The sequence below is a fragment of the Polypterus senegalus genome, chromosome 1 (assembly GCF_016835505.1).
Source record: "Polypterus senegalus isolate Bchr_013 chromosome 1, ASM1683550v1, whole genome shotgun sequence".
Taxonomy (NCBI): domain Eukaryota; kingdom Metazoa; phylum Chordata; class Cladistia; order Polypteriformes; family Polypteridae; genus Polypterus; species Polypterus senegalus.
The window spans coordinates 241590939-241722397 of NC_053154.1; the positions used below are offsets into that span (position 1 = coordinate 241590939).

Sequence of the window (131459 nt, forward strand, 5' to 3'; positions counted from 1 at the left end):
TCTTTTAAGCTGAGCCTGGGAATGCTTTTGGTGCTCTGGTGTGTCTTCCTGGAAGCACTTCCACGCCACAAAGAAAGTAAGGAGGTCTTCCCCCAAAAGCACCCTGATACCCCTAGCAGGGCTGCACTTCCAGACTGCAACTTCCAAGTACCACTCCATATGTCATTTGCCTCTGACCTCCAGTCCGGGTAAGAAACCATCCTCCTTCCCAGCCAGGATACCTGTCCTCCTCCTACATAGTGTATAGTGAAATTTTTACTTGCATGTCTGGTCAACATGCAAACACATCATCACTCTCCAACAACATGAGAAACAAGAATGTATTAAGAGATAGGTAGATAGATAGATAGATATGAAAGTGTACAGATATATGCTTTTGATTAAAAAAAAAAAATCTTGAATTGCATTCACCTTCAGTCATGCACAGTTAAAGGGAACTTACTCACATTTAAACTTAAGTGCAAATCTATATGCTGAAAATAACATGTTTATATTCAAATTAATCTAAAGAACGCTGAACTTTTATGTAAAACCATGAAATTTTCAACAGATAGACTGGTGAATAGATCTGAAAATCACAGTCTGCACTTGGGTAGTTAGTCACATGATCATGATCTTTGAGCTGAAAACATCATGGGAAGTGACAATATAAATTATGACAGTGATTACTCCCTGCCTTTATCTCTCACTGGGTACAAAACACTTAGATATTCTTGGCAGTAGTTCATTTTCAAATAAGTAGATCCTTGCAGTAAGATCAGTCAGTCGGTCATTTCCCAACCTGCTATATCCTAACACTGGGTCACGGGGGTCTGCTGGAGCCAATACCAGCCAACAAAGGGTGCAAGGTAGGAACAAATCCCTGGGCAGGGCGCCAGCCCACCGTAAGGCACACACACCCACACACCAAGCACACACCAGGGACAATTTAGGATCACCAATGCACCTAATCTGGATGTCTTTGGACTGTCGGAGGAAACCAGAACACCTGGAGGAAACCCACATAGACATGGGGAGAACATGCAAACTCCACGCAGGGAAGACCTGGGAAGCAAACGGTAAGGTTTGTGTTGTAATTGCATTTGATTTTCAACTTTTTCTTACCCTTTCAGTTTCTGGTCATTCTGTTTTGTTGGCCTTTTTCAGCATTCTAATCCTTGCTTGTCATAACCATGGTTTTAAGCTGTTTAATCATCTCCTGGTTTTGTTGTACTCGCAATAATCTCTTGGCACTTTTTGTGTCCACATCACTGACTACAGGTTCAGATCCTTATCACATTTACAAGTAAAATACATATTACAGATTTTAAAAATCATATAAAATACACAAACTGAAATAATATTAGGTAAAACACACAGTAAAACAAGGATATTTCTAATTGATTGATGTAAATGGATCTTATAATTATATGTCCATTGATATTATCATTGAGTTATGGCCAGTTGACAATGAAGTAGAGTAAAAGAATAACTCTAGTGAGCAACATCCTTGGAGAAAATAAATTTCTGCAGGGTACATAGTCAGTTATAAATCCAAATCACAGTTGTGGAGACCTAAGGCAGCTAATCAGCCACCCTCTCCTGAGAACTGTACAAGATTATATACAGTAGGTTTGCCAGTTTGTTCCAGTAAAAAGGCAAAATCCTTATATCCTTGGATTCCAAGGCTTCCTAGTATTTCTGTTGTCCTTCCCATGGGCAGGAAATCAGCTTGCCAATACAGCAGAGGCGCCAAGGGTTACAGCATGATACCAAGAAGACAAACAGAATAAAGAAGTGTCAGTAATGGCTCATAGTAATTGTAATACATGCTGTATACTGTTGTATAAATTAATGGCAAATGGAAATACAATATGTACATCTAATCAGCAGCTGTAATATAATACTGTAAGTGTCTGTGTGTCTGTCCGGGTCCTATGTCTCTGTCATTCCAAGAGATGGTGTACCACAAGCAATTTTAGTAAGAAAATGCAATGCATTTGCCATTCCAATAGATGGTGTATCACAAACATTAACTCTGCTTTTACAAATTCCATACCAAATGGCATATACCAGAGACATTGGTATTGCATGCTGCACTGCAAAAACTGATGCTGAGGTCTACATTTATTACTTAGATTTCAACCTGTCTTAGATGGGTTGCACAGCTTGTGTTACATTAAAGTAGTAAACTGTCAGCCTGGAGCTGAAGGCTAAGATAAAGGTGTATCTTTTGTCACATATGTGCGAGTAGGAGGCAGCTAAAGGGCCTGAGTAGTTGTAATACTACTGTAAGAGCCATTTTCCTAGTTCTATAAGATTCATGAATATTTTCCTAGATGACAATGCATAATCTATGAGAGGTTCCTATAACCCCCATGAATAGAATAGTATTGGTATTTTCCTGTCAGTTTTTAACAGCTTTGAGTGAACAATGTTCTCCAGTTAGTGTCTAGCCTTGCCTTGTGTAAGGTATAGAGGCATACGGTTTTTAACCGTGTTTGTGCTCGTGATCGTGCTTGTGCACGTGACCGTGCCTGGGCACATGTTTATGTACCAACTGGCCTACGGGTAACTCGTAAAATAGCACTTTTATTTAAGTGTTGAACCATATGCTTAAGGCATACAGAAGAAGAAATTAAGAACCTTTAAGTATAGAAAGAAGTAAAGAATGTTTAAGTATAGAAATAACTAAAGTTTCTTAAGAAAAGCTAAGTTTATAGAAGATACATTTTTTTTTCTTTTTTTTGCCTTTATTCTATATGTGTAACTATTTTTCCTTTTATTCTTGTGTGGATTATTTGTCTTTAACTCTCACTAAATATTTTAAAACAAACTCTTGGACTGTGAGATTTCTTTGACACGCGTTTTACCCGTGCCTGACTTCACCTTATGCATCAATGGCTACAACTACCACTGACTGGGAGTGGCAGAGTGAACTGACTGTCTTTCTCAGTTACTTGCAGACCATTCCCGGGAAATCCCGCCAGGTTCCGGCACCCTCGATGACATCACTTTTGGTCCCGATGACACCACTTTCAGGTCCAGCCTCAGAGATGATGTCAATTCCAGTCCCAAGGACATCACTTCTGGTTCCAGCCCTAAAGATAACACCACTTCCTGAATGTGCCTTTAAATCTGCCATGTTTACTATATGTGATAAGTTTTGTTTTAGACTCAGTCATGTCAACAACTCTAAAAATTTCTATATTTGCAGTCAGGACACATTATAAGGATGGCTGCCCCAAACCTTTGTGATGTCTGGTGTGTTTATTTGTGACACTTTATACAAGTTGTGAGATTATTCCATCACCTAAGGGCCTTGTAGCTAGAAGCTCAACCTTCTACTGTTGTTTTATTAATCTTTGATAGGCATCTTGAGACTTTAATGCACTTACTGGTTTGTTTTTAATCTTAAGTTCACAAAGGTAAGTAGCCATTTAAATCTTTATATGAAGAATGAAGATTATGAAATCAAATCTAAACTTAACAGGAAACCGATATAAAGTACTAAGAACAGGAGTTACATGGTTATACTTTCTAGTTCTTGTACTTTGAATCGACTGAAAGCTCATAAAGAACAATTTGAATATTCCAAGAATATGTGTAAGAAAGGTCAGAGCCGACTATACTTCCTTAGAAGGTTGGCGTCCTTCAACTTCTGCAATAAGATGCTGCAGATGTTCTACCAGACGGTTGTGGTGAGTGCCCTCTTCTACGCGGTGGTGTGCTGGGGAGGTAGCATAAAGATGAAGGATGCCTCACGCTTGGACAAACTTGTTAGGAAGGCAGGCTCTATTGTAGGAGTAAAGTTGGACAGATTAACATCTGTGGAAGAGCGACGGGCTCTAAGCAAACTCCTGTCAATCATGAAGAATCCACTGCATCCACTGAACAGGATCATCTCCAGGCAGAGGAGTAGCTTCAGTGACAGACTTTAGTCACTGTCCTGCTCCACTGACAGACTGAGGAGATCGTTCCTCCCCCACACTATGCGACTCTTCAGTTCCACCCGGGGGCGGGGGGTTTAAATGCTAACATTATTCAAAGTTATTGTCTGTTTTTACATGCATTTTTATTACTCTTTAATTTCCATCCATCCATCCATTATCCAACTCACTACATCCTAACTACAGGGTCACGGGGGTCTGCTGGAGCCAATCCCAGCCAACACTGGGCGCAAGGCAGGAAACAAACCCTGGGCAGATTGCCAGCCCACCGCAGACTCTTTAATTTAATAATTTTTTTTGCATCAGTATACTGCTGCTGGATTATGTGAATTTCCCATTGGGATTAATAAAGTATCTATCTATCTATCTATCTATCTATCTATCTATCTATCTATCTATCTATCTATCTATCTATCTATCTTGTCTTGTGTATTCTTGATTAGTGTCTTAACCATTTGCTCACCTTAGCTAAAATTTTCTGCTCACATCCTGCAAATTCTTTGAGTGTACAATAACTAAACAATTATGATAAGAACATTACAGTTCAATCAGACTGAATAAAATTTAATTTATATTTGTCTAAAAAATGTTTTTTACCAGCTCTGTTTCATGCTAAATTAATTCTGTCCGACCAAAATGGCAAAGCCACAGAGGAATAAAAAATGTAATAAGATGAACAAAGACAGAAAATTAAGATTGGGATCCTGAAAGAATCTCTGTTTAATGCCGGTTATCATGAGAGAAAACAATGCAGTCACAACCACAATTGTGCAGTGATTGTTTCAATGTTTCATCATAGTGCAAAGAAAAAACTCTCTAGAGGCTCAGAGGTCCCGATTTTCCAAACCTGGAATGTATTTGAAAACTACATACTGTACTGTGAGGGTCAGAACCAGTGGGGCTTTACCTAGCAGGGAAATGACTTCAGTTGTCCTCTGGGCTTTTCACTTCCTCCAGTCTAACGAGACAAATGAAGAAAAAGTTAATGGCAGTGTCTCCCTGAATTCCTTCCCTGTATTTGACCAGCACAATTTTGTAAAACACTCTTTACACCCATGTGTCTGTCAAAGAGCATATAGCATTTCGGTTTCTGTCACGCATGTATCTGTTTTGCCTTTTAAAGCATGCTTACTTTTAGTAAGCACTATCCTTTGCTGATGAGCAAAAGCAACTTTACTTAGCATTATGTCTACGCACTTAGTTCTCAGTCTTATTCTTTACTTCTATCATTTCCTCCAGTCCCTCAATTCTTGTGTCATTTACACTCTTGCTTATTTTCTCAATGATGTTTTACTGAGCCCTTTTATCTTCAGTTTTGCTCATGCGTATTATGATTTCTGCCAATCTTGATCACATTTTGTCTTATCCCAAAGTTGCAATGAAAGCTAATAAATTGGTGCCCAAGCACCTAATACACTTCTTTATACAAACATTGTATATAAAGGTTAACAAACATCAATTCACTGGTCTTGAAAAGGTGAAGATTTGACGTATATGGTGACATTATATTAATTTTAATTAGTTGTTAATACAAACACGATCATTAAACTAGACTGATCACTAACAATAAAGTCCCTGCAAACCACAAATAAATGTTGGTATACTTGTATCTAGTAGTAAACCTAGCTGAAAAGGTTTTTGCAGCTCTATTTGAGCCATGCATACTCAGATAGAGACATACATATTTCAGTACTAACAAATGCTCCAAGACAGTGAAAAGAACAAAGGTAAAGGTTACCAAAAGAACTCTGTAGAAAGCAGAGACATATACAGGAACAAATAATAGAGTGATATACATCAGTAGTCATTATCAGCTAAGGAAAATTGCTGTGTTTTGAGCCGAAGTTAAATCAAGTGCTTTATATAGAATGCCCCAGTGGCCATTAGAAATGTTGGCAAACCCCATCACAGGTGGGGAACTTAGAATTCAACTTTATACATACATAAAAGAAAGCCCAACAAGCAATAGAACTAATCTTTTAAAAGATATTCGTTATCTAAAATGCACTATGCTAATTGCATTATCATGCCCTGGCAAACCACATTAGCACATCATAAGAAACAAATCATTACACATCTTTTCTTTTATTTTTTGAGGTGGGAGATGACTTTGCCTTTTTGCATGTGTTAGCTTCACCAGTTCTTAAAAGTGCAAAGACACTTTTACAAAACCATTACATTAATTCATCACATACAGCAATTGGCTCTCTCAGGAAAACAAAAAGTCACCTATTTCAGCATTTTTGGCATCATGGGGGATCATTTCTTAATAATATGTTTCTCACACAGAGCTTAAGACTCTAGTCAGAACAACGTTCTAAAGCAAGTGGGCTTGTATTCTTTTCTAAAAGTGTTTCTTTCAGGGATAAGCGTGGATGTCACAAGGCCTTCAAATCAAGGAGAAATGAAAAAGCAAAAGCATTCTTGTTTAATGTTGATAACAGTTATGGAAAGAAGAGCCTTTCTTTTTCTATTTTGATTGTTACATCAATGAATATGTAACTTTTGTAATCTTACTGTAAGACACACTCTCCTAAGACTATAGAATAATCTGAATAATATATTAAAATTTTATTCATTTTTAACTTACTTTAATCTGTATACAGTATGCAAAATTTGCTGATACAAGAGAAATTACTCATTGGAATTCAAAAAGCTTTAGCAGTTGAGAATAAACATGGTAGGTTAATATTAAACATTTTTCTGCCTGCTTCTTTTTTATCTTTTTAAGTGGATATGTTTCAGACATTGTATTGAAATGTTATCTAGTATGAATTCCATTCATGCCACAGTTTTGATGCCACCCTTGTATGGCCTCTGTATGGCACTTACTGTATACGTTTCCCAACATATTATACAGAATTTCCTCTGCATTCAGTGGTTTCCCCTCATAATCTATGAATCTGACACCACTTATCATGTTAATGGGCTAAACTGACCTAACTTTTTATATGTGCCAAGCAGCAGGCTTATTCTGAACTCAGAAATCAGGACCATGTGCTATTTTCATGATATTCTCTGCACTCTTGAGTGCTGTGCAAACAGCAGCCTTTTACAGAAGTTCCATATCTCTCACTGTTTTTGTTTTGTTTATGAACTTGTTTAATTAGTTACTAGTCATAATTAAGGTTAGTTTTGATCTGGCTTGTCACTGATAGTAGCCATTATAAAAATAGATTGTAAATTGTGATCACCAGGGTGCACAGCGTGCCCCAAACACCTGGCACAACAGTCGCAGACACAAGTCTTGCAACACAACATGCCTTTATTTAAGTGGGGAAGTGCTTTTCTTTTGCTCCCCAGCACCACAGTTCACACATATCAATAACAAATACACAGTCTCTTCTTTTCTTCTTGTCTTTCTCTCTCTCTCTCTCTCTCTCCTTTTTCCATCTTCACTCCTCCTGGCAAGCTTTGTCCACCTCCTCCTGACTCTGGATCCCTGGAGGAGGCTGTACGTCTCGCTTTTATGTCAAAACCGGGAGTACTTCTGGGACTGGGGCATAGTCTGACAGAAGCACTTTCGGGTCAGACAGGAGCCTCCTGAAACAGGGAGTCCCTCTCCCTGCAGCACCCTCTGGTGGCACTCAAGGACACTGACAAGTTTGTCTCTCAGGACTACAACTCCCATATATCCCTGCGGGTGTCCATACTGCATCCATGCCATCTATTTGACTGGGGGAGGAACTGCCCTGACTTCACCAACCTTCCCACATTATCCATTTGCTTCAGTCTCATCCATGCCTCCTTCCATATTGTCTTTCCGTTATAGTATCCCAGTTGGGAATGGTTCTAGCACAGCACTCACAAGATGGATATTAAATATACCACCAATCTGCAATGCAAGCAAACCAAGGTGCCGGCTCATGTTGACTGCACTTCCAATGGGCTTTCAACTTGAATGGAGTTGTGAGGAGTACCCAATAGTTTAGGTATGTCTGCAACACCTTGAAACAATGAGAATAAGAAATGAAACCAGAGTGTGTTAAATGCTCCTGTAATTAGTTACTTGTGCTGTGATTATGAGTGCCTAAGTAACTCAGTTGTACTGCTTTCAGTTGCAGTTTCAGTTTTCACCACAAGAGTTGTTTGTACGAAGATGGAGCTCCTGTAAAAAGCCACATTTCTCCCCGGGGACAAATAAAATTCTGTTTAATCTAATCCCTAGCTGGAGATGGTAAAAGCAGAACAAGAATGGGTGAAAAGTAGTTGTACATATTTTAATCTTTTTATTTACCGCCGTATGAGTGAAAATAACATAAGCCCCAACAGATGGCCTATAGCACCAGACTGTCAAAAAATTATTTTTATATAAATGTGTTTTGAGCAAACTCTACATGGAGAAACAGCTCAAAGTCTTGTTTTTTTTTGCAGGAGGAGATCACTTGAGTATCAGATCTGACACATCCATGACAGGCACTGGATATGTTAGGAAGCCAATGCACCCTAAGAGAGTCAAACATGATAAATAGAGAAATGTCCCCTACTTGTTCCATGAGCCAATAGTTGGGCTAAAAAAGGATCATTCAGACAGAAGGGCAATTTGGCCTGTAGTTACCAAATTGGAATGAACCTGGTCAGAAAGTAAACTCTTAAACTCCAGGAAATTAATTTTAAAAGTAACTAACCCCCACCAACGGCCGATAAGTGGAGATAAGACAACTTATGCCACTAAGGAAGAAAATGAATTGATTAAATATATACTACAGACATGCCTGATATTATACACTGTGTAAGCAGTGGTGTGTCTTCATTTGGTTTGTTGAGCAACAGTGCTGTATTTTAGTAAGTTTTGAGAATAGATCTGCTTTCCTTGAGTATAAAATATTCTGTCGACTTTTACTTTTCCTTCAATACATTTTCAAATTCAAGCAGCTACTTTTAATCTTATATACTTTACTAGACACATTTGTTGACTAAAGGACTCCACCAATATGTGTAACGTTGTACTCACTCAATTTTCTAAAACTAGCTATGTTACCTTTGGAAGACAGGTAACAGAATAAATTTAAAAATATTTGATGTTTGATATCTCTTATGTTATGTGCATCCTTAGTGTTCGTCCTGGGCCTTCCAACACAGTATTCTTGTGTTGTCTCAGTCTGTCTTGGCTGGTGCTTCCTTTCTTGATTGCATTTCCATAAAGCCTGCTTTTCAGACTCTGTTATTTCAAGCTGCGTTGCTTGCCTCCTGTCCATTTGTTGGAAACCAGTGGTAGACAGGCCCCTATTGCCTGCCTTGAAATCATCATTCATATTATTGCAAAAACTTTCTGTGTTTGAAGGAGATTTTTCCTGTTCCTTCTATGTCTTTCTTCTGTATCATTGTGTGTGTCAACCTCCCTTTCCTGGTGCTTCCTGTCTCAATTGCTTTTGACTGAGCAAACAGTGAAACTGACCAAGCAGATTACTTGCTGGGATATTAAATTATAGAAATAGAAGATAAAGGCTTCCCTAGCTTGTGAAAAATGTGCATATATTCAGAATATTGGACATTTTTTAAAAAGAGCAACACCCTATCATCTACGTAGTAATTTCAAGTACATCTTGCTGCAGTCCACAGAACAGGGTGGTATGGGGCTGCACGTTCGCAATGTTTCAAAGCTGATGTTCTCATGGCAGTTCATGTCCTGTAGTTGCAAAACTCACTTTACAAAGGGGTTTCCAGGAAAGGTATTGCTCCTTCCTAAACTAGATGCCTCCTTTATTAACACCCTCCCCACTGAATTAAGATATACTGTATTTATTACGATGTCCAGCTCAAATTGAAGGTTGCTCCTTCAAGTTGTAGTTACATGGCTCATGCGCAAAAAATAGGTAGCCTGTAATATTTTAAGTTTGTAAGAACATTTGTGAGTATATATAAAGTAAAGTAAAAAAGAGGTTAAAAGCTATCTCCATGTTGATAAGGATCAGGTGAGCCACTTGATACCACACCTAATGAAAGCAGTACAGGTGAAACGTTGTATCTTTCAGAGGTATGTATGGTACACTACTGTACAAAGTTTATTTGATGTGCTACAACAGGAAAAGCAAACACAGTCATATAAATTCTGTAATATGTTAATTCTATAGTGTTTTAAGTTATTGTTAACCTTCAGAATATTTCAAATGCTGACTGTGCCTTCTAGGTTTCCTTTTCTGACACCGGTTTTTTAGATGCTTTGGATGTCAGATATTTTACTCGAAACCTATTTTATATGGATTGTCTATTTAACATGACTACCAGTAATCCTATGTTTCACAGTAGAAAAGATGCCATTTAAGTGTTTTTTATGGGTTGTGAAAAAAACAAAGACCTGTAAATGTAAAGTAAAAAGTATATGGTGGGTCAAAATTGAATCAAAAGATATGGCAGTGTTCAAAATTTGTAGCTGCTGCACAAAAATGTGACTGAGGAAAACGTTCTTGCTTTTTATTAAGTTAGGGCATTTTACTAAAAGCCTTTACTTTTTTACTAAAATGACATTAAGGGTGTGCTTATGAGTTGTGAACAAATAAACTATCCTAAATGCAGTGAAAAATCCTTAAGAATCAAGAATGGGTCAAAACTGACCTGAAAAACATGGCAGGTTGAACATTTCTAGAAGATGTACAAATTATGAAATAGTGTGTTCATAAGAATTACTTACTGAATGCTTTGAAATCACTTAATTTTATTTGTTTGGCACTCCTGATGCATGGGTATAACAAAACTTGTCTTGACATCAAGTTATGTAAGGCATTCACTTTTTTGGGGTTTCTTTGGACCCAAAAAACCCTGATTTTTTGGCAATTTGTGGAACGGATTTTGTGCAGCAAATGAAACCCTTATGATAAAGAGTAAACCAATAGGTGTCTTCAGTATAAATGATCAGAAGGACTTGAAGTTGTGCATGCCACATCAACCGACCTCAGGGGTTCACCTCCTAATGAGATACCAGAGTCACAGTTACTCCTTTTCGAAAATTGATGTCAGTAATATATGCATTTGGAGTGTCACTTTGTGATATATTGGGGTTGCTGATCATGAATATGATATTTTTAATATTTGATTTTTTGTCATTCAGAACTGACTTTAAAATACTTCTAATGGTTTATAAAGCAATAAATAATGTTGCTCCATTTTATATTTTGGAATGACTGTCCCCCTACACTCCCAGTCATAAACTTAGATCTTTGATTGGAGATCTGCTTATAATTCCAAGAGCCAAGCTGAAAAGAAGTGGTGATGTGGTCTTTTGCTGTTATGCACCTAAAATCTGGAATACGTTACCTATATATTCACCACATTAATACTGTGGAAACTTTTAAAAAACTGCAAAAAACATTATTTTAATATGGCTTTTTTTGTAGCTACATTTGACTTGTATTCCAAATGGACTGTTTGGGTATGGAATTATCATATTCTTCAGGAATCTGCAATTTGTACTAATCCCCACTATTCTCTGCTGTCTTTTCTGGTTCTTCTGTTCTTCTCACCACCACCACCTGAGTAAAGCACCATGCCAACCCCTGAGATGATGGAATGAAGGCAGATGTCTCATCTGTCCATGGGACCAATTTCATCAGAATCCTATCATATGAAGCCTGAAAATAAAGAGGACTGATTTAGGAACCTTTATGTTATGTAGAATGCCCAGTGGGGGCTGGATGGTCTTTTGACCTTGAAACCCCTGCAGATTTTGTTTTTTGTTTTCTCCAGTCTATTTTTTTCTGTTCAGAGTTTTTTTTCTTTCCTCCCAGCCATTTAATCTTAAATTATTTTGTTGTTACATATTCTTTAATATTATTTCTTTATTTTAATTGTTTTTGTTTTCATGTAACTTTTTCTTTATGATCTTGTAATGCTATATGAGCTACAATGTTGTATGAAGGGCGGCACGGTGGTGCTGCTTCGCAATTCGGAGACCCGGGTTCACTTCCTGGGTCCACCCTGCGTGGAGTTTGCATGTTCTCCCCATGTCTGTGTGGGTTTCCTCCAGGTACTCCAGTTTCCTCCCACAGTCCAAAGACATGCAGATTAAGTGCATTGGCGATCCTAAATTGTTCCTAGTGTGTGTGTGTGTGCACCCTGTGGTGGGCTGGCACGCTGTCCAGGGTTTGTTTCCTGCCTTGCACACTGTGTTGGCTGGGATTGGCTCTAGCAGACCCCTGTGACCCTGTAGGGTTGGATAATAGATGGATGGGTGGATGTTGTATGAAAATGTGCTATATACGAAATAAATGTTGTTGTTGTATATAGGGCAATAAGAGTAAATGTGTGAGATGGTAAATCTATTTCAAAGCCAGACAGAGAAATACATTGTGAAATACATTCTTGTTTTAGGCCAATAGGCCAATATAACAGAAATTATTTTGAGTTATGACAATCTGGTGTTTTCCCTCGAAAGCAATAAGAAATATAGTGAAATACATGAAGTATGATATATTACTCTGTTTTAAAAAATGTATAAATAAACAGAATAACATGACCATTGCCATGCTAATTTATATGTAATTCTAGTGAGTTCATCTTTCAGGAAAAAAGGTCTTATATTTGAGCAGAAAACTTTCTTCCCATACTATATTCTGCTTTGTTGAGTCATCAATCAACACCTAGGAAACAAACAGAAGTGAACCTTTGATGGATGTGTCTGGATGATACAGTCAAGATCTTAAGCCAAATCAAAGATAACAAGTTCCCTGGAGCTTTTGTCATTTGCTGTTTGTTTAAGTTTTAGCGGCTTCAAGCAATTGTGTGGCTGTGCGAAAGTATGAAAGTCTATTATGAGTAAGGTTACATTGGTTAGATAGGTTAATTGATCACACAACTCCAATGATTGCATATTCTAACACTTTTACATTATGTATAACAACACAATATCACATAGGTGTTCCTACATTGCCTGTAAAAAGTATTTACCTCTCGGTAGTTTACACATTTTATTTTTATCCAACATTGAATGACAGTGGATTAAATGGGCTTTTCTAATGCTATTCAACATAAAAGACTCTTTAATGTCAAAGTGAAAACAGAACTCTGCATAGTGATCTAAATTAATTACAATTATAAAGAAAAAAACAATTAATCATTTAAGTATTCATCACCTGTAACATAACAAGTGTAAACCATCGCTGGTGTAGCCAATTGGTTGTATAAGTTACATAATTTGTATAACGGTCATTCAAAAAGTTTCCACACTTTTATATTTTCGTTGTAAACAAAAGTAATTGGTCGTGTCTGAAAGTGTCATGTGACTAGTTCTGTCTGGCAAGCTGGCTGCCCTTGCAGTTTAGTATAGGAGTTGTCAACCTGTATTGAAGATGGCTGCGAAACCTATAAATTGCACCAAAGAGGAACATCTGATTTGTGGACAGAAGGTGTGCCGGGAGCACAAATTCATCTCCGCATGTGTGCTCAGTATAGGGATAAAGTTCTCTCTTGTAGACTCGTTTATGACGGATTGAAATGTTCGAAAATTGCCCTACTAGTGTGATGCATGCAGAGCCCTTTGGATGTCCAGCTACAGCCACGACCTTGAGGAATGAAGAAAGAACCCTGATGTGAAAGCAGCGGTGCATCAGTGGCTACATACTCAAGCTGATGGCATTAAAAAGTTGGTACAACGTTGGGAAAATTACATCACAATGGAAGGTGACTATGTAGAAAAGTGATGTAATTTATTTTTGAAATTCTTAATAAATAGAATTCAAAAAAGTGGAGAAACTTTTTGAATGTCCCTCGTATAATGGAGATCACCTGGCTATAATCAAGGATTTCAGTTGATTGTAACATAAGGTATATCTGTAAGGTCCAACTTATAACAAGTCGGTATCATGTGCAAATCTACACAGTGAAGACAAAACAACACTCCAAGCAATTCCATTAAACGGTGATTGAAAAGTCAATGAGTATTCTTTGGAGTACAGGTAAATCAATGATTAAGAAATGGGAAGAGTATATCATAGCTGTAATCTGCCTTCAGAAGGCAACTCACAAAAACTGAGTGATGGTCCAAGAAGAGACTAGTAAGGGAGGTCACTAAGAAACCTGTAATAACTCTGAAGGAGTTACAAACTACAGCAGCTCAGACTGGAGAGACTGTGAATACAACTTTTGTCCAGGTGCTTCATCAGTCAAAGCTTTACAGAAGAGTGCCAAAGAGAAAGTCAATGTTGACATCACAGCTAGGGTTTGCCAGAAGGCACATGGGAGACTCTGAAATCAGCCAGAAGCAGCTTCTATGGTCTGATGAGACCAAGACTTACCTTTTTGGCAATCAGACTAAATGCAATTTTGCACACCATCTCCACCATGAAGCATGGTTGGTGGCATTATCATATTGTGGGGATGTTCCTCTGCAGCAGGCCCTGTAAGACTTGTGAATGTAGTGGGCACAATAAATACAGCAAAACACTGAGATATCCTTGAGGAAAACCTGATGCAGTCTATAAGAAACATGTGTCTTGGGAAAAGATTTGTTTTACAACATAAAGCTAAAGCCACATAGAAATAGATTAAAAATGACAATGAAAATGTTCTGGGATGGTCAAGTGAGAGTTCATATCTAGTGAATCTATGAAAATTATTATATATTAAACAACGAGTGTCATGCTTATTTTTAATTTAGTATTAACACACTAATGATTTTCAACAAAATCTACTATTCAGCCACCATCTTGTGAGAATTCAGCCACAGTAAAGTATATATGTATATTCTTTTATTTACTTTTCACTGTCTTCCTGAAAGGTGTAGCTCAAATCAATCAGTCATTGCTTATTTCACACAAAACTTTTTCACAGTGATTAACATTTCAAGGAGAATTATCAAGCAAGCAATAATACAAAATACAAGTGCCCTATCAATGTATTGTGCCTTTGTGGTGGATCTGTGGGTTTCTGTTTTTGCTGGAATCACATCAAACATATTGTTGTAGGACAGTCAGTCACTCATCAGCTTAAAAGTTAGCCTCTGACGTCATCCAGTACTCAAAGGAAAAAAATGACTTTCTTTATCATTCATGAGCACATGTGCAAAATCCTTCAACTTTGAAAAAAAAAATCTGAATTCATTTAAATTCCCAATCGAAGCAGATTTCTTTAAACTGTTATTAAAGGAACTGAAATCATCAGAAAGCCAGTGCTTTATTATGATTTAAAGCTTTAAAGCTGATTGATGTTGTTCCAGGCACAATAGAAACCTAACCCTGTCAGATGGATGTGTTAAATCCAAAAAATATGCCCAGGTAAAGTAAACCTATTTCGAGAAGAGCTCCAGCAGTCACTGAGACATAAGGGAATCTTTAGCTTGATTAGCTAAGGCCACTGTATTTTGATCTTTGTGCAGGTATGGCCTCTCAATGAGTCAGTGCCACTCTGGAGGAGTGAGGGCACCAGTTATACAAAACAAATCTCATTTTGAATCCCATGAAGCCACAATCCAAGAACCTGTTTCTGTAGAGGTTATAACTGAAAAAATATGTTCTTTGCATTGTATTATCCATTTTGAACATCACCTCAAAGCGCCGTGAATGAACACTATCACACTTACAGTTGCTTACCAGAAAGGTTTAGTTCCTCAAAGTAAATTTGAGGGTCTGACTTCAACAAGTCAGTCATTTTCTAACCCGCTTAGTACTAAAGAGGGTAGCAGGGTCTATTGGAGTCTGCCCCAGCTAGCAAAGGGTGCAAGGCAGGAACAAACCCTGGACAGGGTGCCAGTCCATTGCAGGGTGAACACACACACACACACCAATAACACTCTAGGGCCAATTTAGGATTGCCAGTTCACCTAACCTGCATGTCCTCAGACTGTGGGAGGAAACCAGAGAACCCGGGGGAAACCCTTGCAGAAACAGGCAGAACATGCAAACTCCATGCATGGAGGATCTGGGACATGAACCCTTTAAGCCAAAGCTTGCAAAGAATAATGAAGTACAGTACATGCATTGGATTAGGCATGAGGGGAGGGGGGATCTGAAACTCATGTGAACATGAAGAAAGCATGTAGACTTGCTGACTGCTGTGACGCCAAACCACTCATTTACAGTATTTTTAATTTAAGAGGAATTCTCATTGAGGTTAGAACTGGGGGTGGCTGCCATGGGGAGTGTTTTTTTATATATTGATGTCTGTGTTTGATTTGCATTAAAATATTCTTGCATGTAAATTTAATAAAAATTTGATAATAAAAAATACTGGCAGACTTGTTATGTAACTTGGAAAGTGGTTGAATTAACTATATATATATATCTATACTAATAAAAGGCAAAGCCCTCACTGACTCACTCACTCACTCACTCACTCACTCACTCACTGACTCATCACTAATTCTCCAACTTCCCGTGTGGGTGGAAGGCTGAAATTTGGCAGACTCATTCCTTACAGCTTACTTACAAAAGTTGGGCAGGTTTCATTTCGAAATTCTACACGTAATGGTCATAACTGGAACCTATTTTTCTCCATATAATGTAATGGAGTTGAGCTCGATGGCCGTGGGGGGCGGAGTTTCGTGTGACATCATCACGCCTCCCACGTAATCACGTGAACTGACTGTCAACTTAGTACGTAGAAAACAAGGAAGAGCTCCGAAAAGCGCTGAAGAAAACATGCATTATACAATTGAGAAGGCAGCGAAACAATAAGAAGCGACCGAGTCACACATACGACCATATTCATGAGTACAGCTACTTCGGAAACAAAGCACGGTGTAAACCTAAACTTTAAATTAAGTTCATAGACAGGCTGCCGCTGGCGTTTGTCATGCCCACGGCTAATGCGGGATACAAGTTTAACGAGAGGACGCAGGATATAAATGAGAGTTTTGATCACTTTGTAACTAAGTTAAAATTACTGGTGAAGGGCTGTGCTTATGCAAATTCCGAGAGACTGTCTTTGTGGGGGGATTGACAGTTAAGGCGGGTGGGAGAGTCACGTCATCATCTCCCCTCCCATTCACCTCATTTCGCTGTGAGCTGAGCTCCGCAGCTAACGCAGTTTTGAGGAACCAACTTTGTGACGCTGCCACCAAATACTCACAGAAAAATCCACAAGTTAATACACACGCTGTCTCTACAGTTTCTCCACACTCTGAATCCTCCAGGCACTACTTACAAAAGGTTACATTGACAATCGTGTTACGTTATTTTTAACATGTTTCCTTTTCTTAGCACAAGCACAGCTGAGAAGCTTCGATGCATGTGCTCCATAACGCGTTAAAAAATAACGCATTTAATCACACTTTGCATTCCAAGCAAAGGGGAACTTCTGTCAATGCATGATTTCCTGGTACACCGATTACATTGATGTACACATCAGAGCTACAAAAATATAACAGTCGGAAGAAAGCGCGTTGCTACGACTGATTGGAGGAAAATTTCATTTCAAAAATTTCAAAAGTACCCGACGGAAGCCTTGATAAAAGCATGGTTTTGTGCACATATATATATGTATATATATGTGGATGTATATGTATATATACTGTATATATGTGTGTATATGTATATATATATATATGTTTATGTGTGTGTGTATATATATGTATATTATTAAAATATTTCCTTTTCTTTTCATTACTTCTTTAACACACTACTTCTCGCCTGAAGCGGGTATTTTTATATATATATATATATATATATATATATATATATATGAATGACCTCCAAAAAGCGCTGAGACTTTTGATATCATGAACGTGTCTGCAAAAAGTGGCGTCTCCTGCCCTGCAAAAGTCGAGCAGCCGGCTCGCGCATAGCTGTGCCGGCCTTTGAGACGCTGACTGCGCTTCTGCCTTAAGTGAAAGTGAGCACTTTTAATATTTTTCCTCCTCCCCCTGAGCTATAGCCCAGACAAATGCAAACACAGGACCCCTTTTCTACACCGCGGCAAACTAATATTAAGGCGCTTCGCACTTTCTTTTGCACATATACGATTATGAGTTCGTCATCTCGGATTATGAAGACATGCACAGGAGTGGAGGACCAACAGTGCCATCACAGCCGATTAATGGCAGGGACGTTTCACCAGTCTACACAAGACCCACCGCGACTGCCCCCAAAAGGCACTCATATTGTTAGTGAAGACGTCTCTCTCTACACTATACTGTATAAAAGAAAAAGGCAACTTTCCTTTCTTTACACCTTTTTTCATTTTATCCCAAACCAAAGCCTTTCTCTCTTAACACTGCAGAGGAGACAAAACTAATTTTCTTTAATTGCTGGTAATGCCGATAAGGCACATTACCAGAGGCAGAAATTTAGACGTTCACATAGAAAATGTAATTTCTATACCACAGCCGCGCCTTTCAAAAGGGATCTACTACCGAGAGATGATCCATATACATTTTAGCTGCTGTTAGTACTACTTACCTGTTGTGTTACACCGTCTATAAAATGTAGTTTACCCGAAACCACTCCAGTAGTGCTCAATGTACCTGTACTTCTTAAAACGTTAATGTTTTACTGTTTAATAACTTATAGACTACATTTTATTATTTTTCCCTTGCACTCAGAGACCAAAGCTATACACACACATATTGACACATACATATATATACACATATATATACCTGTGTGTATGTTTGTACTGTATGTATGTGTATATATATATATCAATCAATCAATCAATCAACATTTATTTATATAGCACATATTCATACAAAAAAATGTAGCTCAAAGTGCTTTACAAAATGAATAGAAAAATAGAAGACACAATAAAAAATAAACATAAGTCAACATTAATTAACATAGAATAAGAGTAAGGTCCGATGGCCAGGGTGGACAGAAAAAACAAAAAAAAACTCCAAGAGCTGGAGAAAAAAAATAACATCTGTAGGGGTTCCAGACCACAAGACCGCCCAGTCCCCTCTGGGCAATCTACCTAACATAAGTCAAACAGTCCTCTTTGTATTTAGGGTTTTCATATATATATATATACACACACACACCTATCTACATTATATATATATATACACACACACATATACATACATACACACACACACACATATATAATTTGTGTGTTTGTATGTATGTACGTATGTGTGTGTATATATGATGTAGATAGGTATGTGTATATATATATATATATATGTGTGTGTGTATGTAGATATGTATATAGATATGAAGATATGTATGTGTATATACAGTATATATATATATATATGTAGACTCAAACCGATTATGACAGCAGCAATCCAAGCTGTGAGAAAACAGTAAAAAGGAGGCGTGTCAGACGTCGTGGTACATTTTCTGATGCAGCTAGACGAAAGCAACTTCGTGACGCTGCCGCCAAATACACAAAACAATTACATTGACAATCATGTTACGTTATTTTCAAAATGTTTCCTTTTCTTTTTCTTTACTTCTTTAAAACACTACTTCTCCGCTGCGAAGTGCGGATATTTTGCTAGTCTATATATATATATATTTATATTTACAGTGGTACCTCGGTATACGTCCTCTTTGGAATAAGTCCAACTTGGTATACGTCCTATTTTGACGTGAAAAATTTTGCTTGGTATATGACCTTTGTTTGGAATACGACTCTCGAGACAAAGCGAGGACTGCCCACAAGCGTCAGTACGCCTGTTGCTAGCATTCAGTGAACCAACCCGCATGCTACCCTTGTTTATCTCTCTCGAGACAAAGCCACAACTGCCCACGAGCGTTAGTACGCCAATTGCTAGCATTCAGTGAACAACCCGTGCTATAACTTTCTGTGAATTTTCACATGATTTTGTGTTTTTTTGTGTAAATTTGAATTGATTGTTGAAAAGTATGAAGGTGTCATGCGTATCCGGGACTTGGCTGCTGCATACCATATGCCAAGAACGATGGTACTGTATCTACGATTGTGAAAAACATAGACGTTATTAAAAAGTAAAGTAAGGTTAAATTTTCATTTATTTCATCTAATTGCTTTTGTATTTATGTATTTTAGTATTAAGCAGTGTTTAAATTATTTTATACAACCCCATCAATGTATAATATGCCAATAACCATAGGATTTTTTTTCATGGGAACAGATTAATCATTTTCCCTTTATTTCTTATGGGAAAAATTTGTTTGGTATACGTTCTATTTGGTATAAGTCAAAGGATCTGGAACGGATTAAGAATGTATAACGAGGTACATATATATATATGTTATATATATACAGTATATGCAAACTATGTATATATAATGCAAAGTTGACTGACTGAGTCACTCATCAAGAAAAACACTCCCATTTAGTTAAAAAGCTAAATTTGGCAGGATAGTACATCTGGAGCAAATGTATTCTTTGAGAAAGGACATTTCCGTATATCAATATTTAGGGGTAAAAAAGCCCTACAATAATAAAACTAGATACCCTATAATCTCAGAAATGCTATAATTGATTTGATTGAAATTAGGTGAAGTTATAAGAAAAAGAAAAATTAGCCATGTGTTTTTATTTGTTGACAAATTTTTATTTGTCGATATTTATTAACATTATGTTGACGTTCATGGTCTGCGCTGCTCTGAATTCATGCTTTATGCAAACAAAGGAGCAGAAGAGAATGAAAGACTGAACATCAGCAATAACAAATAGGGTGGACAGATGACTAAAGATGGGGTAGTAATTTGGGCAGGATAAAAGAGATGTGATCATGTTTGGCATGTACAGTGAAATGTAAAATATAAGGAGAAAATTTGGCCAAACTCAACGAAGATGCAAAATTCAATGGTTAGTAAGTGTGCTATAAAGCTCCAGTGAGGATGCCAAGCACTGAGGCTGTGAGCTTAGGTGTTGCTTCATAAAAAAATGAAAAGAGAATGAAAGAGAATTAGAGGTATAACTGATGTCCTCAGATCCAAGACAAGCCTGGACCAACTCAGTGCCATCAGGAGGGCGTTAGGGCTTCAGAGGCTGATCTATTGCTCTCAGCCAATTATCTTTTCTTGATTATGTATATACATAATAAATAGCTGTAAGCCCCTGAACTTTTTTCCCATCATATATATTATAGCCCCTGATCAATTTTACAGCATTATGTGAACATGTGTGAAAGTCCAAAGGGACATGTAAGACAGCATGCTGCAATTGCAGAATGGGTTAAGACCCTGAACCCTGCAAATCTTAGAAACCTACCTGGACTTACAGCGTCAACTTAAACTTAACAAGTCTCCAACAAGCTTTTCCACTGTAACATGCATTCCAGTGACCCAATAATATCATTATTACTTATTATTACAACATCTGAGGTACAATTGGTAAAATTTCATTTGCTTGTCCAATTGGAGTACAGGTAGGTGAGGTGATATGCTCATTGTCATGGTGTCAGTACCAGGATGTAAACCCACAAATAATGCATAAAGAAAATCATTCAGTTATATAGAATTTCTAATACATCCAATTAACCAAAAGCACTTTAGCTGAGCCCCATTGACTTATAAAATTTCTTGGCTGAAGCCGTGTAACACAGCTAGTTAATAACTAAAACGAACACTAGTTGCCAGCCAAAGACTGGGAAACATTTGTTTCGTCACATGGTTTGTAAGATACACAGCACATAAATGTAAGTATAAAATATATATCACATTATAAAGTTTAACATAGAATACACTCTGTATTATCTCACATTTTTATTTATAGACTTCTCTTACCTTTCTTAATATCTGGCCATACCATATGTAGCCTCTTTTTAATATTAATATGTATTTTATTTTTTAGTATATTTCAGTTTAGGATAAATAGTATCTTGGTCATGAATGTGGAAAACTGATCTCTTTAAAAAAAATCAATCTCATAAGCCTATTATTGGGTTTCATGAGGCATTTTTTTTCATGTTATGCCATTGTTCCTCCAGTTGCATCTTTCTTTGAAAAGCCAGATGATCTTTTCTTTTTCTGAACCTTTTTTTCTGGATTCGCCTTCTTGTCATTCAGCACATTATTTCACAAAGGAATCCACACTTGATGTAAAACTGTATGTATTAATATTTCAAACATGTCTAATAATGAGGTTTTGTGGTCGGTACAGTTTCCATGGAAGCCACTTTTTTTTTTCTTTTCTCCAAGCAAAGCAGTCTTGGTGCTTCCCTAAGGCTGTGCTGAATATTGTATCAGAAAACAATGTAAAAATAAAATATTATATAGGAAGCCTTTCTTTTCAATAAAATAAATGTACTCAGCAGTAGTCTCATTGTTTTAATATTGAATGAATTATTAGTATTATTTTGCATTAGTTGGCTTATCATTTTGAGTTTGAAAAAATAAATATTTTCCTTTATTTGTGATGATTCTCTGTAAATTCTAGTGCAGGAGTATAGGACAATGATAAGGCACCCAGTTCTACTATAATGACCATTCTCCAGTATTCTAGCATATATTCATTTAGCAATTGATTTCTGAAATCTTTGTCTACTTAACGGTTGTCACAATAAGAGGACTGCCTGAATAAATGATAAGGAACATGCAGTGAGATGCATGCAAACAGCTTTTTGGCACACGAAGAAAATATAATACATGTAATCAATGATGAATGCTTCATAATAATTCAGCTAAAAGCATTCGCTCAGTCTTTACGGCAATCATTATTAGCGATAAGAGTACCTCTCAAAGAATGAAAGAAAAGTACTGTATTCCCTTCAAGTAACATCCAAAACATTCACTCAGTAGATAAGGCACAGCAGTTTACAATTTGCTAGCAAAGTAAAGAATTTGAAAGCGTAAATGATTGTTCTAAGATTTAAAAATAAATGTGATTTAAAATAGGTCTCTGATAGGTTTTTGATTTCTGAGTGATCATGAATATTACCAAATATATGTATCCTCATACTATGTGCGGATACAGTCATGAAGGATTAATGCAATAATTATGCTTAGCATTATCCCATTTTTTATTCAATTTATTATAGCTGCTACAATGGGATACTTGTCTTAACTGTTTACATACAAATCTTAGATTCAGTATGCACAGGTGCTAAAACCATCATCCCTTTCATTGTCAAATTTACTAAGGTAGATGGATTGGCAGATAATCTCAAATCTGTTGAATCATCAAAGAGGGACTTGGACAGCATACAGGCTTGTGTTTTGATTTATAGCAGATCAAATTTAACATAACTGATTGTAAAGTATTACACATAGGAAGTCAAAATGTTAGGTTTGAATACACTATAGGAGGTTTGAAAATTGAAAGTAGACCTTATGAGAAGGATTTAGGAGTTGTAGTGGACTCAACACTATCAACTCCCAGACAGTGTTCAGAAGCTGATCAAGGCATTCACAAAATTACTGCACCCAAGAAAAACAAAATTACATTGCGGCAAAATGCTTTAAAATCCACAAGTCTCTTACATTTAATTAGCCAGAATTATATGTAATTATAATTATATAATTACCCAGAATTAATTCAGGATGAAGCATAAAAAATGGATGAAACATACAAAATACAAAACAGTACTTTGTTGGGTCCATCCTCCATTGTGTCTCTGCCCTGTGAAATTTCTACCCTTGTTAACCACTTGTCAATTGGTTAATCATTCATATACAAGTGTGCTGTTTCTTAGCTTTCTCATTTCTTCTACAGTAAAGGGTAAATTCTTGCTGAGTGGGTGAATGGTTTTGTCACTCCCTGTTACTCTGTACTGTTTATCCCAAGTATTTAAACTCATCCACTTTCACAAACTCTACTCTCTGCATCCTCACCATTCCTCTGACCTCCCTCTCATTTACACACATGTATTTTGTCTTGTTTCTACTGACCTTCATTCCTCTCCTCTCTAGAGCATATCTCCACCTCTCCAGGGTCTCCTCAACCTGCTACCTACTATCACTACAGATCACAATGTCATTGGCAAATATCATAGTCCAAGGGGAATTCCTGTCTAATCTCCTCTGTCAACCTGTCCATCACCCTTGCAAATAAGAAAAGGCTCAGAGTCAATCTCTGATGTAATCCCACCTCCACCTTGCATGTATCCATCACTCCTACAGCAGACTTCACCACTGTCACACTTCCCTCGTACATATCCTGAACAACTCTTACATACTTCACTGCCACTCCCAACTTCCTTATACAATGCCACAACTCCTCCCTATGAACCTTGTCATATGCTTTCTCCAGATCCACAATGACGAAATGCAACTCCTTCTGGTCTTCTCTATACTTCTCCATCAGCACATTCGGAGCAAACATCATATCTATGGTGCTTTTTCCTGGCATGAAACCATACTGCTGCTCACTAATCATCACCCCACTTCTTAACCTAGCTTCCACTACTCTTTTCCATAACTTCATTGTGGCTCATCAATTTTATCCCTCAGTAGTTCCTAAAGCTTTGTACATCTCCTTCATTCTTAAAAATTGGTACAAGTACACTTCTCTTCCACTCCTCAGGCATCCTCTCACTTTCCAAGATTGCATTAAACAATCTGGTTAAAAACTCCACTGCAATCTCTCCTAAACACCCAATGCTTCCACATGTATGCCATTCTTCATCCTCTTCATAGCTGTTCTTGTCTGCATATTGATCAAATAAAATTTTACATCGGATGCCATTCCTGGCGTAACCGTCCCCTTTTATCCAGGCTTGGGTCTGGCACGAAGAAACACACTGGTTTGTGCATCCCCAGTGGCCTGGTTTCTTTATATTTCTTTGTGCATTTTGTTATTTCATCATTTATTTATTTACTTATATTTATTTATTAGACTCTTACAAGTAAATGCTCACAGGATCATCTAATTATCACTGTATTGAATAGACATTATCAGTCTTCATCTCTCTGATATGGATAGTAGCTATTGACACTCCTGGAAAATGTATTTTATGTGTTTTCCAATTAGAGAAAAACAACAAAGCTCACTAGCATTAACATTAGGAACTCTGATTGCTGTGATCCGCACCTGCTGAAGCATTATTCACTGAATGCAAAATGGAAAGCTGGTGTAATTTTACAAACATTTCATAACACTCAAGAAAGCAGTTTTCAGTTCCCAACAGCAGGCTTTTGTATATATGTTACATTTACAAATGTGATCAAGTTTAGGTCTTGATTATTAAATCAATAAACTTGTAAAAAAAAGCAATAGTTATTGCACTTTAAGAGGGATAGTCAGAATTATAGCCCTCAATCAAACAACTTTTGCATATAATCTTATATAGTGAAGTAATGTATTTAGCTTTTCTACACAGTTGAGACTATCCCAAGGTACTTTACAAGTAAACATTTGTAGTTAAACTCATTTTGGATCTGTGTCACAATTTGATGATGTGTTCAGGCTCACACAGTAGGCCAGAACACAAGGACAGAAAGGGCAGTCTTGTGCTTTAATTTATGTCTAGGTGGAATGCCCATTGGGGCTGAGTAGTCTTTTGGCCTTGGTACCCCTGCAGATTTTGAGTTTTTTCTCCAGCTTAACTTGAGTTTTTTTTTTGTCCTCCTGGCCATCTGACCACATCATCAGACTCATCTTTGGAGACTTAGAACGTGATACTAAGCATTAGACTCTACTTTTCTACTAATTATACCTGTATATGTATGTTAAATAAGCCTGAATTGATTTGTTTTTAATGTGACTTATTCATTACTATCTTACCTAATTGAACTTGGTGTTTGTTTGCCATCTTGTAAAGCATTTTGAGCTACATGTTGTTATTGTTTAAAGACCAGTGCTTTGTGCTCTGGATTATACTACCTGACAATGAAAGCTATCATTTTGTTAGCTTAATGGAATTACAATTTTGTAATGTGCTGCATTTTTAAAATGGATAGGGTTAGGACTGAATTAACAATGTAAAGATTCATCAAGCATCACAATAATAAAAAGCTACAGTGTTGTTATTTTTAATTGCTTACATACTCAGAATGCATATTTGCATTGTTAATCATTAATTACATCCATAATAATAACCTCCTAAACTTTTCAGAAGTCTCATTGGAAACCACTTCATCCACAGTATTACTATATGACAGATAAGTACTTGCAGTACCACACAATCCTTTTTTGGTATCACTGATTCAGTTAGGTAATCATTCCTCACTTTACTTTCAGACTGGCATAACACTAGATCTCAGTAATGATATATTAATTTATTACAGTGATACACTTTAAAATAATTATTGTTTTTATCAAATGAAACTTCACTGAGAAAAACAACAGATCTGTCAAGAAAGTCGTACTATAGTTTGACCTTTCTCTCACACTGTCTGTAAAGCGTATAGGCATAGAATCAATTCAACTCTTCATTACACTTTGGTCACGATTTTCCGGAGTTCAGTGAATCTTAACCTCACCTTCTTCACACTGACAGGAGGAGATTGAATCGTTCATGCTGGCCCGTTAAGGTCCTTCTAGAAATATGTGAGATTGAGCCCTGGGGAAGAGATGCTTCAACATTTGTCTTTCTAGCAGTGCTGCTTCTGGATGTATACATGGTCTGATGCCCTTCAGTCATTATTTTAAGTAGAAGACATGTTATAAGTGTTATAAGAAAATGTCAGCAAGACAAAATACCAAATGACATGTTCCTTAATGATCACACTCTTAGGCATGATATGAGTGTATCATTTGTATCATTTACCCTATACTTATGAATTTTATGGTCAATATTGATGTAATAAGATTCTAAAGTAGCCAGGATCTCATTATAATAAGAAAATATTAAAATTACCTCTTTAGTTACTCCACCTTGTTTTGTTCACCCAGGTGGAACATTTATACAGATTTGGTCAAGGCCATGTCAAGGGCTGGGACTTTTTCATATCACTCTTATTGAGAGATTTCCTGGCAAATTCTATATGTGTAGATGTAATTATTTCAGCATTAATTTCATGTCTTCACAACCCTGTAATTGGATTATGCTGCTTCAATAGATGGATGGATGGATTAATTTCACGTTCAATAGAGGGAAGAAGCTTTCTGTTTTTAATAAACACAAACATCCTGCAGGAAATGGCTGTCTCCATGTTTAGCCAGAATGTATCTCAGTGTGTAACCAATAATCTGTGTCACATACTGACAGAATGGGGTCAGAGAAGGAAAAAATAAAAGGAATCCATAACTTGCTACATTCTTAGAATTTTTATTTCTAAGAAATTCATCTGTTACACACAAATATTGGAAGTTTCACATTTTGTTCAAAATTTATGTTTGCCCGAAGCATTTTAAAGATAAATATGGGCTTATGCTTTTTTTTGTACTATTCAAAATAAACAATAATAATGAGAACAAAATAATATGTAAAATAAAGTTGTCAGATACAATTCAGTACGTGACACAATGTAATGAAGTGTAAAAGGGGGTTGTCATAAAATCCTGCATGAGCAGCTCAAACTAATGCAGCATTTAAAAATTACAGATAAGTTTCATTTAGATGCATGCTGTGATGGGCACACCCCCTTCGCTGTGGGGCATCATGAGAGCAAACACCTCCTTATACATTTTGAAGCACAATAAAATCAGTTTCAAGACTCCAGCTGTGAAGAAAAGCAACTACTGTCACAGAAAATATAGATGGTATAAGATATAATGTTGACACAATTATTGCAAGGGTTTCTGACTCAGATTACCTTATTAAGTCAATCTGTATTTCAGTTTCATTTATATTTATTGGTTTTCACATTACAAGGTGCTTACAGAACAGTGCAAGTAACAGTAATAAAATTAAATAACTTACGAAGTTCAGAATAAGATAAATTTCAAGGAAACAGACTTTGAAGTCTGTACACAAATAACATAAACTAATTTAATTTTGATAAAAATGGATGGTGGTGCAGCCTTTCAACAAAGACCCAGAATCCAAGTCGTAGGCGCTACCTGCACCTAGTTTGCATGTTCTCTGAGTCTCTGTGTGCTTCCTTTGGGTGTTCAATTTTGCTTCTACAGTCCAAAGATTATGTGGGTTAGGTGGATTGCGGATGTGAAATTGGCCCCTGATTTGTGTGTGTGTGTGTGTGTTTTCCCCGTGACAGACTGACACCCTGTCCTGACTGGGCTCACAAGTATCACTTTCAGTCAGAGCAAACCATAATACTTTGTCTATTTGGAGACCATTTTGAGTCATAACGTGTACAACCACATCACTGTTCATGAGCTGCTTTACCCAAATATAAAGAGTACAATTGTAAACTATAGAGCAACAAAATACATAAAAATACAACATATGTACGCTACCAGTCAAAAGTTTTAGAACAACTCAGTTTTTCAGATTTTTCTTAAATTTAATCAGTTGAAATGCATTGAATGGCCTAAAATGGTGAAAAAGTAAGCAGTAAACTGTTAGAGGTTTAAATTTTAAGTTTAGGTTAGCAAAAACTGAAAAATGGAAATTTTAGAATATTACAGGGAACATCTAATAGATGACAACCTACAAATGTTCTGCAGGAATTAAAGTAAATTAAGCCTTGCAAGTTGAAGCAAACAATTTACACATGTGTTCCAACTTCTGTTGATTACTTAAAGGCTGCCTGTCTTAAAGCAGAGTTACATATCTGGCACACAACTGCCTCCTGTTCATGACATATATAACACATTCTGCCTTAAAAGGACCTCAGCCATCCAGCAAATGGTGAAAGACAATAAAAAAGTCTCAACCATTAGATTTCAGGGACAGTTTTTATCCTTGAGTTATAAGGCTACTCAACACTGGGGACTCCATAAATGTTCCCAATATATGTGTTGTTGTATCCATTGTTGTTTGCAATATAGGACTGTCACTAGTCTGAGGGAGACATGCAAATAAAGATCTCATTGTACACTGTATATATTACAATAAACTTGATTTTCAGCTATCATTTTATTACTGCAGTAATACTCTTCAATCAGTTTAATGTTAAAGTTGTGTAACAGAAAAACACGTAGACATATGTACTGCTAACACACAACCTAAATGTTATTCTTTGGTTTCATGGGCCAAATTTCCTTTATAAAACAGAATTTAACAAACATCCACCACCAAAGTGCAGGGCACCAACACCAGGGACATCATAGATAAATTAAAAAATGATTGCACATGTCCATAACAGCAAAAAAGGAAATACATGCTTTCAAAATCAGTTCAGGAATCCAATAAATTACAGCATTTACTTTTAGTTCCTATAAGATGTTGCCGTTTTTGCGTTTTCCAATAAAGACTTAATAAAAAAAATAAATTTAAACTTATCAATACTTGCACCACCATTAAACACGTCTATATAATTTCCACATGCGGCAACTGCTTTGGCTTCTTTGCTGTTTAATAGTTAGTCAAATTAACTTGGCAAGAAACTATAAAAGACTGGTTGCAGACAAATAAAACCCTTCTGACTGAGTAATACTAAATACTTTTAATATCTATCAGCTTTTTCTATAAACACATATTCTACCCTTAATCATACTTAACATAAAACAGCACAGACTTCAAAGATATGTACCTTCTATTGAGACGTGTAGTTCAATGTTATACAAGTAAAATAGAGATCTAAAATAGAATGCCAGATACACCTCCTTTAAAAAAGAATCACATGGCAAATCAGTATATACTGTATATTATAGAAAAGCAAAAATATTTTCATAAACTTTGGAAACTTGGAAAGATTATCTAATACAACAGCTGGGCCTATTTTTCTTCTACATTTCAGTCTCAATGCCTTTGTATTCAATAGTTAGGATTAAAAAAACATAGCTGAATAGAAAGGCGTAATGCTGTGCAATTTAAGCGGGCTAATGAAGAATAATATGGCTAGTGGTATAGTGTCAAGCAGAATTCATAGTGTTATACAGCTCACTGACGGTGTGCAAGGAGTTATGGCTAAAGGTGAAAAATGCATTCATGAGGACAAATCTGGAATATTGTGTGTAATTCTGTTCACCATTTTAAAAGAAATGCCCAAAAGTGCTCTGAAAAGCCAGAGAAGAGATACTATGTTTATTGTAGAACTGCATCGTATGAACTTTGAGGAAATGCTGAAGTAGTTTGATTTTTCAAGTCAAGAAAACAGAAGTTAAGAGATGACATGGGTGAAATATAATAAACTAGCCAAAGCCCGCCGTAACATACGGCAGTGTAAGAATAGGAACGGAAAACGATGAGAAAGGAATTCAGTATAACAAAGGCTTAAGAAACCACCGTCGTAGTATAACGAGCAAGGAGTGAAACCAATGCCAATGGTCGAGAGAGTACCTTCCTGTAGCAGGTTACGGAAAAGATAGACATATATAGGTAGACGCCGCATTCACTGTGCTGCCCAGTTGACACGATAAGTCAGCGCGTCTGCCCTATTGCGAGTGGTAAGAGTGCCATTTAAACTAATACAGGTAGACATGGAAACCGGGTTTCCTGATGAAAAAAACAATAACGTTTTAAACAGCATCATTTACATACAACAGATTTTGGCGAATCGTTTACATGCAATTATTTATATTCATTTATACACTAAATGTGTGCGTATCCCATGGTCTTAGAGTTGGTGGGCAGGGCTCTGTGAGTTGACGGGTATGGCTCTCTGTCTTGCATGCGCTCTCTGTCTTGCTTACCCTTAGTTAGAGTTGCCGGGCGGGCTTAGGTGGGTGTGGCTCTCTGTCTTGCATGTGCTCTCTGTCTTGCTTGCCCTTAGTTAGAGTTGGTGGGCGGCGCTCTGTGAGTTGGCGATCGTGGCTCTCTGTCTTACATGCGGTGTAAAGTCAACGTGGCTCAGAGGTGCATGTTGACTTTTGCACAGACGAAAGTGACCGAGGCTGTGTTTGGTGAGTTGTTGCGTGCCTCGAGAGCAACGCTGGACTCGGGAGGATGGCTACAGTTGGCGTGCGTGACTCTGTCGTGCGTATCCCATGACGCGGTAGGAAGGTTAGAGTTGGCGGGCGGGGCTCTGTTGAGCGTATTCCATGGTCTTAGAGTTGGTGAGCGGGGCTCTGTCTTGCTTGCGCTTACTGTCTTGCGTGCCCTCAGTGTCTTGCTTGCGCTCAGTGTCTTGCGTGCCCTTAGTGAATTATATATATAGGTTATGAAGGCAAGAAACAATGTACATATTAGCTGTTACTTGAAAATCATTTTTTGAAGGTGAATTTTGCACAAATATTCTTATCATGTGGAGAAGTGTACATAAAACAAAAAAATAAAAAATAGTGCATCTGTGAGGTGCACTGTGATAAGAGTTCTGTGGCAAAGTGCAATTTTAATAAATCACATGTTCCAGAGTGTGTAGGCTCTGAGCGGATGTAGGTGCACATGTGAGTGTGCACTCACTGCTCTGTGGTTGATTGGGGTGCTTGGCTAGTTTGCATAATCACAAGCTAAAGTGAGCAGGTCAGTCAAGTGCTTCATTCACACCTCAGAGCAGGTGGAGAACAGCACCTGCAGCCAGTTGTTTCTATAAAATTTGCCTGCATGGCAGAAAAGAAAATGAGGGATGAGAATGAGTAAAGACACAAAGGATTTGAGAGAAGCAAGAACAGAGGTTATGGAGAATATAAAAGAGAAAGAGGCAGGATAGAGGAGGAGCCTGCCCGAGTGGGATGGCAGCAGGTAGAAGATGACCCCTATAGTAGAGCAGGGCTGGTGCTTGAGTGGCAGGGGTTGTTCCTGCTGAGCGATTTTGAGGAGCAGTAGTGATCAGCTACTCCAGCAGGGCTCCTGGGAACCTGTGCCATGTTAAGGTTGACTTTACCTGTTGGTGGACATCTCTGAGCAGACATCAGTTTTTAGGAAGCACTATGGCTCAAAATTGTATTCTAAAGAATAAATGCTGCCTGGGATTTTAACCATATTTTTATGTATGTATTTATTGGACATTTTTAATCTCCACTTGTCACCTTCAAGATCTGAAGCACTGCACTTTTGAACACTATTTATTTATTTATTTTTTTAAAAACACCCAACATTTTTCACCAACCATTGATGTCTATGTATGCCCTCATTTGACCAGAATTCTCGGTTATTGACGGTTCCAATTTCAAGAAGCAACCAGAAAGCAACCAGGAATCATGGAGCTGACCTGGACCATCACATGCACCTTAGGATTCTTAACTTGTTACTTGATTATATTTTGAAAATATCAGGCATATAGGCTCAACACACTGAATGGCTGAACTTATTCAAAATTTAAATATTTTCTTAAACAGCTTTAAATGTTAATGTGTCAATGAGCTATTAATGATAATGGAATCATAGCAACTACTCTATATGGCTTAATTAGGGAGTATACTATAAGAAAAATGCAGTTTGCTAATAAGATAAAATGATAACATGGCAGAGATAAGATTTTTAAAGGCTAGGCTATTAACAATAACTGCTATCAAGCTGGAAAGGAGAAAACAGAAAAGAGGCTTTAAAAGCCTTGTGCGTTATGAGCGTGTGTTGCCTCTAGCAGTGCATCTGATTCACTAATTCACGTACAAAGTAAGGAGATAGTGGGCAATTGATCAAGAGAATTAGAGAACCAAATAAATGAAACAGATTCATTCCACTTATAAAAATACATCCAAGGTAAAATCAATAAAATCAAATCTCCTCAATAAGTAATAGAAAGTTAAAACACAGCAGAAAGTCCTCAGCTCTTTCACTTGTGCTCTCGCTCTCTGTTTTTCTATTGCTCTTGATGTTATATTTCAAACAAAACACCTGCAGGCATTTTTAATTCTTTTTTCTTTCCCCTTACGTTACTTTTTCCTGAAGAAATGCAACCAGCAGGTCAGGTAAAATTAGCTTTATTGACAAAATGACATTTTTGCACGAGTTACACGTTCAAGCCATTGGCAGACACCAGCTTACTCAGCAGGGAAGCAATCCCTGGCACACAAGCTATTTCGTGATATTTGCGTTTTCTGTGAACAGCCCCTGAGACCACCATTACTGATTGGAAAAAACAGCAGAAAAGGAAACAATATTCTGTTGAAAGTCTCTTGCAGTGGATATCTTGAGACTACAAAAGCTATGGGAAGTGTTTTCAACCCGTCAGGCTAAATATGCAAGATTAACAAAAAAAAGCTAAGGAATAATTAATTACAGAGATGCTTACTCTCAAATACTGTGTATTCTGTGAGATGCATTTCAGTGCAAACCCTTATTTGTTGATCACATTTCATCACTTCTGTATTGTACTGTTATGTTTTTTCTGTTTCTACCTTGCACTCCCTGATGACAATAAATATGGTGAAGTAAGTAGAGAAACTTAATGGAAGTACATATTTAGTGCAATCTTATTCTAAGTAGACTTTTGAAAAGTTTCAAATGCAAAATAGTATTTTAGTATGTGTAAGTAGGAATAGTTGATACACCAGTTGATCTGACATTATTCTTGAGATACAGATTTCACAAAAACTGTTTTAACAGTATGTTACAAATTATCACCATCAAATCTATTTCACTAGCAGAGTGTTAATTGTTTTGATGGAAAAAAGTTGCACCAGTGTGCACAAGTAATTAAAAACTGTGGTCTGAAAAGTATATATGAAAGCATTACACCGTTATCCACTGAAACTATCTTCATTTTTAGTGTACCTCTATTAAATTCAGTTCTAAGTCATTGCCAGCTAAGAACATAGGCCTCAAGCACATTTGTGCAAGTTGACTTCAAAACATGCCTTTTTTTGTAGGTGAATCTATCTATCTATCTATCTATCTATTGTGGAAGACTGCCAGCTTCCCATGCCGGTTCACACCCCCAGGCCGCCAGGAGGAGCTCTCCCGACAGCAGGACCATGCCCCGAGGTCCAGCAGGGCCTTATGGACTTTGTAGTGTTTTAACACAACCCTGCTGGATACCTTGGGGGCCACCAGGAGTCGCTGTAGGGGGGCTTATGGGTTCTTTTATGCCCTATGACCCGGGAGTACGTCAGGGTCACATGACAGGAAGGAATGACGTGCTCCCGGGTTAAAGAAAAGGACTGATTGCCCTGACCCGGAAGGAGTAAGGAACTATGGACTGTCGGGACAGGAATACCTCCGGGTCAGGGGCTATAAAATGACGGTGCCTCAGTCCAGACAACGAGCTGAGCTGGGAGGAAGGGTGGCTAAGTGTCTGGGCGAGGAGGAGACTTTATTAATAGTGTTTTGGGGTTTATTGTATGAGTAGTGTGGAGGGTGCTTGGTGCACAGAAGAACAAAATAAAAAGGTTCTGGACTTTTACCTGGTGTCTGGAGTTGTACCTGAGGGTTCAAGGGTGCACTACTGCCCCCTACTGTCACACTGGCGTAGTCGGCAGGATACTCTGGCCGTCTGTTGGCAGAGGACCTGCATTAAAAACAAATTTTGTGTGGGCAGACAACCCTCGGGGATTCCCCATCTTTTCACGGAGGTGCAAACACCACCCGCTACCGAGAAAGCTGCAACTGTGCGTGCCATCCCGTTCTGCAGAACCATGGGCAAGAAGACCGGGAAAAAGAAGGTCAATCCCAGCTGGCTGCAGGGCCTGACGGACGCCGAGAGGTCCTGGACCTACCTGACCGGGAGCGAGGAGGACCGAGAACTAATTCGGGCCGAGTTAGACCGGGTAGCGCGTCAATCGGGACACGGACCGTTGTCGAGCGCCTCGGACTCCCTAGATAGTCCGGGGGTTCCGCCATCCACTATGGAGGGAGCTGCAGGTGAACCGCCCGATGTTTCGGGTTTATTCTTGTCATGTTTTGTAGACGCCGCCGAGAAAATCACAGCGGCGTCTCGGATGACTGCCTCATGCTCCAACAAAATGGCCGCGGCTCCCAGAAGGCAGACCAGGACGCGAGACGGCTAGCGACGGCTCCCCACGAGGAAGAACGGGCACAGGCTAAAGCCGAGCAAATCCGAGCGGGGCGACAGCCGGAACGTTGCAGAATCGCGACTCCCGAAGATTACTACCGGGAGTTGGAGCGGGATCGGCTACGTTCCGAGGTAAGTGCTGGGAGAGCACTCGAACCGCCGGAGCCTTTAATTTCTTGTTTTACAGAGGCCTGTCTGCACAAAGCGGACAAAGAGCACGCCGTCTCAGACCTAGGCAAGATGGCCGCGACAAGAAGAAGCCGGGCCAGTCTAGGAGTCCGAAAAGGGGAAGCCCATACGGCGAAAGCCACCACGTGACCTCGCGCGATGGAGGCCGGGAAGACGGTCAGAAAGGATCGCCGGTGAGGTCAGTAATTCCCCGACGGATCCGAGCTTCCTGAAAGGGAAGGAGGCGGCGGCAAGACAGCGCCACAATTTAAAAAGAATCAAGAGGAGCGGGAAGTGACTGATCGGTCTGCTGACAAATTAAAAAAGGCAGATCGCAGTCCGCTGCGGCAGGCTACTCGTTCCTCTTCGGACTCCATGTCCCAGAAGCCTCCGCGAAGCCCAGCAGAGCACGTGCCAGGAGCGGGCGTGCTCATTGGCTCCGACCGGTAGGTGAAACGAATCGAGCGGACTTAACCCCGGCCGAAATAACTAACTTTGTGGACTTACGACAGCTCGAAAAATACCTCGAGCCCGTGTATGCTTTCTTCCAGGGAGTGAAGGAACTGAAGGCTCGTGTAGACGAGCTGGGAGCTACAGCTGAGGCGCCGCTGAAAGGATTAGTGGAATACCTGCGGCGATTAGGCCGAGAAGCCCCGGTCTCGAGTGATTTGGCGGTGTAGGTGAGTGAGATCTGTGCCGTATATCATAAGGGGACACAGTGCGATCTGGCCCCGCTATTAATAAACAGCGAGTGTCAAAGCACTGTGAACCCGACAGTGGAGCGTGGAGTGATGACTGACCGGGAGGGGGAGGAAGCGATCGAGCCGAGGCATGCGTGTGAAGTGGCCTTCCGGAGCGAGTCGCCACTCCAGGACCCGACCGGTGTAATAAGGCGTTGGCGTTAGTTACCGGAGGGGCGGAGGAAGTGCCAATCTCCGGTACAGCTAAACAGTGCTGTTACCGGGCGATCGGTACTAATGACGCCGCCGAAACAAAACAGAACAATGGGCGTGCAAACAGCAAAGAGGCTCTCTCTTTTCCATAGGGAGCCTCAGGCTGAGCCCAAGCCCCAGATCAAACGGGAAATCCCCAAAAGAAAAGGTGGGTCTCCCAATATAATGGAGCGAGAGGTTGAAAGCAGTAAAGCGGCCGTAAAACCCTCCTTGGCGGAGACAGGGGCGGAGATATTTCTAACGGAGTTCCCGAGGTGTTTCTGGTCTCGCAGAGGGGGACAACCAGGAGGACTTCGCCGATGCTACAACTGCCGGCGGCCGGGCCACGAGTGGCGCCATTGTTCCCGGGGGGACAGAAGGTACGTCGTTCCCCCAAGGTTCGCTAGAGGACAAGGACAACGCAGCCAAGGTCCGGCAGACACGTCTTCCTGGAGGAGGACGTCCCTCGCGGGGCTGGACGCTCCGCCCCAGAAGTCGTCGCTAAGGGGGAGGGACTGTGGAAGACTGCCAGCTTCCCATGCCGGTTCACACCCCCAGGCCGCCAGGAGGAGCTCTCCCGACAGCAGGACCATGCCCGAGGTCCAGCAGGGCCTTATGGACTTTGTAGTGTTTTAACACAACCCTGCTGGACACCTTGGGGGCCACTAGGAGTCGCTGTAGGGGGGCTTATGGGTTCTTTTATGCCCTATGACCCGGGAGTACGTCAGGGTCACATGACAGGAAGGAATGACGTGCTCCCGGGTTAAAGAAAAGGACTGATTGCCCTGACCCGGAAGGAGTAAGGAACTATGGACTGTCGGGACAGGAATACCTCCGGGTCAGGGGCTATAAAAGGACGATGCCTCAGTCCAGACAACGAGCTGAGCTGGGAGGAAGTGTCTGGGCGAGGAGGAGACTTTATTAATAGTGTTTTGGGGTTTATTGTATGAGTAGTGTGGAGGGTGCTTGGTGCACAGAAGAACAAAATAAAAAGGTTCTGGACTTTTACCTGGTGTCTGGAGTTGTACCTGAGGGTTCAAGGGTGCACTACTGCCCCCTACTGTCACACTATCTATCTATCTATCTATCTATCTATCTATCTATCTATCTATCTATCTATCTATCTATCTATCTATCTATCTATCTATCTATCTGATTGTTCTGCCACAGGAAAAATCATCAGACAAAAATACATAAACTAAAGTGAACTAGAAGATGAGAACTAGTTCAAACAAATAGAGGCAGAAATAAGAACCTGTTATAAATCAAAATGTCAACATCCAATACCAAAACTCAAAGATGAGAAAACATTAGTCATATACATGTCAAAATAATAAGAATCCATCCATAATCTTGGACAGATATCTGTCCAGCATGCAGTACCAACTTTAATGCCATATTTAAATACCATCACTATGGTGATGTTGTAGCCTGGCAATGCAATCTCACATCATAACAACTGGCTTCACAAACTGTCAACACCAACAAAAAAATGCATTTGGCCAAATTGTCCAGAAAGCATCCTGATTTGAATAGGGAACAGAAGACGAAATGTTGTTTTAATACTGGGACAAGATCTAAAACCAGAATGTCAAATATAGTAAATAATTATTTCAAAACTATAAGCCAATTTTTTATTAGAAATCTAATGGACAGAATGCAAGTAGAGGAATCTGTATCTTGTCTAACCAGATAGTGTAATTGCTTTCTACTGTCACACAGCTAACATCTTCCACTGCACACTCCCATTAATCCCTGCATAGTAACACCTTGACAACAGTTAACAAAACTGCCCTACAATGATGGTGCACATGGAAAAATACTCATGGGATCTCAGTAAGAAGAAATGCATTTTCAACTCAAAAAATGTATAAAAGTCAAAAAAGTGTCTTGAAGCAGACTCAAGAATTTCTGAAAAAATTTAAAATGAAACTAAATTTCAGTATAACAAAATGGCAACTTTGAAAATACAAAAAAAGTCAACAACAGATTTTCACAGAAGAAAAATCATAAAATATCTTTGTTTTGAGTTAAAGATTTTAAAATTTTGTTTCTAGTCTGGATTTTAAATTTCATATTAGGATGTTGGTTTTATATGTTTAATTATTTCTACTATTTTTGGCTTTTTGTGGGCCTTTGATTTTCTGTAATTTTTTTTATCCTGCATTTTGATTGTGTTTTGATTTTTGTCATTTACATTTTTGAATTCTTTGTAAGTTTTAATTTACTTTTTTCTCAGCTAATAAATGTCCTTCATTATTTTATGATTTAATTGTGGTCAGGATTTTTTAGAGAATGCCTGCAATCTGACCCTGGACTAGGTTCACCTCTGTTGATCTGTGCTGAAGAAAGTTCAATGAAAAAGTAATTATAAAAAGAACATTTCCATAAAGCAAAAGAACAAGAGGCTAATACTGTTTTTACAGAGATTATACCTAAAGAAAATAACTTCTGTTAGATAACCCTTAGATAAAGAGAATAAAGGTCTAAGAGACAAAGTACATGAAGGAATAGAGATATATTAGATGAAAGAATGAAAGACAGATAATTAGTGATAGCAGACCAGAAAGCTTGAATGCCAGTGAGCATTCTCAAAGCATGTGCAAAAATGTGCTTGGAGCATTCATCCTATACAGATGGCAGTTAGGATCCACAGCCAGGCTAATGGCTTAATGCTTATACATATTTGAATTGCATGTGTTGATAGTTTAGGTTCTTAGCAATTGTTTCAAAAAGTTGATTTCCTTGAGACTGGGGAAACACTAGGAAGACCTCATTCTAGACTGAAATATTGTTAGTGGCCTGTAGGATGCCTACCACAGACATACATGTAGAGCTGTCACTGGCTTCAAAGTATGATAAAGAGAGAAAAACAAAATGAGGAGGAAGTGTAGATGATTCTGGCACAGTGTTCACCTTAAGAATAGAAATACTCTGTAAGTAAAAGTAATAGAGAAATGGAGGTTATTTTAACTGTACCGCAATGGCTGGATTGTCCAGAGCCCAGAGTCATTATAAAAATCCCGGAGAGTCAGACTACCCCAACATATCCAAGGTGGGAAGGAGATGAGGTTACCCCAAATACACGACAACAAATTGTGGACTATTGGGCTGTGAGAGTGTCAAAATGAACAAGAACCAAAGAAAAACTCTTCCTGTGCCTACTTTGTAATGTGTATGAAAGAAAGACACCACATTTTAATCCTCATCTATTCTAAGAGCAGAGAAAGGAAGAACAATGAGAGATCTACACGCCACTAAATTAGATTTAATAAAAAACCTGGATTAACTGGGGTGGGGATCTAGCTAGATCTAAATCCAAAGAAAGTGTAAACACCCAAAGAGCCATCCATCCATTATATAGCCTGCTATATACTAACTACAGGGTCACGGGGGTCTGCTGGAGTCAATCTCAGCTAACACAGGGCGCAAGGCAGTAAACAAACCCTTGGGTAGGGTGCCAGCCCACTGCAGGGCACACCCAAAGATACAGTTCCAAATATAATAAAGACCCCATCATCTGACCTATTACAATGAGAAAACAGAAACAAGAAAGTATGATGATAAAGGAGGCAAGAGACTGATGTATTGTAAAGATACATCAGTAGTTTGAAGTTATGGATCTCTGTAGAGAAGGATAGGTATCATTACTAGGATATTTAAATAAAGTGACCAATGGGATGCTAGAAGGAAAAACACATTGGTGAGAGAGGGGATTTAAGGAAAAAAAATGCAGATTTAGACCAATTAACTTTTTAATGAGATAGCCTTTAAAATAAGCTAAACAAGCTAAGCACATGTGGGAAATTAGAGGGTCAAAATGAGGACAATGGACAAAGTAACACAGAAGGCTGTAAAGTAAATCTGATGCTTAGTGCTGAGTGGCAATATCTCTTCTTGCTGCTCCACAGCTTTAATGAGAGTCATTTATTTATTTTAATGGTTGTTCAAAGTTATAGGAATGAGGTACAGACAGTATCCAAAGGAAACTATTATTTAAATTTGCCCAAACTGATTTATTCAGTCAGTTCTTTCACTACATAGTGATGCAAGCAGTTTGTACGTTTGCCTCACAGCTCAACTACAAGTATAGTTAGTGCCTGTGTGGGGTTTGCAAATTCACCTCATGTCAGTATGCCTTTTTTTACCTGAGCACTTTGGTTTCCTCTCATATTCTAAGGATCTATGCGGAGAGTAGAATGTCAGTGCCTGAACTACTCGATCAATGTTCCCTTTGTGTTAGACAAGGCTTAGTGACTTCAGCATTTCCCCTGAAATGAATGACATTTGCAGCATTGTGAAAAATTACTTAGGGGGCTAACATCTTTCCTGTCTTTCTACTTGATTGCAATCATTTTGCCTTTTTGTCATGCACCTACTTGCACCACAGAGAATCTTGATTCACCAGTCACATCATGGTGGCTCGGTCATACAGTGTCATATGCATCAGTTTCACTATCCTTATCAACATCTGATGACTACATCACATTGTCAACACTACTGCTTAATTCAACTAATGGTTCAGCTTCAGTTCTTTCTAAAACTGGCTTTACAGCTTCTCATTTACATGCCATTGTGCTCTGCTTAAAGGCTTCATTCCACTCATGAATATCAATGAGTCACCATACAGTGGCAAAATGAATAGAAATAGTCATGATTTTTGCAGCATGTTTTCATGTCACCCCGAATGTGACTCAGGAATAATGCATTTGCATAGACTTCATACACAGGGTTAATGCTAAAGAATGTTAAAGTCTAGTGCTCAATGCAGTTTTAAAAGGCTTCATCCACCCCATCCCTACATTTGAGATAAGCCACTTTCTGTTTAGTGATTAGTGATGAGCGAACGTTGTCAAGTTTACTTTGCCGTGAGGTCCGAAATCACGTAAATGTTTGTAATATTCTCTGAACTTGTCAAACTGCATTAAAGTTAATGGGGAAAGACTGAACTAGATTTGACTCGAATATAATGGTGCAGTTGTCTTTAAAGTGTCCCTGAGGGCTAGGGAAATGTCTGGGCCACTTTTTGTGTACAAAAAGGTGACCTGAGCTGTGTGGCAGCAGTGCCCACCACTGCACCACCGTGCCTCAGTGAGATCAAAGAAGAAAGAATGCAGTCAGTGACACGCAACCATATATTTCATCAAAACAAAGTGGAAATGCCAAAATCTTAGTCAAAAGTCAGAAAAAATATGTAGGCCTTTTAAAGGAAGAAAATTCAACGTGGCATGTCATGATTGAAACTGCTGCCTTTTTCTGTTTTTTGAAGTCACGCAGAAGACTCTCTAAACTGTCTGTGCTGATGCTTTGCACTTTTTATTCTATCAATGTGATAGAAACGTCTTGTAAATAGTAATACATCTTTCATTATTATTATTATTATTTTACAGAGTCTCCTCTGTTGGTTGGTTGTGTCAGACTCCTTGAAGGTTTATTTTCACTCTAGCCACGTCACATAGCTAATTATTATGCATGCATAGGCCAAGCGCCTCCATCTCTTATGTTGATGTTAAACTTGAACATCGACCTGCACATTTGGCTAGAAGCACAGATGCAGAGTATGTAAAGCAAATGATCAGCATTATATACCCATCCCATCAATGCTGACTGTCCTAGCTCTGGAGGACATCGCACTGGCCTAGCAAAGCATTATAGGGCAGTGGTATTTAAAAAAAAATAAAATAAACTGGCCGAATTATCAGTAAATAATTTGACAAACAAAGGCAAATACAGCAAATTCGCTTTGGCGAAATTTGCTGATGAACACTAGTGAACATGAATGGAAATTGTTTGTAATTCCTGCTGCAATATTCAGAAGTATATAAAATATTGTTTATTGCTAGACAAACATATAAGCATGCTACAGGACTTTTAATGGGAAAGCTAAATGAAAAGCCTATGCAGAATAAAGTCATATTAGTCAAAATAAATAAATAAAGTACCAGAGTGCAATAATATATTTAAGTATGTTTGTTTTTTTTTAAATATATGTATACATTTAAAGAATGAACTACCATAATCAAGTTTGACTCCTTAAGATAATTGGGTTACATTATTTAGATTATATTACTTAGTATTAAAATAGATTTTTCAAATTACTACTCATATACCATAAACACTTTTTTCAGTACCCTGTCAGCTAAAATCAAGAAACCCTGAGACTTTAGGTGATGCAGCTGTCAAATCTACACCATTTCAGTCAGTGACACTTAATTAACCCTGCATTCTATGGGCTGGATATAGGAAAGGAACTAAATTAGGAATCTTGGCCTACTTGGTGTCTGCCTTAGGCTGGAAAGTGACATCAAAGCTCACCAGGCTATTTCTCGTTTCATTTTAAAGTGAGTTGTATCATAACAACATTAAATCTCTGCAGCTATCTTTGGATTTTTTTTTTGTCACAAGGTGGTACATCAGGTTTAACACTGTCAGGTCTTGTCAAAAGAATTCAATTTAGATGCTTCATTCCAAGTAATAGTAAATTACCACTTCAGAAAATATATGCCCCTCATTCTTTCCACACAGAGTGTGTGGGACATTTCTTCACATGGCAATTTAGCTCCATGATTGCAGATGTCACAGCCTACTTTTGTTGCCAACAGAATAAGTTGTATATCATACTGATATTCCTCTGTTCAGTCAATTGGGCAGATACCAATAATTCAAACGGCGTCACCATTTATTACTCCAAGTATCAAAAGATATACTGATAAAAATCTGTCAGCTAACATCTCAATGAATTCCTTTACTTGTTTTTTACATGAATACACACAGAATGTCATTAATTTAGTGTACCCTTAACTGTCTCAGCAACACATGTCCTTCGTTAATAATTATATGTTTCCTCACAAAACAGTTGTATAATATATATTATGTTACACTGGTGGGTGTAGGTCTGTTAATATTTTTCATTTGTAACAGGGAGAGTTATCCTATTGGTAGAGGTGTAGAAAACACAAGGATTGAATGACTAAACAGTTGCATAATACAAACTTATAGATCCCCTATCATTAAAGCAAAAGACCTACTAATTGGTCATGGAAAAGTAAGCCAACACAAAGCACACCTACCATGCAAGCCTGATGATTGTGGTCCATTGTACCTGGAAAAAGTCAGAGCGAATGGTAGCTCCATAAGATGAGGCTGTTGAGACATATCTGAGAATGAACAGGAAGGGAATGATGAGGTGTGGTGAAGGTATTCTGTCAACCACAAGTGCAATTTCCATTGCAGAAATGACTTTTAACACATGAGTTTAACACATTTATTAAAAGAAAATATTGTCCTAATAATTCAGAAAGAAATAAGAGTTTTTAAAGTATGATAGAATCCAAAGGATTAAAGCATGAAGAAACATAAATATTTCTTTCAGCTGTAATGTTGAACTTACCTCTAAATGTGATTCAAGCTGAAGATTGTTGAATGCTGTGGCTCTATTGTAAAACTGTTTTTCTTTTTCCAGTTTCCTTTAAAATTTTATTAGTCTGTTTTACCTCATGCACTTCATACGACAAATCAGGAGTGATGGACATTGCAGGAGTTTTGGAGTGTACCTGTGAACATGGAGCAGAATTACGATGTTGATGTGTATTATAGTTATGAATGTTTAGTTCATGGTATTTGGAATATGATAATAGAAAGAAGAGCACAAAAATGAGATTTTGTTAAAATGCCATGTCCACCTATTTTTCAAGTAGTATAGTCAGGACCCTACCACTGCAATGTTTGGTGTGATCCAAAGTATTTGCATCACATTTGAAACCAAAATTTCACACATTGAGTGTAGCAGGGAGGACTAGTAATATAATAGTTAGGACATTGGACAAAGGTGAACAGACGCATGAAAAATAAATATTTTCTTAGCTCTTTAGGTGGCTTATTTGCCAGTATGTCATTGAACAGTAACATTATAAACAATGCACAACTGATGACTAATTTAAAGGACATTACATAAGGAACATACCCCATTTCTGAAGAATGAAATGCTCTCTCTTACAAAAATACACAATTCTGGCAAAGGCCAAGCAACTAATAAAGTACTTATCACCTTTATCCAAGGTGACTTATGACATTTGAGATACAATTCGTTACAATTTTTTTCTTTTTCCAGTTGAAGCCCTGGCAGGTGTAGTGACTTGCTCAATGTCACACAGTGTCAGTATCAAGATTTATCGCCATAATGTCAGCTTCTGAAGTTCTAGGGTCAAAGCCTTGACTACCACACCACACTGCCTGCCAGTACAAGTATAATCATACTGTTTCATTTCTGTACCCTTATCAAGGCAAGTATAATCAACTTGCAAACTATTGCGTGTTTGCCTCCTTTTAAGAATCCAAGTGTCTCGATTTAAGTTGAAGCCCATCACATTAAATATCTGTAAAGACAGAAGGGAAAAGGGATAAATGACAAGTCAGTTGAAGAGAGCTTCTGTCAGAACTGCTAAAACAATGCTGGTGTTGTCTCAAAACTACTGCAGCCAGGGTTTTAATCTCCTCCCTGTCACTGTCTGTTTAAGTTTACACATGCTGCTTGTGTCTATTCAAGTCCCTGGGTTTCTTAGCACATCCCAATGATTTATGTGTTACATTGATTAGGAGCTCTAATTTGGTATGCTTTGAGAACTTGAATGTGTGTGAATGAGCTTTGTTGACCTGTCCTTGTGTGGACCCTGTCTTGTTCCTTATGAATACAGGCACAGATTTGGACCCTTTGGGACTCCAAAACTCAATGTCAGGGCAATCAATGCCTTGTCACCAGTCAGGCAAAGGAAAGCACATGAAGTCACAATTTCTTAGAGGGTCACAAAATGCCGCACAAATTTCTTATGTCAATAATAAGTATAAGTGCAGTAATCAAAATTAGGTGATTTCATTTGATCGTGACATTGTATTGACATTAAACACTTAAGACCATCTTTGACTGACTTTATTATTTACAGGAATTGTAAAAAGCACCAGGAAGCACTTAATCGTGTATCCATATATCTACTCTATATATATATAAAATCCTGAGCCTAAAAGTGCAATGATTTTGTGCAACAATTTTATGTCACTTTTTTGTCATGCTTGAAATCGTGCTTATTTTAAAACCTACATATTGTGGTGGGCGGCCGGGTCCCTTGCCCCTTCAACGTATGTTCCGGGGAAGCAACCATTGTCTACTCAGTACCTCCCCAGGATGCTTGGTGACAGCCTCCCTGGCTGATGAGGGTGCCTCAGTTTCCCGCAGGGCTCCATGGGAGATGGAGTTCTCCACAGTCCTGTTGGGATATGGGGTGGCCGACAGGGGGTGCTGCATGGGTTCCTGAGCCTTGCTGGACGAATCTTCAACCCCGCCTGGAGGTGCAACTGGAAACAGGTGATCAAGAACCTGCAGCACTTCCGGTTGGGCTATAAGAGGGGCCAGAAACCAATACTCAGCGGCCAGAGTTGAGTGGAAGGAGGACAAAGCTTGTGGAGGAGTGGTGGTGGAAGAAAGGAAGAGAAAAGGAGTGTAGTAGCGTGGGTTTTGTACTTGGGACTGTGTTGTGGCTGTGGGGTTCATAGGAAGGACGTGCCCACCAGCTGAATAAAATAAAAGTCTTTTGTACTTTTATACGTGCCTCCCATGTCCAATCTATGTCAGGTCGGGCACTATATAGCGTCTTCTTACAATATATATGGTTGGTATCATTCTTTTCAGAATTTATCAAACTTTAATGTGATGTTGTTAGATTTTCACATTCTTGTTCTGTTTTTAAATTATAAACTAAAATATCAAGAACTCATGTCCCACGAGACGAGACTTTGTGCCAACAGATTTAACCATGCCCAGGGCTAGAAATAAAAGACAAAGAGTAGATGACAAAGACAGCTGCTGTACAGGCTTTTAAATGTTCGAAGCCCTGCACGAGATGCAGATCACACCACAGGAAGTCAGCAGATGATCGAGCAGAGGAGGTAAAAAAAAAAACTGCCCCCTAGTGTAGTTCTAAATATAGCAACCAAGAGCTAAAGAATGGCCTTGACATATAATTGTATTTTTAGAGATATATATCAGATGCCCTGGCAATGAACTGGATTAATTGGGTTCCAAAATGATGATTGGACAGAATATATATTTGATACACAGAATTGGTTATGAATATGTCTGTGATACTACATATACTACACAAGTATGATCCAAACAGTGCAGCTTTTATGGCACATTTTCTTAAGGACTTTAGAGAAAGTCAATACATAAGCAGGTTTATTACACTGGACAAGCATAAAGAGGGTGGTATCCAAAAAAAGCAGAAAAAAAACAAAAAACCTGAGTATTCCACTATACAAGATTCAAACCAGAAACTGAATTATAATTAAATGCTTGTAAAATAAGTTTGCTTGTTAAACATTTCATTTATTTATTAACCTTTGGTAAACAAAGTTTGAACTATGAAAGAGCAAATGGCTCAATCTTAAATAAAATGACTGCCATGATTTTAAACACACTTAACCATCCTAGCAAGGCCATACATTTGGCAATGTTTGGAACTGCATCAAAAATAATTCATAATAGTGTAAGGATGACAAAATTTTATAATCTTTATATGATGCTGAAATGGCAAAAGCAAAAAAAAATCATTATTGATGATTTTTACATATCAATAACTGGATTCAAATCAGAAAAGTGAACCTAATAATAGATATGATGACAACTGTATTGTGAGATGATAAATGAAAGAAATTAGACAAGAGTACAATTTAATTAGAAACAATCAATTAAATGCATCTTACTCCTGATGTAACTATAGTTTATAAAGCAGCATGTTGTTTCAACACCACGTCTTCCCAGTCTGCCTATGTATTTTATCTTTTTCAATCTATAAAATGCTGCATCTGTCTGTTAGAATTGGTTGTAAGCTTTGAGGTGAAGACCCTTGCATTGACCCAAGTGTTAGTTTATTAAGGCTAAAATTGTTTAATTCACCATAAGATAGATGTCTAACTCATATGAAGCATTCAGTCATCATCTTCATATCAAGCTTTCAGTTATCATCATTATAATGTTTGTGCCTGTAGATCCCTTTTTCCAAGATAAAAAATAATGTACAGTTGTAAATTAAAAGATAAGTAAAGTGCTTGCTAATAGACTGGTAGTATAAAATAAAAAAAGTAGGAGGATCTAATTGGACCTTAAAAGTATGCTATATGAACAAAAGAATGTGGACACCTCTCCAGATTACTGAGTTCAGGTTTTTCAGCTACTCACCCAATATTATTAGGTACATACAATCAACAAAGCACATCTGCATTGACAGACACTGACAATAGAGCTTAGTCACTTTAAATATGACCCTGAAACAGGCCAGTACATGAAATTTTTGCTCTGTTAGATCTGCACTAGTTAACTGTAAGTGGTACTATCGTGAAGTGCAAGGGTCCAGGAGAATTAATAACTCAACCACAAAGTGGTAGAACACACAAACACAAAGAGTGGGGCACTTAGTATGTAAAAATCATCCATCCTTGGTTGCATCACTCACAACAGAGCTAAAAAGTGCCTCTTGTAGCAACATCAGCAGAAGAATTGTGTGCCAAGAGCTTCATGATATATATTTCTGAGATCATTATGTGAAATGCCAAAAACCAGAGTGGCTGGAGTGGTGTAATGGAAGCCACCATTGGACTTTGGAGCATTGGAAACGTGTTCTCTAGAGTGATGAATCATACGTCACTATCTGGTGGTCTGATGGATGAAGCTGGGCTTAGGCAGATGTAAGGAGAATGCTACCTTCCAAACTGCATAGTGCCAACTATAAAGTTTGGTGGAGCAAGGATAAAGGCCTGGGGATGTTTTTTAGGGTTTGGGCTAGGCCACTTTGTTTCTATGTTTATGGTACTCTGTGTGATGAAAAACTTCCTAATGTTTGTGTGAAATTTACTCTTAACAACTTTCCAACTGTGTCACTGTGTTCTTGATGAACTCACTTTAAAATAACAGTCTCAATCTGCTGTACTAATTCCCTTCATAATTTTAAACACGTCAGTCATGTCAACATTTAATTTCCTTTAGCTTAAACTGAAAAGGCTTAACTCTTTTAATCTTTACTCATAAATCATCCCCTGCAGCCCTGGAATGAGCCGAGTTGCACTTCACTGGACTTTTTCTAGCATTTCTGTCTTTTTTGTAGCCAGTAGATGAAAACTATACACAGTACTTGAGCTGAGGTCTAACCAGTGCATTATAAAGCTTGAGTATAACCTCCTTTGACCTGTACACATTGTGCTACAGTATATAACCTAACATTCTGAACATTTCTGAACACTGTCTGGAAATTATTACTGACAAGTCCACTACAACTCCTTAATCCTTTTTATACAGGTGTAGTTTCAATTTCCAGGCCTTCCTTTGTGTATTCAAATCTAACATTTTTAAGAATGGGGGTCAGGGCAACTCCATATTAATGCCTGTGGTTTTGCAATGGGATGTTTAAGAAGCTCATCTGGGTGTGATGGTCAGGAGTCAGCAAAGTTTTGACCATCTAGTATACAGCAAGCTGAACTCTCATTGGTTTTCTTGTATCCCTGATAAGTTCTCAAAATATATATGTAATTCATATGTCACGATATGTCACTTGTCTGATAATCCTTATTATATTATTTACAAGTTTTTTTTTAATGGGTTCTCATATTTCATTGAAATATTAGTTTGTACCTATAGTAGTCTTAAGCGTTTCACCTAGAGAGAGAGAGAGAGAGAGAGAGAGAGAGAGAGAGAGAGAGAGAGAGAGAGAGAGAGAGAGATGGTTCAGGTGTTTTGTGTTTTTTCTCAAATGAGACATTTTGGACAAAGTGAGAATATGGGTTGTCAAGAGCAGACTGCAGGGAAGCCTGGAGCTACTTCATCTTCTGTTCTCTTCCAAAGTAACTAGAGCTGTAAAATATGATTACTTTATTAAAGACACAATAGCACTAAAGGGCCTTTCTAAGTTAAATACAAAAATGTGACTTCTATCTGGTGAAACAAAGAGCAGCACTAACATTTCCTTAATTGGAACCAAATACGAAGCAGGACTAGCTTAAATAGTGAGAAAAGCGTTATATAAATGCAAAGAATTAATTAATCAGGACAAGCCTAAAACACACACCATGTACACACAATTCATTTCACCTCTTCTTCTAGCAATGGATAATATAAAAACCGTGGTAACACTTTATAATAACTTTCATTAATAAAACATTAACAAGGATTATTTAATGTTTAAGAGTTCATGAGTTGATTTTCATTAAAATAATTATGTCATTAAATGATAATCCATACCTTAGATAATTTACTTTAAAACAAATGTTACATACTATATATTGTCTCACAATTGTTTTGTCTGAGATTTTAGCGCTTCCTTTAAGTTTGCCAGTATTATAATTTGTACAGTTCTTGCATCAATAGTTTTTATTAGGAATATTTTTGAAAATGGAAATAATGTTTGCTTTCCATCTTAAAATAGAAAAATGTTTCATACTTAACTGTTTTTGGAACTGTTTGAGAGGTCTGTTATATGTTTCCTGGAGAAATAACTTGAATGATATTTTTGTTAGGCTTACATAAAAAAAAAATCTGTATTTATTACATATTTTAAAGATATATTTTTTTAAGATAACAAAGCTCCAAATCTTAGCATACACTGTAAAGTGAAGAATTAAATATTACCCTTGGAAAATGCTATTACTTTATGACGAAATAGGGACATACTCTGTTTTAGAATCTACTGTATTATACATCTGTTAATGAGGCAATAAACATGATGTTTTGTTTCAAAATGTTTTGTTCCTACCATTAATTTCTGTTACAGGGATAAAACTAAACTGCTCAACAAACTAGTCCTTACATCACATTGCTTTCTTCAGACCTGGCCATGTTGAAGCCCAGTGACCATTAATTTATTAATTACCCATTTATATGCTTTTATAATGCAGGAATAGTTGTAACTTTAGATTGGGCGCTTCAGTAACATTTACAACTAATGAATAAATGATTTCTAAAAATGCAAAAATGATTACAATAGATGAATAGCTTTAACTTTAGATTGGGTGCTGCAAGAACACCTACAATTAATGAATAAATGATTTACAAACATGCAAACTGTGAAAGCTGGCAAAAATTCTTGCAGTGTTATGAGAAGGCGGGAATATGAAATAACCAGTTTTACAGACTGTACATTTCAAGAACTAGACACTTATACAGTATATGATAAATAAAACGTGTAACTATTATTTAAAGGTATTTGTCACTAATCAGCTAGACATTAGTGAATGCAGTCTCAACATGAGTAATGTGCTAACAAATGGTAAAAAAATGCCTGACTAGCCATTTGAATTAGCATGTAGTCACATTTAGAAATATTTGAATGAACATGAACTCATTATCTGTTAAACATTATATAATGCTTGAATTTTAGTCAATGTGGATTGATAACTGTAACAACAAATGTCATGGATTGTACTTTAGTTAAACACTGAAAAGTCATTTTAAATAGTGGGCTGAAGAAATTAGTTTCATTACAGTTCAACAGGTTCAATAAAACAGCCTCAAGGTCCAGAAAATTTGACCAAAAAACACCAAATTTTGTGTCTTTCTGAATCAAGTCTGTGGAAGTTCATTCATGGGGCTGTTTCAAGTTATCAAGCCACCAGCCAAGGACAAAGCCACTTTAAGTGTTTGCTCTTCTGCCTAAATCACTGTCACTTCTTTGCTGAGTCTTTGGCTGTGAGTGATACCCACGACTTAGTGTAGATGCACAAGATGAACTTCGATTGAGGGCAACAGGCACAAAGCTGTTCAAATCGAGAACTGTAGACATAATTGGCCAGTCAGTGTGGATGAAAATAACATGATGTGTATTTTCAAATATTATTTTAAAACTATTTAGGAAACATTATGTGAATAGTAATTGAAAGTAATTGATTTTGTATTAACTGACTCATTCTTGCCAGTTTATTCTTCTATACTAATAAAAGGCAAAGCCCTCACTGACTCACTCACTGACTCACTCACTCACTCACTGACTCATCACTAATTCTCCAACTTCCCGTGTAGGTAGAAGGCTGAAATTTGGCAGGCTCATTCCTTACAGCTTACTTACAAAAGTTGGGCAGGTTTCATTACAAAATTCTACGCTTAATGGTCATAACTGGAAGCTATTTTTTTACATATACTGTAATGGAGTTGAGCTCGAAAGCCGTGGGGGACGGAGTTTCGTGTGACATCATCACGCCTCCCACGTAATCACGTGAACTGACTGTCAACGCAGTACGTAGAAAACCAGGAAGAGCTCCAAAAAGCCCTGAAGAAAACATGCATTATATAATTGAGAAGGCAGCGAAACAATAAGAAGCGAGCGAATGACATACAACCATATTCATGAGTGCTGCTACTTCGGAAAGAAAGCAAGGTGTAAACCTAAACTTTAAATTAAGTTCATAGACAGGCTGCTGCTGGCGTTTCTCATGCCCACGGGTAATGCGGGATACAAGTTTAATGAAAGGACGCAGGATATAAACGAGAGTTTTGATCACTTTGTAACTAAGTTAAAATTGCAGGTGAGGGGCTGTGCTTATGCAAATTCCGAGAGACTGTGTTTGTGGGGATTGACAGTTAAGGCGGGTGGAGGAGTCACGTCATCATCTCCCCTCCCATTTATCTCATTTCCCTCTGAGCTGCGCTCCGATACTCACAGAAAAATCCACAAGTTAATACACACGCTGCGTCTAGAGTTTCTCCACACTGAATCCTCCAGGCACTACTTACAAAAGATTACATTGATAATCGTGTTATTTTTAAAATAGTTCCTTTTCTTAGCACAAGCACAGCTGAGAAGCTTCGATGCATGTGCTCCATAACGCATTAAAAAATAATGCATTTAATCACAAGCAAAGGGGAACTTCTGTCAATGCATGATTTCCTGGTACACCGATTACATTGATAAGCACTTCACGATTCATTTTAGCCTCGCACCCCCTTGGTTTGAGAAGAAGTATGAAAAAATATGAGGTTAACACAGAAAAAAAGATCACCAATTGAAGCTTTATGAATAATCGATTCGCCATCAATAATTGTTTTGGTAAAGCCATACTCAGTGTAATCCTCCTTCCATTTTATAATTTTTCCGCCACTAGCCATGATTAAATGAACAGTAAAAAAGTAAGAGCGAAGCGAGGGTGATTTATTCAGGCAGGCAGGCAACAGCTCAATAGCTCGAATTTGGATATAAGTAGGTTCTATTTAGTCGCCAGAAATATCTTTGTTAGGAATGGAAGTTGAATTTAGTATTTAAATTTCTATGGTAAAGAAAAAGTTATGCAATGATGACTACATTTAACTATATAGTCATATAAGTCATTCGCGAATATATAAAGTCAAAACTTGATTATATAAAGTCACTGTTGGAATAAATAAAGTCAAAACTTTAATATATAAAGTCAGCGTTGGTATATATAAAGTCAATACTTGTTTCTGAATATATAAAGTCAAAACTTGAATATATAAAGTCAGCATCGGAATATACAAAGTCAGCGCTGGAATATCCATCCATTTCCCAACACGTTGAATCCGACCACAGGGGCACGGGGGTCTGCTGGAGACAATCCCAGCCAACACTGGGCGCAAGGCAGGAACCAATCCTGGGCAGGGCACACGTGCATCATTTTCAAAACATTAACCGAACAGTGTTTTTTTCATTTATTTTTCTGAATACGTTTTTGTTAACTTAGTTCAGTTCAGAGTCGTTTCAATCAATAGATTTTGACTTTCACTTTTTGTATTCAGGAGTGAGTTTATATACTCCGATGTTGACTTTATATAATCAGGAATGACTTTATAAATTCCGACGCTGACTTTGTATATTCAGGTTTTGACTTTATATATTCCGACAGTGACTTTATATATTCAAGTTTTGACTTTATATATTCGGGAATGACTTTATATATTCAAGTTTTGACTTAATATATTCTGACGGTAACTTTATATATTCACAAAATCAATTTATGCCTGTTTGGCACCCCATAGTATATGTGTGTGTGTATATATGTACACATGTATGTATGTGTGTATATATATATATATATATATATATATATATATATATGCCAGCAACACTCATGACAATGACAAAACAATTACATTGTCAATCATGTTACATTATTATTAAAATGTTTCCTTTTCTTTTTACTTCTCCGCAGCCAAGCACGGGTATTTTGATATATATATATATATATATATAGATATAGATATATATATATATATATATAGAGATATATATATATATATAGATATATATATATATATAGATATAGATATATATATATAGATATATAGATATGACAACAACAACAACAACAACATTTATTTATATAGCACATTTTCATACAAACAGTAGCTCAAAGTGCTTTACATATTAAAGAATAGAAAAATGAAAGACACAATTATAAAACAAAATAAATCAACATTAACATTGAATAAGAGTAAGGTTCAATGGCCAGGGGGGACACTCATATTAAAGACAAAACAATTACATTAACAATCATGTTACATTATTTTTAAAATTTTTCCATTTCTTTTTCATAACTTCTTTAACACACTACTTCTCCGCTGCGAAGCGCGGGTATTCTGCTAGTACATTAATATATTTCCTTTGTACCATAAGAGCTTAAATATCTATCCATCCTCTGATCTCATTTAGTTCATTTCAGCCATTTATGGTAGAATGGTCACAAAGGGTAATAATCCTGGATGGGATGCCAGTTCATTATGTGGAACTCTAATTTACATATTGAGAATTAATTTACAGTTGCCTAGTAACCTAAAACACTCAAATATTCATGATGTAGAGGAAAAATGGATGCACTCATTTTTCAGTGACCAGGCTAGGATTCCACAAAACTCACTAGAAAAGTAAAATGTATTTTCAACACTCACTCCTCTCCTCCGAGCTCTGTCCTCTTCCACCCAACTCCAGCCATCGAATGGAGGGAGGCGGCCCCTTTTATACACACCCGGATGTGTTCCAGGTGGCAGAAGTGCTGAGGTCCAGGGCTCCGTAGGCATTGGGGTGCCCCCTGGCGGTGACCACGGGCCGCTACAGGGCTGAGCTTGAAAGCTCTTTACCCGTGGTCCCCAAAGCCACCAGGGTGGTCGCCCCCTTGTGGTCTGGAGGAGGCACAAGCCCTCCTCCGGTCCTCCTGGGTGTCCCGGCTGGGTAGCATCTCCAGCCGCGTGCCACACCAGTTATTCACAGAAATGCAGTGTCAAAAATGCCAAATATACCTTTTTTCCAAGTAGAGAAACTGGGTTACAGTTAAGGATTTTGTAGTCGGCACATGTCTGTTGCACTCTCTTAGCCTGCACAAGTCCGTGGTCAGTTACGTCATCATAAACATTTGAAGATTGCAAGCAGCATCAACAAGGCAGGAATGGATAACAGCAAATCTAACCATTTTTGGTTTGACACTGAAATTACACTAATAAAAGGCTCATGATGGAATTAATTTTTTTGATTTGTTGATGGATGAAAGCAATACAATGTTAAGAAGATCACTTTCCTGAGGCAAGAGCTTGAATGGTCGTGTTATTCCTTCTCTTATATGAAATAATCTGCTTGAATATTTCAGAAATCTCCACATATATGTTTGATGAACTGAATGCACATTGCCAAGCTCAGCACCAAAATCTCCGGAGACACGGTCTCATGGTGGTGGATGATGATGTTTAACTCTTTATTGCACAGTTTAGTGATGTTGGAGTTTCTTGGGAAAGAAGAACTCATTAATTGGACTCTTGCATGCCTTAACTACGTTACTCACCTTAGCCTGGTTTTGTGTGTGAATTTAAACACTGTGGCAGATGGCCGGGGCCCTTGCCCAGCTGGGTCGCCTCTTCTTTATATGTTATATAACAAGCATGGACAGAACAGTACCTCCCCCAGGATGCTAGATGGTAGCCCCCATGGGTGGCAGTGGTGTTTCGGATTTCCACAGGGCTCCATAGGAGATGGAGTTCTTTACATCCCTGTTGGGATCCGGGGGTGCCTCCAGGTGCTGCAGCAGTTATTTCTGAGCCCGTGTGGGTGGTTCTTCCTCCACACCCAGAGGTGCAGCCGGAAATAGGTCATCAAACACCTAGAGCACTTCCGGGTGGGTTATAAAAGGAGCTAGAGTCGGGAAGTGGAGGACAAAGCTTGCTGGAGGGTGAATGGAGGAGAAAAGAGAGTAAGAAGAAAAAGAATTATTAGTATTGTGCTTTTGTGCTTGTGGGACTGGGTTGTGCCTGTTGGGAATGGGGAAGGCATTGCCCACAGGTGAAGAAAAAGAAATAAAAACATTTATTTGATTTATCAGTGTGCCTACTGCATCTGTCTGTGTCGGTTTGAGTGCTAGTACACACTTACTGCCATCTTGAAACTGAGTTAAGGGGTTGTTAGTAGCAATAGCTATTTGTTGATAGCCATCATAGGTGTGTTTAGAATGACTAGTGAGAGTTACACACAGCTAAAGTCACTAAAAAGAAGTTACATAAGGCAAATTTTAAAGCAACATTATTTAGTATTCTCAAATCTTCTTTATCTCATTGGGTCCGGAGTCTTTCTGTATATAAGGTAGGGACCAACACATTATGAGATAACAGTTCACTACAGGGTACTAACAAGCACACATCTACACAGGGCAAAACTGGATTTGATAAACCCAAAGACAAGCATGGATTTTGGGAAAAGGGACAAAACTAAACTATTTGGGGGAAAAGTCATGCATACAACAGGCCAACACCACATAAACACAACTGGATTTGAACCCAAGACACTGTATCTGGGAATCTGCAGAGCTAACACTCCAGCCACCTGCATTTAAAAAATGTTTTAATTGAAAATTGGCTTTCTTTAGCAGTTTTATATTTAGATCACTTAAGATCTCTCTCTTAAATGTGTAAAAGTTAGTAAAAAGACAAGACAAATCATATGCAGCATGGTTGACTTTGGCCTTCAATTAAAGTTTAGAGATACCCTCTTGGCAGCCTTTGGTTTTGTAGATTTAAAAGGTAGTGTGCATATCTATAGAGAATTTGCCTCATGATGGTACTATGTCTTATCATTTCCTGCGCCTTTCTGTTCTAACACCAGATAGATGAGGCATGCTGCCTTTGTGTAAAAAGTCTGTCCCTGAGGTATCTTTTTGTTTTTCATTGAACACAGGATAACAATTTACACATTCAAGGCTGCTGCCAAGATTTTTTCAGGACCTCAGCATTTACATCCAGCTGTTTCATTTAGTGTGTCAAGGAGTGTACAGTATCTAATTTTTCTGCCTATTTGATTTTAAAAGCATGAAGTGATGAATTTTGTTCTTACATTTATTTTAAACATTAGAAATGAAAGGTTTTATTTTAAAAGTCATCTAGCCTACACTTCCTTCTGCCATTTGGCATTTAGTTAAATAAAGTAAGCACAACAGAAACACAGCTTTTGTGAGAGGAATTATTTGAGAAATAGTACTGAATACTGGAAAGAACACAGGATCTTTATATGGCAAACTCAGGTAAACAACTATGCAACCAATTTATTCCTAATTAGATTTTCAATTGAAAAGTCCAGTACAGTATATGGAAAAGAAACCTTATACATGAAAGGAAAGAAGTCTAGTCCAAGCAACTGTAAGTAGGCTGCACTACCCTTTGTCACACTGCTACTTAATTAGTTAAGGTTAGAGGTTAAGTAAATTATAATACTTCCAAATTATAATATTTCCAAAGGTCTTCTTCATTAATTTGGTAAAAAGGTGATTAAAATAAAGTACAAAACATGGTGCTGGATGGCATGGTGGTATAGTAACTAGCACATCTGCTTTACAGCTCATAGGTTCCAGTGCCGGCCTGGGCACTATCTATGTTATCTGTGCGGAGTTCTTACTTCTTCTTGTGTCTTCATTGTTTTTTCTCCAAGTGCTTTGTTTTAGACCTACACCCCAAAGACAAATGTGTAAGGGCCTATACACTTGGCTGGTAAGTGAGTGATTGAAAATGTGAGTATACATTGAAACACACACCAAATAGTGAATTGAGCTGGAAGCTGAGTACTTTGAGGTGGTAAAGCTGCCTTTTGTATTCTTGTGTTGCCTTCTTATACATAATGGTGCACATGTGCTGAGCTCTTAAAATGCTTTACAAATAACAACTTTTGAATGTCACACTGGCCTTACAAAGCATCATGAGATGCTGGGGGAAAAAGTGTTTGCCTAAGCTAGTCGTAGAGCAAAAATGCAGGAAAATATTTGTTTAACAAGGTCGCTGGCGAATGCAGTATATTCGCTGTGAGAAATGCTTTGGTGAATTTCGGTGATCAACAGATAATAAGGAGACATACAGCATTTTGCCTAAAAGTTAAAATTTTACATTATCTGTTCTTGAGTAATTTTTCTAAAATACGATACAAGAACTCAAGTGTTTTCTCCCTTCCTTTCAGCAATGGAACCCATTTTTTGTCCATTGTTATGGTGAAAATATTTAACAGGGTAAATTCTCCAGTATAGATGGCATAACTGTTTTAAAGTTCTGCATTGGACAGTATGAGTTGCTAGAACTCCAGAACCTTATAAATACTATTATCACCATTTCTAGACTAACAGACATGAACAACTATTTCAACTATTGAACTAACCATGATATGCCACCTTCAGAGCTTGCATCCTGACCTCTTCACTCTGACAGAAAGTGGTAAAGTTTGTCAGGTTTATATTGAACAGGGCCATCCAGAAGTGGGCCCGCTTTTCAGCTGAAGAATTCAAGCAACTGACTCTGAATATGGTGCGTTTATTGTGGACAGTGATGATAACTTTTTACAAGTCATGCTTTTTGTGCTTGAAAACCCATTACCCTAAACAAATGAAATAGATTTTATTGTCCTTTTTTAACTCAGATTTTGGTCAATGTATTAGTAGAATCCATTAAATAACACTTTGAGAATTTTCTGTAATGCCGAAGATCAAACAGGAAGCCAAATATTTTTTAAACAATGTTATTCCCTCTTTTCAAAAGTCTCTATTTCAACAATAATTGCCTGCTTATTGGTAAACGTTTCACAGATTATAACATCTGAGAAGTAAAATTGTATTTGTTATGCATTTCTCCTTACAAGTAAAAGTTAAATGTAAGGTGCAAAGTTCTCATTTTCCTTCAGCCTCTATGAATTAACACAAATGTATTATCTGAAGTTATTTGTAATATTTCAGATACTGGCCCTGTGTCTGCCTCACCACCTCAGAACAATGGTCTAGAACGTCAACCTGGTCACTGCCTGTGTTTACCTTACACATTCTCCTTATGTCTATATGGATATTTATCGGGATGTTCCTCCAAAATCCCAAAGGCTTCCTAATAAATCTCAGAAACATGCAGTTTGGGTTAATTTGCAACACAAAGTTGGCCTGGTGTATGTCTGTGTGGGACTGTAGCTTGACATGGACTAGTACTCAATCCCAGGTTGGTTTCTTCCAGGATAGGATTAGGGTGTCCACAATTATATAATCAGATTAGATTAGTTTGGCCAATGGTTGCAATATATTTTTATCATGTCAGAGTTCTGTCACACAATTGTCTTTCATAATGGATGTTTATTTTAAAAAACTATATATACTCGCTTATAAGTCGGGTCTTGAAACCCAAAAAATCGGTCACAAAATCAGACCCTGACTTATACGCCTGTTCAAAAATACGATAATTATTATTATTTTTTTTACATCTTTTTACTTCCTCCAATCTCGCACCAGTTTCTCAGACACAGCAAATTTTGTTGCAGCAGGGCAGTTACCAATTTCTTTCGCCACTTCAACAAGTTTTAATTTAAAACCAGCTTCATATTTTCTTCTAATTGAACGCTCCATTGTAGATAAAGGATGCTCTTATGATAAAGGTGTATGAGGGTGTGAGATACAAAAAATACAAAACAGCGCAAACGTCACTTTGGTATAGTTCAGGTATTAACATGGGGTCATGTAGGCAAAATACATAGAAAAAAAAGGCAGTGTGTTCCATGGTTACTCTCTCAGGTGGGCGTTAGCATATCATAATCTCTTGGACCAATAATGTGAGTTTTCCGCATTTGAGTTATACGACCGGCATTATATAATACCAGAAATTATATGGTAAAATCAAGCCCAGACTTATCCATGGGAGAACTTAAATGCGAGTATATACAGTAGTCATTTGCTTAGTGGTTGTTGCAGTTACAGCTCCATGGGCAAATCGTCAAATCCCAGCATTGTCAGTGACTATTGAGTTTGCATGCTCTTCCCATATCTTTATAGATTTTCTCCAAGTACCCCAGTTATCCCTTCAATGTCCAAACGCAGAAATATTAATCTGATTAACTACCACAAATTATTCCAGTGTTTGAGAAGTGTTGCTCTATACCCCAATGGGAGACAATTCATATTTTGTGATAGTTCAAGTACTGAATGAAGCTGTGAAATAAAAAAGACTTTAGAAAAAAGATGGATGGTTTCAAGAGCCCACCCTGAAGTATATAACTATGATATATAGTAAAGGTGAAACAGGCACATTGTTTTCAAATGAAACTTTCTTAGATTTTTTGCCATTAATGTCAATTAATAGGGTAATGTTTCTGTAATATTTTGGGGATACAAATATTGTTTTATTTGCAGTAATCAAAGTAGCTGATGATGTTTTATGAAACTATATACAACTAACTAGAATGATAACCTAAATCTTGACTATTTTATTAAACTCAGTATCTTAAGGATAAAGGAGATTCCATTAGCAGTTGCATAATTCTGTTTGTAATTTTAAAAAATACATTAAACTTAGCTTGAACAACTATTAATGTCAGTTTGTGTGACACGTTGCTTACAATTAGACATACATAGCATCTGCATATTCTGAAGATAAAAGAACATTGTAAATGAAATATTTTTAACCATTCACCTTGATAATTCAACATTATTTTTCATTTTTTAAAGCTCATACTATCTTATTGAATTAGCAAAGTACAGGGAGAAAAGAAGATTCAGATGCATTCTGTAACGTTTTGCCTTTTTCATTGTTTAGCTCAAAGAATTATAACTTCAGCCCACAACTGTTATCTTTTATCTAAACAAAACTTATTATTTTTCTCACATTTCAAATTCCATCTCATGGAAACATTTTTCAGACAAGGCGCAATGACCTTGACTACAGATAACATGCTGGTTATCTTGGCACCTTTCCTACACAGCAGTTTTGGAGTCTTGCCTGTACTGAACACTTTTTTAAAAATTATTATTATTTTGGTTTGCTAGCTCACCCTGTGATGGAGTGGCGCCCTGTCCAGGGATTGTTTCTGCCTTTGTGCCGTATGATTGATGGGATAGGCTCCAGCTGCCCTGCAACCCTGCCCTGGATAAACATGTTAGGAAGATGCATGCATGGATGGACAGTTATTGCAGTCTTTGAACTGAAAAAGCTGAGGTCTCTGTATTATGCACAGCAAAACTGTTAGTGTTAGATAACCATTTGATATGTACATACCAAAATACTCCTTCCAAATATGCACTTCATGCATTACTTTGACACTATAAGAGTTAAAAGTTAAAACTGATTATTTTGAAATGTGCTTATTGTTAACACACTGTAGCTATAATAACTGCTTAAATTTCATCCATGTAAACTTGTTAACAGCTAGAAAGATGTTAATTAAACAGATGCTATGTGGTGCAAAACCAGCTTCTTTGACATAATGTGTATATACATACAGGAACTGTAGTTGAGATGGTCAATAATTGATTAGACTGTCTGTCCAAAAACTTGATCAAGGAAAACACTGCTTAGAAAATCAAGGTGTGGAGATTCCTCATTAACTCATAAGATGCCACACACTATAGGCAGTCCTCTAGTTACTACTTCCTTCCCAGATATCTCTCACACCAAATCAAAAACAAGGTTAAAATTGAACAGCAGCATGATTATGCCAATAGCATTCCTTCAGTGATCTTTTGGGGTCACTCAGCCTAAGAGTGAAGTTAATGTCTATAAGGTAAGTAGAAAAACAGTATGATTTGGAAGGTTATCAGTCATCTTTCATTGAATTCTAAGTCAATGACATAGGAAAATTAATATCAGATTAAAGGAAAAATCTGCCCTTATTTGTGTTCCAAGAATAGAGAACAACAACATATTATAAATGGACCAAGCATAACAACGGACAGTTACTTTGGCTAAAAGAAAAAAAAATAGAGAGCACCTGAAAGAGAACCTGTTTCTCTGTGGTTATAAAACAAAATCCTCCAGAGTCAAAGTAAGATGATTTATTTGCATCATTGTCAAAATGACCCACACAGTTCTTACCCTTTAGATCCAGAGATCAATTGGTAACACATTTCATGTAAATTGCTTTTCAAGTATACTTCTGTGTTAGTTATTTACTGGTAATCACATAAAAAAACAGTTATGAGAAACACTAGAATAATGCCTCTGCCTTCATTTTTTAGTCAACACTCCCAAATCTTGCTTCTGACTTGAATGACCAGTTCTATCTGAATTTCTGAAATGGGTTCAGATCTGCTTTTCATTTTCTTCTGGAATTACTTTCTAAATGCTGTAATAGTTAGTGTCAGTGACAAACAGATCTAACATTCTGGGTTCAAATCCTACATCTTGACATTTTCCATGTTTTGATGGACTACCAGGCATCAGCAAGCCCCAAACCCGAAACGAACACAGAATCACAGTCTCGGGTTCAAATAAAGGTTGTTGATTAACCACGAATACCTTCAACACAGTACAAAAAGCACAACCTACAAGTTTTCCTACTCCTCCCAATAACACTCTCACCACCTTGCTGCCCTCCTCCAGTCAAGTGTTGCCTCTCTACCAGGCAGCTCCGACTCATCTGGATAAGGGAGTGCAGTCCCTTTTATTACAGACCCGGGAGCACTTCCGGTGCCAGGGCGATTGCCCGATTGAAGCACTTCCGGGTCACACGGCAGTCCATTATCACAGTAGGTAACTTGTTTCCCTGCACCACCCTCTTGTGGCACCCAGTGACTACATTTCCCGGCATGCCCTGCTGGCTTCCCAGTGGGGGGTGGATGTCCAGTACTGGTGCCATCTACCGTGCTGCAGGAATAAAAACTCCCCAGCGACTTCTTTTACAGAGAATGTCCGTCTATCTTTTCCTTCCAGGTCTGCTTCCTGTTTCCTTCCCGGCCGGAATGCCCATCTAGCTCATGTGGCATCTGTATGTTTTTATTGTGTCTGTTTTTCCTCCTGATACATCTCCAAATATGTGAGTTTTAGGTTGAAGGCCAGTTCCAAATTGCTAGAATGGGCACATGCCAGAGTGGACCTTGTGATAGGCTGGTGCCCTGTTTACGGCAGTTTCTTGCTTTATACTGGGTGACACAGAAAAATGGGAACTTTTCAAAAACCCAATAAAAATAAAATCCAACAAAAAAAAATTATTGACAGCAATTGAACCACTACAACATGCCTTTTAAGAGACAGTAATCCAAATTATCAATGTCTGAAAATTTTGTCCTGTAGATGGCGTCCTCCTGTACGCATGCATACTTCCAATCTGCTGTTGAGGTTCCCCATTGATCGCTGCAACATCTCAGATGGGATACCAAGAATTTCGTCTTGAATTCTTTGTTTCAATTCATTTAGTGTCCTTGGCCGAGTCATGTAGACCCGACTCTTAAGGTAGCCCCACAAGAAAAAATCACAAACAGACAAATCCGGTGATCTTGAGGGCCAGGGAATGTCACCGAATCTTGAGATGACACGGTTACCGAGCAATTCTCGCACAGCTGCCATTGATTGCCTTGCAATTGATTACTAAATGGTGAGATTGTTTACAGCTCAAGGTCCCTGTTCCGCAGTGCTGCCAACTGTACATGGCTGCCACTACGCATTTCAAAAGTTCCTGTTTTACTGTGTCACCCTGTACAAGACTAGCAAAATACCCCCACTTCGCAGAGGAGAAGTAGTGTATTAAAGAAGTTATGAAAAAAGAAAAGGAAACATTTTAAAAATAACGTAACATGATTGTCAATGTAATTCATTTGAAATGCAGTGTTGTATTTGCAGATGTCGTTCAAGAAATGCTCACTTTCAGGATGTTCACCACTTAAAAGCGCATGAAAAAGATGTGGAAGGTTACATAAAGTACTTAGGCAGACTTTGTCACCATTGCAGCATAAACCGGGAGACTCGCCTTTCCACTTGCAAGATTTACAATATTCACAGACAACATCCATTGAACCGATCTGTACGGTTTTGTGATTTTCATAATCTATGTGTGGATCGTAGGCAAATCCACAATCTGCTTTGTTGAAGGCAACCTTTTTGTCCTAATGAGCCGTTTGTCATTATTTTATTGTACCTATGAACAGAAGCTGTGTTAACATAAGGATGCGATTTGGTATATTTAGAAACGGCGTCTCTATGAACTTGTGGATTTGCCTGAGAGTATTTAGCGACAGCCTGACAAAGTTGCTTCCGTCTAGGTTCATCTGAAAAAAAGGTGTAAAATATTTCCCCATTTCTATACACTTGAAAGCGACAACAAAACAATTCCATGGCAACTATCAGTTCACATGCAGAACTATAGGTTGAGAGCTTAAGCAGTTCATTGCTATAGTGGTCCTGTGTAGTATAATTGTCTCCTGTACTGTCATCAGTCCACACCTTGAACCTGTCCCAGTCATTCAGTACGCAAGACACAATGTCTCTGCGGATATCAAGGCTGAGACTGATATGGCCATGCAATAAGTAAAAGGGAGAATGGAAGAGGCAGATGCAATCTTAGGGCATGGAAACCATTGGGTACGGGTCGGTGAAATTGTGATCGACAGTGATCACAAGAACAGACATGTTATTCAGGGTAAACTTCCACCTGTTGAGAAAGAAAGTACGAAGGAAGGTGAGAAGCGGTGAAGCAGGAAATGAAAAGCAGAAGTCAGCACCAGGAAGACGTACGTGAACAAGTAAGGAAGCCCAACAATGACAACCTTGAAGCGGTGGAGTAAATGAAAAGGCAGGAGTCACCAGCAGGAAGACGTGAAGCAAGGTCAACAATAACATGCTTGAAGCAGTGGAGTAAATAAAAAGGGAGGTGTTACTAGCAGGAAGATGTGAAAGAAGCTGAACAATAACAGGCTTGAAGCGGTGGAGTAAAGAAGAAGGGAGCAATGAGCATGACAAACAGCTGAAGAAAGTAAGGAAGTGAGTGAGCGCGGGATGTCGTTAATGTATATGGCAGGGAGCCAACCACGTGGTACGTGCGCGGACAGCAGCCGTGCGGAAAAAGGAAGGGGGACTAGGGGCGTTCCTTGTGCGTCGTTGCCATGAAATAAATCGCCTATTAATGAAAATAAGGAATGAAACTGCCAAAAGAAGAGGTCAGTTCTAAAAGTTCCTTAAGGCATAATGGTGAGAATTGCCAAAAAGAAGATGCTATTTTCGAAAGTTCGTTATGGGGTATGGCACAAAATGAAACATACTTAACACTTGAAAGTACAGTGTAAAGGATGAGCATGGGGAATTTGGGCTTCCTAAGTATATTGAAAGTCGCAGAAATGGTGAGGAGGGGTTTCCCATATCTAGTGTATATATACAGTTTAGGGGTTGCACCCGTTTCCCCCTTTGGGTGTTGCAATAGGACATGAAACATACCTAACTTTTGTAAGTACAATGCAAGGAAAGAGCATGCGAAATTTCAGCTTCCCACCTATACGGAAACTGGGAGAATTAGTGATGAATGAGTCAGTGATGCCTTTGCCTTTTATATGTATAATAGTGTTGGGATTAGGCAGGTCTGGGAATATTATCTTTTGTTACTGTATGTTAATGTCAGATAATCCAAATTTCATTCTTTTTCTTGTAACAAGAACTTATTAGCATGTTCTTTGGCTGTTGCAGAACCCTAATCAACTGAAAGCAAATAAACTGAGCTTACAGCTTTCTCCTTGGGTGAATCAAAATGTAATTGTACTGTATTTCACTCAGGATGTTTGCCAAATTTGTGCAATATGCATTGTCATTATTTCTTAAAGATGTAACTCAGAAGACTCCAAAAACTATGCAATTGCCATCATGCATATCAAAAACTGCCATCTTGCAATAAAAACAAAAACAGTGACTGTATCAACAACAGAAACATAATAATTTAGATTTTTTAAAGCACAAACTGCTTATTTGGAACTTGTAACAATTGTAAATGGGATCCATACTGTTTGTCATTAATCTGTAAGGTCATCAGTGCCAACCAACAAGCCTTCTGGCAGATCTTCAACTTCTTTTCTGTGTCTATGCTTTAGACAGTGACTGAGTCTTAGGCTGTGCATTGCTACATAGGCTGGAGAGATAAAAGCAGAATTTGAGAGATACATTCAGCATTGAGCAGTGATGATTCAAATGTAACACACCAAAGCCATTTGCAAGTGTCACTATGTGGATATGTCAATGCATAATGTAACGAGTGCCGATTTGTTGTGCTTTCATGTCTGAAGTTATGATTTAGCCTGGGCTCCCTCCCTGGATTTATTTTCATAATCTTTGTTCATTTAGATTTTTTGTTTTCGTGGTTTACTTTGGACGATTTGTGTATATTAATGTTTTTATTAAATACCTTTCTTAAGTATTTATTTTTCACTAAATGTTTTTCTGTGTTTCAATTATTTTGTAATTTCATTTGTGTCATTTTCCTTTGTTATTTTCCTTGCCTTTTATATATTGAACCTAAAGGAACAGGGCCCCCTGCCAGCTGCTGTTCTCAGTCTCCAATACAAAGCTTGTGTTACTTCAGTGTTGTTGCAGTGGCATTAGGGAGCTTTGCAGCTAGTATTTTTCAGCTTTCTAGTCTTTTAGATATTGATTTTGGATTCAGATTTTGTAAGTTCTTCTTTTTGCATTCATTCATTTTTCTTCGCTTATCCGAAGTTGGGTTGTGGGAACAACAGTCTTTGCAAACGTCCCTTTCTCCTTGTCAACTCATACTGTACAATCCCAGGAAGCTCCTCCCAGCTGGTTGTGCCCATATAACCTCTACAGGGAGGCGTTCAGGAGTCATCTGTATCAGATGCCTGAACTACCTCTATTGGCTCCTCTAAATGTGTAAGGTGAACACCTCTTGTCCAAGCCTTTTCCAGATGATGACACTTCTAACCCTATCTCTAAGGAAAAGCCCAGACACTCTATAGAGAAAACTCATTTCAGCCTCTTATACCCACAATCTCATTCTTTCAGGCATTACCCAAAGCTCATGACCATAGGAGATAGTAGGGATATTGATTGACTGGTAAACTGAGAACTTTGCCTTCTGACTCAGCTCCTTCTTCTCCACTACAGATCAATATAGAAACCACGTAACTGCACTTACCTCCCCAAACCATCTTTCGGTCTCACCATCCCTTTTCCCCTCTCTCATGGACAAGACCCCGAGGTATTTAAACTCATCTGCTTGAAGCAGTAACTCACCTCCCACTTAGAGAGGATAGTCCTCCTTTTTCTGAGGTTCCATGACTGGGTAGAGTCTCCTTTGTAGTACCCTGGCATATGCTATTCCAGGGAGGTTGATGAGTGTGATCCCCAAAAATTAGAGCACACCTTCTGTCCCCTTTTTTTAAAATGGGGACCACCACCCCTTTCGGTCTCACCATCCCTTTTCCCCTCACTCATGGACAAGACCCCGAGGTATTTAAACTCATCTGCTTGAAGCAGTAACTCACCTCCCACTTAGAGAGGATAGTCCTCCTTTTTCTGAGGTTCCATGACTGGGTAAAGTCTCCTTTGTAGTACCCTGGCATGTGCTATTCCAGGGAGGTTGATGAGTGTGATCCCCAAAAGTTAGAGCACACCCTTCTGTCCCCTTTTTTTAAAATGGGGACCACCACCCCAGTCTGCCACTCCAAAGGATCAGCTTCCAATGACCATGCAACATTAAACAGGCATGTCATCCATGACAGTCCAACAATGTCAAGAGCCTTCAGCATTTTTGGGTGGATCTCATCCACCCCTGGAACCTTGCCACTGCAGACTTGCTTAACTACCTCAATTACCTCCCTCAGGGAAATGGGCAATGATCCAGTATCAGCTTCTGACTCTGCCTGCTACTCAGAGGACGTGTCCATTGGGTTCAGGAGCTCCTCATAGTGTTCATTCCACTACCGGACAACATCCTCAGTCTGGGTCAGCACTTCTCCACCCTTGCTGAGAACAGCCTGGATGAATTCCTTCCTTCCCTTTCTGAGTCACCTGATGGGTTGCCAGAACCTCTTTGAGCCCAATCAATAGTCTCTTTCCATGGTCTCTTCTAACTCCTTCCACACCTGGGTTTTTGCTTCCCTGATCACCAAGGCCACAGTCTTTTTGGCCTGTCAGTACCTCTCTGTTGCTTTGGGAGCCTCCCATGCTAACTATACACAGAAGGCCTCCTTTTTCAGCCTGATGGCATTCCTCACCTCTGCTTTCCACCATTGGGTCCTTGGGTTGCCACATCAAGAGGCTTCCACAATGGAGACTTTGAACAAGGTCCCTTCGGACTCTATGTCCCTAGCCTCCAGGATGTGGGAAAAGCTCTTTCAAAGGTTGGAGTTGAAAGTTTTCTGGACAAGGGTCTCTCTGAAATGTTCCCAGGCCACCCTCACTGCTTGCTTGGACTTTCCAGATCTGTCCAGGAGCATCCCCGACTATCTGACCCAACTCAACACCAGGGGCCTCATGTATAACGCCGTGCGTAGAACTCACACTATAACATGGCGTAAGCACAAAAGCCGAAATGTGCTTACGCACAGAAAAATCCAGATGCTGGAATCTGTGCATACTCCAACTTCCACGTTCTTCCGCTACATAAATCCTGATCAGCGTGAAAACTAACGCTCGTGCACGCGCATTATGTAACGCCCCAAATCCTCCCAGAATTACACCTATTTGAATATGCAAATCAATATAAATCGCCCTTAAGCGCAGCCTTCTGTGAAAAGACAATGGGAAAAGCACGGGGGGAAACATAAGAATTTCAGCGAATACCAAGTGGAGGCAAAGGAAAAACATACTATTTGTTCAAATAAGCCGTGGTATAATCAACAAAAGGAAGTTGATCGAGTGGCATAGCGTGTTGGAGAAACATGAAAGCTCACATCCACAAAATCGCACAGTGCCGGAAATAAAAAAGAAGTCACATATCAAAGTCGCGTGGAAAGCCGAGTTGTAAGCCCACTGTCTGAGTGTCATATGAAAGCTTATTAGGGTACAGAGAAAAAAGCCACACGGTGGGGAAAAAGCACGAAATGTCCACTTCAATCTCGACATTTCCACTTTAATCATGTAGTTTATTTTGTCATTAAAGTAGAACATCATAAAATTCATCTTAAAATTGTTTAATTAACCAGTTTCTAAAATCACATCGTAATTAAAGTAGCACGTTAAATGCTTTGTTTTGTATTTGATTTTCTATGTGCTCTATGTGTGTGAATCACTACTTGCTTCTTAAACCGCTCTCTTCCTCCAACTGGACACAGAGTCCATTACATTCGTGATATTACAGCTCTCTGAATAACTAAAATACTGAGATGTATACGTGATGTCATTTTCATGATGATAGGAGTTAAAGCACGTTATTAAACATGTTTCACTTCGATGAAATAATTTATTGCAGCAGTACTCAGGGGCGTCTCTAAGCTTGTGGTGGCACTGGGCAGAGGAAGAATCGGTGGCTCCTTCGCCCGCCAATGTCATGCACGGTGGATGGCCACGTATGTTGCAGACACTAGCCGCCTCGTGCTCATGACACAAGCATTTAACTTTTGCCGAAATTTGTCGCTGCGTTTTTAGCTGTGTTGTTATTTTATCTTTCTGTTTTATATTCAATATATATTGGCGTAGCCGTCACTGCAGTCAGTGCTTTTCTTTCCCCAAGTAACCGATCGCCATACAATCAGCTCTGTAATAGACGTTAAGCCATCTGTAAGCTTAGCGCCGATTCTTCAAAGCGTTTAAAGAACATTGAAATATCTTCGTAGTACATGTTTAATTATTCTATCCTTAAAGACACTCCCAGTGAAGAATATAGATTATTTAAATGAAGTTAAAGTTTTATCTGTATAATTTAACAAACATATTTTGCTGCATTTCACCTTAAAAATGATATCGTCATCATATGTAAATACGCGCTTTATAAAGTGGCTCAGGTTGTGCGATATTATAACTATAGTGCAAGTTTACAGTGGGGTGATTGTACTTATAAGTTTAAAGTTCTTGGGATTAAACTGTTTTGAACCGCGAGGTCCGTACAGGAAAGGCTTTGAAACGTTTTGCCGTGGCAGAGACAGCATGTGCTTAATGCCGTATGATAATTCTCTTTCCGATCAGCTGCTGCTGTGATTCACACTCAGATACAGTGATATAAATACTCCGAGTGGTGCAGTGAGAGAAATATGGAAAAGATGATCCGCTGTGGCAACTCCTAATGGGAGGAGCTGAAAGAAGAAGAAGAAGAAGAAGAAGGAGAAGTGAGAGTAACAACGCTAAAGCAGTTATGGCATTTGGAATACTATGGCTGTTCCCTGGACCATTATATTGTTACGAGTTAATTACAATTAACTAATTACACTAATTACACAAATAAACAATATGCGGTTAGTTTCTGTGTATTTATAAAGCCGCGTCATGAAAATAATGAGTAATCACACAAGAACAGTACCATTGCTTTGACGCTGGGTGCCGGCAGTTTGCAAAACCGAGCGGAGAACTTGCGTCACGACAAGGCATGAGGTACCGTGGAAAAGTGCGTGGCTTTACGCCAAGTGTAGGTTTTATACATCGCGATTTGAACGTGGAAAAGTTCTTACGCAACATTTCTGTGCGTACGCACCGTTTATACATGAGGCCCCAGGTGTTGATCAGTTGACAACTCTGCCCCTCTCTTCACCTGAGTGTGCAAAACATATGGCTGTAAATCTGATGATACTATTATGAAATCAATCAAAGATCTTTGGCCTAAGATGCTCTGGTACCAGGTACACTTATAAGCCACCTTATGTTCAAACATGGTGTTCATTATGAAAAAACCATGCCTAGCACAGAAATCCAATAACAAAACACCACTTGGGTTTAAATCAGGAAGGCTGTTCCACCCAATCATGTCTCTCCAGGTGTCTCCATCATTGCCCACGTGAGTGCTTAAGTCTTGCAGCAGAAGTATGGAATCCCTAGCTGGGACTCTTCCAAGATTCCCTCCAGTGACTCCAAAAAGACCTGGTACTCCATACTGACATTTGGTGCATAGGCACATTTGTCAGTCAGAGTCCTACCCTCTGCAACCTTCAGCCACACAGATGCAGTTCTCTTGCTCACTGGGATAAACTGCAACATGGCATCGAGCAGGCAGGAAGTCAATGAGAAGCCTACTCCTGCACAACACCTTACCCCTGAGTAACTCCATATTAAAGTCCAGCATCCTTTGAGGAGTTTGGTTCCAGAACGAAGTGAGTGAGTAGACATGAGCCACACTACATCTTGTTGGTATCTCTCTGCCTCACCCACCAACTCCAGCTGCTTTCCCGCCAAGGCCTCTGTCTTCGACTGCCACCCAGACCACATTACACCTGGCCCTATTCCTCCTGCAGGTAGAGGTTTTACAGGAGAGCAGTCCCACTTTATGTTTTGGGACAGTGCTCAACTGAGCCCCATGTTAGGCCCATCTGCCTGTCGCTCTTCTGCTGGCACTTCTCTCAGGCGTGGCTCCAGGAGGCAGGGTGCTAATTTTAAATGTATGGGTTTGTATTAGTAGGTGCATTGAATCGCTTTTTGTCTGACTCCTCACCTGGGATCAGTTTGTCTTGGGATGCCCTACCAACAGCTTGTGCTATGGACAACATAGCATCCAGGGTCACAGGGGCACTCACTCTCCACCACGAGGAGGTGGTGATTTTGGGTTCTGAGTTTTGGATTCCTTGCTTGTTTAACGGGTTTTGCTTTTTGGCAATTGCCAAGTACAATTTGTTTTCAGATGGAACCTTTGTATGTGAGGAGTGAGCAAGGAAGCCCCAAAACATATGTAAAATGACATTTTAGATAGGGCTTGGTGTCCTAAAGGTGCACTAATATGGGCTTTTATTTCAATTTATTTAGGGTATGGATCAAGAAGTTTGAAAAATACTGCAGGTAGATGAATTGATGGATAAATGCTTATAGTCTGCTAAGAAACAATTTTGTGACTGATATATGTGCTTTTTAGCTAATGTCACAAATTGGACTAATTTAGTTTAGTATCTAATGTACAATTACTTTCAAATGTTCTCTTCAACATTTTCCAGTTTGACTTCTCAGGGTTACAACTTTTAGTTAGGTCATGAATCCTAATTCTAAGTCGTGTTGTGTTTGTCTTTTTAGAGTCTTTTCTGTTCATTAACATTTAAATTGTTAAACCTCCCTGAGAGGTTAATTTGAAATTGCAGGTTGTTAAATTCAAAGTTAATTGCATGAGATGCAGCTGATAGAGGCAAATCAGTTATGTGCAATTTGAAAAGCGATCATTTTAAAAATGTTTAGCAACAGGTTGGCCAAAAGGTTAATATTTTTTCTACTCAGAACTCTGACATCACCACAGTCCCATAGTTAAAAGTGTCTTGATCTACATCCAGATACCTAATCTGTGGATTATCTGGTCTCAACAGATTTACGATATTCTAATGCTGGGCTGATTTCGACCAAGGTTTGCAATACAACTTTTGGGGAACGTTGATGTAATTTGAGGTTCACAATGTGTAGCACTTTCTACTTCAGTGTAACAATATAACATTGAACTCATGGCTTCAGACCTGAAGTGTCTCTCTATCTTTGCAGAAATGTTTCTTCTGACATGGCCTGTATGTCATGCTTTATTTAGGTGTGCATCAACGAGATAACAGATCTGTCTTCTCCCACAGAGCATTTTTGTCTGTTATTCATATGTGGTTAGTTTCAGACTGTCTGGTGTCATTGCTTCATTTTCACTTTCATATTAGCCACTGTTTCAATTCTTATTATTCTTATAGATTATTTAATTTAATACTATATGATAATATTTTTTTAAAGTATCTTGTGGTGATGCATTACATTACTTAAATTCTATAACATAATATGAAATGAAACTTTGTCTGAAGTTTTTTGCAGAATAGCAATAAACATGGTGCGTAAGGTTCCCCTTATGATTCTTTCTTTTGTTCTAATTAGCACCTGTTCCTCCATCTGTAAACACAGTTTAATCCAGGAGTCTTCAAGTTCAGTCCTATACAACTACTGTGGATGCAGGTTTACATTCTTACCTTTTCCATAATTATTTATTTTTTCCTTAATTTGTAGCTGAACACTAATGCAATACAAAACAAGCCAAAACATCACCAGCAACCCGTGAACATCATACAATATCTGAAAATAAAGAAAGGTGAAGGCCTCAGTAATATTGATCTCCTCAGGTCCACAACACATATTGATAGTGTTCTAAGAGAAAAGAAAATCAGTTTTGGAAAAGTCTGCTGTGGCAGAAGAGAACACCAACAAGCCATATAATTAAATAGCAGGTTTAATTACAACAAGAATCAGCTTCTAATTAAAAATACTGGTTGGAGTTTGAAGCTCTGACTTAACTGGTCATCTGTTGGTTCAGTTCATATCTCATTCTGTTTGGGTGCTATTTAAGAAAAAAAAAAGCAATTCGAAGGGCTGAATCTTAAAAACTAGTAAATAAAATAAAGGAAAAAAAAACTGGTCACCATTTAAGAAAAGGGCTAGAGTGAAAACCTTTAGCCACAGTAGTGATCTAGGGCTAGAGTTTGAGACCCCTGGTTTAGTTTCCACTTGTCACTCCATTTTGTGTCAATTCATTCAGATCGCATTACCCAAAGCTTACCAAATTATGGCATGGCATTCATTTCAGAGAACCAACAACAAATTTACTGCTCATCCCTTTGTCCACAATATATGTATTATTATTATTATTATAATAATAATAATAATAATAATAATAATAATAATAATAAACATTTTACACAATTCTTTATTTTTGTTTTTTAATATATACATCTACATTCCTTACATTTAGGTTAAGAGAGGCACCTAGTTTATGTGCATATGAAAGACAGCAGACCTTAAGAGCCTTTGAAGAAAATTTTTTCTGCCTTTTTTTTTTAATTTGTAGCAGCACAGCAATTATTTCGAAGAGGCCTTGAACACAGTGAAGTGTTTCATGTTGGTCTTGAACTCTCAGGTGAAATTATGCTGGATTTTTATAGGCATTTGTTCAAATGCTTTGGGGTATTCAAATTGTGGTCTATGAACAGCTTTGCTTCAGTATGCACAACTGCATTTGCTTTGGTGTCTCTGGATTCCCAAATGTGTGATAGGCCCTGAAAAAACTCTTAATCTGCCTTTGGCAATGGTTCTAAAGACAGCAATACGGAGGAGTCAGAAGCAGAAGAATGGCTAGCTGCTCATGTACTGTGTATTGGCAATTACACTCCTAGGGAATAACATGCTGAGAGGCTATCTACATTAGCTGCAGGGCAGACCAGTACTTCTTATTCAGAATTCTTTTTGGAAAGCTTTGGATAAAACTGTTTATGTCAATATGCGAATGTAGAACTTTACAGAAAACTGTAGAAATGGTTGCCATAACAGTATGAAAGAAAAATATGACATCATTTAACCTGGTGTATGGTAAACCAGAATATGTGCTGAATTAAAAAGGCACTACATTCTTTTAGTTACAACAAAAAGGAAATATAAAGTAATAATTCTAATAGTATGCTAATAAGAGAATGCGTTTTTGAATAACTTCTAAAGTATGACATTTTATAGAAGTCCTCAAAAGCACAAAGGGTTACACTTAGCATTGAATTTTTAAAAACAGGCGGTTATTAGTATTTATAATAAGAGAGTTTCAGCTGTTAGACTTGCAGTGTAGTCTTAAATGTGACAGGTGCAGTGCTGTTGGGCAGCCTGGTAAGATTATTTGCTTGTTTCTGTTGACTTATGTTATTGGCTAGGTGCTTGGAAATTAATCCTTTTTGTATTTTTCTCTGTCAGTTTCTGGGGTATTCTGCATTGTAAAAAGAGGATTGAATTTTTAGGTTACGATAAGTTGTAAACACATTTTTCTGGGAAGGAGTCCTTTCACTAATTTTTTATATCCTTATGAATTTTATAGATGACAAGCTTTAAACTAGAAATGTACATCATGGAAAAATTGATTTTCAGCATCCTTATTTTTTTTTCCTTTACGCATTGATCATTTTGTTACGTTTCACCACTCCAGGTTGTCCTTTGAATTTGATACATGATTTTACTTCTATGGCCTGCAATGTAGAGATTCATGAAAGTAATTATGTTTATTTATTTATAATGTGTATTTGGTAGTGGGGGAAGGTGCACAGTAAGAGTACACATTCTGTTACTATGGTAGAACAGCCAATGTTCGGAATAAATAGTACCACTGTATGCATATGTTGCATGGGCCAATAAAAATGTTCTTTGGAGATCGGGCTAAAAGAAAGTTGGCTATCTCTACTTTTGGGTAGCATGTACCAGTAGATCATCATTCACACTCCTAAATGGTTACATTGCAGACTTTGGTGAGATTATAAGAAGATTATTTTCATATCTGTTACAGGTGAGTGGTACAGTGGCCTCACGTTTGGTGTCTAGAACCATACTGACTTTACAGAAGGGGCATTTTTGGTTGCTGGCCCTTTAAACAAGGCACTATAGAAAAGCATCATGGTAACATAATACTAGTACTGTTTGGAGTATATTGGGCAAGATTTCATGAAATGTAACTTTTTTCCAGTATTGATCTCCCACAAAACTCCAGAGAGAACAAATTTTGAAGAAGGCAACTCAGGTACCTACAACCATGCCCCATATAAGTACATTTTTATCAAATCTGACCAATACCTACAAACTCAGTACTAATCATTGCAAACCAGACAGTTTTACACACTAATTTCAAGCTCTTAGTGGTAATACTGCCTTCCATCCAAGCTGCCTGTTTGTCTTTTCCTCCTTGAGTGCTGCTTATGAGCTGTATGCGAAAGCATTTCTTCATGGCAAAGTTGGTTAAAAAACATATTTCATAAATCAAATGGTGCCTTTCACAACTAGTTAATTTATGAAAATCATTTAGGTGTATAGATGATGTGACTAAACCTTTACGGCTAACTAGAAGCCCTGGATTTTTTCAGATATTTGAGTGCTACTGTAAACCAACAATGCCTTGTTTAGGTCAGCAGATAGGGTAGGACAGAATAGCAAAGGCCGGCCTTTCTAGTGGCATTAGAGCAGCAAATCAAGCATATGCATAGAGAATCCGGCCACTTCCAAGAGTCCAGAGATACAATAACAACAACAACAACAACAACAACATTTATTTATATAGCACATTTTCATAAAAACAGTAGCTCAAAGTGCTTTACATATTAAAGAATAGAAAAATGAAAGACACAATTATAAAACAAAATAAATCAACATTAACATCGAATAAGAGTAAGGTTCAATGGCCAGGGGTGACAGAAAAAACAAAAAAAACTCCAGACGGCTGGAGAAAAAATAAAATCTGTAGGGATTCCAGACCATGAGACCGCCCAGTCCCCTCTGGGCATTCTACCTAATATAAATGAAACAGTCCTCTTTGGATTTAGGATTCTCACGGAAGGGCTTGATGATGATGATGGTCACGTAGACTTCTGCCTTTTAATCCGTCCATCATTGTTTGAGCATCATGAAGCTTTGAGTAGGTGGTGGTGGCGCAGGCCGGAAAAAACCGGAAAAAGAAACAGAAAAGAGAGTAGGGGTCAGTAGCGATTTTAGAGCCACCATGAATAGTTATTTTGAGGAGATTGAACATATAGAGTATCAGGATTAAGTTAAATTACGATTAAAATGAAGTTAAAAAAAGGCCATGTTAAAGTAATGTGTTTTCAGCAGTGTTTTAAAGTGCTCCACTGTATCAGCCCGGCGAATTCCAATTGGTAGGCTATTCCAGATTTTAGGTGCATAGCAGCAGAAGGCCGCCTCACCACTTCTTTTAAGTTTTGTTCCTGTGGCAACACAGTCAAGCCATCACTGAATACAGGCCCACACCACAGGTCTGTGTCAGTAATGCCTCCCTGCTTGAACAAATTTACACATGGTTTAATGCTCTGTACAATGTGCCTGCAAGGAAGACTGTCCGCTTCCTGTTGTCAAGAGAGAATTCACGTAAAGCGGTAGGATCAGAAAACAGGAAGCTGAGACTGCTGGGCTTCAGTTGTTCCCTTTGTAACTGTATTTTGGACTTCCTTGAAGAAAGACCACAGACAGTCCACATTGGTAATAGCATCTCCAACACCATAACGCTGATCACCGGGTTCTGTCTAGCCACTCTACCATAAACACTTGATTGATGTAGTGCTGATGAGATAGTTATACTTCCATAAGAGGTCTCCCATTCTAAGAAGAGTACTTCTGAAGTTCTGTTAGAGTGGCCTTTGGTTCTAGGTTACCTCTCTGACTGAGGACCTTTTTGCCCAAATTCTTTATTTGGCCAACTCTAGGAAGAGTCCTGGTGGTCCCAAGATTTTTCCATTTTACAATTATCGTGACCACTGTGCTCATGGGAACACTCAAAGCTTTAGAAATGGTTTTATACCCTTGCCCTGTACATATTTCACCACAGTGTAATCACAGAGGTCTATGGAGCATTCCTTTGACTTTGGTTGTTGTCCTGACATGCTGTGTGAATTGAGCGATCTTCTAAACACAGCTGTCTGCCTCCCTCAACTATGCCTCATCAATTCAAATTACCACTGGTGGACTCCAATCAAGTTCTAGATGCAGCACAAGGAGAATTAAAGCAAACAGGATGCACCTGCTCATAATTTGGAGTGCCACAGTTAAGGGTCTCAATATATACAGTATATAAATGAGTGATTTCAGTTTTTGACTATTAATAAATTTGCAATCCTTCTTGAAAACATGTTTTCAGTTTTTCATTACAAGTTGAATTCAAATTTGTCACAACCCAATAAAGTGTGTAGAAAGTGAAGGGAGCTGAATACTTTTTGAATCAACTGTACTTAACATTCTCAAATCAATTGGATCAGAATGGAGCTAGAGCATATCAGGGCAGCCTATCCAAATGAAGGCCAGGAATCAACTATGTACAGGTTGCAAGTTTATCACAGGGCCCACTCATGTACACAGTGGTACGAGGCAACATTAGAATCACAAAAAGCCTAACACATTTGTCTTTCTGATGTGGATGGAAAACTGGAGTACACAGAGAAAAACCAATTGACATAAAAGATGAATGTGCAAGCTTCAGACAGATTCTGACAGGACCTTATATTCAAACTCAGAACACTAATTTAAGAGTTTCCTGTGCCTGCAACTTAAATACTATGCATACCTAATTGATACTAAATGTTTTTTTAAAGAAAAAGTTTCCATAAAAACATGAAACAGACACAAAATATGTTACATGTTTGGCCAGAAATATCTATCTTTTATTCCCCTTACTGAACTTGCTTAATCTAATTTTAGGGTCACAGAAATTCAGAGCCATTCCAGTCACACTGAGCATAAAGTAGGAACAAAACCGTATAGCACAAGTCCATCACATGCCTGTGCTCAGTCATGGAGCCAGTTTACAGTCATGAATTAAACTAACAGGCACACTTTTTGGAAATGGAAGAAAATCGGGAGAACCCAGAGAAAAGCCCATTATGGACACAAAAGTGCAAACTCCACACAGACGGCAATGGAAGTGAGCGTCTGATGTCTTAGGTGTTGAGGAAACCCCTGTGTACCATACCACCCCACTTTAAATTTCTTATGCTCTAAACAGTTTAAGAATTAAACATGTACAGTATATAATATGTATTCAATGAGCATGCTGAATTTTCCTGGAGTACTGCTTTATTGCTATGATTTATATCTGTTCCATAATATAAAATAATACAAGTATAGCCACCAGATGTGAGACACCAGCTAGCTCTACAGCTTGTCCATAAAGCAATAACCTGAAAGACTCAATTTTCCAGTTCACTGAATGGAAGGCAGTTTCTCTGTGAGGATCAATTGTTTTATAATTCATATCCCTCCTTCCTTCCAATAACATCATTCCACTTTTGCTATATAAAAATACTCAAATTTTGGGTGGGGAAAATGTAATTATTGTTTTTCACTTGCATAAAATTTTAAGTTCCATCCACTGGCACGTGTGCTTTCACAGTAAGTATTGTAAAGTGTGTTCTATATAAGCCTGTAAGTAGAAGGTATTTAGCTCACAATCTGAAAATACTGAAATTTGTCTGGGAAATAGGGTCTGAGAGTCTATCTCAAGTAAGGAAAACACATTTTACTACCACAGAAAATACTTTTGACAATAAGCTGGCACTGCAGTGCATGAATACATTCAATAGAGGGCAGAATTAGCTCATCAAATAAACAAATACAACATTATTACAATGACACCATGAAAGATATTTTGTAGGTGCCTTTCAATATAGAGTATGTGCCTAAGTAAATCCAAACTAAATACAATTAACAGTCCTTTATAAATAAAATCTACTACAGTATATGTACCACTCTCTAAAAAGATGATTTACAATATTAACCTTACATACCTTTACATCTGTAAAAAACATTCTATATCTGAAAGTATTAAAGAAATAAAGTAAGAGAGTCAAGTCCTGAGAGTTTTTCTCAGCAGGGTTGCCTGTCATTAGAGCAGCACTGACCCTTTAAAAAACACAATTTGACCAGTTGTCTTTACTGAACATCCCAAAGTCATGTTTACTAGCCCTGACTCTGCTGATTTCACATGTTTAGTGATTTTGCTATTAAGTGAGCATTTAAACCATTAAATAATATAAAAAATGTATACACAAAAAATTAACATTTGTGTTAATCATGCTCATATATGAAACAAAATGTGGTGTAGAGAATGATGATGGGTAACATTCATTAGCACAATTGAATGAAACAGAGCCAAGTGGACACTATCTGACTAAGAACACTCAGTGAGGGCCAGCATTGGTTTGAGAGCTCACGAGGGGACACTCTTACAGTCAAGACTATTATCACAAAAGCATGTAGTGACAGTTCAACTTTGATCTATGCATTTTATTTTTCTTAATTTTACATATACCGTGTTGTACCACTTTAAAATGAACTCTTGTGAATATGTTTTTTATAGCAAGAAACTCCAGCAACTCTGAGTGTTCCTTCTAAACTAATACAAATCAGTAGACTTTAGTCACCCCTTCATTTGTTTGTACCAGCTGATTTCTGAGGTAGTAAATCTAATCAAAGCACATTACATTAAACCTTCCTTCATTGGGGGATTGTGTGTGTGGAGGGTCAGCATTTGATGAATATTTTCTACAGTGTTAACCTTCAATCTTTAAAAATCTTTCTATATAATATGCTACTGTGGCTGTCCGTTTGTCTGTGCAAGATTTGAAATCACCTGTAGCTTGCAAACTGTTAGAACTATTGAACTGAAATTTTTGACGTCTACTATCCGCTTTCGGGGTGATGATTGACCTCCAAGGTTATTCCTTTTTTTATTTTATTGTAGAATCAACTCATGGCAGTGGCCAGTAGGGCGGCTCTGCGGCGCATGCGCACGGGCGCCTTTCTCATCTCTACCACCTTTGCTGTCACTTCCCCTACCTCTTCATATCTTAAATCACTCTTGAGGCAGACTGAAGACTTAAGTGCCAGCTTAAGTGAAAAATTAAGGAAAACATACTAAGTAATTGCAACACAAACACTGACTTAATCAGTTTTAATGGGAAAAGATGCTGACGAAAGAAGCAGGCCGCTAGGGTGGAGAAAAGAAGAGCTGCTCATGAAGCAGCAAGCGCAACAACCTCTGAGCAAATGAATGTTAAATGTACAAAGAAAGAGGATGAAAACTATGAATGCACAAGTCAAGTGTATTCACTGCATGTCATCGTGCAATGTGCCGTTACTGGTTAAATATAATTCCATTCAAGTTAGGTGAAATGCCCTTTTGAGTAGCACTATTTTGAAGTGATTTCCACATCCACTTACTATAAAGTGGCCTGAAAGTGAATCTGTGGCATTAAAGAACATATTTGACATCAAATTCATTTGTCTAAAATTATTTGATTCTGTATATGATTGATTGCTAATAGCTAGCTCCTTACTATAGTTTTTCAGAACAAAGTCATTGTTTTTGTTCAATTCACTGTTTTCAGCACTAGTTCACTTAAATGATAGTTTCAGCCAACCACGTTTGGTGTTTTTTATTCACAATTGTTTAAATATTTCTTTTTTCTGTAGATGAAATAAAATGATTTGGTAGATTGATTCCTCAGACTTTTCTTAAAAATTCTATATAATTGGGATCTGCCACTAAAGTGGAAATTCCATTATGGTGAGCAGTAGGCAAGAGAAGGGCGATTCCAAGTAATTAACCTCTTTGGGCTGTTGCCTGGGGGTTTGAGGAGGTTCTATTGTATAACAACATTTCCCCACTGCTATGGGTTTAGCAGCCACTGGCAGACACCCAGGTTGTTACTTCATGATAAAAAGAAATGTCACCAGAATGAAAAAGATCTTTAGGGTGGTCCACAATGAAATGCAAAGGTTCTTGGTACAATTAGAGAGGTGCATTTCTTAGTTCCTGTCCTTTTTAAAGGAATACAGACTTTGAGAAGATAGTGGAAGGTACTATGTTTCAGAAATTAAGATATTTACCATAAGCCTGAAAATAGTACAAACACTAACCAGAATGTGACAGATGGCAGATTAAAAGTCTTCTTCCCACCATGGCTTTGGAACCTATAAGTGAGAATGGGAGGCAACAGTTCCTCAGTAGGTGGAAGGAATTAGTGGGAGTCCAGAGAACCATATAGCTAGGTCCATAGGAGCAATGGCAGGTGTTTATTTTGTTGTTTTATTTTTACCTTTTTTCCCTTCTGTTGATTGACTATGTTGAGTAATAAAATCTATTGTATGGTATATTATGGTAGTTTGACATGTTTATTATTCAATTTAAGGTGGCATACTGAGGAATCCCTGCTACATACCATAAGCAACCACTTTGTAAAAGCTAGAATTCAAGTTGGAATCTAGAAAAAAAGAGTGGAGCCTAGTGGCCTTTAATTTGCAATCTTGATGGCTTAATCCCTGCACGTCATTGTGTAACCCTAAGCAAGGCACTTTACTTGTAAGAAAAATGTACATACATTATTATACTATTGTGGGCAGTACAGAGTAGTACAGTGGTAAGCAGTACTATGTCACAGATCCAGCATCCTGAGGTTCAAATCTAGACATTTCATTGTCCAGAGTTACCATGTTCTTGTTTCTGATACTCCAGTTTTTCCCTCACATTCCCCGAAACATCAGTGTTAGATTAATGGCTGGCTCTAAATGTAGCCTGGAAAGGGCATGAATGTGTGGTTGTGTGCACAAATGAACCCTACAATAGACTGGCACCCTGGCCAGGGCTGGTTCCTGCCTTACACTTGATGTCACTGGAATAGGCTGAGGTCCCTCCTGACTTTGAGTTACCTTGAAGAGAATTGGACATTATATGTTTATACAGCATGTATGTATTTAAGTATTTGTTTTGTACTTATAAAGTGCTTTAATGTTCACTAAGGAAGACACTAAATAAAACAATAATTGTTGTTTGTTGTTTTAATATCTCTCTATTATAATAAAAAAATTCTTGGGAAAAGAGACGAGACATGACTTTCTCAGAGAGACACTTTCATGTCCCGCATGAATAGACTTGGTGCCAAGAGATTTAACCATGGTCAGGGCCAGCAATAAAAGACAAAGATAAGATGACAAAGTAGAGCATCGTAAAGAATTCAAAAACGTTGGCACGATATACGTGCAGAGCAGTTTAGAGATAATGGAAGTATGAAAATTTGAATGTCTCAAAAAAATGATAGTAAAGATCACATCAGTGCAAACAAACGAAAATTATTACTCTGTGAAATAACGGAACAGCAAAAAGATCGAATATATTATTCGGATTTAAACTTTAAGTCGGAGACTTGTAGATTGTCTAATTTGTGTTACCATCAGGAAAAAGTAGGCCTATCTGCGAGAATTAAAAGTTTTGTTGTTTGATGAAAGTGAAAACTATATACAGTATGAGAGTGTCAGAGACACAAAGATGCTGGAGCATAGTGCAGGCAGGGGGGTTGGCGAGCGAAGCAAGCAGGGGGCAAAGCTCCCTAGATAATTAAAAAGAAGAACACTTTTTTCATAACAAAAGTATCTATTATTTCCTTCTGTCTTTTCACAGTATGCCACAGTTGTGCATTGGTCAGTACTAGGTACCACAGACGTTAGAAGTGGACTTGAGTACCTAAACATTGATGAAACTGAACATGCTTAATTAACAGAGGTTAGTGTTCCTGCCACATCTCAAAGGCATGGAGGTCACATTAGTCCTTAATCCTAAACTGGATTTGTATGATTAAGTGTGGGTGCATGTATGATTTTTTCTGCCAAAGGCTATTGTCCAGTCTGTCAAATTCCACCAAGATAGGTGTCAGCAGGTTAAAAATGGATGGATGTATAGAACTATCTAACTGATTATCTAAAATACCAGATAACAAATCAGTGACATTATTATTCTTGCTGTTTTGTTGTATATTACTTTCACATGTATTTCTGTTGCAGTTCAAATTCAGCAACCTGTCTTCGTTGTAAAAAGCCATTGTTAAGCTCCGTTAAGCTCTGTGGATTTTACATGCATCTTACTTTAATCCAAATTATAGATGCAACCAACAACAATTTATGACTTTTATTGTTAAATTAATATGATTACATTTCATCTTATGTAACATAATATTCACCAGTTTAAATTTTTATAAGTCCAGAACTAAACCAGACCTGGACTAATGCCAGTCAATTGCAGGCCTGCAGAATCAAGGATCCACATGGGGCTAGTTTATATATGCCAATTAATGTAACAAGTATTTTTGACTTGTTGTAGGAAAAATGGAGTGCCCAGGAAATAAACTACGTCAAGACAAGTAGAATGTGGAACCCCACACAGACAACAACTGGGCATAGGATTTGAACCTGACACTAGACCTGTGAGGCAGCATCATGGCCTACTGTATAACCATGTCACCCTTTCTTGAATAATTCAAAATACATTTACACTACATGCATACATTTTAATATACACTCATTAAAATATTTAATATGATAATTAAAGATGTTTACTGATTCATATTTTTCTTCTGTCTGGCACTAAGGCTGAAAAGGATCAGCATTTAATTATAAATACACTGATTAAAAAGAATGTAATATGAGGATTGAAACTCAAATACATTAGGAAATCTAATTTGGGAAAAACTTTGCTACTTATAAGAAGCATTTTAAAAATATTGTTTACATAGATTTAGTACTGAAAAGGATTATTTTTAATAAGTGTTTATAAAAAGTATTCACCCTCTTGAACACTTTTACATTTTATTGTTATACAACATTAAAACACAGTGGCTTTTTCTGGCCGTTTGGCACTGATCAACAGGAAAAGACTCTTTAATGTCAAAATGAAAGCAAATTTCTGCAAAGTAATCTAAATTAGTTACAAATATAAAACACAAATAATTTGATTACATAACTATTCTCTTCTTTTTAAAATTACACATCTAGAACATCACTGGATCAGCCAGTTGGCTTTAGGTATAACATAATTAGTTAAATGGAGATCACCAGCCTGAAGTCAAGGGCTGGTTGAGGGTCTGTAGTCTTAATACATCTTATATGGAAGGACCATATTGTGGCCTAACCTACACAATGAGGACAAAAGAACACTCCAAGCAACTCTGTGAAAAGGGGGTTGAAAAGTCAGGGGATGGAAATAAAGTATGAATGGAAAAATCATAGGAAAGGTCTGATTAAATGGCCAAACATCAGAGCAACAGAACATGAAAAAGAGTATCAAATAGGGAGATAGCCTCAGTTGTTTACTGTTTGAGATATATATGGATAATATAATCAACATGGGCAAAAAAGTAATTCCAAATGAAACCTTGGGATACTATAAATTCAATCTGATACAGACCCAGGATCTGATATATGCAGATGATATAACACTAATTGCAAGAATTACCCAAGTTGCTGAATATCTCTTGGAGTCGAGTTAAATCAATCATTATGAAATGGAAAGAGTACAGCACAAAAAAAGATTTATCATGCAAGAAGAATACTAGTGATGGAGGCCAACAATAGACATATGATAACTTGGAAGGAGTTAAAAAGTACATTGGCTGAGAATGCAGAGGCTGTGCATGCAACTTTTGTCCAGATATTTCACCAATCACAGCTTTATGGAAAAGTGGCAAAGAAAAATAATACACACAACATTTCGGCTACAGTTTGTCAGAATGCACCTGGGAGACTGAAGTCATCTAGAAGAGAGTCTTATGGTCTGATGTGACCAACATTTAGTTTTATGTCCTACAGAATAAATGCCATGTTTGGTATAAGCTAAACTGTAGTTTACCAAAAACATAGTACCATTCCCACTGTGAAGCACGGTGGTGACGGCATCATACTGTGAAGATGTTGCTTTTTAGCAGGCCCTGGAAGGCTTGTGAGGGTAGAGGGTAAAATAAATGCAGCAAAATACAGGGAAATCCTGGGGGAAAACCTGGCGCTGTAAGCAAAAAACCTGCATAATGGGAGAATATATGTTTTCCAGCAAAATAAAAACTTAACCAGGAATGCTTTAAAAACAACAATGTCAAAGTCCTGGAGTAGCCTAGTCTGAGTCCAGATCTCATTTAAATTGAGAAATTGTGGCTGAACTTGATAAAGGCTGCTCACTCACAATATTCATGTATTCCGATAGTCCTGAGCAGTTTTGCAAAGAAGAATGGGGACAAAGTGTAGTATAAAGATATTTAAAGGTGACAGAGAGAGACCTGTCCACACAGACTCAATGCTGCAATGGCTTCCAAATATCCATCCATCCATCCATTATCCAACCTGCTATATCCTAACTACAGGGTCACGGGGGTCTGCTGGAGCCAATCCCTGCCAACACAGGGCGCAAGGCAGGAAACAAACCCCCTGGAGGGTGCCAGGCCACCGCAGGGCTTCCAAATATGCATCTGCTAAATACTGACATGAAGATGAAGAGTACTTATATGAGATCAATTGTTTGTGTTTTATATTTGAAATTCATTTAGAGTACTTTGCAGAGATCTGTTTTTCACTGTGATAGTAATGAGTCTGTTTCTGTTGATCAAAGTCAAAAAGCCAAAAAAGTATGAAATATGAAAACTTCTAAGGGGTGAATACTTTTTATAGGCATTGTACTATGAGTGTTGCTTTTGATGGATGAATGCTAAATCCAGACTTTTTCCTGAAAACCGTACAAAGTTACTATCTATTGTTTATGTTTACCTAGGATTTACATAGCAGACATCCTGCTGGCACAGATACTCTTCTCACAGTGCAATGCACACAACAGGATGTGCCACCTAGCAGTCTAGCTTGACATAAATGTCAAAAAGCTCTCAAGATGTATGAAAAATAGCACGTTTACCATAAAATACAACTTAAGAGAAAAACACAAAGGGAAAACAAATGGTTCAATGCAAAACAGAAATATTAACAGAAATCTGTGCAGCCAGGTAAAGTCTGAGTGAACAACAGGTCTTTGCTTTGTCTAACAGGTTGGGAGACCCTCTTTTTTCTACCTTCCAAATACTGCCAAAGAAGATTCCATCTCATAAATTATTTCTCCCTGTCTCTCTGTCTATCTTCCTGCCTACTACTTAGCCTTCACTGTACTCACCACTCCACTCACCGATGCACTTGAAAAAGCTTACCCAGGCTTTAGTTCAAGACTATTCGTAGTGTCACTTCTGAGCTAAGAGGTAGATCTAGTTAACCTCAACAACACCAGGCTATAATGTTCTTGGGCGATCCTGAAATACTGACATAATTGAGTCCTGTCCTACACTTAACATCCAGAACTTCTACCATGTACAGTATATTGGACAGCAAGGACCCACCCTGTGCAGATTTACCCTGCTTCCATCTGTTAGCCTGGATGTTTTTTTTTAGATACTACACAGTTTTGTTTTCTGAATTCACTTCTAAATATTGTCATGCCTTAGTACAATTTTTTTGAAGAGTGGAAATTTGTTTTTGTCATTGGTATATTAACTGACAGTTATTTGAATTATTTAAAAGTATTTTCTACCATCTTTAATGCAAGGTTTATTTTTAAATGGGCTCCATCGTTAGTTGCGTTGTCATCTTGACAATAGCCTAGCTGCGCTTGTATGTGATGTCATCTATGTGACAAGTTGAAAAGGTCACCCTTATATCCTGTTTTTATCCAAGATTGTAGATATACTAAAGGCTCTGTGACCATTTTCTTAACATTCCTGATTATCTGGTTAAAGAACTGTAAATATGCTACATTTTTATGACTTAGAATTTTGGTTTCAATTCATTTTTGATGATGTTTTAATTGCTTCTTCTAGTTTTGGCTGCGTCTTGTCTTCAGGTCCCTTATCCCACCTTCTTTAACATATATTAGGATGACTGTATCTGCCATCAGCTAGGTGCCACCAGTTCCTGCCTTTGCTTACAGTGTATGTTGCTTTCCTGCATCCTGGGAATCTTGGGAAAAAAGCAATCCTGTTTTCACATGCTAATTTATCCTAAACAATTCACATAAACATTTCTTAAAGCATCCAAAACATAGCTTCACAACTTTATTAATTACTGTTTTTTGGTAACACTTCAGGCATCAATTATAAGTAGCTAGTAATAGTCTAGTATGAAGCATAATAAAGACTTTTTTAACACGACATGAAACAAATAATAATAAGAGTAACATGTATCAAGTGTACATGTATTTTTAATGGTAATTTATTAATTACTGTTAAAAGAATAGTTAATAAATGTTAAAAGTTCTTGCGTCCCTCACCAGGAAAAACAGTCTGAGATGATAACAATGATTATGATATGAGAGAGTCAGTTTACAGCTGGTTTATAATGGATACTTAAACTAAAGCATGTATTTTTATTGCCTTCCAAGTGTCTCTCCACTCTTAGAATATAGCAAAAAATGCTTCAATATAAAAATATGTTTTTATTAAACCAAATCTCAGAAAGAAATTGGCAATTGAAGAACACAAAGCATTAACAAAGAAAAACTCCCCAACCCGCTGATCTTACCTTCACAGGTAGTTGGCCTGGTGTGTGTTTCACACTTTCTCACCTCTAGGGACCTTATCATCTTTTGTCTCTTTCCAAACCTCTAAGTTTTCTTTTTTTGATTTTCCTTTGCCTGTGAGCTCTCTTCAGAGATCTCATCTCACTAGAGAAATGTTGAAATTTCATTGTTTAAATTCCTCCGAAATCACCTCAGGCTACAGGTCGGCATAGGTAGAGTTCCTTTTATTGGCTTCTGTTATAGGCCGCACCTACAGATGGCCCTTAAAATTCAGGCTCTGCATTGCAGATTCTCTGCTACCTGCCTTCTTAAAAAGTTAAGGGCTTATTCATTCTGAACAGAAAGTCTGTTGTTTATACATTAACAAGCAGGGAGTGTGACCCTTCTGTTTGGTCCCTCTGTAGTCCCTGCTGAGAAGTCACTCCTAGCCAATGGTACCCTGATGTCAGTTCTGCCACTGACAAGCTGTTGCCGTCCTATGAAACCCTCTAAACTGTTAATAATAATAATTACTAATTCTTTACATTGACATAGCGCTTTTCTCACTACTCCAAACACTTCAGTGAGTGGGGAGCCACTTCAACCACCATTAATGTGTAGCATCCACCTGGATGATGTGACGGCAGCAATTTTTGTGCCAGTATGCTCACCAGACATTAGTTTGTAGGTGGTGAAGTGTTGAGAAATATAGCCAGTTAGAGAGGATGATTAATGGGCCAGAATAACTAGACAATGGAGGGCAATTTAGCCTGGACACTAGGCTCTTAATGAAGAATGCCCAGGCATACTTTAAAACCACAGATAGTCAGGACCTTTGTTCTATGTCTAATCCTAAGCACAGCACCATTTTTACAGCACTGTGTCTCTGTCACTGCCCTAGGTCATTGAGATCCACATTCAGACTACACGATAAGTGTCCCCTGCTTGCATTACCAACACTTCTTCCAGCAGCAACCCAAGCTTTTTTTCTGGATGGTCTGTTCAACTGTTACATATTATATCTGTCCATCCATCCACTCATCTCCCAAAAATTGACTATACTCTAATATATAAAATTACATAAATAAAACAATGACACAATATGTTATAAATATGAAACCTACCTACTGCTTTATGAGAACTTCAAATGTCTGACATATTTTTAAAATATTTTCTAACATTTGTTAAAACTCTTTTTTCTGTTTGTCATATTTTGAATTTCAGTAAGTATCCGGAGAAGAACTTTCCTATACCATAACAAAGGTTGCCCTCTGATCTTCAAATTTACTAGTTGGTTTTAAAAGAGTGAATAATTGGGTGAAGCACTTCCTTATGGTTATGACTGTATGACAACCATTAACTGATTCCATCATTATTTGTAAGAAAAACTGGACTTAGTTCAGCGAATAAGTTGCGCAGAGAGCTGATGAGCTCCTTTCGGGGATTTGCTGTTTTTCTGTAAAACAAGAAAGGCTCTGCTTACTTTGCTTTCAAGCTGCATTTGTAATCCTTTGTTTATGCTGCACCATGGTTATAAATCCAGCTGTCAACAGAATAATCAAAATCAGCAGAATAGAAGAAGTGCAATATTAGAGTTCAGAATTGGCAGAGCACATAGCATTCTTCAATACAAGACTTAATTTTAATAAATTGCTCCAAGCAGCTGTAACATTAATATTAGGGTCTCATAACTTACAGTACAATACAGTACAGTAAACAAAAAAGAAAAGGTCACTTGAAATTAAATGCTAACTCTGGCTTTTAATAAAATAAAATGATCCACCTTCCTATTCATTTTGAAAGATGCTCTCTTAGTAATTACTAATTCTGTATATTAAACGTTTTTGAAAAGTTACCTACTAGATCTGTGTGTGTTCATGTAAAGGAAGCCGTAATCAGCCTCTTTAATATTTTGATGTGAATAGCTTTCAGTGATGTAGATCAGTAATTTCAGACTTGACATATATAGCCCGCAATTAATTTATGCTGATCTTTTTATCTTCATTCAGCTAATTTTCCTTTACAAATGTCAAAAAACTGTAGCAAACCTAACATAATATAATAACATGTTCAGTGCTCCCTGACAAATGACAGACAGTTTTGGTATGAAGGCTTTTTTTATTTCACACACCACATATACAGTACCTTCATATTATAGATTTAATTATTATTTTTATGCTTCTAGTATGTATCATTGCTGAAGACTTAGGTAAATATGGTTAAGATCTACAGAAATATGTATATGGTCATGGATTATCCATCCATCCATCCATCCTCTTCCGCTTAACCGAGGTCGGGTCGCGGGGGTAGCAGCTTAAGCAGAGAGGCCCAGACTTCCCTCTCCCCGGACACTTCTTCCAGCTCTTCCGGGAGAATCCCAAGGCGTTCCCAGGCCAGCCGGGAGACATAGTCCCTCCAGCGTCTCCTGGGTCTTCCCCGGGGCCTCCTCCCGGTTGGACGTGCCTGAAACACCTCACCAGGGAGGCGTTTAGGAGGCATCCTGATCAGATGCCCGAGCCACCTCATCTGACTCCTCTCGATGCGGAGCAGCAGCGGATCTACTCTGAACCCCTCCCGGATGACTGAGCTTCTCACCCTATCTTTAAGGGAAAGCCCAGACACCCTGCGGAGGAAACTCATTTCAGCCGCTTGTATTCGCGATCTCGTTCTTTCAGTCACTACCCATAGCTCATAACCATAGGTGAGGGTAGGAGCGTAGATTGACTGGTAAATTGAGAGCTTTGCCTTACGGCTCAGCTCCTTTTTCACCACGACAGACCGATGCAGAGCCCGCATCACTGCGGATGCCGCACCGATCCGCCTGTCGATCTCACGCTCCATTCTTCCCTCACTCGTGAACAAGACCCCGAGATACTTGAACTCCTCCACTTGTGGCAGGATCTCGCTCCCAACCCTGAGAGGGCACTCCACCCTTTTCCGGCTGAGGACCATGCTCTCGGATTTGGAGGTGCTGATTCTCATCCCAGCCGCTTCACCCTCAGCTGCGAACCGATCCAGAGAGAGCTGAAGATCACGGCCTGATGAAGCAAACAGGACCGTGGTGGAGGGGTTTGCGTGTCCCAATGATCCTAGGAGCTATCTTGTCCGGGGCTTTATGCCCCTGGTAGGGCCACCCAAGGCAAACTGGTCCTGGGTGAGGGATGAGACAAAGAACGGTTCAATAAACCTCCAATGAAAAATAAAAACTGTGGACGACGTTTTCCCTTGCCCAGACGCGGGTCACCGGGGCCCCCCTCTGGAGCCAGGCCTGGAGGTGGGGCTCGATGGCGAGCGCCTGGTGGCCGGGCCTGCACCCATGGGGCTCGGCCGGGCACAGCCCGAAGAGGTAACGTGGGTCCTCCTCCCCATGGGCTCACCACCTATGGGAGGGGCCAAGGAGGTTGGGTGCAATGTGAGTTGGGTGGTGGCCGAAGGCGGGGACCTTGGTCATGGAGTACTTCATATCAAAATTTCTGCTTTAGTGCAAAGCTTCTAAAAAGGCAAGTTTTTACTTTCCTGAGCACCTAAATCTAAAGCAGTGTGACCACTGGGGCACGTAGAGCCGCCCTAACCTGACACAGACAGGCAGAAACAGTTTGCCACACAACACACATTTTATTCACAGCTGGGAAGCGATTTTCCTTGCTCCCCACAGCAGAATACAATCCAAAGCACCAATACCAAAAGACAGTCTTTTTCTTTTCCTTCTCCCCCTCCACTCCTCTCCCAGCAAGGTTCATCCACCTTCTCCTGACTCTGGCTTACCGAATAGAGTGAGGTGGCTCCTTTTATTCAGGTCCTGGGAGTGTTCCAGGTGGCTCATCAGTATTACCTGGAATCACTTCCAAGTGTGGTGGAAGTCCTTTATAGGCCTCTGTAGCTCTTCCTGGCACCCCTCACGGAACCCAATAGTACTGTACCACACCCCAGCTCCCAGTGTGCCCTGCAGGAAACTGTGGTGACACAGCCACCCAGGAGGGCTTCCCTCTGTCATCCCAGGGGAGGTATTGCCTCAGTGATGCTCTCTCCCCGGTCCTTCCATTCTATTGGTATCCCGGCCAGGTAATGGCTAAGGCCGCCCATCACAGCTGATTAGGTTTAAAAGCTTCAAACCTTATTATGACACTGATTACTTTTATCACTGCTTTTTCATAGATAGGCAGATAGACAGGCAGAACTTTATTTGACCCAAGGGAAAAAATTTACTTTTTACAGTAGCTCAAGAGAAACAGAAATATTATAACAAATAAGAGCCCACAAACACACACAAGAATGACAAAAAAAGAAGAAAAACCAAATAGAAGTCACAGCGGGGCATTGTAAAATTGTATTTGCATAGGTATGAAGGAGCCATGCAGCACCTTTCCTAGGTAGCAATGTCAGAAAGCATCTTATGCAACAAAAAATTAAAAGATATCAACCACATGCTAGAGCTTTTGTTAACTTGCAACACTCTCCAAAACCTCCAAATGAGACTGATGCACGTCATCCATCTTCTTATTCAGAGTGTTCAAAGAATGGTCCTGTTCTTTTTGGGGTACATGGATTTCACAGCGGAAGTTTATTCCCTCCACTGAAAATAAAAATGATTACATTATTTTGTAAAAGTATGCCTTCCTAGGTTGATAATAACTGGTGATGCTCATACTCTGGGCATCTAGGGGCAGCTATTGAGGGAGAGGTTAAGCACATGTGTAGCATGTAAACAAGTGACAAAAAATAAACAGACATAGGTATACATTTAATCCTGCATGTGCTAAAGGGTAAATTTAATCTGCTTAGTTTCGGGTCACAGGGAACCAGCAGTTCTGAGTTTAAGGCAAGAAGCAAACATGACGAACAGTACAGAAATCATTTAAACAGCACAATAATACAACCAGTCACAAAGAGTATGATGTGTGCAATACAGTAACTGAAACCTATAAATGAAATATCTGTCAAGTCACATGCAAATAGATATTGAAACAGCGTGATTTGGTGGTGCAGCAGATAGTGTTCAGACTGTGCATCTTCAGGGCTCAGGTTGAGGATGGAAAAAGGGGATAAATGTTATTTACTTCAGAGCACATGAGTTATTAAATTCATTTTCTAAACTGAGAAGGATTACTGACAAACTCCAATATTTATTGTTAAAACTAAAAATTATATGCAGTTAAGCATGCTCACTAATATGAATCAATCCAAAAATGCACAGGAAAACATCCAAAACCAATTCAAACTCTTTGCATTGTGTGGCAGTAATACAACATTTGACTCTATGTTTGTTACAATATCTGCACTAAACTTAATATTTTAATGTGATCAAAACTAAATGTATGCCTATAACTTTTGTACTTGTTTTGTTCTTGCCATTTGATTGCATGCTATATTCATGCTTACCCTGTCTGTCAACAGCTGTTATTAGATGACAAAAACACGTGCATGCACAATGATAAAGGCAGCAGCATGCAAGAATATGCAAAATGATGCAATAATTATTGTGAAATGATACAATACATTTGCCAAATCAAACCATCCTTTTGTGAAATAATGCAATAAAATGTTTTTTTAATGAGGTGGGAATACACTTCTGTACAGTGGAAAACTGATTTATCCATTGGTTAAAAAAAAGCTTATTTCACCATAGTAAGTATGAATTGTTTCAAGATCATACTCATGGTCATACCTGAAAATATATATCAAAGAAAAAATGTTTTACATACCAAGATCATTATGAGAATTACAAAGTCATACAAACCTGGGGTGGTGGGTGCTCACAAAGTAGTGAGCTATTAAAACAGGAGCAGAGAACCCATGTTGAGACCAATGCCCGTATATTACATGTACAGTATATATATATCATTTTTGAAATCAGCAATAAACAAAACCTGTGTAGCTCTAAAAGGGCAGTATCTAACCCAGCACATCAACAACTGGGCATTCTTACCTAGAATGCTGGATCTGTGAGGCAGTGGTGCTAATAACATCATCACTGTGCTACCCAAAATTGCACATTGTGGAAACAAAATGTTTCTCCAGTAACATGTACTGACCTGGGAACCAAAACAACAACAACATTTATTTATATAGCACATTTTCATACAAAAAAGTAGCTCAAAGTGCTTTACATAATGAAGAAAAATAAAAGACAAAATAAGAAATTAAAATAAGACAACATTAGTTAACATAGAAAAAGAGTAAGGTCTGATGGCCAGGGAGGACAGAAACAACAAAAAAAAAAAAAAACTGTAGATGGCTGGAGAAAAAAATAAACTCTGCAGGGGTTCCAGGCCACGGGACTGCCCAGTCCCTTCTGGGTATTCTACCTAACATAAATTAAACAGTCCTCTTTGTATTTAGGGTTCTCACGGAAGGACTTGATGATGATGGTCATTCAGACTTCTGGCTTTTAATTCATCACTGTTGGAACATCACAGTGCTTTGAGTAGATGGTGGTGGCGCAAGCAAACTTCTTTTAAGTTTTGCTCTTGGAATTCTAAGGAGACACTCATTTGAGGATCTGAGGTTGCGATCTGGAATATAAGATGTCAGACATTCCGATATATAAGATGGGGCAAAATTATTTAAGACTTTATAAACCATAAGCAGAATTTTAAAGTCAATCCTGAATGACACATGTAACCAGTGTAGTGACATCAAAACTGGAGAAATGTGCTCGGATTTTCTTTTCCTAGTTAGGATTCTAGCAGCTGCATTCTGCACTAGTTGCAAACGATTTATGTCTTTTTTGGGTATTCCTGAGAGGATTGCGTTACAGTAATCTAGTCGACTGAAAACAAACGCGTGAACTAATTTCTCAGCATCTTTCAATTATATAAGATAGATTTGCTATGTTTCTTAAGTGGAAAAATGCTGTCCTAGAGATCTGATTAATATGCGATTTAAAATTCAGATTACAGTCAACAGTTACCCCTAAGCTTTTTAATTCCATCTTGACTTTTAATCTTAATGTATCCAGTTTATTTCTAATAACCTCATTGCATCCGTTATTGCCAATCACTAAGAATTCAGTTTTCTCTTTATTTAGCTTGAGAATGTTACTATTCATCCATTCAGAAATACAAGTAAGACATTGTGTTAGTGAATGAAGAGAATCGGGGTCATCAGGTGCTATTGATAAATACAGCTGTGTGTCATCAGCATAGCTGTGATAACTCACATTATGCCCTGAGATAATCTGACCTAACAGAAGCATGTAGATTAAGAAGAGCAGCGGACACAGGATAGAACCATGTGGAACACCATATAGGATATCATGTGTCTTTAACTTGTAACTCCCAAAGCTAACAAAGAATTTTCTCCCTGCCAGGTAGGATTCAAACCAATTTAAGACACTGCCAAAGAGGCCCACCCATTGACTAAGGCGATTTCTAAGAATATTATGATCAATGGTGTCAAATGCGGCACGCAGATCTAAGAGGATGAGAACAGATAAATGGCCTCTGTCTGCATTTACCCACAAGTCATTTACTACTTTAACAAGTGCAGTTTCTGTTCTGTGATTTGTTCTAAAACCTGACTGAAATTTATCAAGAATAGCATGTTTATTGAGGTGGTCATTTAACTGCATAATGACTGCCTTCTCTAGAATTTTACTTAAGAAGGGCAGGTTAGAGATGGGTCTAAAATTTTCAAAAGCAGAGGGGTCAAGATTATTTTTCTTAAGTAGGGGTTTAACTACAGCAGTCTTAAGACAGTCTGGGAAGACCCCGTATCTAATGACGAATTTACTATGTCAAGAATATTATCAATTAGCACGCCTGATACTTCTTTGAAAAAATTTGTTGGTATTGGGTCAAGGATGCAGGTGGAGGTTTTCAGTTGAGAAATTATTTTATGTTAATCAGGTAAATCTATCCTAGTGAAAGAGTTTAATTTGTTTATAACGGAGTACTGGGGTTTAGGAGGATCCTTAGTGTTGGGGAGATATACTAAGTTATTTCTAATATCATTAATTTTTTGATTGAAAAATACAGCAATAGCCTCACAGGTTTTCCTAGAAGTACTTAGGAGGCATTCCTTTGAGTTACCTGGGTTTAGCAGACGATCAATCGTTGAGAATAAGACTCTGGAATTACTAGCATTGTTATTTATAATCTTAGAGAAATAGCAGCGCCACTCAAGACAGACAGTGTTATTGTATTCTGTTATTTTAACGTTTAATATTTCATAGTGGATAGTTAGTTTAGTCTTCCTCCATTCACGCTCAGCTCTAAGGCATGTTCTCTTTACATCAGACACTCTTTGGGTCTTCCATGGTATAACAATGCTAGAAGATTTTTTAACTGTCTTTTCCGGTGCAACTATGTCAACAGCAGCTCTCACTTTAGTATTAAATCTTTCCACCTTATTATTCACACTAGCAAAATACCCACGCTTCGTAGCGGCGAAGTACTGCTTTTAAATTTTTATTAAGAAGAAAAGCAAACCTTTTTAAACTGAGGGAAAATATACCAATAATTATTTTTTAAGGATCTCTTTGTATACCACGTTGTCAGTTCAGCACTCCGGTTGTAATATGACCAAGCTGTGCGAGCTTACTCTTCAGCATGCAACGTATAGTCATGTGAAAAGCAATCTTGCCTCAAATCAATGGCAACCTTTTGTAAAGTCTGTCCCTGAGACTTATTAATTGTCATCGCGAAGCAGAGCCTTACTGGAAATTTAAGGCATTTGAATTGAAATGGGAGATCAGAGGGTATAACAGGGATGCGAGGAATAGCAACTGCCAGTAAAAATAGTTGCCTCAATGAGGTTCTTTTGCAGACACGTGACCTGAAGTCTCGTGCTGTTACAAAGTTTCGGTGGCTGTAGGTTTTTCAGTAACATTATTGGTGTCCCAACCTTTAAAATTAGATTATGCTCAGGAGTGCCTGGAGGATTCAGAGTGTGGAGAAACTCTAGCGACAGCGTGTCTATTAACTTGTGGATTTTTCTGTGAGTATTTGGCGGCAGCCAAGCAAGATCGCATTAGCTGCGGAGCTCAGCTCGGAGTGAAATGAAGTGAATGAAATGAGGTGAATGGGAGGGGAGATGATGACGTGACTCCCCCACCTGACTTAACTCTCAATCTCTCCACAAACACATTCTCTCGGATCTCAACTCTCCTTTATATAAATCAGTAAAGGAGAGAGGACTAAACAATAAGGAAAAAGAATGGCAAGATCGCGTCAGCTGCGGAGCTCAGCTCAGAGCAAAATTAAGTGAATGAAATGACGTGAATGGGAGGGGAGATGATGACGTGACACCCCCACCCACCTTAACTCTTCATCTCTCCACAAACACAGTCTCTCGGCATGACAAATGCCAGCGGCAGCGTGTCTATGAACTTAATTTAAAGTTAAGCTTTACACCTTGCTTTCCTATTCGTTTGCATAAGCACAGTCCTTCACCAGCAATTTTAACTCTGTTACAGCAATTTTAACTCCGCTCCAAAGTGATCAAAAGTCTCGTTTATACCCTGCGTCTTCTTATTAAACTTGTATCTCGCGAATATCGTATACGCCTTAGGCATGACAAACGCCAGCGGCAGCATGTGTATAAACTTAATTTAAACTTAAGCTTTACACCGTGCTTTTCTATTGATATGTCCTCAAAGGCTTGTTCAGCTTCATAGGGTTGTTCCTCTCTTACTGCACCAATAAACAGCTCGCCTTCCTCTTTATCTGAGACATCACACACTGCATGTACGGGTTTACCTTTCCCAGTCCTGCAAACTATAGCGAACTGGTTCAATTTACCACATTTTTTACACTGTCTTCCTTTAGCTGGACATTGACTTTTTCCACGGTGTGCTTTGTTTCCCCAGTTGCTGCACTTATGAATATGCTTGTATACGTCACTCACTTCATATTCTTTTGCTGCCTTCTCAATTGCGTTTTTTGACCAGCGCTCTTTGGAGCTCTTACTTGTCTTCTGGGTACTGCGTCCACAATCAGTTCGTGTGAGCCGCTCGGAGTACATGCATCTAAGGTTCTCAGCTGTGCTTATGCTATCTCGTGCAATCTTGTGATGTCCACGGCTTTATTTAATGTTAGCTAAGATCCGGCACTTAAAAGTTTCTCTCGCACTTTCGCTGAGTTTGTGCCAAACACTAGTCTATCCCTGACCATCTCATCTTCTTTTGCATAAGCACAGTCCTTCACTCGCGAATATTTAGAGGCAGTGTATCTATTGGATTGCAGCTGATGGACTGCCTTATATGGGCAGGCGCTCAATTACATGGGAGGCGTGATAATGCGGGATGCAACTTCGACTAACACGGTGACCGAGCTGCAGGCTATGGCCGTATATATGTATGTAAGTAGGTTCCAGTTATGACCGTTAAGCGTAGAATTTCTAAATGAAACCTGCCTAAGTTTTGTAAGTAAGCTGTAAGGAATGAGCCTGTCAAATTTCAGCCTTCTACCTACACGGGAAGTTGGAGAATTAGTGATGAGTCAGTCAGTGAGGGCTTTGCCTTTTATTAGAATAGACTAGCAAAATACCCGCGCTTCGCAGCGGCGAAGTACTGCATTAAAATTTTTATTAAGAAGAAAATTAAACCTTTTAAAACTGAGGGAAAATATGCCAATAATTATTTGTTAAGGATCTCTTTGTATACCATGTTGTCAGTTCGGCCCTCCGGTTGTAACATGACCAAGCTGTGCGCTGAGCTTACTCTTGAGCATGTAACTTACAGTTGGCCATGTGAACAGTAATCTTGTCTCAAATGTCACAGCTTGGATTGCTGCTGTCATAATCGGTTTGAGTTTCATGGTTTGTTTCAATCACGACAGTATTTGCAGGATTTGTTGTGTTGAAGTGACATTTGGCATCTGTCAAGCGTTGTAAGCACACAACCGGTTTCATTGATAAAATCACATCCAGCTTTTGAGAGTTTAAACATTCATAAACATCAAAGTGTCCACTACTGAAATCGTCACCTGTGAATCTAAGATGTTTAAGAGGCATTGGCGGTTGTCAAAAGGTGCAAACTATTTGGCCATTTCGGTACACTTGAAAGCGACAACCGAACAATTCAGTGGCAGCCATCAACTCACATGCAGAACCATAGGTGAAGGGCTTAAGCATTTCACTCTTATAGTGCTCCTGTGTAGTATAATTATCTCCTGTACCGTAATCAGTCCACACCTTGAACCTGTCCCAGTCATTCAATACATAAGACAGAATCTTCCTCCGGATATCAAGAGTGAGCCTGATATGGCCGTGCAATATGTAACAAAGAGAATGGAAAAGGTAGATGGTATCTCCGGGCAGGAAACCACTCGGTAAGTGACAGTTCTTTGATCGATAGTGATCATCTCGATAGACATGGTAATGGGGGTTGGAATGATAAAGGAAATGGGTACCTGAGCAATGTAAAGTAATTGTAAAATACCTATACAATACCTATAATTGTAATAAACAAACAATAAAACAGCGGAGAAGCCGTGGATTAAACAAATTAGGGCTGTAGTTATCAGTAGGGAGACGTGAATCCCATGGCGAAGCAAGGAAGGGAATGTAGAGACCGGAGCGACGGACAGTCTTATATAGGCAGGCAGCCAGCCAACAACGTGGGAGGCGTTGGGATGGGGGACACAACACCACCACATGCAGTGACCGAGGTGCAGGCTATGGACGTATATATGTAAGTAAATAGGATTCAGTTAGCGTTGGGAACCCGTGTACCAAATTTCTTGAAGATGGGCCCATAAGCAACAAAGACTGTTGAAAAGTTCAATATGGCGGGCGACAGTGGCATCATACTACCGAAATAAGTACGTACATTGGTTTCGGTTAGTGCAGGGAAGCCGCCTACCAAATTTCGAGAAGATGGGGCCATAAATAAGAAAGTTCAACATGGCAGACGTTGTTGACCGTTATGACCATTATGCATAGAATTTCGAAATGAAACCTGCTTAACTTTTGTAAGTAAACTGTAAGGAATGAGCCTGCCAAATTTCAGCCTTCTACCTACATGGGAAGTTGGAGAATTACTGATGTTGGAAAGTTCAATATGGCAGCTGACAGTGGCATCATACCACCGAAATAAGTATGTGCATTGGTTTCGGTTAGCTCAGGGAAGCCACCTACCAAATTTCGTGAAGATGGGGCCATAAATAAGAAAGTTCAACATGGCGGACGTTGTTGACCGTTATGACCGTTACACATAGAATTTCAAAATGAAACCTGCTTAACTGTTGTAAGTAAGCTGTAAGGAATGAGCCTGCCAAATTTCAGCCTTCTACCTACACGGGAAGTTGGAGAATTAGTGACGTTGGAAAGTTCAATATGTTGGCCGACAGTGGTGTCATACTAACGAAATAAGTACGGACATCGGTTTCCGTTAAAAGTTCAATATGGCGGCCGACAGTGGCATCATACCACCGAAATAAGTACCAAGTTTCAGCCTTCTACCTACACGGGAAGTTGGAGAATTAGTGATGTTTGGAAAATTCAATATGGCGGCCGACAGTGGCATCATACCACCGAAATAAGTACGTACATCGGTTTCGGTTAGCGCAGGGAAGACGCCTACCAAATTTCGTGAAGATGGGGCCATAAATAAGAAAGTTCAACATGGCGGACGTTGTCAAACGTTATCGACCGTTATGACCGTTACGCGTAGAATTTCGAAATGAAACCTGCCCAACTTTTGTAAGTAAGCTGTAAGGAATAAGCCCGCCAAATTTCAGCTTTCTACCTACATGGGAAGCTGGAGAATTAGTGATGAGTCAGTGAGTGAGTGAGTAAGTGAGTGAGTGAGTGAGTGAGTGAGGGCTTTGCCTTTTATTATTATAGATTAGCAAAATACCCGCGCTTCGCAGCAGAGAAGTAGTGTGTTAAAGAAGTAATGAAAAAGAAAAGGAAACATTTTGAAAATAACGTAACATGATTGTCAATGTAATTGTTTTGTCACTGTTGTGAGTGATGAGTGTTGCTCATATATATATATATATATGACATCAACACTCATGACAATGTCAATCATGTTACGTTATTATTAAAATGTTTCCTTTCTTTTCATTTTCTGTAACTACTATTATAGCGCTGGTATATATAGTATTATAATATATATATATATATATTATAGCAAAATACCTGCGCTTCGCAGCGGAGAAGTAGTGTGCTCTTCTATCAGCTTGAATCAGTCGGCCCATTCTTCTCTGACCTCTAGCATCAACAAGGCATTTTCGCCCACAGGACTGCCGCACACTGGATGTTTTTCCCTTTTCACACCATTCTTTGTAAACCCTAGAAATGGTTGTGCGTGAAAATCCCAGTAACTGAGCAGATTGTGAAATACTCAGACCGGCCCGTCTGGCACCAACAACCATGCCACGCTCAAAATTGCTTAAATCACCTTTCTTTCCCATTCTGACATTCAGTTTGGGATTCAGGAGATTGTCTTGACCAGGACCACACCCCTAAATGCATTGAAGCAACTGCCATGTGATTAGTTGATTAGATAATTGCATTAATGAGAAATTGAACAGGTGTTCCTAATAATCCTTTAGGTGAGTGTATATACATATATATATACACATATACAAATATATACATATATATATACAGATATATATATATATACACATATATATATATATACATATATTATATATATATACACACATATCTACATACACACACATACATACAGACACACTGTGGAAGACTGCGGCTTCCGAGGCCGGGTCCGCACCCCAGGCCGACAGGAGGAGCTCTCCAGACAGCGGGATCGTGCTCCGAGGTCCAGCAGGGCTTTATGGACTCTGTGGTGTTTATACACAGCCCTGCTGGATACCTTGGGCCACCAGGAGTCGCTGTGGGGGACTTATGGGCTCTGTTGTGCCTTATGACCCGGGAGTACGTCACGGTCACGTGACAGGAAGGTATGGCGTGCTCCCGGGTTGAACTAATGGACTGATTGCCCTGACCCGGAAGGAATAAGGAACTGTGGACTGCTGGGACAGGAACACCTCCGGTCAGGGGCTATAAAAGGACGCTGCCTCAGTCCAGACACTGAGCTGTGCTGGGTGGGAGAGGAGCAAAGTGTCTGGGCGAGGAGGAGAGGTTATTGTGTTTATTGGAGTGTGTTTATTTGTGAAGAGTGTGGAAGGTGCTTGGTGCACTGTGGAAAGAAAATAAAAGAGTCTTGGACTGTTACCTGGTCTCGAGTCGTACCTGAGGGTTCGAGGGTGCACTACTGCCCCTATTGCCACACTGGCGTAGTCGGCAGGATTCTCTGGCCGTCTGTTGGCAGAGGACCTGCATAACAAACAAATTTCGTGTGGGCAGACAACCCTCGGTCGATTCCCCATTTTTACACGGAGGTGCACAACACCACCCGCTGCCAAGGAAGCGGCAACAGTGCGTGCTATCCCCTCTACAAGGCCATGGGCAAGAAAACAGGAAAAAGAAGGTCAGTCCCAGCCGCCTGCAGGGCATGACGGACGCCGCGATGTCCTGGACCCTCCTGACCGGGAGCGAGGAAGACAAAGCGCTGATACGGGCCAAACAAGCCCGGGCCGCGAAGGACCCGGCACACGGACAAATCCCGGGCGCAGCGTACTCTTTAGACGGTCCGGGGTGCCGATTCCGCTACGAGGCGGCTGCAGGTAAACTGCCCGGACGCCCCGTCTTTGTTTTTAACCTGTTTTGCAGACGTCCGCCGGGAGGATTGCAGCGGCGTCTTGGACGACGGCCTCATGCCTCGGCAAAATGGCCCCGGCTCCCAGAAGGCAAGTCGCGTGAAAGGCGGCTAGAGACAGCCGCGGTTGGCGACAACAGACTGGTCACCCGCGGGGATGTCGGACGGTGGAGGAAACCCGAGTCCGCCGACGAGGCGGTCGCCCCTAACGGGTCCGAGCCTCCTCGGGGGGGGAAGGCGGGCGGGCGCCGAAAGAAAAGCCGCCGACAAAGAGGGCGGGTTGTGGCTGACGAGTCTGCCGCGGTAAAGGAGAAGGCAGATCGCAGCCGGCTTGTAGTAGCCAGCCGTCCCTCTGAGGACTCCAACTCCCAGGAGCCTTTGCACGACCCAGCGGAACACGTGCCTGGAGGCGGCGTGCTCATTGGTTCCCGGCCGGAAGGTAAGCACACGCTGAAGCGAAAATGCAGCCGGCCGTAGTAACTGACTGTTTGGACTTACGGGGTCTCGAGAAATACCTCGAGCCCCTGCACCGCTTCTTGCAGGGTGTCGAAGAGCTAAAGGAACGGGTGGAGGAACTAGGAGCGACGGCTGCAGCACCTGTAAAGGCGCTGAAGGATTTCGTGCAGCGGCTGCGCGGAAGCTCGGAGATGATCGGCGCGGAGTACAGGTGAGTCCCTCCCGTGTCGTAGAGAATAAGGGGACACAGTGCGATCAGGCACCGCGGAGAATGAGTAGCGCGTGCCAAAGCACTGTGTGCCCGACAAGAGACTGGGGCACGATGACCGAATGGTCGGGGACTGGAGCAAACAGCCCGGGGCATGCGCGTGGCGTGGCTTTCCGGGGCAGTACGGCTCACCAGGACCCGACCGGTCTTAAGTGCGGGTAGCGCCGGTGGTAGGAGTGCCGGGGATGCGCCGCCGTGCGGTGCAGCTGAATAGTGCTGTGCATCGGTGCGGGACGGTGCAAATGACGCCGACTCCCAGTAAACGGAAGGTAGCGGGTGTGCAGACAGCACAGAGGCTCTCCTCTTCCCATGGAGGGCCTCAGGCTGAGCGCAAGACCCACATTAGCGGAGATCCCCAAAGGAATGGTGGGTCTCCCAACAGGTTGGAAGGAAGGCTTGAGGCCGCCAGGCGCCATGATGACTTCCCTGGCAGGTGAAGGGGCGGAGACGACGCTGACGGAGTTCCCGAGATGTTTTTGGTCCCGCAGAGGGGAACAGCCAGGAGGACTCCGTCGGTGCTATAATTGCCGGCGACCGGGCCACGAGGCGCCATTGTCCCCGGGAGACAGGAAGTACACCGCCCCTCCAAGGTTCGCCGAGGACAGGGACAACGCATTCAAGGCCGGATGACGCGTCCTCCTGGAGGAGGACGTCCCTTTCGGGGCCGGACGCTCCGCCCCAGAAGTCGTCACTAAGGGGGGGGAACTGTGGAAGACTGCCGGCTTCCGAGGCCGGTCCGCACCCCCAGGCCGACAGGAGGAGCTCTCCAGACAGCGGGATCGTGCTCCGAGGTCCAGCAGGGCCTTATGGACTCTGTGGTGTTTATACACAGCCCTGCTGGATACCTTGGGCGCCACCAGGAGTCGCTGTGGGGACTTATGGGCTCTGTTGTGCCTTATGACCGGGAGTACGTCACGGTCACGTGACAGGAAGGTATGGCGTGCTCCCGGGTTGAACTAATGGACTGATTGCCCTGACCCGGAAGGAATAAGGAACTGTGGACTGCTGGGACAGGAACACCTCCGGTCAGGGGCTATAAAAGGACGCTGCCTCAGTCCAGACACTGAGCTGTGCTGGGTGGGAGAGGAGCAAAGTGTCTGGGCGAGGAGGAGAGGTTATTGTGTTTATTGGAGTGTGTTTATTTGTGAAGAGTGTGGAAGGTGCTTGGTGCACTGTGGAAAGAAAATAAAAGAGTCTTGGACTGTTACCTGGTCTCGAGTCGTACCTGAGGGTTCGAGGGTGCACTACTGCCCCTATTGCCACAACACACACAAATTATATATATGTGTGTGTGTGTATGTATGTATGTATGTGTGTATATATATATATATATATATAATGTAGATAGGTGTGTGTGTGTGTGTGTGTATATATATATATATATACACATACATACAAACATACACACAGGTATATATATGTGTATATATATGTATGTGTCTATATGTGTGTGTATAGCTTTGGTCACTGAGTGCAAGGGAAAAATAATAAAATATAGTCTATAAGTTATTAAATATTAAAACATTAACGTTTTAAGAAGTACAGGTACATTGAGCACTACTGGAGTGGTTTGGTAAACTACATTTTAAAGACTGTGTAACACAACAGGTAAGTAACTAACAGCAGCTAAAATGTATATGGATCATCTCTTGGTAGTAGATCCCTTTTGAAAGGCGCTACACGATGGCTGTGGTATAGAAATTACATTTTCTATGTGAATGTCCAAATTTCTGCCTCTGGTAATGTGCCTTACCAGCATTACCAGCAATTAAAGAAAATTAGTTTTGTGTCCTCTGCAGTGTTAAGAGAGAAAGGCTTTGGTTTGGGATAAAAGGAAAAAAGTTGTAAAGAAAGGAAAGTTGCCTTTTCTTTTATATAGTATAGAGATGTGTTCGCTGACGATATGAGCCTTTTGGGGACAGTCGCGTGGGTCTTGTGTAGACTGGTGAGACATCCCTGCCATTAATCGGCTGTGATGGCACTGTCAGTCTTCGACTCCTGTGCGTGTCTTCATAATCCGAAGCTTACGACCTCATAATCGTATACGTGCAAAAGAAAGTGCGCGCCTTAATATTAGTTTGCCGCGTGTAGAAAAGGGGTCCCGTGTTTGCACTTGTCTGGGCTATAGCTCAGGGGAGGATGAAAAAATTAAAATGCTCACTTTGACTTAAGGCAGAAGCGCAGTCAGCATCTCAAAGGCCGGCACAGCTATGCGCGCCGGCTGCTCGACTTTGCTGGGCAGGAGACCCTACTTTTGCAGACACGCTCACGATATCAAAAGTCTCCGCTCTTTGAGGTCATTCATATATATATATATATATATAATATATATATATATATATATATATATATATATATATCAAAATACCCGCTACGCAGCGAGAAGTAGTGTGTTAAAGAAGTAATGAAAAGAAAAGGAAACATTTTAATAATAACGTAACATGATTGACATTGTCATGAGTGTTGCTGTCATATATATGCCTGCCTGAATAAGTCACCCTCGCTTCGCTCTTACTTTTTTTCCGTTCATTTAATCATGGCTAGTGGCGGAAAAATTATAAACACTGAGTATGGCTTTACCAAAACAATTATTGATCGCGAATCGATTATCCATAAAGCTTCAATTGGTGATCTTTTTTTCTGTGTTAACCTCATATCTTTTAATACTTCTTCTCAAACCAAGGGGGTGCGAGGCTAAAATGAATCGTGAAGCGCTGATCAATGTAATCGGTGTACCAGGAAATCATGCATTGACAAAAGTTCCCCTTTGCTTGTAATGCAAAGTGTGATTAAATGCATTATTTTTTAACGCGTTATGGAGCACATTCATCGAAGCTTCTCAGCTGTGCTTGTGCTAAGAAAAGGAAACATTTTAAAAATAACGTAACACAATTGTCAATGTAACCTTTTGTAAGTAGTGCCTGGAGGATTCAGTGTGGAGAAACTCTAGAGACAGCGTGTGTATTAACTTGTGGATTTTTCTGTGAGTATTTGGTGGCAGTGTGACGAAGTTGCTTCGGAAGACGGCGTTAGCTGCAGAGCTCAGCTCAGAGCGAAATGAGGTGAATGGGAGGGGAGATGATGACGTCACTCCTCCACCTGCCTTAACTGTCAATCCCCCCACAAACACAGTCTCGAATTTGCATAAGCACAGCCTTTGACCAGCAATTTGAACTTAGTTAGAAAGTGATCAAAACTGTCGTTTATACCCTGCGTCCTCTCATTAAACTTGTATCCCGCATTAGCCGTGGGCATGACAAACGCCAGCGGCAGCCTGTCTATGAACTTAATTTAAACTTTAGGTTTACACCGTGCTTTGTTTCCGAAGTAGCTGCTGGCATGAATATGCTTGTACAGTATGTGTCACTCGCTCGCTTCTTATTGTTTCGCTGCCTTCTCAATTGTATAATGCATGTTTTCTTCAGCGCTTTTTGGAGCTCTTCCTGGTTTTCTATGTAATGCGTTGACAGTCAGTTCACGTGATTACGTGGAGGCATGATGATGTCACACGAAACTCCGCCCCCCACGGCCATCAAGCTCAACTCCATTACATTATATGGAGAAAATTAGCTTCCAGTTATGACCATCACGCGTAGAATTTCGAAATGAAACCTGCCCAAGTTTTGTAAGTAAGCTGTAAGGAATGAGCCTGCCAAATTTCAGCCTTCTACCTACACGGGAACTTGGAGAATTAGTAATGAGTCAGTGAGTGAGTCAGTCAGTGAGTCAGTCGGTCAGTGAGGGCTTTGCCTTTTATTAGTATAGATTATCCTCGCTATTATAGTTGGCACTATTAACGGACTGATTGCTTAGAATGTTTGTAAGTTTTAAAGCTGCTGATGAGTCAAAGAAGCGGTTTTTAACAATATGCTTCTCATGAGTGTTTTCTATCATTATTTCTATACTAAAAAGTAGAAGAAAATGGTCTGATAGAGATGACGAGATACTCAAAGGACTTGAATTTACCAAAATTGACATCTTTACATTTTAACCAGCTTCAGTAAACGTTTGCTTTTCCGCTGCCTCTCTTTCCTTGGCGATCCACACGAGTAAAACTGTAATCCAGAGGCACAGATTCGATTAAAACAGATGCGCCATCTGAGCTAAGCTACGTTTCACTTAGTGCAATAAAATCAATTTTTCTATCACTCATAAGATCATTGATAAAAAATATCTTGTTAGTTAAAGCTCTAACATTTAATAGTGCCATATTTAATGTTTCTCGGGGCAGAAATGAATACTATGTGCATTATTGATATTTGGATCTGTGTGTATTTTTTGTTTAATCTATAGTCTGTTTTTATAGTTTTATTACATTGTTCATCTAAAGTAGTAATTGTAATTACATTATTGGTGTTTTTGCTGTACTGCCTAGATTTTCTACGTGCATTGAGATTAGTTATTAGAGTATTAATGTTGTGCACTTTTACGGAAGATTTTATTAAACAATTATCATGTCCTAGGACAGCAATAGCATTTCGGAAGGGGTTAAGAGTAAAGATAGATAGTCAAGATAAACAAATTACCTTAGATACCTTAGAACAACAAGAATGTACTGAAAATAATTGGGCTACCTGAAATATATGTATTTGCAACTTTAGGAAATACTGACATGCTTATGTTCTGAGTAAGATAAAAGAAGAATCTACTCTAAGTGCTTTCTCCAAAAACTGGATAAATGGGTCTATCCTATACATTAATCCACCATCATTACAATCAGCTGTTCTATGCAAATCATAGTAAAAATAAGAATACTTAATTCTTAAAGCAAAGAGACTGGTTAAAATACTACATACAACAGTTACTCCTATTTAATTCTCACAGTATATGGGAAATATTACACATAACACAGACGTTTTCTAGATGCAAGCTGCCAACATGAGTGCTAAAAGGTCACAAATGGTAGCACAAGTATTGAAAGCTACAGTACTAAAGGTCATCACAGCTCACAGAAAACTCACAAGTTACAAATACAGCAATATTGGAATGTTTCAGACACTGGTGCTTAACAAATCACACACAACCTCAGACAACAACATACTGTATATACATGGCGTATCATAGTTAAAGTGTCTTTCAATATCCTCCTTCAGAGTTCACAGTTTCTCCATGTCAGACTCAGTACTAAAAGAGTGAATGCAGGCTAACATGCTCTACCTCAGCCCCCAACTCAAGTCTCAAAGCTTTAATATCAAAAAGCAAAGGACAAATTCTACTTTAGTCTCCTACCCAGTACTCTAAATCAAAACTTTTAAGCCAATATATTTAATCAAATGGAAAAGCACAATAAACAAAAGATGAAAACCAAGGTCAGAATAAAAATATAAGCCAAGCACATTTTTTTTCTTCTTTTCATTTTTACTAATATGTCTTATTTTTCTTTCAAACTTTACACTTTTTACTAAGCTCATTTTTTTTCTGTTTCTGAGATGAAACACCTGGCTTTAACATTTCCCCTACGAACCTAACCCAGTTCTCAGGTTGCATGCTTCATTATGCTTGTTTGCCCCAAGGCCATACCTCATTGTACCACTTTTAGCCCAAGAAACTAAGTGAACTCAATTAAATTAAATTCAGATTCTGGCTGGTATTAACAAATAAACACTACATTTACAACACCTTAACTTATTCAGGGAGAGTGAGGAATTAATTTCTGAAGTGCAAGTTCCAAACGTATAATTAATTGACTCCCTACTTATTTTTCTATTTATATTTAATTCACCATAAGCAGGTTTTTTTTCAGATTGATTTACTTGATAGGTGTTTTACCTGAGTTCAAAAAGTAAACACAGGTTCCAGTGATGAAGTCTGAGGGCTCTGCCACTATCAGACTAACTTGAGGTTGGACAGATCCATCTAATTTAATATGATATTGTGACAGAAGAGTAAACAGGATGTAACAAACACTGCTGTTAGAATAAGTAATTATTGATTCGCAGCAGTCTTCTCTCAAATGTGTTTGTGCATTAACACAAATAGGCTAGAAAGAAGACCTACTCAGTTTTGTCAACCAATAGCCATCCTCTGTTTCTTAAGTTTCATGTGTTGCCATCAGGCTGCAGATTTAGTTTCCCAAGGGTCAACAGCAATAGATTTGAGAACTCTTTTATCTGCAGAGCTACAAGCAATTTCAATTCTAGTAGTAGTAGGCATCCTGTTGAATTCTGATTTATTATTGTATACTGTTAGAGTTCCATTATATTTTTGAAGAAATCTTATGGGTATGTTTACTGATTTAACAATGATTGTCATATGTTGTCTCATGGCTTATTTTTTGTATCTGTATAACAGTGTTGTATGTTTTGTACTTTCATGCTGCAAACAAATTTCCCTCTGGGATAATAAAAGTCTCCTTAAGATTCTTGGAAGGATTTATTGGAAAGGTTTCAATGAACACTCTGACAAGAAGGATGGCAGATGGCCTTTATTATTCACTGGATGAACAATATTATAATCTACACCTCCTGCCAACTTCTCCAGATAGAGGAGCCTTTTGAAACTACCTGTTTCTCTTTCTTTGTCCCTGGGACTTGTTTAAAGCAGGTAACCATTACCTCACATGTCTAATCCTAGACTCCATTTCGTGCAGGATATGGATTTGGCAGTTCCATGTCAAGTTCTTTGGATTGTGCATTGCTCCTGCTGTTTTTAAATGTCTTATGAGTAGATCCAGGTAGATATGTATTGAAGCTCTACTCAAATTATAAGAGACACCATGCTTTAGCTATTGGACATGCTTTATTTATAGTGAACTGTTGTGAAATTTGATCCTCAAAACTTAAGGAAGACCTGTAACCAGCCAGGCACAAAAACACAAAATCACAAAAGGTCAAGGCCTATAAATCTCAAAATGGGAGTGGGGAACTGATAAAATCCTCCAGCATTTGTCAGAAGTATGACAAAGAGTCACACAAAAAAAAAAGGTTTGGTGCAGCCATCCATATATTGTTCTTGGCTGTAAATGGATAGAATCAAGGTACAGATTTGTACAGGTTGAAGTCCACAACTGAACTTATTTGCTGGCACCAACATAGAGGCTTTAAGGGAGACTGGAGGAAGAGACATCAATAGTGGGACTGGAACTGGGTGGTGTCATTGAGGCCGGGGCCGGAAATGACGTGATATCATCAGTGGGCCCCAGAAACGGAAGTGACTTCATTGGGGCCATTCGGAATTTCCCGTAAGTGGATCTGCAAAGAAGTGAGAAAAACCGTTAGTGCACAGAGTATATGGAATTACTTTCATTCATGGCCTTTAGCTGCCTTCCATGTGCGACACATTATACTGTAGAAAAAAATATTTGTTAAACATAAAGCTAATTAACAAAAGGTTCAAAAAACAGTTAATACAAAGTGTATGTAGAATAAAAACACACACAGAAACCAAAACCAAACTACAAAATGTTGTTTTCTAAGAGGCAACACAAAAGCAATACCAAAATCTGAGAAACTATAATCAAAACAGCAGAATTTAGAGCAGAATGACAAAAAAACAGAAAATAAAATTGAAAATTACAAAGTTTTACAAAAGTAATCCAAAAAAGGAGAGGAAAACAACAAAAGCAAAAGTTAATCCCTAGGTTTTAGGCTGAGGCATCTTGTAATATCCCCTGTACTGGCACCTCTACACAGATTCACAAACCCTGGGCATCTGTAGAACCAAGTGGACAAGTGGTGGAAAAATGGCAGCTGAGAATCCAGAAAAAATGTTTAAAAACAGATGCTCTTTATTATAGTGCCATAAAATAAATCCAGTGTCATGCCTTTCAAAATAAAGGCAGTCTTCTCACAATGACACAGAATTTTTGTCCAACAGAAACAAAAATAAGTGATGTTCATTATATAATAAGTTTTCTATAGTAGTTTGCACATTGTATACCATGGCTCAAAATAATAAGTGATGAAAACATTAATAAAAACATACGATTCTTTCCTCTTATCCTTCAGATAAGACAAAAGTCAACATATCAGAATAAGAACAATTACCAAAACCAAAAAGTGAAAAATAGCGCAAGCACAAAATACACAAGAAGAAACAGTTAAAAAAAATCTATCACTATCACTCTACAGATCATTTCCATCAAAAATCAAAAGACAACCTCTGCTCCTCTCTAAGTTTTATATACCAGGCCTGTTCACTTAATCACACTCTCACAACAGCCTAGTACAGGGGTGCCCACACTTTTTTGGCATGCAAGCTATTTTTAATATGACCAGGTCAAAATGATCTATCTACATTAAAAATTATATATATATATATATATATATATATATATATATATATATATATATATATACTAATAAAAGGCAAAGCCCTCACTCACTCACTGACTCATCACTAATTCTCTGACTTCCCGTGTAGGTAGAAGGCTGAAATTTGGCATGCTCATTCCTTACAGCTTACTTACAAAAGTTGGGCAGGTTTCATTTCGAAATTCTACGCCTAATGGTCATAACTGGAAGGTATTTTTCTCCATTAACTGTAATAGAGTTGAGCTGGAAAGACGTGGGGGGCGGAGTTTCGTGTGACATCATCACGCCTCCCACGTAATCACGTGAACTGACTGTCAACGCAGTGCGTAGAAAACTAGGAAGACCTCCAAAAAGCGCTTAAGAAAACATGCATTATATAATTGAGAAGACAGCGAAAAACAATAAGAAGTGAGCGAGTGACATTTACTACCATATTCATGAGTGCTGCTACCTCGGAAAGAAAGCAAGGTGTAAACCTAAACTTTAAATTAAGTTCATAGACAGGCTACCGCTGGCGTTTCACATGCCCACAGGTAATGCGGGATACAAGTTTAATGAGAGGACGCAGGATATAAACGAGAGTTTTGATCACTTTGTAACTAAGTTAAAATTGTAGGTGAAGGGGTGTGCTTATGCAAATTCCAAGAGACTGTGTTTGTGGGGGATTGACAGTTAAGGCGGATGGGGGAGACACGTCATCATCTCCCCTCCCATTCATCTCATTTTGCTCTGAGCTGAGCTCCGCGATTAACGCCGTCTGCCACCAAATACTCACAGAAAAATCCACAAGTTAATACACACGCTGTCTCTAGAGTTTCTACACACTGAATCCTCCAGGCACTACTTACAAAAGGTCACATTGACATTCGTGTTACGTTATTTTTAAAATCTTTCCTTTTCTTAGCACAAGCACAGCTGAGAAGCTTCGATGCATGTGCTCCATAACGCTGCTAAAAATAATGCATTTAATCACACTTTGCATTACAAGCAAAGGGGAGCTTTTGTCAATGCATGATTTCCTGGTACACCGATTACATTGATCAGTGCATCCCGATTCATTTTACCCTCGCACCACCTTAGTTTGAGAAGAAGTATGAAAAAATATGAGGTTAACACAGAAAAACAGATCACCAATTCAAGCTTTATGAATAATCGATTCGCCATCAATAATGAATGACCTCCAAAGAGCACTGAGACTTTTGATATCATGAACATGTCTGCAAAAACTGGGGTCTCCTGCCCAGCAAAAGTCGAGCAGCCAGAGACGCTGACTGCGCTTCTGCCTTAAGTCAAAGTGAGCACTTTTAATTTTTTTCATCCTCCCTCTGCGCTTATAGCCCAGACAAGTGCAAACACGGGACCCCTTTTCTACACCACGGGAAAATAATATTAAGGCGATTCACACTTTCTTCAACAATTACATTGACAATCATGTTACGTTATTTTCAAAATGTTTCCTTTTCTTTCTCTTTCCTTCTTTGACACACTACTTCTCCGCTGCCAAGCGCGGGTATATATATAGATAGATAGATAGAGATATATATATATAGATAGATATGAGAACAACATATATATATATATATAAATATATATATATATAGATATATATATATATATATAGATAGATAGATAGATAGATAGATAGATAGATATGAGAACAACACTCATATCAATGACAAAACAATTACATTAACAACCATGTTACGTTATTTTTAAAATTTTTCCTTTTCTTTTTCGTACCTTCTTTAACACACTACTTCTCCGCTGCACACACAGTGGTACCTCGGTATAAGTCTGCTATGGAATAAGTCCAACTTGGTATACGTTCTGTTTGGACACGAAAAATTTTGCTTGGTATATGACCTTTGTTTGGAATACGCCCTCTCTCAAGACAAAGCCACGACTGCCCACTAGCGTTAGTGCGCCAGTTGCTAGCATTCAGTGAACAACCCGCGCTATAACTCTCTGTGAACTTTCACGTGTGTGGTATAGCGGGTCCACAGCTCCTGTCAAAGTCCAGCTTTAAAATAAATAATCACTGCGCTCATGGCTTGGTGAGGGGGCGTGGTGGTTATGTGGCTGAAGGTTGTCAGGGCGATTAGCGATGTGGGCGTTTCTCACCAAAGTGCACTTGTGAGGGACCGTCCGCATTCATGATTGTTCCTGGGGCTGCTTATCTTGATAAACAGAAGCGTGAGTCGGCTAGAAGGGGAGGAAAAAGAAAAAAAAGACGGGAGGTTGAGTGAGTGAGAGAGAGAGAGCGAGCGAGTGAGCGAGCGAAGTAGTTGAAGTAGGCAGAGTGAAGGTCAGCTGCAAGTAGGGCGACTCCCCTGTTGGGAAGCAGGGGGGCCGCCAGGTAAAAGGGCACTGGGCTTCTTCTTGGTTTTTTTTTCTTAAAGAATGCTTCCTGCTCTATTTTAACTTTGTTGTTTTTAAGAAGACTTTTTTCTATTGTTTTTAACCTCCATGTTTCACTTCTGATTTTATGGATTATTTATTGAAACTTTGGAGACTGCACTTTAATTGGAACACCTTGTTTTGTTAATTGTTTTAATAAAAGCACTTTGCACTTTTTCACCATCCCCTTGCTTTGTTGTTACCGATGAGGTTAGCAGTGAGGCACATTACCAACGGTGTAGGATTCAAGGGCTCCCCGGCAGCAGATGGGAGCATACAGCAAACCTGCATCGCCACAACGGATTTTGTGTTTTTTCATGTAAATTTGAATTGATTGTTGAAAAGTATGAAGGTGGCATGCGTATCCGGGACATGGCTGTTGCATACTGTTTGCCGAGAACGACGGTATCTACGATTGTGAAAAACAAAGATGTTATTAAAAAGTAAAGTGAGGTAAAATTTTCATTTATTTCATCTAATTGCTTTTGTATTTATATATTTTAGTATTAAGCAGTGTTTAAATTATTTTATACAACCCCATCAATGTATAATATGCCAATAGAAATAGGATTTTTTTTTTCATGGGAACGGATTAATCATTTTCACATTATTTCTTATGGGAAAAATTTGTTTGGTATACGTCCTGTTTGGTATAAGTCAAAAGGTATGGAACGAATTAAGGACGTATACCGAGGTTCCATTGTACATATATATATGTATATATATATATATATATATATACAGTATATATATATATACACTGCTCACAAAAATTAAAGGAACACTTTAAAGAAACACATCAGATCTCAATATGAAGTTGGATATCTATACAAATAACGACAGGGCAATGTCTTAGGAACAAAAGGATGCCAAGTCTTTTAATGGAAATAAAAGTTTTCTGCCTACAGAGGGCTCAATTGTGTAGACACCCTAAAATCAGAGTGAAATGAAGATGTGGCAGGTTAGTCCATTTTTTCAAAAACTTAATTTCTGCTACTCAAAATGCTTTTCAGTATCTTGTGTGGCCCCTACGAGCTTGTATGCATGCTTGACAACGCCGGGCATGCTCCTAATGAGACGACGGATGGTATCTTGTGGCATTTCCTCCCAGATCTGTATGAGGGCATCCCTGAGCTGTTGTACAGTCTGAGGAGCAACCTGGGCGCCTAATGGACCGAAACATAATGTCCCACAGATGTTCTATTGGGTTTAAGTCAGGGGATCGTGAAGGCCATTCAATTGTTTCAATTCCTTCATCCTCCAGGTACTGCCTGCATACTCTTACCACATGAGGCCGGGCATTGTCGTGCATTAGGAGGAAACCAGGACCTACTGCACCAGCGTAGGGTCTGACAATGGGTCCAAGGATTTCATCCTGATACCTAATGGCAGTCAAGATGCCATTGTCTAGCCTGTAGAGGTCTGTGAGTCGCTCCATGGATATGCCTCCAAGATCATCACTGACCCACCACCAAACCAGTCATGCTAAACGATGTTACAGGCAGCATAATATTCTCCACGGCTTCTCCTGACCCTTTCACGCCTTTCACATATACTCAGGGTGAACCTGCTCTCATCTGTGAAAAGCACAGGACGCCAGTGGTGGACCTGCCAATTCTGGTATTCTATGGCAAATGCCAATTTAGCTCCCGGTGCTGTGCAGTGAGCACAGGGCGCAGTAGACATTTGGGCCCTCAGGCAACCCTCATAAAGTCTGTTTCTGATTGTTTGGTCAGAGACATTCACACCAGTGGCCTGCTGGAGGTCATTTTGTAGGGCTCTGGCAGTGCTCATCCTGTTCCTCCTTGCCCAAAGGAGCAGATACTGGTCCTGCTGATGGGTTATGGACCTTCTATGGCCCTCTCCAGCTCTCCTAGAGTAACTGCTTGTATCCTAGAATCTCCTCCATGCCCTTGAGACTGTGCAGGGAGACACAGCAAACCTTCTGGCAATGACACGTATTGATGTGCCATCCTGGAGAAGTTGGACTACCTGTGCAACCTCTGTAGGGTCCAGGTATCGCCTCATGCTACCAGTAGTGACACTGACTGTAGCCAAATGCAAAACTAGTGAAGAAACAGTCAGAAAAGATGAGGAGGAAAAATGTCAGTGGCCTCCACCTGTTAAACCATTCCTGTTTTGGGGGTCATCTCATTGTTGCCCCTCTAGTGCATCTGTTGTTAATTTCATTAACACCACAGCAGCTGAAACTGATTAACAACCCCTCTGCTACTTAACTGACCAGATTAATATCCCATAAGTTTCATTGACTTTATGCTATACTCTGATTAAAAAGTGTTCCTTTAATTCTTTTGAGCAGTATATATTGTAAAGGACCGAGGAGACAGTAGCAAGGGTTGGGGTTTTCCGGCCCCGTATATTGTAAACCACAAACAAAAACTGGTCAAAATTATAAACAAAATAGTTCATAATGCGCGACGCCGACTCCTGGCGCCGCGGCCATTTTATTGGGAGGAGCCGGAAGTGGAGGGATGCCGGGAAGGACCGCAAGGGAGGATGGGAAGGATGACGTCAGGGCAAGATGGCGGAGGAAGGGCGGAAGTATCGCACTGCGGTCAATCCAGGCCTATGGTGCAGGAAGGTCTTTCTTTCTATGAGGAAGCAGAGGGAGAAAGTTAATACCCCACCATTCACTGGCGCGAGTGGTTTCCCAGGTGCTATCGAATCAATCCGCTGCCTCCTACTGCTACAGTGCGTGACAATATATATATATATACTGAGTATACTTTATACATAAAATATATGAATAACCTTTATGGCACAATAACAATTCAATACATTTATGGACACAGTATTTGAATTTAATAATCTTCATTTGGGAAAAAGCTAACTCGCATAAATAAGTAGAGCCGAATAATACAGTCAAGGAGCTTTTGAATTCAGCCGAGTGAAAAATGACGGCTGTCCAATTAACTGAGATTTAAGTTCCTTCTCTTTTCTCTTTCTCAGATCACTTTTTGGAAGGAAGTCAGTTTCATAGTTTTTATAAACAGTTTGAAAGTGCCTTTCCACATTTCCCTTATTTGGAATAGCAAAGATACATTGACAAATGAGACAAATGCACTTCGATTGTGACATTGTGAGTGAAAAAAAACCTCTTCTAATTCCATATAAAGCCCATAACCTCCCCAAACAATTTTTTTTAATCCCTTCTTTAGTCGATATAAATTGGAAGGCTAACTAGATCACAGCCGGTGTTTTGCCGTAGCTTGCGTGTTTGATCGTGCGTGCGGGATGATCAGTGTGTTAGAAGAAAAGAGATCTCAGACTGGCCACCCTGTTTGTCAATCAAGTGGCAAATGCCATAGGAAGGATATATGATTGACTAACATTTAAAAAAATTTTTTTTTGAATGCAATGTGATCTACCTGCACTACCTTTGCGATCTACTGGTCGATTGCGATCGACGCATTGGGCACCCCTGGCCTTGTATAACCCAATCAGAGACAACCACATGACATTTCACCACATGTAGCCTCTCTTCAGGTGGTTTGTTCCCTATATTTCATTGTCTATTCAATGCATGCTCATGGACACCGGCACACACATATACATGGAAAAAAAATGTTTGAAATAAGCAAAAGAGCAACCTCTTCAGCCTGAGTCTGAGCAAAACTATGTATTGTCTGCTTGACTTGTGGCTGTTGACTGATTTTATAGTGGGAGTATAGGATGGGTGTGCTTCCTGGAAATTAAGTTGAATGAGGTCAATAGGTGCTGGAAGTGAGGTCAAGAATGGAGGCAGACTTGGTGCAGTCAGGTGGTTTTCCCTTCTGAAGGTCTGCAGGGAGAAAAAAAGAGACATTACTGCTCAACCCTCTGTCCGGCGTGTCAACACCCATATTTGAGCACTTTGACTGCCTCCTAAGCACACGAGCGTGACACAAGAGATCCCATTCCCTTTCGCTTAACATACAAAAACATCACGACAATAACTAGCAAAATAAAAACAAAAAGACCATACAAAGTGAAAAACTATGAAGACAACACTATTTAAAAAATATAAAAGTCACAGACAGAGCCCTGCTTAAACTGTTACAGTTAAGTCTGCTATCCTATGAGTATGAAACAAATGGTCACCATCAATATTAAAGGAAACAAATGTAGGAGGACAGTTGCTTGGATTTCAAGATCATTTTACAACTCAGTCTTTACATGCTGGTTTGTTTATTTGTATACAAGACTTTGTTCTTTATTCTAATTTAATTATTTAAAAAAATTGAACTATTTTGGTAGTGCCTTGGCTTTTACCATTCAGCTATTAAGGAATCCATGTCAACAATCAATTTTAGATTTTATGGAAAGAAACAAGAAGAACAAAGAAATTAATTTAAAAAATCCAATTAAAATAGATGTAGAACTTAATCAAGCACAGTTAGTTTAGTTCATTTTGGTTTTGCATTAGTTAAAAATATGTACATAACAATTGCTTTATTATGCCAAAGTATGGCTCAGGCAAGGTAAAAGGGACCAGGAGGTCAACATAGGCCAAAAGTCAATAACAAATAATTATAAACCTTGCAACAAATTCAAAGCAAAATACTAAGCTCATAGTTTAAAAACAGAACATATTCCTCTACCCACCAAATTTTGACCACATACACAAATATTTTTTTTTTACTTCCTTTTGCCCTGATTGTATAGTCAAACTTGAATAACCCTACATTGCCTGCTGACACTGGATCCAGTGCTCCAAAAATCCCAAATAGGAGGTAGAAATAATAAAATAATGAAGGGAAAAATAAAAATATTTTAAATGAAAGCAAATTACAACATTTTAGGTGAACCTACTTCACTAACACATAATGTGTTTATAACAGTGTCCTGTTAGGATATACAAACGTTTTGCTATCTAGCATACTGAGGAAAATCTTGTAGCCGTTTCCAGACTAATAAACTGAAGCCTCATCCCCAGATATGCTAGGTGATGTAAATGTGCATTTTTATTTTAGGTCATAAGATGGTGATCATAGATATTGGACCCGGTATCCTATATTGAATACTACAGTCTATTACATACGGAAGCACCCATCAATGGGACTAAAGTTTGGTAGGATAGCATTCAAAAAGCCAATAGCCAAGTAGCTGTTCTGAAAATACTTGATCCATGCTTAACTTTCATACTGGATAAACATTTAAGTGACATGCAACAGGTTTGGCAGCACTGGTGTTACAGGAACATTCTGTTAATGAGCAAGTGGTTGATATTAAATCCAGGCCTTAATAAATAAGTTGAACAATGACTGGGTAGTGTTTGATTTATTATTTTCCCATTCATACAAGTTATTTTCATGAGAACTGGAGTATTAGAGTTTTTGAATGATTGAACAGGTCCAGAGTTGTCACTTTCAGATGAAATATTATGATAAGGAGACCCACAGATGATGATTTCTCGTTGGTCCTGTGTTCAGCAATAAGCCCATGATAATACATGAGAAAGGAGTAGGGTGATCATAATCTGTGAAATGGATAGATGGAGCTATAATTTTCAATATCATGTGCTGTAGCTGGAAATGCAATGACTCAATATGTGAGAAGATGTGAGAAGAAAACACTACAATATAATGTAAGAAGAACCACAGAAGTTAAGGACACATTAGTAAAAACAGTAGTTTTGTAACTCTTCCAGTGGGGCTTCTCCCAACAAGAGCTTGGGGATCCTTATAGGCATGGGTTTTCCGAACAGGAGAAATGCAATGTATATGGTTATGTGGTGGCCCGGGGTAAGAAACCCCAACAGCAATTTATTTTGGTATATCACTTTTAATTTGTTTCACCCCTTTGAGACCTCCTGGAGCACAACAAAATATAGAGGGACCACACACACACATGTAGTGGCAAGTTCAAATACACGTTTATTGAATGCACAGAGTTTTTCTATCCAGGTAGTAATTCTCTCCCCTTGGTCGGGGCCCCCCTCCCAACACACCCGTGGTGGACACAGCAGTCCAAAATAACCAAAACACAACCCTCAGTTCTTTTTCACACAGCACTCGAGTTATATCACTCTAGGAAAGCACAGCACTCAGTTCTTATACACACAACACTCAAATTATATCACTGTGGGAAAGCACAGCACACTATAAATACTATTAAGGGGTGGGGGAAACATAAAAGGGGCAAAAAAAAAAACGAATAACTAAACTCCACAAACAATAACCCAATACTCAAAACATTAATAAATAAATAAATAAATGTAAACAGTTCTTGGGCCTCTGTGCTCTCACCGCGAGGCCCTCACTTAAACCAAATAAATAATCAAATACCAAAAACCTCTGGCAGTGCCCAATGTCCCCTGTGCTCAAATGCTCAGTTCCCAGGTCTCACAAGTCCCGATTCTCCAATGCTGAACACATTCCCTACATTCCACAACAGTGTCCAGTTTCAGCAATCCGGTAATGGTGTCATTCCTTCCAACCAGCCAATCACTGTTGCTGCTCCACACTGCCGTCGCCGTCTCTCCTCCGTCGCATCACAGACCCTACGGCAAAGAGCCAAATAACCCTCAGACCCTCTTTTCCCCCTCCTCATCCATAAGGCCAATGCACACAATCTCAACTAGCTATTAGTCACTTCTCTTTATGCTGGGGATCGTGGGGGTCTGAGTCGCTCTCTCTCTCTCTCCGTTCTGGTCCGCCCGCTGTTCGTTCCGTCAGCCTGGTTCCACTCCCAATCTCTGTCGGCGTCACCCGATCAGCCTCTGTGTTCTTGTTCACTCGCCTCGATCGGGTACCTGAACACACAAAGAGAAAAAAGGGACAAATATCCCATGGCCGCTGCCCATGTCGCCGACGCCGCTTTTCCCTCCAGACTTGGACCACCGCGCTGTAGTCCACTCTCTTCAGGTCCCAAAAACACTTTACAAAAAGTCCAAACGTTTAGTCCCTTCGCAGCATTTCGGGACACCTTTTCCCCAAGTGAGCACCACAAACAAACAGCAGCGGCCATCTTAAATCCTGCCTCAACTTCGCCCCAACTAGCTCATCAGTGATTGTTCAGCGGTTTGATCGCGTTAGGGGCGGGGTCACACAAGACCTGCATCGCTGTCCAAGGCGCTGCTAGAGTAAAATAAATTAAAGAAACACACACATAATATTTACACAAAATATAACAAAAATAAACAAATAACAAGAAAAATGGCACTCATCGCGCTGGGACACAACAGTTACAAGTTACTCTATAGTAAAAAAAAAAGTAAGGAAACAAGGATCACCACACAACACTGTTCAATAATTTTGGTAGAACACCTTTCCAGTTTAATCCAAAACTGAGACCCAGCTTAGTCTCTTATCTGTTAGGCATAAGAGACAGAGAAAGAGGAAGACAGAACGAGAGAAGGTTGGAGTAACCAAATGCTGTACTGATGTCCCATAATTTATGAAGTGAACCAATGCAATACTCTTGTAAAATGAACACCATTTACTTATCCTAAGCCTGGTTTTATTTCTCATTTGTAATACAGAGACAAAAAATCAACACTCTTGCTATGGACAGAGTGAAGCCTTCAGCAGTGATGAGTGAAACAATTTTTGGTGAAGCTTCATTTACAGAACTAGTAAAATTTATGCCAAATCTCATGTGCAACATTTTTCTCCATGTAACAAAAGCACAGAGAAAGTTGTTCTGATGCAGAGCATGGAAAGGTAAATGCAAACAGAGATTACTTGCAAGAGCTTTGGAGGAGCTTCTCCGCTGGAAAAATCCATTGGCCTGGGTGCATGGCCAGCAGCAAGTCTCCCAGAAGATCCTGGTGAGAATCTGTTTATGGAACTGGGGAAAATGAGCATAGAAGGATATCAGAAATGACTCTGGGGGTTCATGGCAAAAAAACTCAATGGGACCCTCCCACTCACTCTACTCTAAGTCTCACCATGGTAAAATGTATTTCCATTATTTTTGCACAAAGCATGAATGAATAAGATTAACAGGCAGAAATTCATATAAAATGTTGTGAAGAACATTATACAATAAATAAATTTATTTTGAAAACAGAGAATCAATAATAATAGAATATAATAAATGTAACTTATTGAAAAGGTAAATAAAATGCAAAAAAAAAATTAAGTAATAAAAATAAATTTATTTTATATAGATTATTATTTTATATAAAAATATTTATATATACAAACTATTATATATTTATTATATAAATTGCACAAATATTTACAAAATATTGTATATGTGCACATAATAAATATTGAAAAACAAAAAATGGCTCACAAAGGTATTACCATAAATCTCTGTGTGTGAGTATTGCCTACAGCACATGTAGTGACTATGTCTTCCAAGTCCAAGGACTTTCAAACATTGAGCTCTATTGAAATTAAAGCTAGGGCTGAAAGCCTCTCCTGCCAAATGGTAGATCTCAAGTAAGATTTATTAATCAGCTTTAAAGATGAAAAATTTCTCTCACTAGAGACAACAGTGATAGGAAGAGTCAGGACTGTTGAGTGACTACATTTTCACTTCTTAGACGCCTGTTCTACTGTTACCCATTCACTCTGCAGCTGAACTGGTTCTGCTGAATTTGGTCACTTGCTGACTACAGTGGAGCCTGGAGAGACTGACTGAAGCCAAATCAGAAATGGCCACAAAGTTTTAACAAACTGAGCCACTCCATTCTTGCTTCCGTGCATGTAAATTCTTTTCATCACAAAAACTCTTGCAACCGAGATTGAGGCCTCTACTTGGGGTGGGGTGTTTCCCATTGTGTCATTGTAGTATACTGATGCTGTGCTTCAAGTGAGGTTCTCACAGATTTGTCGATCCAATGAGTACCTATATAAATAGACACCGTGTGGGCCCCCTCATAGTTTGGGCCCCAAATAGTTGCATGCCTTTCCTGTCCTGTCACAAATCCTCTGGATAATATTAACTTTCATGTCTCAAAAAGCTGTGAGAAGCAAATGGCAGAAATGCAGATGAGGCAGATAAGAGCACATGGTAGTAGCCATGGAAGCAGCCATAGAAAATAGGGTTAACAACAGTGGCACTGGAGTTAAGCAGAAAAAGTAAACAGCAGTTTCAGATACTCTTTTATGGATCAATATTCCTTACATCTAGGAATAACTTTAAACACATAAAAAACAGATTTTACTAAGTTGCAAAATTGCAAGGAAAATTTATTTTAGGGCCAATATTGTGAAACTGTGTACACAAATAAAAATCAAAACTCTGCTGTTTTGCTCATCACTAGTTAGTGTCCTATATGACAACTGACCAAATGGGGCTGAACTTCCAGAGAAGAGAATTAGGTTCGATGTGAAGTCAATGATTTCTGAGGGACTGGTATTAAAACACTTGCAATTCAAGATCCTTGATTTCCTACAAGAGATGGAATATAATTTGAAAGCAGACACATCCTTCATCGTACCTAAAGTAAAACTTACTTTGAGTGATGTTTTATTTCTTCCTGTAGATACAAAATAATCAATCAGTCATGTTTTCACCACATATTCTAGTTGAGGGCTAAGCAAAATGGTGGATATGTCCTGTTTCAGTTCAGGAGACATCCTAAATGTTTTACAAATTATAAAGTTCCTCTGGGATGCACAAATATGGAGTGGAGAAAGCAAAAAAATGTTTCTTTTTTGCTTGGCAATGTGTTTAAAAATGAAATGAATTAATGAATAAATAAATAAACAGCATACTCTTTCAAAACACTTCAGAAATGTATATGTGTTTTAAGGTTTTGGATGAGGGACTGCACTCAGATGAGCCACCACTCTTACAGAAGTGATCCCACTGCAGTGCACAGTTTGAATTGTCCTGCTCGGCAACAGATTTCTGATCAGCTTTTATTTATCTGAGGAGACTGGATGGTCTCCAGAATTCACAGCGTTGACTCCTCAGTTTGGGAGGATTGTTGGTAATTGTGGGGATTTTTGTCAACTTCTATGTAGAAATTAGATTATCTGTATGTATACCCTTTTACAATAACTTACATTTAAAGTTTCATTTTTATTTTAAAGTCTTGAGGTTTTTGGCTTATGTAAATTAGAGAATACATTTGCTGGAGCCAATCCCAGCCAACACAGGGCGCAAGGCAGGAAACAAACCCTGGGCAGGGTGCCAGCCCACTGCAGTGATGAAAACATACTCATTTAATTAATTTTATCTGATATCTGAATGATTTCAGCAAATCATTTTTAAGGATTCTGCTGCAAAGCATGTGATATATGGGATGATTGGTTTAATCAATAAAGGATTTAGATCGGTGCTTCTAGGTGGTTGATCAGACTTTAAAGAAACAGAGAGCTGTTTGCCAGTTATCAGCAAATCATACATCCTTGAAATTCTGTTAACTATTCTTTGTTATCTTTTCTTGATCTTTTCCTTGGTATTTTTTTCTGTTAGTAATGCTCATTCTAATAAATTAAATTGCATAAATATACTCATTGGTATACGTATTCTGTGCAGTTCTTTTTCTTTCTTTGAAAAAACACAAATGTATATTTTTCTGAAAAGCACTCTTTGATAGTTCAGTTAAGAGGAATTTAAAACCATCTGCATATCAACACATACCTTTAGTTATAATGTCCTATTCTTTCCTCTGCTGCAATTCCATTCTCTTTTGAAAGGAAAAGCAAACACTAGATTTTCTCATTGATATAGAGCACTGGTTTGCAACGTGAAATCCTGCTTTTTTTGTTTGTAAACTGCAGAAAAGACTCACCATGACAGCTGCTTCTTATTTCATGAATATAAATCTAGAAATTGACAAAAAAAAAGATCTGGCTTTATCAAAGCTTCCACTTGTTGTAATGTTGTACAAGAAGGAAATAATTGAGAGTCTGGCCAAAGTCATAAATAATTTGAAGCAGTAAATGTGTTAAACATAAGTGAGTATTGGATTCATATAAGTGTTTAACCTTATGGTTAGAGGTTAGAAAGGAGTGATAGCAAAGGTTTCACAATCTAATGGATGAAGTTCAGACAGGGTTTTTTTAACTTAATGATGAATTTGCTGAGAGTCAGTATGTAAAAAAACACATTCTGATAAAGTAAGTTGTGCTACAGACAAGGGTAATTGTCATGTGTGATTTGAGTTTCTTTTGCAAATATGTGTACTGTATACAGTATAAAAATCTGCACAGGCTAATGCTTGTTACTGGTCTAAATATAAAACAAAAAAAAATCTTGCAGTATTTTCATTTGAGAGGTATATTAGTTGACCATAATCAGAATATTGTGAAAGTATTTTGTTGTTCTGCATAGATTCAATACACGTTGTGTCTTCACTAGTGGAATTAAGCATGTCATGCTCCTCGCTATGTAGTGCAGATAGGATAGTGACAGGGACAACCAAAAGCCTTGATTCCTTGCATCGCCGGCACTAGGTATTAGTTAGTGATAATAATTGGAGCATGGGAGATGCAGAGAGAGATAAAGGACTCAGGAGTGTTGTGGACTTGGAGTATAATTTTATCTCATGGAGACAGGATGGCAGAGTGATTAGTACTGTTGCCTTACAACTCAAAGTCAAACTGTTGACCCCAATTGGTCCAGCATAGTTGGAAGATGCTTTCCTAGCCCTCATGGACACTTTAAGACTATGATATCATTATAATCCACTCAAAACTAATTCAGTTTCTCCTTATCCATTGACTTCAATGGATTTTGCTGAGTTTGCTGAAATTCCTGAACATTTCTACATTTTTGCCAAACTTGAAACAAATATAGATACATGAGAAGACAAGTACAGAATTGGTATAATGATAAGCTGTTAAGTAACCTTACAACCTGTGGATAGGAAGTGTCCTATCAGTCCTACCATTTACACTCTGCTACAATTTCTTTTTTTGCTGCTAATAATTTTCCATACCAAGTTTTTCAATTGTATATTAAATTCAATACACAGCCATTCATTGTCATATTTCATAAGCTGTAACTTCTAATGCTGTTTTCTAATTTTAAATTCAAACTTTAATATGCATAGTATGTGCTCTGTACTACAGTTTACTTCAGGATATGTCCTATATTTTCGTACAATTGTTTATAATCTAAACTGATTGAGTAATAGCGGATTGGTTTTTACTGGGTCTCGTAAGGAGGTAGCCGGACGTATAAATGTCTATGGTGGAGTTCAAACAATGTTTTCATCATGTCTAGTTAATTTGTGGAAAATCCAAGAAGCTTAACTGTCTTTGCTTTTGGTTTCCCAATTAAGCCTGGCCTTCATCCTTACCAACATCCCTTCTGAAATCACCAATCAACATCATTAAATAAACCTTTTCAGTATTTTGACTTTAATTATATGTTGCAATTAAAGAAAGATGTTTTTTTCTGCTTGTGCCACTGTTGTGTACACCTGAATTACTTCTTACGTCTAATAATTGGTTTTCTACTTCATCTGATGGATATAAATCTACTATTTATACCACTAAACGGTTTGCAATACCTTTTTGTCTACTACTATAGGCCTTAAAAGTCTAAAATTGGCATAAATATTTGCAAACATGGTTAGATTTAGTACTTTTCTTTAGTGATGTGTTCGCTGAGTCCTTTCCCAAGTAGTCACCATACAGGTGTATAGTTATAAGAACCATTCTTAGTAAACTAGTGTTGATGCTATAAACATAAAGTAACATAAGGTAATTATTAGAATGTGTAGACCTTAAGAACTCTTTGACAGTTCAGTAACATTATGTACCCTTAGGAATATAAGGTTAGTTTACAAGCTGGTATTATTGATGATTTAGTACAGCTACAGCAAGTCCACACTTTGTGGCCTAGAAGCTATAAGGGTATTTTCTGATCTTACAACATGTAACTGACACAGCAAATGTACTGCTGAGAAGTAAGCTTAGGCAAAATGTAAAACAGATAGAAGTGTGAGACTGAAATATCACAGAGAAGAATTATTTTAAGTTTGAAAACGAAGGTACTTGAACTATGGAAGTATTATATATTACGTGTTATATACACGTTGGACTCAGTGCTTGAACCTTTGCCCTGCCAGTAGCTGTACAATTTTGGAATGAGCAAAGAAACACAGCTACAATAGCATTGCATTATCTTATAAAATAATGGCATCATTTACAGTATCAACCACATTGCCTTATTCCAGAACATATACTGTATACTGTAAAGTTGGGGGGTCGAGGTTTATCTTCCTACCTGGCTAAACAAACACTTTACACACCTGGTTGCCCCTTCTTAAGGGTTTTGCTTGCTTTTTTCTAATTTCCCTATTGTTATTTATCTGTAACAGTTCTAAATTTGTTATTATTATTTATCTCACTACATGTATAGACATTGCCTGTTTCTGTCTGTCGAGTTAGAGTGTTTGAGTTCTGGTGATGGCTTTCTACTGTAAACTGCCTGCAGACTCTAGATGATGAGTAATGAATCTGATGCTTTGAAAGGGAGTAGATCTGAGATGGTTTCTGCTGTTTTGATTTGGTAGATCTGAATGGCTTTATCTGACAGTCTGTCTTTAGATCCTCCCAACTTTCCTTCCAGCTTTAGTTCTGCTGCTCATTTGCTAATGTGGATAAAGGGAGACACTGGTACATACCTGCTCGGATGATTTGTGAAAGGTATTTGGATTATCTCTTGTTCTTGGTGTAGTTCATTGTTCTACAGGTAAGATATTCAGGGAACACTTCCATGTATTACATCTTCTTCTCATGTGCTACAGGTTAATCCCTGCTGTTCTTGCATTGGACCATTGACAGGGTGTTCTTTGCTGGACTTGTTATAATCACTGTGGCATTGGATTGCATTGAACAATTGTGTACATTACCAGCAGTAATTTTAATTTCATCAAACTAAAACTTTTAACTGTAACTGGACAGTGCATCATTTTCTTAATTACACTTATGTACAATCTCTTGTAAAAGCTGTTTCTTGCTCAAGTTGGAAAACTAACTTTAAAGTAGGTCTCTTGCTTATCTGTGAATTCACAAAAGAGAAGAAACTAGAAATATCGTGTTTAAAACAGGGCAGCAACTCAGTGATTGTTTTTATCTGAATTAGGGTACCCTCTGGACATGGTGGTGAAATTGTCTTATATTACATAACTGATTATAAAGTAAAACGTGTCTTATTAATTATTTTTCTGTTGAATATCTAGCAATTTGTTTAGGTCATGAAGGTCATCACATCTCCAGGATACCACCAATTATCTAATGAGTTTAATGCACAATTGTCATGTTTTCTTAGTTAAGCTACTGTCCTTGCCAGGGGCAGACTGACCATTTGGGCATTTGGGTAATACCCGGTAGGCTGCGGACACTGGTCTGGTCATGGGACAACCATTTCATGAAATAAATTTTATGTACTGGTTACTGTTTGACATTGAAATTAATTTTCTAAACTGCTAAACATTATCTGTCCGGTACTGTGATTTATACAGTCCTATATAATATCCCGTATTACATCATCAATTTCTTTTAGTTGTCAGCGCACAACATTGTAGCGAAAAATCTGGTCAAAACTGCCTGTAAGTTTTGAGTTAAACTCATATTAATATTTTCTTAATTTGAATAGAATATAAATTTCTTTCTTAGTAATAACTTATGGTATGGTCTTTTCCCCCTATAAGTTAGTAAGACATAGAACCTTCTTACTATAACTGAGAAACAGTATAATAATAAGCTTAGTTGTGTTAAGAACAGGTCCCAGTAAAGAGGGACTTGAAAGACCCATTTTCTACTCAGAGATGGGATAAGCATACAGTTTTCTGATTGTTTAGAAATGGTTCTAAAACGTTTTGAAATGGTTCAGAAACGTTAAGTAAATAGTAACGATTTGAGATGTAACAAGATTTAAGCTTTGAACTGAACTTTTCTTAACATTAATCTTTTCTTTTTTGCTATTTAAATTTAATTTGAAACTTAACTAAACTTTTAAAAACAAAGATATTTTGTCTGTGGAATCATTTCTGTGCGTCAGGATTTTGTTGAAACCCATTTTTTTTAAGTTGAAGCTGCTGGACTTTGGTAATTTTGGGAAATTGCAGCTACACTGCCTATTGCCAATTTCTGTTTCGATACCGCTACATTTCATTTAGCATATACATTATTGCAATTTATTTTATGTCATATCTAGTATTTAAATTCTTCGGTGCTAATAATTAGTTTAGATTATGTCTTATGCATTTTATTGTTCTCTGGTCAAGGGTGTGAGTGATAGGGATTTCAGCTGCAATTGTTAATATGATGAAATAAAGCTATAAAGCATCGGATAGGAATTTTTCATATTAGGATGGAACATTTATAGTTTATCTTTAAGTTAATGGAACATGTGAGGTTTTTGTTATAACCTCAGTTATAATTGGCAGCAGTTTAGATAGAGTTAATATCATAGGCTCAAAGCAAGTAGCAAGCCGCATACTCATCACAAATTTTAAGAAAATTAAAATGAATAATGGGCCGAGTGGATCGACCTCGTCACTGCACTTGGTGAAGGATGCCCAGTCGGTTTTAAGACCCAGTCCACTTCTGGGACCTCATGTATAAATGGAATGTACGCACAAAAATGCTGCGTACACCCATTTCCACACTCACATCATGATGTATAAAAACTAAATTTGGAGTAAAGCCATACAAATTTTCATGCTAGCTCCATCCCAGGCAGTACGCAAGTTCTCCACTTGGTTTCGCAAACTGGCGGCACCCCAGTGTCAAAGCAGTGCTTTTGTTCCAGTGTGGTTTCCCTTTCTTTTTTAGATCCACATCCCTGACGCAACTTTATCAAATACACTGAAATTAACCGCATATTGTTTATTAGTTTAAGGCATCTGATTGTAATTAACCTGTAACAATATAATGTCCATGGAATGGCCAAACTATTCCAAATACCATAGTTGCTTTAACGTTATTACTCTCAAGTATTTATCCCACTGTATCTGAGTGTGGAATCAGCTCTATAGCAGCTGATCGGTAAGAGAATTATCAGTATACAGCTTCAAGCACATGCTGCTTCAGCCATACTGTCTATTTGAACTTCTCTCATACAACAAATGCTTCAGAGCCTTTTCTGTAGGGACATAACGGTTCAAAAACAGTTTCATCCCAAGAACTATAAATGCACTCAATCAGTCCATCAAGTGCTCCTTGTAGAACTGTTTGTACCTATAGGTACAATTACCTCACTGTAAACTTGCGATACAGTTATAATATTGCACAACCTGAGCCACTTTATAAAGTGCGCATTTACATTTGATGACAATATCACTTTTAAGATGAAATGCAGCAAAATATTTTTATTACATTAAGCAGATAAAATGTTAACATCATTTAAACAATCTATATTGTTAATAATTAAAACATGTGAGGACACGGTGGACAGTGGTAGTGATGAGCTGGCGCCCCATTCAGGTATTGTTCCTCCCTCATGCTGTATGCTTGCTGGGCTGGCGCAACACTGGAAGTATAGATGGATAGAATAATTAAACATCCACTATGAAGATATTTCAATGTTCCATAAAAGTTTTGAAGAATCAGCATTCTAAGCTTACAGATGGCTTGACATCAATTACAGAGCTGATTGTGTGGCGATTGGGTACTTGTTGAAAGAAAAGGAAAGACAGGAGTTAGAGGTTAGTATATTTGAACGAGACAGTACTGCTGCAATAAATTATTTCATCGAAGGTCGTGCATGGCGCAGCAAGGATCTTGCGGGAGGGCAGGAACAATCTCTAGACAGGGCGTCACCGTGTTCCCATGTTTAATAAGATGCTTTAATTCATATCATCATGAAAAGGATATCAGGTATACATCTCAGTATTTTAATTATTCAGAGAGTTCTATTATCACAAATGTAATGGATTCTGTTTCTTGTCGGAGGAATAGAAAGCCTTTTTAAGAAGCACGTAGTGATTCACACACATAGAGTACATAGAAGAACACATACAAAGCAATGCATTTAACATGGTACTTTATTAACAATGGGTTTTGAGAAACTAGTAAATTAAAGATTTTAAGATGAAGTTTATGATGTTCTACTTTAATGACAAAATAAAGTACATGATTAAAGTGGAAATTTCGAGATTAATAAGATTTTAATTTTTGCATATTGTGGCCAATGTTAGTGGGTCTAGAGTTAGGGTCTGAAAAGGGCCAAAAATGACCTCTGTATAAATCCTTTCTTTATCATGCCAGACAAAAGCAGTTTTCAAGAATGTCTAAATACTATCAAGGGTCCTAAGATGGAGTAATCTGCTGTGAGCAATGTGTTTCTCAGAGAGCTCTTAACAATGTCACTAGTGACAGAAAGTATTCTACCTCCTTATGCAGAAAGTACAGATTTTTGAATGGAAGTGACCAGAGGAAGAAACATAGTGAACTCACCAAGACTCATTAACCAAAAGCCTATCCAATCTCCTGTCTAAACAAAACAGTCCTTAATCACAGTTGAAAAAATCCTAGCCTTACATCATGATAATTAATAACACACATACATACACACACACACTCACATACGATAAAGATTTGTTTTGGTTTTTTTTTGTGTGTGTAAACTCAGATAAAGGCAGAACTGAAGCATTGGTACTTAAGGTGTCACACTGGTAACATCAATTGCACGACTACTGGAACCATGCTTCATCACAACGGCATGTTGCATTCTAGGACAATAGAACTCAGAGAAATACAAACTGGAGCCAGAGAAGAGGTAAAATAACTTAAACATAAGGAAAACAGTGTTAAAACAACAAAATGCATGTGATCAGTGAATTTCTTGATCTGAAAAACAGATGCACACCTTCTTGCAAAATATCAGAAATGTTGAGATATTAATAAAATGTTGAGATTTTCATAAAAAGTTAAAACAAACCTCAGTTCATAACATAAAGAAAATTATAGTACCACTGGGTAAACTAAGTTTTTGTTCAAGAAAGAAATGCATAAGATCAGAAACTTGCGGACTCCAGTTTTCCCATTTTGTATTTTGTGGCTTTCCTTGTGGTGAACTAAAATCACATCTAGGGCCAATTCCTGCCTGTAACCAATTTTGCTATTAAATGGGTAAGAAAATGAAGGGAAAAATGTAGGATAGTGGGATGAAAGAATGAATTTTAGATTTTACTTTGCTAACTACTGCCACTCATGGTATTAGACCTTTCTTGAAACAAGAATGATTTAAGAGTGTGCAAAAATATTGATATTGTGAAGTGCTGTAGGAGAAAATATGTCTTAAACTTGTGAAAGCACTATTGGTAGCACTTAGCACAGAATACATTATACGAAATCCCATAACTTTCAGCAAGCCAAGCAGAAGCTAAAGCTGAAAGGCATGAGGTCACATATAGAGTCAGTAATAAACAAGATAATGAGATCTGTAGTAGTTAAGAGCTGACATATTTATAAGGGTATTCCGGCGTCTCTCTGTTTTATATAAATATTTTAATGAATCGATATCTACCTGCCTACATCAAGCTTTTTGAACTATAATTAGAACTCTGAAGGATTACACATCCATTTAGCAAACATTTGGAGGTTCTGCTTGGAAGCAACAGCAATTAATCACAGGTTTAACGATTAAAATTAAAAACTACTATCAGCAGATATCATGCATTTTTATAGATGGTATGTCACTCAAAACAATAGTACATA

General features: G+C 38.7%; 1 long non-coding RNA gene across 1 annotated transcript; it reads right to left on the reverse strand.

Annotated features, from left to right (window-relative positions):
- Positions 1–4836: 4836 nt before the first annotated feature.
- On the reverse strand, positions 4837–86971 carry LOC120519019. Its single transcript, XR_005631363.1, has 4 exons — positions 86894–86971; positions 43061–43223; positions 42741–42827; positions 4837–4887 (listed from the first exon to the last, which is right to left on the reverse strand). It is a non-coding gene; the product is annotated as an uncharacterized LOC120519019 (long non-coding RNA).
- Positions 86972–131459: the final 44488 nt, after the last annotated feature.